Source organism: Paramisgurnus dabryanus, chromosome 14 (assembly GCF_030506205.2).
Source record: "Paramisgurnus dabryanus chromosome 14, PD_genome_1.1, whole genome shotgun sequence".
NCBI classification, from domain to species: Eukaryota; Metazoa; Chordata; class Actinopteri; order Cypriniformes; family Cobitidae; genus Paramisgurnus; species Paramisgurnus dabryanus.
In genome coordinates, this window is record NC_133350.1 from 4,203,237 (window position 1) to 4,329,674 (window position 126,438).

Consider the following 126,438-nt stretch of genomic DNA (forward strand, 5'->3'; position numbering starts at 1 on the left):
ATATGATACTCCAGTCCTTCCCGTTCAATTATATGGCACATCTTTTTGTGTTGTTTTATTTAGTCGGTTTCTTATTTGTTTTCTATTTTTTTTTACCATTGTCGCTTGGGTTTTCGGTTAGAGCAACTTTTTGTAACATAAAATGACATCCTAACCCAATCCCAGATTCTTACCCCAGCTCCAAGCGACCATGATTTAAAAAAGACAAAACATGGAGAAACCTATATATTAAATGATATTCTAAAGCAAAACCCAAATCTAACCCTAAACCCAAGTGAAATTGGTTTAAAAAACAGAAAACAAATGAGAGACCAATACCTAAAACGACATGAAAAGACGTACCATATAAGTGAACGGGAAGGACTTTATCATATGCACGCAAAATAGGATTTTGGCGTATCTATTTCATTTTAATCACACTGCGTGTTATTTGTACGCATTTGGGATCAATAAGCCAGTGTTGGGGAAAGTTACTTTTAAAAGTAATGCATTACAATATTAATGCGTTACAAAAAGTTACTCCCAAAAAAAGTAACTAATTGCGGTACTTACAGTAGTTAATTTTCATGGAAAGCAATGCTTACGTTACTTTTAAGTTACTTTTGCGTTACTTTTTCTTGGCTGAGGCTTGATCTCTTTCAGGCCTTGCAGGTGTTTTTATGACTGAAAAGTTCTGCATTCAGAAATTGCATATTGCATTACAAAAATGTTAAGCTCTGGCCTTTCTGTCTCAGTTTCTGACTATAACTTTTCCCACACAGGCGTGTAGGCATAGAGTGCATAATGTGACTACGTTTAGTTTAATTCAGTACATAATTTTTTTAATTGAATTAATTCAACTGAGAAAAGTACCTTGCATTACTTTTTTGAAAAAGTAACTCAAATATTATTGTGTACATTTAAAAAGTAATGCATTACTTTACTCGTTACTTCAGAAAAATAATATTATTAAGTAATGCACGTTACTTGTAATGCGTTACCCCCAACACTGTCAATAGCTTAGATAAACTTTGCTGTTTTTTATCAAAGAGAATTGTCATTGTTTGCTTTTTATTTATATGACATCATTTGTCTTCTTTGAATGATCTAAGAAAACACACACTTGGTAATCTTGAAATATTTTACATTTTAGTTAACAAAGGTAACGCAGAGTCCTTGTCAGATAAGATAAGAAAGTTGGCTTGTTGAAGACTTTTGCCTGTAACTGGCTGGAGGCAACAACGTTTGCATTTTTTATATTGGAGCACATTCCTCTCATTCAAGGTCTATGTTAACGTGAGCATTCTTACGGGTACTTCGGGACCCTGGAAGACATTTTTGCAGTCAAGTGTAGACACTGCTGTTATGGTAATCTGAGCTATTTAAACATGTCTCCTGAGTCCCAGCTTGTAATGCCATTTGCTAAGTAGAGCTGAACTTGTAGTTTAATGAAGTTCTAGTGGTAACTTGGGCCTACTACTGTAGCTAACTAATGTTATCACAAGTAATTTTACCCAGATGAGCTCCTTAACAACATGAAATCGAAACGAGCTTTTCTGGTCCTGCTAAGCAGAAATACTGAACCAGTCCACTGTTTTCTACATAAAATCATCCTATTGTATGTAATATAAAGAACATTTTGTGAAAATATAACCAGTCAAGCAAATTGTGTCATGTGCACTTTGCAAGCCTGGCAGATATGCGAACGTATTAGCTGATTTGTTCAAATCATCTTAATTGGCAAACAGGAACTACATGTAGAAGATCACATGTCTGGCTGGAGTCTGGACAACCCCATGAAAATATGCTCAACTCTGAAGGCATTGCAGGTCCTCCAAGATATTTCCTTCTCTCTTTAGTTCTGTTTCTCTCTCTTTCATCACTTTTTGTCAAGCTGTGCGGCCTACCCTGGTTCCCCCCACTGCTGTGTTGACAGATGCCTGGCTGGAACAAAAAAAACTGGCTTCAAACATCTTCAGAAGTAGGTTAATAACGTCCTGCTTATTAGGCATGTGCTGCTTTTGTGCGAGGCTATTCAATTCAGTGCTGTTATGCTCATATCACTCAACATACCTAATTAGAGCACTTCACTGGATTCCTGAGCTTGCTGGGTGGTACAGTACAGTCAGTAAGCTGTATACTATTTTATTGCCAAAATCAATAACAAAAGGTATCTTTTCATTAGGGTGAGATTTTTAACACCAATTTAGCTGACAGTGACGTAAGTAAGTATTAAAATAAGGATTCAATTTGTTTGGCACCTGGTTGAACTGTGGTCCGCAGGTGAAATAAGTGCACTAAAATTTACATGTTTGGCAGATGATTTTATCCAAAGCAATTTACAGTGCATTACAAGCTATAGATTAGATCGGTATGTGTGTTCCGTGAGTTTACTCGTGAGTTTTTGGACTGCTAACGCAATGCTCTTCCACTGAGCTTTTAAGGAACCTTCTCTCCTTATTTAAAGGTTTCCTTATTTATACATAACTATATTATCAGTGGTGTATACAGACCTTACATAATGTATTGTTTTTATTACCTGAGAATGAGCCATTTTAATCTACATACAACGCGGGTCTCCTTAAGATGGAAGTTGCCGCCATGTTTATACAGTAGAACTAAATGAACAAACTGTTCCACAGAGCGCATTTTGCCCCTACATTGTCTGAGATCCAGGGTTCCCACACATTAGTTAACTTCAAATTCAAGGACCTTTCAAGGACTTTCATGGTGCAATACCCTCAAACTCAAGGAATAAATGTGGGGACACATTTCAAGTGAGAGCAAGGTTACATCGTGTTACCTTTTAAGATACATTGTTACAGTTCCCTTTTGAGTTAACTTGCGCTGCGTCACTGTGGTGACACTTTGTGGACGCTTCCAGGGGTAAGTGCGTCTGAATGTGTACATCAAATTCAACCAATGATGAGACTTAACGACAAAGACAGGGTGATGTGAGAGCCAGGAAGTATATCATTATCTGAAATATTGCCAAAGACGCCGTTAAGGAGACGCAGCGTCTCGTTCTTTCTCAGGGAACAACAGTTACATACTGTAACCCGAGACGTTTTCATGTGTCAAACACAACTATGCAAAAACACATTTTGGTATGAATCAACATTCGCATGATATAAGCATTTAAAGCGAACAGTTTAGCACATGTGCTTAAAAAGTCTAGAATTTCTATGATATCATCCTACACTACACAGGGAATAATATGGATTTTTTTCCAGAAAACTTCCTGCATAAAATAGATTCAAGCACTTTCAATGACCTGTATCTATGTATGTATATTTTCAAAAACTTCCCACGGCCTTACATTTTTTCTCATTGCATTTCAAAATTGAAGTTGGTTGCAATTTGCAATCTTACCCCTAGATGCCAATCCAGGTGAAAAAGAAGTACACTTCATAGTGTACTTACAGTGCTCTATTTTCGCACACTCATTTTGTATATATATATACTTAAGATAAGTGTACTTCTCTGTGCTATTTTGAGACATCATGAATATGAATGAAATTGTGCTAAAAATGTACTTAAAAAATGTATTTAGGTACCACTTTGTATGAAAGTTGGGTTCAAGTTTAATACAAGAGTTAACTAAATACATTTAATACAGAGATAGTATGTTAACCCCTTCAGACCGGATTAATCAGTTTAACCAGTGTGCCTTATTTTGATTGGTTGATCAGCATTTTTCGCCTCGAGAGACCCTGTGTGCATCACGTGTTTTGTCAAAATAAGTGCATGCTGCAGATGCGTCAAAACCTATATGATAAAAGAGAAGCTCACATTCACAAAATACACGCAAGACAATCCCTTAACAGTAAACTTTGACTATGCATGAGATTATGCAAGTATCTGGCAAATGCGAGCGTATCTTTAATCATAAACCCTGTAGACGCGTCTGCAGCAGGCACTTATATTGACAAGAGACTTGATGCACACAGGATATCTCGGGGTGCAGAACACATATTTTGAAAAAAGGAAACACACACATGACGGGCTACATACATGTTGTGACAAACTTGGCATCAAGCGCCCACGAAAAAGAAGTCACCGGCCGCCACTGGTAAATGTACTTTTTCACATTACTTTTGTACTTGTGTCTTTAGTACTTTATAAGATTGACTTCTAAGTCATCATTCTGTGGTACCACATGGCATGGCATGACGTGGCTCGGTAAGGCGTGGTTCGGCTCGCTTTACTTTGGCTGGGTTTTCTTTTCCACTGCAGTTTAGTACCACTTCAAATTGGGTGGGATTATAGACTTATCGTTATAGTTGCGTCTCTTCTATTGCTGTGACATCATTGTAAACACTGGAGCAACGGAGCATATCAATGGAATGGTGTTCTTGATTGTCGGCATGTTATTTCTCACTGCTAAAAAAGTGGGAACTTTTTGTGAACTCATGCAACAAAGCAGATGACAACATCACTTAGTTCTTTAATCTTTTCACAGTTCTTTTTCCAGCAAAAATGTTGTCCATAAAGGTTCTTAATGGAACCATAAAGGCAAAAACGATAAACAGTGCCATAGATAAAAACATTTTTGGCTTGTACGGTTCCATAAATAATTTTTGCATCTATGTTTTGAAACATTGTATAATTGAGACAACTATCAGAACATTTCACACCTGCTACTAATGTGTGCATTTTCGCAGAATGTCGCCAAAGCCGGTTATAATCAGGGAGGCATGTGCATTAATGGAGTGGAACAAAATGTTATGGGTTGTCTGAACATCACTTTGTGCACTTCAAACAAAGGATCTGTTTTAATGGGGTTTTTTTTTACCCTTTCTCCCGCTGTGGTGCATTACGTTGCTTTTGTCAGGGCCACTGTTACCTGTCACGGTGCTAAGAGAAACATTTCCCTCCAAAACACACATGAAGAGTGACGCTGATGAAGATTCCAGAATCTCCTACAACACCCACTTCCTCTCTTTCCTTTCCCTCGCACATTCTGTTTCTTTCTGGGCGTTATACATTTTCCCCCACAATTTACACGTCCTCTAACAGTACTGTATCACACAGATAACTCACTGATTTGTAAGCCACGCCAAAACGTTCATCAGTGTGCAGGGTGGTCCCCCCTTTATAATGAGACCTTTGCATGACACTTTTCATGGAAAAAATGAGGTCATCTGGAGATCTTCATGGAGCGAACATAAAACTAGCTTTCCATATATGTATAACATTTCATCTTGCATTAAGAAAAAGATTAAAGGATCGATCAAGGTCACTTTTGTTCATTGGCTGTCTCTCTTATAATGGAATTTGAAGCACTCATACAGTATCACTAGAATACATCCATATAATGTATAAGATGTACGGTATTTGCAGAATAGGTATGCTGTGGTTTGTGTTACAGTGGACCTGTGTATGTTGTAGGACCTAATCTTATAAAGTGGATTTCAAAATCAGTCAACAGAGGGTGACTTTGACATTTTTAACAAAACATGAATTTAGTGAGATCAGAAATGCCATAGCACAGACTTTGACCTTAACAAAAGGCCTTCATGACTGTAGCATTGATTTGAACTGTGTCAAACAATGTTTTATTTGTTGTTTCATACAGGGTTTTGTCATCTCAAAAGTAAATAAGTGGTTTAATCCAGGTTTAGCAGTAAAGGTTTAAAGACAATGCAGCTCATGCTTTCCTCTATACTAAGTTGTTTGCTTGTACATGTACAAGGAACTACTACATAGTCGATAATTCTCAAACATATAGATAGTGCTGAAAGGTTTTTAAAGGAAAACACCAAAATTGTTTAATATTTTACCATGTTCTTACCTCAACATAGACTAATTAATACATCCCTATATTTTTTTAAGCATGCACTTAGTCTTTTTTCAGAGCGTTGTGTATGTGTTAGCATTTAGCCTAGCCCATTCATTCCTTAGGATCCAAACCGGGATGAATTAGAAGCCACCAAACACTGCCATGTTTTACCTATTTAAAGACTGGTACATGAGTAGTTACACATGTAAATAAGGGTGTTTTCACATCTGTAGTTCGGTTAATTTGGTCTGGACCAAAAGCAAAAAATGACACACTGTAGCTTTTGTAGCAGTTTTGGTTCCTTTTCATGCCACACTGATCGCTCTGGTCCGCACCAGATGAAATGAACAAAAATTCGGTCATGTTATAAGATCCACATCACTCATTGGCCACATGTCTTTGAACCTATTTCCTAAACTGTTTCTCGATTGGTCAGAATCAACATGCGGGAATCAAAAACGGAATACCAGAAGTAAACAAAAAGGAGGAAAATACAGCAGACACCATGGACAGACGACTGCACGCTGTAAATATGTCCATTGTTGTTATGCATATTTTGTATACAGCATTCTAGACAAACTGTTCATTTCCAGAATGAAGTGCAAATGCGGCTTGAAAACAACGTTTTAATGCACTGCAAGTAGTGAAGCCATCAAATTTCTGAGGCTCCGCACCTCCTCCCAACTCCATGTATGTCCGCGATCTGCCATTGGGCTAATATTGCTAATAGAAACAATTCCTCATCCAATAATACACAGCGCAACTCTTCAAGGGGGTCTCGGTCTGCTTGTTTGGTCCGCTTTTGGTGGGCACCAGAGTTTGATTGCTGCATTCTCACCTGCCCAAACGAACTGCACAAAGTGAGAAATCGAACTCTGGTACGATTCAACCGAACTAAACAAGGCATGTGTGAAATCACCCTAAAGAAATCCCCCTAAGAAAGTGCGTACACTACGCTGATACTCTCTCCTGAATACAGAGGAGCCTAAGATGGCGGCGCTACCGGAAGATAGTTATTTCTGTTTATAAAGTTTTAAATATGGATATTTCTACAACAACACCACGCGGATTACCCTCAGAAGACCTTTATTTATCATCCTGGAGCCGTTTGGATTTATTTTGTGAAGGAGGGATGCACACTTTTGGACCTGAAGGAGTGGACCCTGTAACTTCCCATTTAATTAACTAAAAGATATTTCTAAAATATCTGAAAATGTGTTTGTCTGAAAAACGATGGACATATGCAATTCGGACAGCTTTGGGGTGAGTAAATCATGGGTTTTATATCATTTTTGGCCAAACTATCCCTTAAAAGGGATAGCTCACTTAAAAAATGAAAATTCTGTCATCATTTACTCATCCTCATGTTGTTCTAAACTTTTATGAATTTCTTTTTTCTGATGAACACAAAAGAAGATATTTTGAGAAATGATGGTAAAAACACAGCAGTAAGTGACCATAGACTTCCATAGTAGGAATAAAAAAATATGATGGAATTTAATGGGTACCGTCAACTGTGTGCTTTCCATCATTTATCAAAATATTTTCTTAGTAATTTATCACAATGCTTCCAAAATATTTTTTTCCTACTATGGAAGTCAATGGTCACTTACTGCTGTGTTTTTACCATCATTTCTCAAAATATCTTCTTTTGTGTTCATCAGAAAAAAGAAATTCATACAGGTTTAGAATGACATGAGGATGAGTAAATGATGACAGAATTTAAATTTTAAAGTGAACTATCCCTTTAAGGTAAGAGGTAAAAATGTATTAAAATATTGATAAATGGTGGTGTTTTCCTTTAAGATGAAAAGCACATGGTGCAGTTCAGTTTTTCTCATATAGGCTTCTGCCAGAAAGAAATGGTAATACAATGGTTCCTACCTGTCACTGGGACGGTACCCTTTTAAAAAACCTTTTTCTTTGCACCTAAAGAGTTTATATTAGTACCTGTAATCTAAAAATGACCGTTTTTTTACCCATGCTGGGTAAACATTGGACAGAACACACCGCTGGGTTTAAATTTGTTTTAACCCAACTGATGGGTTATTATAACAAATGGTTGCATAACAACAACCCAACACTGGGCCATTTTTAACCCAGCATGTGTTCTCTCTCATATTTATCCAGCATGGGTTAAAAACAACCCAGCAATTTTTTACAGTGTGAGAGGTAAATATTGGTACCAAATGTACTGTATGTACTGCATTATTTTAAAATTGGAGTTTTTCTGACTGTAATGAAAATGTCACTCAGATTTGCCCCCTCTTTACAGATTTTCCAGCTCACCCTCAATGTGCCAGAAGATAAAGGTAGGTACACATTGCGTTCTTATACATCCCTTACAATCCCCTTTGGGTCATAGTAATTCCTTTTGTTTGGTCACATAGTTGTCAGTGTTGTAATAATTTTCCTCTTGGGACAAACTAGGAATACACAAGTCTCCTATACAGTAAGCACATCTATCAGTGTATCACACCGTGAGCAACAACAAACTTTCATGGTGTTGAAGTCTGTGTAACTGTTTCTTCATGTATCCGTTTTACATTGGTTTTGGATGGAGAACATCTTAGCTCCATCGAAGAGATTATAAAACTACTCTCAGTTCAGCATTAAGCAACAACAAGAAAAAATGTCCATCTGTAAATATCATTGCACTGAATGCTCGAATGAACTGACAATTTCAACCCAAACACCAGCTCATTACGAACAGCTTTGCATTTTGGCACATTTGCTTCAGAAATTAATCCAGCAGACCTTTCTTGCTCCAGTTGAGCAAATCAAAACAGAGCATTTAAATGCATTTGAAAGCATGCTAATTTTATCGTATCATCTGCCTGTTCAGTGCTAGAGATTCAGGTGTAGACCTGGAAAAAGGAGTATCTATGACAAGAATAAAAATAAAGCTAACTCATCTTTGCAGAAGACTGCCTGTTCCGCTCCTACGTCTGGCCATTAAGAGTTTTTATTGAAGCCCAGGGTCAGAATGCTGTTCAGGTTATGGCTTGAGCGAGATCATTTAGCCTGATGCAGATAAAATTCCAGCATTGAAATTCCTACCAAGTGACAAATTTATGATACCCTATACAGATAACAGACATGGCTGTTTGAGTTAAGCTTGAATGGAAAGAGAATGGCTGGATTTGACTAGTGAAAGAGAATTGTTTTAACTATCACATTTCTTTTCAAAGTATGTTTTATGTAAACTATTCAGCATTAAAACCATACTGTTTTCTTTGGAAAATTAAGTTAATGCTTGCTTACCAATCTTTTTCTCAGTTACTTTTGGAAAATAAGGCATGCCGTTGTGAGTAATGCTTTCTAGATGTCTACCTTGGTCAAAGTAAACAGTTTCTAGGATGTCAGATGTATTTATTGTACTGCATATGCTGGTCCAAACATGAGTTTGGAGATGTTTGGTGGAGCTTTGTGTGCTTGGAGCCCCTCTTTCTTTATCCTGCGCTAAATTTTTTGGACTTAGGTCATGGCAAAACTGAGACTTAAATATGAACTGTTATGGATTACCAAGTGGGGTTTGTCTGGGGAAACCCACACCCTTGCACATCTTACAACACTGAGTTCCTTGAGAAATTAAAGAGCTCAGATTCAAAACCCTATACTTGCATCTGACATGTTTTCTTGGAAATGAATTGAATTTGACTCTTAAAGCCCCCCTAACCTAGAAAATGCACTTTTAAATGTGTTTCTATCAGAAAATGAGTCGCCAGTGTGTATGCAGAAACATTCTGTTATTTTACAAATCCATCTATTCTTCTATGCGTAATCTCCTTTAAAGGTCACATTCTTTTTTGATCCCATTTTTTAAACCCGAGTTAGTGTGTAATGCTATAATAGCATAAATAATACCTGTAAAATGATAAAGCTCAAAGTTCAATGCCAGGCGATATATTTTCTTTAACAGAATTCGCCTTTCAATGCCTACAGCGAACGGCCGGTCTGGACTACAGCCCTCTACTTCCTGCTTTAATGAAGTCATTAGAACAGTTTTTTGACTAAACTCCGCCCACAGGAATACGTCAGTCGCCAGCTAAGCTAACGACAAGCTAAACTGCTGACGAATCACAACACATAAACAAACTACACAATCAGAACTCATGACGTATTTCTGAAGGAGGGACTTCATAAAACAAGGAAGACATCAGCCCGTTTTGAGGACAGTGAAAATGGCGGGATACGGATAAGTAAATTGTGTGAAAAATACAGCATTTATTTTACACATGAAACATGAAGACATGTTATATTATGAACTGTATACACAATCAAAGCTTCAAAAACACAGAAAGCACTAGAAAGCCTTATTTGCAGCAATGCTATATAACAGGGGTGTCAAACTCATTTTAGGCTAAGGGCCGGATGGTAAATAACGCCATGAAGTGCGGGCCGGATAATTTTTTTAAACCTTAGTGTGCTGATAATTGTGTTAAAATTAACTTAACAAACCAATTAATTAGTTTGTTTAGCAAGAAAACCAGAGAAACACACAGCTCTGTGAAAACTACATTTCATAAGGTCACACTCATACTGTATATTATACACACAAATTTACATCTGTACAAAATCCACTGGCCTTATAGGTTGAAAAGCTTTAATTTAACTTCTTTTGCCTTAATGCCAAAATTATTTATAAACCAATCACTTTTCTTTGGAATATATTTGTAATGAGAACAGTCATTTAGAAAATGCTAGATGGGGCAGTGGCCCAAACCAAAAATGGCACTATGGGGGGTGGTACTATTATTATGGTTTTAATAAAGTATTATAAATATTATGTGTTATATTACTAGCATCAACTTAGACAAGTGATTATAATGGGAAATATAATAAGAATTAAAGTGTGACAATCTGCTAAATATTCAACATGATTTACCTGCTGGCTTGATGGAGCTTTGAATCCATGTTTGCAATGTTGAACTGCTGCTAAAAGCCCCTCTTTCCGTTCTCTGTCATTATTTTGTGAAGGCATTGGTGTTTTTTCTATTTTTTGTCTACAAAGTATGCCAACAACAGCAAATTTAGTGTTTATAATAACTTAGATCTGATCGGGAACATTAAATCGATAAGACAAGCATTGTAACGTTAATAAGAATGTGGATATTTTGTTGTTTGCTTGCTAAGTTGTTAGCACTTTTAGAACACTGACAGCAAATCATTACCGGAAGAAATACATAAACATACTTACAAATTACTAATTCTGCGGTTTAACAACTGATATAATGTAATGAATCTACCTGTTAATGCAACGAACTTCGGAAACTGTCGTCTTCACTCTCCAGGCAGAGAGTGGACACCGAGATGCTGCGGAGCGGGCGAGAAAACACGAAGTGGATCACCGGAATCAGTGGATCTTTAGCGGAGCGGTAACAATAAAACGGCAAGATTTTTGGGCACCGTGTTTAGTCTTTGTTCCGCGTTTTGCTGCTTTCCGCAAGTCTCTCATATTAAAAACGAACTAGACACCCGCCTAAAAGGGTTTTTAAAATATGTATTTAATATTTAATAATACTGTATAAATCATCACGCGGGCCGGATTGGACACCTTTGCGGGCCGTATCCGGCCCGCGGGCCGCATGTTTGACACCCCTGCTATAGAACAACCATGTTTGGTTGCCCAAAACACATTGTAGTCAAAGGTTCTTAATAGTTCACCCAATAAGTAAGGAATAATTGACGACGGGCCATTGAATTATAAGAAAATAATGCACACCCAAGGTGCAATGCGGCACGACGCAAAGCGGAGTGCCGTTACACGCAGGTGTGCATTATTTTCAAATAATTCAATGGACCGGAGTCAATTATTTCTCTTACCCCTCGTTCAGACAGCCAGCGACGTTATCGCTGTGTGTCGCTCGTCTCTTTCAATGAGGCGTTTCTAAATCTGCTTGTCATAAACAAATGAGTACCATCCACGCCATTAACTGACGAGAGAAGGATGACGTGAACTCCACTGCTTTGTTCTCATTGGTAGTCGCTCCCGAAATTCGCTCGACATTTGCATAAAGTTAAACTTTTCTTAACTTTCTCGCGTCGCTGGACACGCCCATACGGTCGCCAATGGTCACTTTCGCTCGTGTCGCCAGAAGTCGCCCGGTTTCCATTGAAATGAAAGATCGCGTCGCTCTGCTACTGCTTGTCGTTGGCTGTCTGAATGGGGCGTTATACCACGGTTACCACAAACATTGCTCTGGTGCCCATTTTTAAGACATTTATCAAAGATTAATGCATACCCACGGAACATTTCTCAGCCAATCAGAATACAGCATTCAACAGACCTATGGTATAATGAAAATTATCTTCCTTTGTTTTCATCAGAACAAAGAAATTTATCCAGGTTTGTAACAACATGAGGGTGAGTGAAATCATTTGTGGGTGAACTATACCTTTAAAGGAACTGTTTCTTTTTCACTACAAAGACACTGCAAAAGATAGGGTCTGTAAAATTAAAAGTTTCTCTGTGGAACCATACAGCCTGACAAAAACATTTTAGAAACTTTTTTTAAGAGTTTACAGACTTAATATTTGAACAAGTCTTACAGGTATTTACGATGCATAAGACTAATGTCGAACATGTGGTTGTGTTATTCCTGATCAAAGACCCTGAACAGACAACAGATATAAGATGCATTTTAAATTCAAATGACTTGAATACTTTTTTTTTTATTCTGCATAAGTGTATAACAAGCAGGTGACAGACAGCAAGTAGCGATGTAAGCACAAGGTCCTTGTTTAAACAGGCTTGACCCCTGTTTCTATGAGGTACATGTAAGGTCTTTTAAAACACAGTGGTGGACAGAAGACTAATTTGTCATGGTGTCAACTTCCAAGTTGACTTAAAGCTTTCTGAAGGGGAATACCTGAGTAACAATTGAACAAGATAAACAAAGACACTCTGTAGATTTAGCTCTGTTTGTACTGTAAGGAATTTCACACAAGAGTTTGGAAAACCCAGCTGTGCCTTTAAATGTATTAAACGCATGTCTTTAATGCACAGCGAGGAAGCAGCAGCCCGTGTTTACTGTATTTACGTTTAATGCCAAGATGGCAAGTATTTGCCCCTCTCTCTTACAGTAGGTTAAAAAAGTTTTTTTTTTCTTAAAAAATAATATTTTCTGAACTAACGCTATTAAGTATTTAGACCCACATTAATACTGTTGTATAGACTAATTTATAATGTAATTAATATAGTTAACTTTAGTAGAAATTCCTTCCTAACTTAGTATTTTTTTACCTTGCAGTACCATAGAAAGTATTAAAGTATACTACACTATTTACAACAGTTTATAAATTAAACTTACTACAATAAGTTATACAGAATACTATTTTTACAGTATAGCCTATACAGTAGGTTATACAATGTGTAGTAATTACTGTAATATACTACACTATAGGCTATACTAAACTTTACAGTTCTCTACAAAAGTAGTTTTTATCATTTGCGGATAATGATTTAAGTCACGTTATAATTATTATTCACATGGATGTATTAAGTTGTAATCTCGTACTAAAACTGATTGGCCATAGAAGATGCTTTAAACAGATGGTAATGCATTCCAGTTACAGGTTGTATGATAAACTGCTGGAAAGTATGTATAGAGGTCTCAAACCCCTTTGTCCCTCCCCTTTACATTTCTTACCGCAGTCCAGGCGCTCTGTAGGCTTCATAAATCAAGTTAGTTCAAGTTAGTCGACTGGACCTATAAACTTATGGACGGACGGAGGATTATGACAACCGCGAGGTAAACCTTACGTTTCATTGTGTTACGTCAGAAAATAACGCTCGTGCATTTCTGGAAAATGACCAATAGCATGCTGTTTTGTGATGCAATGGACGATTGTAAAAATCAGACGACGATCAGCATCGGCTGCTGGTTGTAACTTTATTTTGTAGTATGTGCAAGGGAACAATTTAAACAGAGCTCGCGGTGCGTCTGCTGCGTGAGCGCGCTTGCGATTTCTTATGAGTTTTTCTGTTATTCACTCTGTGACAGCTCTTAAGATAGTTTATCACAGTAACCAGAAGTTACTCAAGTCGAGTTATTTTCACTGTTGTAAAACCTTAAATAAACATAGGAAAGGATCATAAAGCAGGTTTATTTTGACCTATTGACTTTTGTGGCTGAAACAGAGTTACCTCAGTAAGTTTCCTCGTAAATGTTGTAACCATGGTAATATTTAAAAGAAAGCAGCTTTCTTTGTGAAACACCTGCTATGGATGTTCTGTAAAGTTGTAACAGTAATTTTAGGCTACTTATATTTTTGATAACTTTTTATGTGATTATGCTGTATATGTATAAGATTATTCAGTTTATTGCAATTGACTTCTAATGCTAAATTTGCAAATGGCAAGGTTGGTGTGTGTGTTGGAGACAAAACTTTTGCACAGTCTTTAAGATGTTAAGGCTAATTGTGTTTTTGGAAACAATTAAAGCAATTCCTTTCATCTGCCATGAAATCTCAGTGTTCGGGACAGAGCAGTTTTCCAAAGCAAACAGAACATGTTTCTCAGCTGTTAAATATAAAGCAATTCAATACAAAACAGTACAACCCGTCTTTGTTGTTGTCATTGCTTTTACGTAGAAAACCCAGCTTTGCAGAATTATTTTAAATCATCTAATGTTACACCCACAAACACTTCATCAACTAGAAAAATGGCACTAAAAACTGAGTTTTTCTTTAGCTGGCCTTGTCATCAGCAAAATGAGGGTTTAGTGTTCTTCATTATAGTCCTGTACTGCAACTGAAATGCTGAGCATAGCAAACTACAGTATAGAGGTCCCATAAATGTCAAGCAAATGAGAAAAAGCGATCAAAAATAATAGAGAAGTCAGATGGTGTGAAACGGCTTTTAAGATCCCATCAGATATTTTATGACAACTGCAGTTGAATAACTTACTACACCACTCATGCATCTGTGTGTGTAGCATAACTGTAATGGGGATGAATGAAGCTTCATGATTATGGAGACTCTTGCTCATGAGATCAGGCTTGGACAACCCTGTGATTTTAAAATGTGGGACGGTCTTAAGTGGGTGAGCTCAACTATGAAGCCAGATGTTGGCTTTTACACAGTGACTTTGGGCTGGCTGAAATATCTCCACAGGAAATTTTCTGAGCTCTCTCTAATTCACCTCTCTCTCTTTCCCTCTCTCTCTTCCTTCAAGGTTTCATTGACTGCTTGCAGTGCATGAGAGAAAAGTTGGGGTCTGGTGAGCAAAGAGTGTTCTGGATTTGTCGTCTGTGATACCAAGTAAAAATGGCCAGTGGTCTCCTAACCTTGGTGCTTTTGTTGACTATAAGTAGATGTCTTTGTCAAAAGGATTGTACTGGTGTGGACTGCCCCATACTGGAAAACTGCATTGAAGAGGTGTTGGATACTGGAGCATGTTGTGCCACCTGCACACAAACGGGATGCAGGTGTGAGGGCTACCAGTATTACGACTGCATCAGTGCTGGATTCAAAAATGGAAAAGTTCCAGAAGGTGAGTCGTACTTTGTGGATTTTGGAAGTACAGAGTGCTCCTGCCCGCAGGGAGGTGGAAGGATCAGTTGCCATTTTATTCCATGCCCTGAGATTCCCGCTAACTGCATTGAATTGTCGGAACCGTCGGATGGATGTATTCAATGTGAGCGTGTTGGGTGCGTTCATGGCGAGCAAAAGTATGAAGCAGGTCACTCCTTCAAAATTGACCCGTGTCAGGTCTGCCATTGTCCAAACGATGGCGGCAATCTTATGTGCTCTCCGATTCCAAACTGCAATCCGCGCCACGCTCCAGAAACCAGGCACGTGGCGGTGATGGAGGACAGCACATCAGGGAGTCGCTACGGAGACCATATACTGAACATTTTTAATCATCACGGTTCTAGGGGTCCTATTTCCAAACACCTACCAGTTGGGCAAAGTGATGGCAACAGTCCTTTAAATCTGCATCCAAGCCACATTGTTGATGAGGATGAGGAGGAGGAGAACTATGATTATCTGCCAACGGATTCTTCAGATCCAGCCCTGCATGGTTTTGCCTCTCCCACTGAATCATCCATCATCTCAGCATCTAATACACAGAGTTTTATCCCCCGTCAGGCCTTCCACAGAGGGACAAAACAAGAACTCAGAAAGATGTTAGGCATTTATAAGTCCACAACAGACAGGCCACAGTTTTCCTTCCATGAGGACAGTACGGATAGGATGAAAATCAGCATTCCCAAAGACAAACCAAATAAAGAGCTGTTTAGCTCTCTGACCTATAAAACAGACCAGGCACAATTCGGCTTTCCTTTGGAAAGAGTGGGAATCTCCTCTCAGGAAGACTCCAAAGACACCCAAAGCTTCAGTCTTTTTAAAGATAACTCCAATCAAGAGGCCCTTACTGATGGGAACAGCAGTACAGACAATGAAGAGCTTGCATTTCCCACAGCCGAAACTGAAGAAGACACCACATACAGTGAAACAATTACAGAGTCCCCCACAACTGTTGAGCAAACTACATCTCAGTTTTGGGAAACCACAACTTCATGGCAGAGCACTTGGAATAGCGAATCAGAGAGTCAAATGCATTCAGTTCTCCCCAGTACCGTGAAAACAGACAGCTCTGAACATGAAGAAATCATCACAGCTGCTACTGGTCATGATGAAGTTCAACCAACCACTGTTAATGACCTGTACAGTTCAAAACCTGTGACTGTGTCAGATATCGACTCTAACCAAACTTTACCACAACATGGACAATTACCATCAGAACATGAAAACCTGTCAGAGGACCACAGAGAAACACTTTTTACTGACCACAGAGAACCTTCTGTAGACCATAGACAACATCCTCTAGAGCACAGCAAACCCATTGAAAACCACGAAAAAACCACAGAGGAGCTTGTGGGGACCTTAGGAGACCACAAGAGCAAGCATGAGAGGAAACCGAATTGGCAGTTGTTTTCTCCAGTGGAGTTTAGTCCGACCAGCCCATCTCCTACCACACAGTCCCACAATGTTTTTAACTTCAAAGAAGAGCAGAAAGAGACAGACAACACCCATAGGTTGTATCCAACGATGAAGGAGGGTGAGTTGTATTGGTTGACATTTAATAAATGTTTGTGAGTGCTGAACTGTTATGGTGAATGTGATTTATGATCAACATTCAGCAGGTGCCATAGACCCTAATTCTGAGAACTTGGCAATTGAGCAAAGCTGTGTAAAGATGAGTGTCATACGTTGTTGAGAAATAGTCTAGACCCCCCACCTTATGACAAGACAAAACAAACAGCCCTTTGGAAATGTTTACCGTAACTTGTTTCCCAGCTCCCATGGCAGGGTACCAATTAGAGTATTTGTGGTGTCACACAAGGCTTAGGAAAACCGTTTGCTGTCATGTTTGATTTCAGCATGTAAATATAGGGACTCTCGCTAGTCTCAGGAATTGTGAGCTGGAGCATAAATGTTCAACTCAGGGGGGCCGTCTGGGTCGCGAAGCCGAGCCCCGCTCCTGCTGGGTTCATCCTCCCTGTTCAGTCATCATATTCATTCAAACACCACCTAACACCCTTGTGTCACTCAACACGTTCAAAGCTTCAATTAGCGGAAAACATTGCTAGCTATTAACACACTACTGAGTGGAAAATGGCTTGTGACTTTGAACCAAAAGGTGTTTATGTGGGTTGTGTTTGTGTTCGGTAATTCATCTTGACTGGTCCTGGAACTATGAAATATTTAATGGGGTACAAAGGTAACTTAATACATTCACGGCACCTGGTTAATATTACTGGATGAAATGTGCATTCAGATGTTTTATAAATTGAGATGGAGGCCAAAATGGAAGAATGTAGTGCTAAGAATAAATCCCTGTGTTGTATGGGTGAATCTCACTACCAAGGACATGTCTGAGTTAAGGGCCTTTAAGATGGGACGTGGCAGTCATGAGTGTCTTATTCATTTTTAATATGAGACGTGGAAAGTGGGAAACACTGGCAGTTTCAAAGGTGGATAAGAGGTGGTCAGCACAAAATGACACAATTACAGAATTTTCATTGTGTTTTATGTATTTTTCAGTAAATACAAATGTGGCCTTGCTGACACCAGCACCGCATAGACTTTACAAAACGTTTTCACTGTTCCATGATTTTGCCACGTAGCGTGTAAAAACACCCCCCTTTACACAAACATGATGAAAAAGACTTAATATTTTGTTTAGAGAGCTATTGTTATGTTTTATTGTGTCAGTATTTTCATAACAATCAAGCATTTTCTGTATAAGCAACCCATGAGAATGATTGCAGTTTCTAAAGGTTAAGGCCCTGGAAGCATAATAGTAATGTGAATCTGTGGGAAATGTGCTTGACTTTTATGAAAAATAATATAACCATTCAAATATTAATCTTAATCTTCCACAAAATTAGTTTTTACTCTATGTGTGTCCCCAACCCAAACGTTTCTGTCTCTAATAACAAAGATATTATGAAATGAATGATCATTCTGTTGCCAAAAGTAAAACATTCTCAAGAACTGTTGTTTTCATAATAATGATAGATGTAACCTTTTACATAGGATTTAATAACTCATTCTGTTTTTTCCTCCCATTGTTTGGTGGTCACATCAGTTTGTCAGCATACAACAAACCTCTAAAAGATTATTGAAAAGCTGTATTGTTGTAAACAAGAGACAGAAAACAGCCCTGCCCTCACTCCTTACCTAAGCTCGACAGGTCACTTAAGTGGGTCACTGATAACAGAAAGAGTTAAGTCTGGAGAGGTCCATTCAGATTACTGAGACAAGACTAGTCCAACTACAAGGCAACATTGCACAATTAGTTAGATAAGCAAAGGAATTAGTTATCTTGCAGGATGCCAGTTGGCCATTGCTCAAAATAAACAGCCCTCGGCAGAAAGAGTCACTTGGTGCTCTCGACATTTTGCCTCTCCGGATTGCATGAGTACGATAATCGGGAAAAGTGAGGGGGATACAGTACTGATAATATGTTGGCAGAAAACAAGTTTATCGTTGTGCACATACCGGCATTTTCAACATGTGCATTGAATTTAAAGTCAGAGAGTGCAGCCGAAAATGTTTCTTTTGCATGATGCATCATGATGAATGTCTGCCATGGTGATGAGAGATAAGATCTATGGGAGTCTTATAATCTGGAACCAAATGAAAATGCAGATTTTGTGATAGACAAAAGTGATGAAAAGATTTAAATCGCTCATTCCTAACCATGGGTATGCAAATATTCAAGCACTTTCGATTTACTTTTTGACATTTTGAATTAGAGATCACACAGTTTGTTTGTTTGTGTACTAGAAGATACAAAAGATGTCACTGGGGCGGTACCTTTTCAAATAAATAGCCAAAACATACAAAAACATAGATTAAAGTCGTCTATTCATCATCAGTGTTGAGTTTTAATGTTAATTTTATGGCGCCATACAAAGACTTCAAATTTCTTTTAAACATATCTTAATTCAAATAAAGTGGTACTTTACATCTGATGGGATTGTCTGAATATACAAAACGTTTGGGAAACGAAGAGCTGCTTTAGGTGAGGTCTCATAATGCTTAAGGAAAATCTACATTTGAATGCTGTTTTTGTTATCCTTCTTTTCTTTTAAAATGTTTACTGCCAGCAAAATGCAGTGATTTGTGATTTAGACACCTCATTCAAATGCATCTAGCCCCACATTTAACACTAAACAGAATGAAAGCAATACTGAGATAAGGATAAGGGCAGGACTTCAGAGATTTATTTGACACTTAAAGCCCTGTTTTCAGATTGTTTATGATGAAATAGAACGGGTTTGACTGAAATTTAGACATATGATGCTGGTCCGAGAATTTTCGGGTGTTTGTTCTATCACCTCCCACTCTACAATGACTGCATAGGTGCACTGGAACAATCCTTCCTAAAATGCAATAAACTTTCGTTTAAAAAGACGTGAAACTCACAGAGTGGTCAGGGGTGTTTACTGATATGCTCACACAAAAATCGCTGCAAAAGATGCTTTCCAACAGGTGTTTTACCATTCGTTGTAAACTTGTGGACCTATTTTTCCAAATGCCTCACACCCGTATATTCTTTCATTGAGAGCTTGAATAATAGACATTCCACCCCAGTTGGTGGCGTTAATCCGCCTTTGCCAATTGCAAGAATACAAACAACTCCATTTCCGTTCCCGGCGGCGGAGTAATACCTTACCTCACAGGACATCTAATACAAGTCAATGAAGTTGGACAAAAACTACGATAAAACCTGTTGGAAAGCATCTTTTGCAGCGATTTTTGTGTGAGCATATCATATAGCAAAACCACACTGGGGTGGTTCTGGCCCACACCTACCATGCGATCCACCCCGGATCCATCTCACGGACATGGTCCAGTGTCCAAATGCACAACGGGCCAAAAGTGATCAGGATTTGTTTCATGGCTCTGCACCAGAGATGGGTCAGCCCTGGCCCACTCTCGTACCAAAACAGTAAAACAACACTGGGGTGGAGCTGGCCCACACATACCGTTCCATCCGCATCAGATCCGTTTAACTAACACGGTCCAGTGTCCAAACGCACATCGGCCAAGAAGTGGTCAGGATCAGTTTCACGAATCTGAACTGGAAATGGAACAGAGCTGGCCCAGTCCCGCATAGAGATGCGGCACAGATCCGCGTACCAGATCAATGCCAGCTATGCCTTATTTTTGGGATTTATGGCCTATGTGATGTTTAGTCTTTCATGTGTTTAGGCTACCTTATATTTAATTACCCTACAGTCAGAAGCAATAATCATAGGCCTCCATTCACATAAAGTACACATGAAATTTTCAGAATGTATATAAGCTAACAACCATAGCACTTGTTGCTTGGTGTAGGTCTTTAGGCATTAAACACATTAAAGAACACATTATTTGTGGACATGAGCAAAAAAGAAGCATGTTCTGATTTAAGACTTTTATTTTTTTAACTATAATAACAATTTCAAAATACTTTATTATATAAAGGGATAGTTCACCCAAAAATGAATATTTAGTCATTTACTCCCTCTCATGTTTCAAACCTGTATACCTTTCTATGTTCTGCGGAACACAAAGATATTTGAAAGAATGTTTTTAAAAAAGCAGATCTCACAACCCATTACTACAATTGTAAAAAAATGATTATGACAGTTAATGGGTTGTGAGAAATGCTTGGTTACAAACATTATTCAATCTTTGTGTTCAGCAAAAAATAGAAATGTATACAGGTTTGAAACACGTGGGTAAGAAAATTATAACAATTTTCATTTTTGTGTGAACTATCTCTAACACATTACATCTGTTTGGCTTATTTTTTGTATTCACAACCCCTAGCTCTCTTCCTGGAGTGTGCTTGAGGTGGTCTGCCATAGCTGCATCGATTTCCGAGTCCGTGGCTTTTGGGCTCCACCTCCTCACAGCATCTGAGGGAAAAGAAGAATATGTTTCTTTTTAAAATAAATACAATTAAACATTTGAGGTAAATGACATGCACTTACTTTCAAAATCTTTATGGTCTACAGCTAAAATTATATATATATATAATTTTTCAGAAATCTTGTTTTTTGGTTGTTCAACTGCAGTTGGTTTGTTTTGATTTAAACCTTCATAACTTAAAAAATACAGCTAGGTAGCACCCTATATAACAAGATAATAACATGACAACAGAATAATAAACATGTTTTGACAAAAATGGTAAAAACGGAGTTATCTCGTTTTGCAATGAAACTCTTCATATATATATATATATATAAAAATATAAATTATTGTATAAAAGATGTTATGCTTTAAATAAGTGTTAGATCAGTTGTGAGACCAACAGCATTTGTACCCTTGCTCTTCAATCCCACTGTGGTGCCCTTGAGAAAGACCCTAAACTAGGTGTGTAACTGTCAAAAAATGAACAGGATATTTCTGATAAAGACAGGTGAGCTGTGATGTCCCCTAAATACATAAATCATAGTAATAAAAATTACATCAATATACAAGAACAAGAGTTTTTTTTAGATCAACATATTCCCCAAATTACCTTGAATAACATAATACAAAGGTGTGCCTTTAAAAGACTTATTTTCCAGATGTCCACCACCCCTCATATTGAACTTTGCCATAAAACAATTAGACATCATTCTGTGAAAGAAATGTAAGATTACTTCACCTTAGACAAATAACCTTAATGGTCAATAAATTACAATTAACAGTAATGTGCATCATAGCAATTGCATGCAATGTTCAAACATACTCACAACTACTCATCTACCATGTAACATGTGCTATAAACAATATCCTCATCCATAGGTTTTGGTGACAAGTAATGGCTTACACCAGGGGTGTCAAACTCAGTTCCTGGAGGGCCGGTGTCCTACACAGTTTAGCTCCAACGAACTCCAACACACCTGTTTGGAAGTTTCTAGTAATCCTGAAGACCTTGATTAAACGCATCAGGTGTTTTTGATTAGGGCTGGATCTAAACTCTGCAGGGACACCGGCCCTCCAGGAACTGAGTTTGACACCACTGGCTTACACTGAAATTATGATTTGATTTCTTGTTTTCAGTATGGCTGACTGTTTGAGCCACTACGAACTTTAATAGTTCTGAACAAGTGATGTGTGACAGATTAAATCCTGAATTTAAGTAATATAAATTGCTGGGTTAATTATGGTTGTAATCAATATTCCTGCAATATTATGCAGGATTACACAATTCAAGGGAAACACATACCTGTTCATAACGTTGTTCATGCAGTCTCTGATAGAATATCCACCAGCTCAGACAGTTGCTGGACCTAAATGTGAAAACAATTGAAATAATGTTATAGAAAGATAGATGGAAATATATATACATATTCTTTATATCACAACTTACACAGATCAACTTGTTATCAACATCTTTGATGTATTCATAATGCATTCATAATGCATTCATAATGCAAAATACACGTCATATAGCATTTCTTACTTCTTGCATTTGAAGCTAAGGCCATAGGTGAAGAATCAGGTAGTCTCCATCCTGTTATTTTTTCGTTGTGTTACCTCACCTGTACAAATATAGTTAATTATATGGTAGTGTAAAATATTAACAGTAAATCACTTCACAGTGTAATACTGCATTAGTTATGACATCAGATGGCTGTACTTTAGGTCTTTGTGGTTGAGCAATGACAGACATTATAAGCTCTGTATTTGTAACTATTAACTGAAATTCAGAGAAATGTACATGTTTATACTCTAAGCTGTGTTGTCACTAATGTAGTTTCCAGCGATGCATGATAAATCGCATGCGATATCATGCGCATCTCGTCATTGAAGCCGGTTCCTTGATTAGTTGTAAATTGCCATCACCTGCTTTCAGATGGAGCAGCATTTACTACACAAAGCTGAGGTTAACTGACAAGCTGGTCCATATCGCATGTATTGCAGGAGATGCGTCCCCGAATAATTAATGCGAAATTGCCCCAATTGTCAGTGAACTAAGGCTTTGTGTAGTAAATGCCGCTCCATCTGAAAGCAGGTGATGGCGATCATGGAACCAGCTTCACTGACAAGATGTGCAATGACAATCACATGCGATATATTGTGCATCCCTAGTAGAATCTGCTTAAAATAAGATGCGACTGTAAAGTTCTCACATACAATGGGATGCTCTCTGGGATTGGAGTGCCTTCTGGTACTGGGGCGTCAATCCAGAATTTGGTATTGTAGACAATACTATATAGACATTAAAAACAAAAGGAGTGAAAAATGACAAGTTATTTAAGGTAAGAAAGGACACATTAATGAATGAATAACGCCATAACAGTACAATTACAAAAAATCCTCTTTAGGTGTATGACAATACACAAGAAAACAATACTCTGCCTGTTTCGGTTGTCTGGAAGATGGCTGTTCATTATGTCACCCTGCAAAACAAATTACACCTTGCATGTAATTTCATTAAGTACAATAAACATACACACGCACAATGTATTTAAAAAAAACATAGTAGTGTAAAATATTAAAATAAATCACTTTTTATATCAAAGTTTTGGGATATTATGTTGACATTCAGGCAAAACCCTGATGGAATAAATGTTTACCTATAAATGAGAATGACATTATAAAGTCAAAAGTGTATGCACTTTGGAGCCAAGCAACGTGTTTGTATAGTGTGGGAATGCACCAAAAAAATAACAAAAAGCATCAGTAGCACGTACGTCTCATAGTGTCACAGCTTATTCTAGGGTATAGATCAATCACATCATATTGATACCGATGTTTACTGTCATGAAGTGTGCCATCACCTGTGTAAACAAAATACACCAAAACAATTTATATAAATTTTTGAGTTTCATATCGAAATATATAAAAGTCCTTTTTGAAAGCATGATTCTTTTTCAAAGTAAAGCAAAGCAGTCAAAAACTTACAACTTAATGTAGGGTAGACAAAGTCAGGGGTCGGGCACGTCTCATCCAAGTGTGTTGGACACAAAACTTGATCTTTAGCACAAACAAGAAGATATGACACATTAGAACATTAACAAATATGTAGACTGACTGTTTAAACCATATCTACAGTTTGCCATACCTTCTTTTTTATTGTTTGTGAAATGTGCAACATCTTCATTTGGTTTGTGTTGACCACCTTCAACTGTAAACAAAATGAAATTGTAATTACTGATATTAACCCCACAAATACCAACTCCTATGTGTTTAAGTGTATAAAACTGAGGCATTTACCTGGCTTTTAACAGCTTGTTTATTTTTATTTGGATTAGGTTCTGCTCTTCCTTTGTACAAAACAAAAGCAAAGGAAGTTAATCAAACACTTATGCTGAGCTTTTAATACAGAACAGTATTTAACATTTTACATGTGCAATGTGTAGGCAATCAAATCATTCCATCATGCCAAATAACTTTTCTCTTTCAGATGTTTTAATTTCTGAAAGAAATTCTCAAAGGCTACATATATAAGCTAAAGTAATAACTTTGACTCTATCATTAAATATACTTTATACTATGGTATAACATGTGTAAGTTCAAAGTACCTTTTAGCCTATTAGCTAATTTTAGCCATACTCAGTGTGGACAATTCTGGCAATGTTTATTTTGGTTCATTTGTGTCAAACAAGTAAAACTTAACCACGTTAATCAAATAATACAAAATGTACTTACCCAACAGTAGATTTTATATAATATATAGACAAAACTCCTTAGTAAATTCCCCCTCTCCTCGTGGTTGCATGCAGAGGATTTTTTATGTCATGATGGACTATAAATGCACCTGTAAAAGACATGCATCCAATTCACATCAGGGTATATATTGAAGTACACGTAGCTAAAAGTCAAAGTAACAATTATACATGTAACCCCATAGAACTATAGACATGTACAAATGTATCTGAATGCATTTTTATGACATGTTTTTTTTTTTTTTTACATATTTTCACCGATTTATGCCGTCATACCGCGACTATTTTTGGCCAGGGACACGACGTTGCCGTCGGACCAATGTTTGCTGGGTAACTAGAAAAATTTATAAATTTCTATTTTTCTTTTTTCATTTTATAAATGGAAACGATAAATGAAAATTCGATTTGTTTTTTCATTTTTGTTTTTTAATTTTAAAACAAATATGGAATGGACGGAAGATACCCTGATTCACAACGCGTGTCAGACGAACATTTGGAAACCCAAACAAAACAGCACACGCAGTAAAAGACAGAATATAATGCATGCACATTGCACCGTGAAAGCTTTAGCCAGAAACCTTTATGCTGATATTACTCAAACAGAAAGCTGCATCCTCCGCAGGTCGCATATGCAGGATGCATACAGTACGTCATCAAGCCTGCTTTATTTCAGTTAATTAATCATTACATTCGCAAGTCATTAGCATATTACAACAATTAACTAAATATAAATACAGCTACGATTAACTAAATATAATAGTGTAAAACTTTATAATTGTTAATATTCTGTAACAAGACAGTCTTTATGACGTATGCAGTTTACAAATGCGACCTCCTATGCAGCCTTTTGTTTAAGAAACCTCCAAGAGAAAGGTTCATTTATCAAATGTTATTTTAAAGTATTAAAAACATCGTTGTTTTAGAATTTTTCGAACGAAATGATTGGTAATTACTTCACGATAGCTGATAGCGGGATGGGGCAAACTGTTCTAGGATTTCATTCTTATGGGGGCTTAGCCCTCAGTGATTATGTGAAGAGAGCATTATGATGCCTTTTTGCAAATTGGGACCAGTATTATTATATTAATAAATTCATGTAGGCTACATATACATTACTCTTCTATATAGTTCCAAGCCCTTATTATTATTAACCTAATACAAATAAATAAAAACTCTCTTGAACAGATATAAAAGGTATAAAAGTTATTTATTACTATTATTTATTATTGTGTATCTTGAATTCAAGTTCATGTATACTATATGTATATTCAAAGTTTAATGAATACTAACAATTTATATGAGAATTTATATTTATACGAGTCAGACTGTACTTTTCGGTATACATTATAAATCAGTTTTACTTTCCAGATGTATCATGCATGCTTCTAGCATGCATAACCATATTCATAAACTTACTAACAACAACCTGCAGTGATTCTAAATATGACTGTAATAAATCATACATGACCCCTTTAGTTTCTGATCGGAAAATAGGCTGTTATGTTTTAAAACAACATAAGGGTAAGTAAATAATGGAATGATGTATATTTTAGGGGCTAATAATAATAACATTTATCATGACTATGAAACTGCAACAATCACTTTATCATCTCTTAACGTTACCTGTCTCTGACCTCTTCAGTCTCTCTAACTCTTTCTCCACCTGTTTGCTCTCCTTTCCAGCATTTAAAAAACGTTATATATCCATCTATAAAAGCGAACAAGTCATTGAATGTTGTTTATAGTCTATCTTATTTGTGTGTTTAATTTCGTGGGTTAAACTCATATGACATATTTCTCAATTGCACATTCGATAACTTAGCATCATATTATTCACAGCTGGTATTACTGTTAACTAGAAAAAGGTACAAATATAGACCTTGTAGTATCGCAAAATGTCATGACAACGGCAAACTTTAAACGGCACGGCTTCATTATGCAAAGCAGTTTTGAATTATAAACGGAGGATACCAACCTATTATTATCTCATTTAAGACGGCAAATATTCTTATATATTTTGTAGACATGACTGCACTCATACAGGTTAGCAAACAAATTAAAACATTAGCGAAAATACCTTCTGAGCTTCCACGCTGGATATTTTATGAAACAACTGCTCCCTCTGTGTGACCTGAAGCACAGGCGCTCGAGCTCTCCTCCACTGACGGTTACGACGCATGCGCAGAACAGCAAAGCTAATCAAATGCCTCATAAACTCGTAATTTTTTTCTAAATGTCTTGCATTTTGCGTTTTTTTTTAATAATTATATTCGAATTAATTGTTTTTACAAATAAATAAAACTTCAGAAAAATATATTTGATAGTTTGGTAGAAATATTAAGATTTTAATTTTAGGGGGGCTAAGATGACGGCAGGGTGGCTGGAGCCCCACTTAAAAGGGTCTATAACCGCCCCTGGGGCAAACTAAAACTTAAAGCAGAAACTTGCAGTCCCATAACACTATATTCACCATAATCACAGCATTGCCAACGAAATATAGTATTAAAAAATCAATATACGTACCCATGTTGCCATCCATTATGTGCGCCAGTGCCGTTTTTTCCCACGATGTTCGCAACTTTTTTTTCTTCCCAGGATGGCAATACAGCTTGGACCATTGCACTTGGATAGTGGACAGTTGCTAATGTATTATTTTGTTATGTGGTAAATCTTCCATTTTGAGACAAGCCTATTACTTTGTTAGTGAATTAATCATTTTTGTGTAGGCTACGTGCAAGTGTTCCATTGTAAGATTTAACAAATCAGGATTTAAAAACGAAATATGGCATGGGCACCCCCACAAAAGTTTCATTTGATCTATTCCAACGGTTTCTGGCTATAATCCGTGGTACGGATGAGGGCCAGATCAGCATAACGTCTCTCAAACGGACGGACCTCACTCACTTCGCGCGTTCGGCTCTGTTCAGTAAACCAGAGTGGAACACACAAGTTTGGAGGTGGTTTGGGTCAATATTACAGATGTGGGCCACATCAGTGAACTGTCTTTCTGGAAGCTTTGGTTCTGATGTGGTAAGTGGATCTGGCCCAAATCTGCTGACTGTAGAAAAACAGCACTGAAAAGTCTAACTGGCACATATACTGAGCCAATTAGCTTAAATTTGGTGTAGAAATGAAGTGGCCATGGGCACATAGTGCACCCTCATGTTTCTAAATTTGTGCCATTACAAAAAACTTTTATTCTACAGCAGCCAGCTAGTTGACTTCTCTGTTCAATTACCACCTGCTCCTTCTGCCCATATCCGTATCACAGGTTTGGGCCAAATTAGTGTTTTGTATTTTAAACGCATCTCCTGACTTCCGGTTGAGTTGCGGAAACCGGACCTGGAACAAATCTGTAAATCGATGAAAAAACAGCTTTGCTAGCAGAGCTGAAATCTTATCAGGTGCAGATCTGGACCACAGTCAGATACCGTATGTCCGCTACAGACGGATCTAAAGGCTTTCATGCGGATCCGGTCCAAAGGAAATTGCTATCTGGGAGTGAACACCCCTGACCACTCGGTGAGTTTCACGTCTTTGTAAACGAAAGTTTAATGCATTTTAGGAAGGGTTGTTCCAGTGCACATATGCACCCATTGTAGAGGTGGGGGGTGAAACAACAAACACCCGAAAATTCTCGGGCCAGTATCATATGTCCACATTTCAGTCAAAAACGTTCTATTTCATCATAAACAATCTGAAAACAGGGCTTTAAGTGTAAAATACCGAACTTGTCCTTTAAAGGAACTTTAAGGATTGCAGTAGGGCTGGGACAACGCGTCGACGTAATCGACGACGTCGACGCAAAAAATACGTCGACGCAAAATATGCGCGTCGATTCGTCAGACCCAAAAAGGCGGCGCAGTAGTAGCAACGCGAGTTGCTTCAGTCTACGCCGGTTTCACACAGGGTGAGCAGTGGCTGCGGCCGCGCGGCGCGTGGTTTTCTCAGCGCCCATGTTAACAAGCATGCACCCCGCCGCATAAGCAGCGCGAGCTCGCGGCTCGAAACGGATATAAACGGAGGTCGGAGCCAGCCGCAAATACTTGGGCGGCTCTGTAGCAACAGTGCTGCAATCGTTTCTGCGTGGTTCTGCTGCGCTGCTCACGCTCAATTAAAGTGAAAGTGCTTTGTTTATGGTTTAAATGCTCGTGGATTTACGCGAAAAAGTGTCATTTTACCATAAAATCATGAATGTGATGCCAAGTGTGTTTTAAACAGTCATTTGAGCAATTTAACAGAAAGCAATGAAATATGTCACTGTTGCCAGAAGACTGTGCTTTCATTCACTCTCTGTCCAGCAGTAAATGAGTCCTCATCTATCTTAACAAACTTAAGAGAAAGAGTTTTAATAATATATGTGCTTCTTAAGTCTATAATAAGTCTATCTTAAGTTTATATCTGTCATTTAATGGACTAGAACAGCACGAAAACAATGTGGATTAAACAAATCTAGTTATAAAAATTACACAGACCATCAAAAGGCACACTGAAGAGGTTTTGCTCATAAATGCATGTAAAATAAAGTAATTTGAACTTGAGATTTTTATACGGTTACTTAACTGCACAGTATGCACTGCAAATGCTTTATTGAATGCTACCTCTGTCTAAGAATGCATTATTTTGCACTTGTATAGTCTTTTTTTATTTTGAAATTTTAAGAGCAATAAAGATATATTGAAATGTTTACATTCAGATATGTAAAGCAACATGTATAACTTGCTATTAGTTAATTAATGGGGTGATAATCGAGAATCGAATCGAATCGAAGTCGAATCGGACTGACAAAATGAATCGTTAGATTAATCGATGCATCGAAAAAATAATCGCTAGATTAATCGTTAAAAAAATAATCGTTTATCCCAGCCCTAGATTGCAGCTTTAACCACCTGCCCTTTATAAGGCCTTAAACGCCCATATGATAACTTAACATAACTCATCACAGTTAATAATATTAGTAATGTATTGCTGTAGTAATAAAACGCTTGTTTTTGGCTTTTACACACTTACACATGTTTGCATTAGAAAGATAGATAGTTTCTTAAATTGTGTTGGCTGCTTTCTCCGAGAGCCCACGCCAGGATCATTTTATTCCATGTGGAGAAACAGAGTATGTCTGAGACGTCAATAGATTTCTAAAATGAATGGCCTCTGTGTTTAAGTCTAAGTCCAAAACATATGGAATTGAACAAACAGATCATTGTGTAGATGTACGTTCTCTGCATTTAAAAAAAAATATGAGCCTGCCATACGATAAATGACAGCGATCCTCATGCATAATGTAATGTAGCGTGTTAAAATGCACATTCATTTGCATCTTGCCCATAAACCTCAAAGTCTGTGTATTGTGCCCGGTGTATATTGCTGATGATTGCCTTTTACAGTAATCTGTGAATCAGATATCTTGCTTTCATCTTTCTGCCCATAATATATGCAAAAACAAAGAATTTGATATTGAAGTGCTGTTACCGTCCCTAATATAAATGTCTAGGAGTCAGGAAAAATGCATAACACAAAAGAAGGACAACATATTTGCAGAAAATTGCGGAAAACATACCAAATTCCCATTTATTCTTTCCCTTCCAGCTTTTTTTAAAGGTGCCCTTTTTTCTTTAAATGTATAAACATAAAATATATCAAATGCTTTCAACCACACAAAATAGAAAAAAAAGTTTTATCATACCTTCATTTGTTATCTTTTTATTGCCTCTAAAAAATAGGTAGGTATTTTCAAAAATACAACATTTTAAGCAAAAAGCTGAGATAATTGCTTTTTTGTTGGAGATCAGATCCAGAACAATGATCAAAACATACTGTACACAGAGTTTTCTATATTTAAGGATCAGTGAATGCTTCAGTGTTTTATAAGTTAGGTAAGAGCACCACCTAGTGGATAATAGTGGAATTATAGATTACCGTAAAAACTCATCGGGGAAATGTTAATGGCAGGGAAGCGGAGAAATGGTTAACACAATAAAACTGTTCTAATCATATGCAACATAGAATGCATAGTGCTTTTTTAATACTATAGTGTGAGAAGTCAGCATCAGCTCGCAAATAAACCGCATGCAAATCGACTTAAAACATAATTAATTTAACTTCAATTTTTCAAGACGAGCCCCCAATTATGTTACGGTTCCTAATATAAATGTCTAGGAGTCAGGAGGGATGCGTAACACAAAAGAAGGACAAGTATTCCGAATGAACCTTTTATTTCAACATACTCACAATCAGTGTTGGGGAAAATTACTTTTAAAAGTAATGCATTACGATATTAAGTTACTCCCAAAATAGTAACTAATTGCGTTACTTAGGTACTTTTCATGGAAAGTAATGCTTATTTTACTTTTTAGATACTTTTACGTTACATTTCCTTGGTTGCGGCTTGATCTCTTTCAGGTCTTGCAGGTGTTTTTATGACTGAAAAGTTCATAAAGTTGCATATTTCGTCACAAAAATGTTGATCTCTGGCCTGCCATCTCAGTTTTGTCTCAAACTTTTCCCACACAGGCGTGTACGCATAGAGTGCATAATGTGACTATGTTTAGTTTAATTCAGTACATAATTTTTTATATAAAACTTATTAAACTAAAAAAGTAACTTGCATTACTTTTTTTAAAAAGTAACTCAAATATTAATGTGTACAATTAAAAAGTAATGCGTTACTTTACTCGTTACTTCAGAAAAGTAATATTACGTTATGCACGTTACTTGTAATCCGTTACCCCCAACACTGCTCACAATAATAACAGAAAAAGAGCGAGATGGGGAGTCCTAAAACAAAGGACCAAATGGAGAAATAAACAACAAAGGCAAACTTGGACTCCCCACTCCAATCTAACATGAAAAACGAAACTAGAAGGATGAACGTATGTGGCTGCACGAACGGCCTGTGGCTGGCAGAGAGACCAAAAGGTCCACCTCCTATCTCTTTATAGCTTCGTTTTCCAATAAGGAGCTAGAAGACAAACAGATGAGAGCAAATTAATAACAATAATTATTTGAGTACTCTGGGTGCAGTGTTCATGAAACACGCATAACAAGTGCTTTTATATTTTATGGATTACAATGCATAATGTGCTTGGAAGTCAGCAGAATGACATTTTATAGTATAGAAAGATACTAAAAGATAGACTACCTAGTTATTTGGTGTTGTTTTGGTTTTGGTTGTGATGTTCGTAGATTTTTTTTCTTTGATGTCAACAATAAAGTCAGTTTCCACCAAAAGTAGTTTCATATGACCATTTTACCATCCTCTAGATTTAAAGAAGCTGTTGTTATTTACTATGCTTTAAGACTGTAAGTTAATGATATTTATTTTGACTGGTTAAACTGTTGATATGTCAGTCACAAATCTCCTATGTGGAGAATCAATCTACAAATGGCTTACTTATACAATATTGATTCTGCATAATAATCTGTAACAGTACTTCAAAAATGACACACATCACCTTAAATCTGATTTTCCCTGACTTCCGTAGAGAAGCACCTGCCAATAGCTGAATGATATACTGTAGAGGTAAACACATCAGTATGCCCTAAGACATGAGTCATCAATCAAAGATGCTCAACAAGGCAGCATGCTTGTTGTCTTTCCTGAGGTCTCAGAACTGACACCTAGTCCAACAAAGACTCCAGCACCATCTGTAACATAGCAGCACATCACAATATCACACAATAAACATCACTGTGGACCAGAAGTCAGAGTCAGTAGATGTCAGACTTTAGTTCAGTGCGATCACATTCCCTCGTTTGTGATAAATATTACAGGCGCGTTGTGGTTAAACACGCTCTCTAGGGTTTTTCTTTAAGGTGTTAGAAAAATATTGAAATGAAAAAATATTGATTCTTGCTGTTGTCTGTTCACATTGGACAGGGCTCTCATGCTTTTGTCTGAGTTGGGAAATGCTGTTTGGACAAAGGTGTATTGTAAAACTATGGAAGAGCAGTCGGCTTGCAACAGCAAGGTCATGGGCTGAGTTCCTATAGGAAACACAAACGTACCAATAAAATGTATACCTTGTAAGTCGCTTTAGATATAAACATGTGGGAAGTACATTTAGCTGTTTTTGAAATGTATTCACCTTCAATGCTAGCAAAAATATCTGTGCATTTAAGACCTTGGACAATTCTCATTGGCATTACGGCACATACCAAAAACAAAGCAGCATATAGTTTGTAATTAATTGGCATTTTGATATCTATCACAGAAGGAATATATGAAATTAAGAAAATAAATCAAGGAAAAATATGAGACGCCCTATAAAACTGCTGCCTTATAGTGTGACTGAATGATTTGAAGTCACAGTGAAAGGACCTCATTTCACAAAATGGGTAAGAAGTGTTAGTTATTGCCTTTTTGAGCTTGGTGACTGGGTACTGCTTTCTCAGCAGCTGTGATTTCTCAATCCCCCTGAGCCCACAATGCCTTCAAAACCACGAGAATATCAAGGACAATCCGTATTGCAATCCATTTTTCCCGAATGAAGGTCTCCATCAAAGTAGTTTCAGGTGGACAACCATGCACCAACATATAAAAACAGCCCAATCATGCGCTGCGGCTCCGAAAACAGCCTTCCAGCATTTGAGGCAATATTGTAGGAAATATGAGTATGTGTTTGGGCTCCTGTCACTGTTTTACTGTCCTTGAGAAATCACTCTTTATTCTGTCTGCACCTCTTTTTGTTCACCCTTACACTCTGTGAAATATTGTGAGACGGTGCAGTAATTCTCTATTCTGCGCAGACTTGAGAAGCAGCCATGAGTCCTTCTGAAAGAAAATACTATTCAAGAGTTTCTCTGAAGCAGTGAATTTAAAATACAAACCCCATATGAGATTTCTGAGGTGAATAATGCCACAGTCAAGGATTGACTTTGCTATGGTGATTTTTTATGCCAATTTCATACCAAAATTGGAATCCTTCTGTCTGAGTTTACCTTAGGAAAGTGGGTTTTCCTTCTTACAGTATGTTCCTTTTTAGCCATTTCCCCATATTATGCCTTTTGTGCACACTATTCTTATAAAACAGGGTAGCCATTAGCATCTATTGTGATTTTGGTATCAGTGAGTGAAAGGTCTGTTTTGGAAATCATACTTGGAAATCAGTCAAGTGTGTCAAACACGGTTGTTTTCATGAGCAATTAAGATTGTAATCTTTCCCTATGATGTGGAACAATGCCGCTCTATCTTCCACGTTCCATAAACTAACAAAGGGTTTTGTTTAATTGTTTATCATATAAACACTTTAATCATAGTGGATGACCTTATGACCTCAACATCTCAAAATAATGATCAAGAATCAGAAGTGCTGGAATAGCTCACACTGGGAGTTTCTCATGGGTCAGGTCATGTCAGCTTATCTTACTTTGGCTTGGTTAGCTTTTCCATTGAGTTTAGTATCATTGCAGAGTGGGAGAGATTGTAGGCGTGTCGTTATATTTGCGCTGCCTACTGCTGTGACGTCATACAAAAAGTGTGAGCGAGCATCATTGGAATGCAGTGTTTCTGATACATTCTGATTGTGATCCGGCACATCGTGTACACCTCTGTCTCACAAGTTTCTGTACAAAAACACCCGTGGCGTCCACTGAACCTCATTTAAGTTGCAAACATGGCAATACATGCGGACGTGTGCCTCGCGGATGTGCCGCCACAAACTGCAAGTCTGGAAAACACTGGGGTTCCTGATTCTCAGCCTGGGAACTTACAACAAAGCACAGATGACAATAGGTTTGCTCGAGACAGCACAGTAGTTACAGTAGATCTGTCATACAGGTTAACAATGCGTTAATAATATGTATTTTATACTGTGGAGTTTCACATCACAGTGTCTTTAAGAAAGTTTCCAAGATGCCACATTTTATTAGCTTAGACTTTGTCCAGCCCAGCCTTAATGTAAAAATATGTTGTCTGAGGATTGCTATTTAAAATGTGTGTATGAATCAGGCCCACATTTATGCTGTGACCATGAGTGATACCCTAAATCATCTGCAGTCTGTTAAGTGTGCTATTACCAGGCCTAAACGGAATCAGTGGAAAACTCTGCGGAATTCCACAGATTTAATAACTGTTATTGACAAGCACACATACCCCATGCTTGAGCGTGTTTGTGACCAGTAACTGTCATTGACAACAAGCACACATACATAGCCTATCTGTCAGGATCCTGGCCGAATCTTGTTTTCTATTATATCTTGTCATGTTGGTAGGGTCTTGACAGTACAATACATTGTGTGGGAAATGTGTGGTCTCAGTATTGTTTATATTAGACCATGTATTTCCCGTGTCTTGTCACTTTTTACCCGCTCCCTTGCTTGTTGTTATTTTCACCTGTTCCCCTCATTAGTTCTCCCTGTAGAGCAGTGTTCTTCAACCCTGCCCTGCGTTCCAGTTTGTTTATTTATGACCTTCCCTCGCTAACTTCCCTCAGTCTCGTTCACTCGGATGTACGTCATTGCTTATGTTGTACGAGTGCCCACTTCTGCTGGAACACTTGAAGTAGGTTCAAATGGATCACCCTAAGCCCTTGATCACATGGAAAGTGGAGACCGCCCCTCCATCATTTGAACTGTGCAAAGCGCGAGTTGCTGAAGTGACGTCACAATCGTGTTGCATTGTGGGATATGAAGCTGCATGAAGTGTCAAAATCGAGGGAGCAAGAGTCTGTCCATACAAACTTCCCTTGTACACTTGACGAAATGGAACGCACTTCAAAATGGCGACAAGGATTCCCCCGAGGGGAAGTGTTTAGGGAAGTTTGCGAGTGCGTGTCTAAAACTTTCTGGAAAGGGGTCCATGAGGACCAGGGTTGAGAAACACTGCTACTGTATAGAAGGCATGCATTGACGTTACTTTTTCCACGTGACCACGCCGGAGCATGCCCTGTTGAGTGGCAAACGTTCAACAAAATGGCTGGTTTTCATAGCGGCTGCTTTGAAAATGCCAGTAAAGCTGACTAGTATCAGCTTAAATAGAATTTAGTTGGCCTTAAAGGGCGTTTTGCAGGTAAAATTTTTCAACGAATTTGTGCAATTTGCTTGTTACTAATAAACATTTAAACTGTTATCCATTGTATTTTATGTTGTTGAGTATCACAAAACCCGAAAAAGTATGAAAAAGTACAGCGGTTTGCAATGATTCTCCTTTCCCCCACAACGCACTGTATGACGTCACGCTGGGGAGAGAATTTACCAAAGCAGCCTTGAGAGCATTGAGAATGACTATAGAAAGACGAGTAAAGTACAGTTCTGATAGCGCAGATTATTTACATAGATAGATAGATAGATAGATAGATAGACAGACAGATGGATATAGTACAGAGAGATAGGCAGACAGCCAGATAGCATAACGTTAGCATATTATCTTCGTGTAGAAAGTAAACAAACAATTAACATACTCGTGCATGCTGGCTTGAGGGGGTCCTTGATCCTGCCTGAAGTGGGTGTAACTTTTATGCGATCTTCAGCACAAACGGTTTTGGCAGCATGTCTCTAATCCTGGAAGGTGAGTGAAGCACGTCACATCTGTTCGCGGGGACCAGCGACCCAAACGCACTCACTTTCTTACAGCCAGTAGCGGAATGGCAATCGAGAGAGTCGGGACTTTCCCGGTGGGTCGATCTGATAATAGTTATACGTTTCGAGTTAACAACACCGTCTGGCGGCGTGATGTGCGCCGGTTCCCGCAGCCCGCTGGTCAAAGTGCAGCCTCTCTGCTCAACAAAGTATATGAAAGTGCTCAACCTGTTCGGCGGGTCCAAACATGTACAGGATTTATAAAAATACGGTGATCAATGAGCGGTTCCTCCTCAAATGGCATAGTCTGTCGTGATGTAAAAAGCCGCCGAACGCCTGTTTATTACAGTATGTATGCGGTCGGATCCGAGTGTGCTGCAGCTGCTGACTGCTGCTGCGTATAAAATGATCGTGTGATTCGTTATAATCACATAAACAATATAACAAAGCATCCTTTTATTTCACAAAACAATATATTTGAGATATTATTTGATAGACTAGTAAGTGTGGATTAAGGATGTTTAAAAATCTCTAGCCTGGTGGTCAGGACATGAATGGATCAAATCAGCAGATTTGCGAAGTTTTATTTATCTCCACATATATCATAAATAATAATTAGCATGGTAACTTTGCAGTATAAAACATTATATATTTCCTACGATGTATATATGATTTCCAAATTATATACGTAAGTATTAAACAGCAATAAATGTCTCATCTATCTCTATGGCTCTGGCTGAGTCTTTCTCCACTTCTCCCCAACGTGACGTCATCGCAGAATTGCGTTAAAATAACCGTTAATACCAAAAACGTAAAAAAAGTGGTCTTTAAGACCATTTTTGAGACATTTTAAAAATTATACACATATCTTGAGTGATTTATGTACCCATTAATCGACAGTGGTGGTTAACCTGCAACACGCACTTTAACATAACCCTAACAACTTGCCAACCAACCAGTAGTCTGTGGACATTGGCATATGGCCAGACATTGCTTTTCCTGACATATATGTTTGTCTTGCCTAATACTATTAAACCATCCCACCTTTGTAGAACACAAGGCTCATCATAATGGATGTTTTTTAATGAAGGCTCACTGACAAAACTTTGCAATTACACAGAATAAGAGTATTCATTTATGTGTATTTCATTTATTTTAATCTCAAAATTTTACATACCAAACGTATGGCTACTGCTACTGATTTACTTCTCCTTTCAGTGGCAAAACATTCAACAAAATGGCTGGCTGTTCTAGCGGCAGCCACGAAAATGTCAGTATAACTGACAATTATCAGCAAAAATTTTATTTAGTTGGACTTGATAGTGACTAGCAACTTGTCAACCCACCTGTGGTCAGTAGACGTTGGCATGGACGATCCATTTACTTCTCTTTTCGGTGTTTCTTGGCAGTCTGTACGATTGCTCTGAGTTCTTGATAAATCTGTTAGTACAGTCTATCGCACAACAGCTTTTTCCAATTTGGAAGCGTTTTCCCCGTGTTCTTGCTGATTTCACACTGTACACAAATTCTGCCGCTCTATCTTTTGCCACTCAGTGGGCATAACCGCAGTCATGTTTGCCAAAGGTGACGTCATATGAACCCTCTATTTAAAGTTACTTTGCTCTTTGTTCTGTCTGTGATCGTACTGTTTTGTTCCTGTCCTGTTTCATTTGTTTATACCAAGTTAAGTCAAGTTTACTGTTTAGCGTTTTTTCAAGTTTTGTCTAGTTTTGTCCAGTTCATTGTTTAGTGTCATATATAGTTTAGTCTAGTCTTGTCAGTGTTTTTGCAATGCTTCTTTTATGTTGGTTTTTGCCCCATCGTGTGTTTTTGTTTTCTGTTTATAAAATAAAGTTCAGTGTTTTCTACATCGTCTGCGCTTGGGTTCGTTTCCAGACAATTCCTGACACTATCCCGCGCGTTTGTAAGCCGTCATTGACAAGTACATTAACCATGCGTGTGCTGTTTGCTTTGACCGTTTATAGAGACCACGAACCATTTGATATTTGAGATTAAATAAAACTTACCGTTGAGTTAAGCAGATCTCACTTGTCTCTGTCGTCTATGTGACGCGCAGCAGTCAGCACATGATCATTTCAAATCCGTTTACAAGACAAATGCAAAAAAGTCTGAAGATTCTGTCTGGCCCTGGATATTACTTTTCGAAGGCCTTGACCTCAATCTTAAGCAAGTGGAATTTCATCAAAATCCTATTTAGTTACCTTAAAGGAGGGCAATAGATAAAAAGTAGCATATCATTGAGAAATGGGTGGATTTATGGACTTGCCAAGTAAATAACCAACTAGCAATCACCACAACAAATGTATAGCACTGTATGAAAACACCTTAGCAGCATTTACATACAGTACAGCATTTGGCATACGCTTTGGCAATCAAACCCATGACCTTTATTTGCCGTGCACAATGCACTACTAGTTGAGCGATAAGAACACAATGCAGTGTAGCATTAAGGCAGTTATACATTAGGATTTATATTCTGCATTTTGTTCATTCTTTGAACAGTTTTGTTTATTACAAGGCAGTTCACAAAATGTTATCGGTATGCTTGATATCATTTAGCAGGATAGGAAATTACTTGACCCAGAATGCAAGTGCTGGAATGCAATAGCCAAATTAATTCCTCTTTGTGCTACTTCATATTAGCAGAAACCCAAGAGTCTCTGACACATGCCGGCTTTGGCTGAGCCTTTTTCCTGGATGTTCCTTTTGTATGCAAGAGCCTTGTTGACATGCATCTGAAAGTGATAGATTACCAGACGGGAACAACTTAATGGAGTGCGAAAAAACGGATGAGGATGCAGGTCACTGCAAAAGATTAGACTTAAACAAAGAGGCTTTTTGTGGAGTTAAACCATGAAGCTTGGGAGTTCATTGTCTCAGGAAAAAGCATTTTAGTGCAATTAGAAAAAGTGGCATTGAATCTTATTTCATCTATAGAAGAAAGACAGGAGGAGTTTATGCTAAATCTGAACTTGTTCAGAGCTGTTAAACAAAGCTCTCGCATACAAAATGAACACTTAAATCAAATTACTTAAAACAAAAGTTTGCCATTTTAAGAGGTGTGTAATAGCTTTCTTGTAGGTCATGGTGTTTTGTAGCTCAACAAAACGTAAGAAAAAAGTCTCTTCAAATCAATTTTCAAGGCATAAAAATTAATCTCTGGTATCATGGACTACACACTGAATAGCTCTTTTGCCAAAATTGCTTTGATTTGATGCATTATAGTAAATTATAAATAAAATTGAATTCTTTTGGTAGAAAGCATTTTAATGACCAGAGAAGGATTTCGGTCAGAGAAAAATTTCATTTTAGCTATAATAGGAATATAACAAGATGGCAACAGTTTAATAGGAATTCACTGTTAGTTAGAGAATGACTCCAAAATATAAGCCAAAACATGAATGTGTCATTAGCCATTACTAGTACAATTACTATAAAAATAATAGAAGATTGGATTTCCAAAATATTTTGGTTTTTAAATTAAGCTCCTGTCCAATTCTCTCTGCAAGCTATTCCCTGTCATTGTTACTTTTCCAAACCTGTTTGCATAGTACTTTTCCATTAGTTGACTTTAAAAACAAAAAAAATGAGACCACTCAACGTGGGGTAATGTGAAAATAAGGCTGCTAATTTGGAAAAAAATACATTTTTATTCATGAGCTGAGAGCATCTCTGCATGCTCCCTTAAAATTGAAAAGCTTCAGGCACAAGCGCTCAGTTGGTAGATATTATCTATTAAAAAGTGTGTAGGGTCCAAGTATGCTGCAGATTTAGAAGTACATGGTCAAAAGGTACATTTGGGGCCCTGCTTTTATATCCAGCCAGAAATAAAACTAATGTTTAAAGCTCTTAGTCCTACTTTATGTCAAAGTGATATACTTTGCAAGTTAATGGCCTATAATGTTGGTGTTTGGGTATGTATTTGTCACTGTTTAAAGCTGCGTCTGATAGGTTGCATTGCAGCAGAGTGCTCAGATTTTAAATTGTGTCCCCTGTAATGTGATATTTATAATTTGTCTCAGTGTATGCACTGAGATTTTTAAACAATTCAAAAATAGCTGCCATGGTGTTAGAAGCAAGCCCAAGTGAAATCTTGTTTGCAGAAGACAGATTTTGGCAATATTGGAACACATGCCATATACTTCTGTACAGTATGATTGCCCATTTTGGTTAATCCAATATTTTGGCTGGTTTGCTAATGCTTTAGCTACTAATAGTGCAGAGGAGTTGTGTTTTAACCTTGGGTCGAACCATTCCACAGATTTTCCCCAAAATCAGTGCAAAAAATGCAAAAAGTGCAGAATCCATCTGGGCCTTGTTAGTAGTGTTTAATTCCACAGTACCTTGTTTAAAATCAGAGTAACAAAATGTGAATTTTTTGTTTTGCATATAAACAGGATGCATAGCCTTTGTTTGTATGTACTGTAATGATGCATGTATGAAGTCCATTTTTCTTCCATATTTTGTCATTTTTACCCAGAAATTAAACCTCCTCACTTAAATTGGAAAGGGAAGATCTAATTTGTACCCTTTGATAAAGGTTTAAAACAAAGCAGAATAAATATTTTGGTTATTTAACATCTGCTGTTTCTGTGGGAATGAACAATGGATCTTTCATGCTTGTTGTGGGAATGAGAAACCTGTGGCCGTTTTTAAGGTTTTATGTCAAAAGCTCTTCAACATGGCTGACCAGAAAGTTCAAAGATTTGCTGCTTTGAGGTTAAAATGTGACTTTATTAGGGTCATATGGGTAAATGGATTACGCCTTTATTATTATAGATATGTCGTTGAACTCCAGTGGACCTGAACACTTTTAAGAAAATAAAAATTACGTCATATAGGCAATCATTTTTTAATAAATGTCATAATTGTTGTTTGAATCTTCAAAATGTTATCATGTTTACTGTGTTTTCCAAGGTCAAAGGGTTGATACACTTACTTTTTTAAAGTTGAACCAACAAATATTTTTCAAAGTCTATAAGCTTGCGTTGATCCAGTGTCCATGCTAAGCATTCACAATATAACATCCATTTGCAGTTTTAGTCCACAATCGTAAAACATTAAAATTTGGACATCAGTTCTATTCACCATCGTTTCCATTGGATTTTGTATAAAAGAATCCTTGTTCATTATTGTTTTCCAACAAAGTGCACACGCAGCGTGGTCTACTATGGAAAAGGCAAACGCAATCTGATCTGTTAGAGTTTTTCCATGCAAAATGAGCTTACACAAATGTGATCCATATTTCACAAACAGCTAATAAGTTTAGTGTTTTACAGCGTTAGGTTGTTGTTTTTGCATGAGGTATGGTGAATCCAGCGCAGAGTTCGAGCGGCCATCTTGCTATGCCCAACCGGCAGAGGGCGTACATTCAAAATCATGATCTAAATTCACCCAGTTTACAGCGTATCAGTCCCACAAGATTAATTTTTAGGATATGTGTACATAAATTAATTGTTAATTCTGCAGTTATTTGCGGTGTTTATTTTTTAATCGAGCAGGATAAGGGATAAAAAAACTTTAAGGTGGGTGTGTCTGCTGCAATTTGTTAATGACACGGGTATAAATAAAGTTTTTTGACATTAAGCTACACGGTCAGCGTTATTTCTCTGAATAAGTTTAGGTAACTTGGGGGGGACAGAGAATGAAAAACCATTTTTACCTTGTCTTTGTTGAATAATGGTAGTCTACCCGCATTCACGAACATATACAAAAAGTGCTAGACATGCTAAACATCTCAGTCTCATAGAAATTCCTCTTTTAGAAATGTCAGCCAGAAAACGACCTAATCTGAAAAACTGATGCTTATGACATCACAGGCATCTCACTGCCCCTCCACTTTGAAATAATTGGCTACATTTTTTTAGTGGCAGCAAAGTCAGCCAATCAGTAATGAGATTGCAAGTAAAGCCAGTAGGGGGAGCCAAAAAGGTGCAAAACCACTTGTTTAAAATCCCCCACACTAATAGAGCTATCTGAGAGAAGTTTTTAGGAAGCTTCTAAGGCATTACAGGCCCAAACAAATAAAATTTGTCTACATATCACATCACAGAACAAGGATAAATACCCCGTTCAATCATTCTATGTCACCTTTAAGATAACATAATTACAAAACCAGCTAATTATTGCTTGCAAATATGGTACAAAGCATGATTATTTATTTAGATTTCAGAATGAGCACGTTTGTCATTAATACTAAATATGCTGCGGTCTGTCTGCTGATACTGTAATAAAGATGAATGTACAGTAACTTACTGTTTAAAAACAAAATGTAACTTTCAGTAAATAACTATGTACATGCTTAGGATGTTTGCATTGTAATAATGTGTAGAGAGACTTCAGATATAAAAACGGAGACTATTAAAGTAATGTTTTATCATTAAAATCTGAGAACGTCCATTGATTTAATAGAATGTTTGGGCATACCAATATGGCGGTGCGGTGGCTTCACAATCGTGACGTCATGCGCAATCCAGTCATTTATATAGATCAGTGAGTACAGTCTGTATATTCACTATTTGCAAAACATTGTCGATGTGCCTACATATGCAAATATTTTGAACGTATATTTTGAGGACAAAAGCTTATTATTAGTGGTACAGTAGATTGCTGTATGGATGCTTTCTGTATTGCCCAACACTTAATGAATGGTGTAGCCATTTTAGTGTGGGCATGTAATTTTCATTTTTTGTGCTTACCAGGTTAATCCACGGTTTGTTTACCTAGTTCTGATCTTGCAGATGTTTTTTGATTGTCTTTGAAAAAAGGCGAAAGACCCCTTTTAAAGAGCGCTTTTTGTTTTGTAACCATCTGCTTTACAGATGACCTAATGGTGATCTAACAAAACAATGGCAGTGGTTTTCGTTTTAGCACCTCCCATTCATGAAAGCATTTATCAGCATGTGTTATCAGTGTGATGCATTACAGGGAAAACCTTGAGTTTTACAGAACAAGATCAATACAGAGAATGAACTGGTCTTTGAAAAAAGTACTTAAGATTCAGGTTGTTGGAAGCAAACTGGCACAAAAGTCCTTGAGAAGGATGTTTTAATTAAAGCAAAGACTAACATTTCTTTCGTTTAACTTATGCAAAATAAGATTGGGTTAAAAAGAAAAAGACAAGTCTGACTTACATATTTTGTACTGTGTTGAAATGTGTCCTTGTAGATTTCATGTTTCAGTTGGAGTTTTAGTAATAAAAATTTAAATAATTGCCATAAGATGAGAAAATCATACAAGAAACCCAAAGCCATTCAGCTGCTCTGAATCATCACTCAAGCCCCGCTGTTTTTATAGTATCATAAAAATTACATCCATTACAGAGCACAACTTATATGCGCGCTTGCCACGTACAAATAAACATACCCAAATATATGATTCAAGGTTCATATAAAAAGGGCATCAATCACATTTAATGGCTGTGAAAGTTAAACAGGAAAGAAAAGAAGTTTTCCCAGCTGATTGCTGAGATTTACTTTTGTCTTGAGGTTGTTTTGTTTTCTTTAATGCTATGCAGGGTCATGATTTCAGACTATTTACATTACAAGCGTTTTGGTGCTCTATACAGCTCAGTGGTAGAGCATTGTGTTAGCAGGACAATAAGTCATGGGTTTGAACCCAAACATGTGTTATTAACCACCCCGCCAAATTTGAATGAGGAAAAAATGGCAAGTAATAAAATAAGTTATTAAAATCTTGGAAAAACACAGGCATGATTCTCTGGTATCAAATGGTGGGGGCATGTCTGCTGTCTGCGCTGAAACTTGGTGTGCCTCATACATCTTGAAAAGTGAAGCCACTGGCTCTGCTCTTTCATCGCCCCTTGGTGGCTGGCTGCAGTACAAGTCATAAACCCTGCCCTCTCCATGCAAACAAATGGGACTTGGCTTTAAATAAAAAATGATTTACACTTCCAATAACATTTTTCGAAATATATTTTTGGTTAGGTAATTGTTATCACTCTAATAATAACTCAACAAATTAACAAATTCAACAAAACTCTATTCACTCAACAAAAATGATTTGATTCTATAGAAACGGGGCGTGTCGTTATGATTGGCGTGGTTGAATTGGGCGAACAAGCGTTTTGGAGGAAGTTTGATACCGGGGCTCCGCCTCCCGCTCCATGGACTATTCCTTCTGCACATGCATGGCTCCTGACGTTTTTATGAGACGTTTTATGCAGCGCCCATGATCGGACACTTTTTTGGTTTCAATGCAATGGAAGGAAGCGACGTTGCATCGTCCATCTTTTTTTACAGTATATGGCTGAAACCACACCCACTCACAGGAAAAGCTGCTGTGTAACTTTTAGAAGGATCTTTGGACAGAAATGCAATATAATATACGTAACTATATTATCAGTAGTGTATAAAGACCTTTCATAATGTTTGTCCTGTGGTGGAGATCATATGCGTTTTGAAATTGGGGGGGTGTTGGTTGCAATTCGTAATCTCACCACTAGATGCCGCTAAAATTTACACACCCCACCTTTAAATTTCTAATACCACTACAACCTGAATGGATGCTCACGATTGTGTTAGGGGCGGGGCCATGCTCTGCCGCTCTGGTGTTTTCCTTTCCTTAGACAGTTTTCGTTATCTTTTTTAACCGCACCCAAATAATTCTGAAACTGTTTAACGGTTACCCCAGACTGAATCTCCAAATTTGTAGAGTTTTGTAGAGAGGTTTCTGTGCAAATTTTAGTGGAAAGTGGATTTAAACGTTGAGATGTGTTAAAGAGCGTTAGGAGAGTACTACAGTTTTATTGGCAGCTGCACGCATAATATTTAATGCAGGCAAAATATTTAATAATTGAACACACAAGGGATGGGAGATTTGCTGTGTTTGACCTGTGGAAATCTGAAGAGGTTTTTTTTTTGAAGAGTTTTTTTCCTCAGTTCAGCAGGGACAGCTTTCATGTGGACCTGCATTTAAACAACTGAACATTTGACCTTCTAGCACTGTTTTGGTATGTTGTAGCCGTTTTATCTAAAAATTAAGCCGACGTTCCATTCTTTATTCTTTGTTTACTTGAACGTCCGTCCACTGATTAGCCATAAATATGTTAAGGGCCTGTTTGAAATGCTTAGTACAGATGGGCATTTATCACAAAGTTTAGCAAAGTTCAGCGAAACGTGACCTAAGTCAAAGTTCCAGAAAGCCTGGATCACCCGAGAGCCTCTTGTATCACTGCTGATGCTGAATCAGATCTTTTGATATATTTATTACTTCAAAGCACATTCACAGGGTAAAAGAGTGTCTGGTTGTATTTACTTCATTTAAGGGTCACATCTAAGCCTCACGGGTTTCCAGGAAATAAGTGGCTTTTGAGGAATTTAGGGGAAAGGGTTATCAAGCCCTCTCTACATTTCTGTATCCTCTGTGTTCATAAGTAATTAGTTATAATCATATCAAATTCATTTAGCTGATACACAGCATGCCTGAGCAAAGCTGAATTTTTCAGACTGTATTTATAAGGGTTTTCATGCCTCGTTCCAGCACGCTGATTTTGTAAGCTTAATTAGATTCAGTGCTTCATTCTGACTGAGGGATGAATTATTCAAAATTACAAGAGTTTCAAATGAGTCATTGCTTAATTCTTGTTTTGTACCGTACCGTGACTCTCACAATTTGTTAAATAGATCAGGCGTATATGCTCCTCGAATTTACTTTGAATAGCTGTCTCATTGAAATCGGTGCCAAATTTGGTGCCTCTAGAAGTCAGATTCAAACGTTGACTTGGTTCATAATGGCACTTGTACATACCAGGACTATGTAATGAAACCATTCCAATGTCAGATCCTTTTTTGTTACAAATGCTGTAGATAATATCTTTTAAATGCCTTTTCTATGCATATGATATAGATTTTATTGCAGGCTTGCCTTTCAAGTACTATAATATACCTGCATTTCTTGTTAAATTTTGTCCTCTTCTTTCGTTTTTTTTTTTTTTTTTTTAAATAAATTCAACCCCAGGTTCAGATGAGAGCTGTTGCATGGCTGGGCAAAAATGGGCAGAGGAGAATCAGCATTGCAATATAATGCCTATGAATACAGAAGACCACAGCTCTGTGTGCAGGTAAGACAGTTTTAATGTCTTAATATTTATTTATAAATGTATTATGTTAAGAATTTCTTATAATACCAGTTTAATCCCTAAAGTACCTATTGGTCGACTAGTAAAAACACAAACTACTAAAAATGGGTGGTACCTTACAGGACCTTAGAGAGCACAGGATCCTATTGCTGCTTTGTGATTATGTGCTTCGTGAACTTTCAAAAAAGCATATTCTCTAATAGGAAGTTGTTGTGAATGAAGTCCATACTGATATTTTGGCTATTATGTGTAATGCAAATGAGATAATAAAAGGTGCTGCTGATTGGTCAAATGCATCCAGTAGTGTAAAAGGCGGCAGTGGCAGCCAGTGACTTCTTTTTTCGAGGGAGCATGATGCAAAGTTCATCACAACATGTATGTAGCCCGTCATGTGTGTGGTTTGTAATTTCAAAATATGTGTATGGCGCGTCGAGTGATCCTATGTGCATCATGTGTCTTGTCAAAGTAAGTGCCTGCTGCAGACGCATCTAAAGGGTTTATGATTAAAGAGACGCTCGCATTTGCCAGATACTCGCATAATCTCTTGCGTAATCATAGTTTACTGTTAAGGGAGTGTCTTGCGTGTATTCTGTGAACGTGAGCGTCTCTTTTATCATAAACAGTTTTGACGCGTGTGCAGCCGGCACTTATTTTGACAAAACACATGATGCACATGGTTCACATGACGCAACAAACACATATTTTGAAAACACGAGCAACACACATGACACTCCGAACACATAATTTGAATTTGCGCCCCTTGGAAGAGCAGTCACGAGCCGCCACTGCAAGGCGGGTCTACTATCAAAACAATATTAGGTTGTCATGTTTAAGACAAGCATTTTCTTCCTCAAGTGTTATCCAGCAGCAGTGCTGTTCAGGTGCTCTGAGGGAGAGCAGGTGCCAGGCTGGCATGAATGCAGCGAAATCTGGACAGGTGTGTGATGAAGAAAGCAGCTCACCCTGTGATGAAGACTCTCATAAGGTACAACTCTCAGCCAAGAGAAACTGAGTCATTCATTATATAAGTAACATGTAAAATAATGATACAGAGTATACAGAATGCAACAAGTTCCATATGACTATTGGTTTTCAACAGGTGGGTCATAAGTCTTTACTAGTTTCCATCGAAACGTGAAGTGAATATTTTCAATAAATTCGCCAAAAAAGCAAAAATTTGAGAATTAGGTGCACTTCAATCAGGTTGTACGAAAAGACGGTGGTATTGGTAAGCTAGTAACCAAGACTAAATAAAACAAGGCACACATAGAAAATGGAGACAAGACAACATTTAGTTACGATTTGGCATTTATGAATGTATTGTGCACAGAAAAAGAATAGGCTTTATGCCAGCTGCACTACTTCCTGAACTTCAGCCAGCTCCTTGTTTCATGTCTTCCATTATTGGACAAACTGATTAATCCAGGTGTGTCTGATTATTGTTGTTGTGACTACTGAGGTCAGGCACACCTGGATTAATCAGTTTGTTTGTGACTACTGAGGTCAGGCACACCTGGATTAATTGGTTTGTCCAATAAAGGCAGACAGTAAACAAGGTGCTGGCTGAAGTTCAAGAAGTAGTGCAGCTGGGCATAAAGCCTATTGCCGAATTTTTGATGCAGGCACTAGCAGCAAGGGCATTACGATGACGTCGAGCCCCATACTGTATGGGAAAGACAACGTCAGCTGATACAGCTAGCTGATCAGTCACGTGGGTTAGATGTTCGCTACCTCAGAATATTTTCGACAAATGCATTTCCATTTCCTACTATTTGCATTTACTCTTTTTCGCTTAAATCATTAAATTTTCCGAATTAAGGGACTTTTATTCAAAATTTGGCGTTTCCATTACTCTTTTCTTTTCCAATACTTCAAAATGCGCATAAAATCTGTGTGATGGCAACCCAGCTACTGATTGGACAGGGACAAAAAAGTGTTTAATACAAAAGGTAATGTGTAAATAACTTGATTTAGTCTAGCACATTTCTATTAAACATTGTTTAATTAAAGGTCCAGTTTTCCTATGTTTTTAAAGCCTTGATTGTGTTTACGCTGCGCAATATAACATGTGTTTATGTTTTGTGTTTAAAAAAACGCAGTAATTTTCACAAAAGTTACTTATATGTGTCGTTTGTTTAGTGTGTTGTGATTCGACAGCAGCTTAGCTTAGCCAGAGCCGTTTGAGCTGAGCAGGCGACTTATTCCTGTGGGCGGAGCTTAGTCAGAAACTCTTATATTGACGTCATTCAATCAGGAAGTAGAGGGCTTTAGTCTAAACAGGCCGTTCGCTAACGGCTTTGAAAAGCGAATTCTGTAATATAATGAAGTTTGAGTTTTATTATTTTGCAGGTATTACTTATGCTCTAACAGCAACATTACACACTAACGAAAGTAAAAAAAAATGGGATCAGGAAAAACTTTACCTTTGAGTAAATGATGACAGAATTTTCATTTTAAAGTAAACTATCCCTTTAACTAAAAAGGATGCGAAAAAGTTTTCCTCATCTTTTTCTGTTAATAGCAAAGGTGTTGCATCCAACAAACCATTAGGGTATTTTGACACATGATCATCTCAGTAGTACGGCAAGTTTTTTGGTACTATTAATACAACATTGCAATGTTTGATTGTTGACAAACAAATCTGCAACTGTGTTGGGTTACCACCTGACTGTGTAAAATCTCTTTATCAAAACATAACCAGCTGGGAATCACTGCGTCAGCCCTTGTACCGACTAGTGTAAGGCATGTGGTTAATTAACTGAAATGATTTACTTTACAGCATCTGGTCATGTGAACAATCGAAAACAACACAGCTGCAAACTTCCGCACTCCGTGTGTTTTTTTTTTAATTTCTGGCTCTGTCTCGCTATTTGACGTAGGATTGCTGCAGCTGCTGCGCGTTGGGTCTGCGTCTTCGGAGTGAAGGCAAAGGTTGTGATGCTCATCAGTATCTCAGCTACCCGTGTGGACACGTGTTCCTGTTGTGTTGCGAAAATGGGGACGAGGGACTTGCTTCCCCCACGCTCAAGAAGAAACAAAGGCCTCAGCCGACTGCTTCTCCAAAGAGAGGTGAACGTCACACACACACACACACACACACACACACACACACACACACACACACACACACACACACACACCAAGCAATCATGTTATTGGAATAGTTCATCCAAACATTCACATGCTGTCATTGTTTATTCACCAACATGTTATTCACTTATGTTCCAAACAAGTTTTGTTGTTTTGTTCAGAAGGCTTTTGTTATACAATGACATGAGCTGTTATGAGCTTAAACTGTGCTAAAGTAACATAAAAGTAGTCCATAGGATTTTTATGAATTGTATTATATCAATATGATACTTTTTTGGTCTTTTTGATGCTGGCTTTGTATGGCAAGATTTGTATAAAAAATTCAACTGGTAGAGCATTGCATTAGTAGTGCAATGGTTGTTGGTTTGATCTCCATGTATCACACATAAATAATTAAAAAACATTCCTTTTCTATCTATTCCTGTAATATACAACTTGTAGTATTCGGAAAATCTCCATTAGCTAAGGTTTGGGGTGAATAAGAGTTCATATTTTGACGAGCAGATCTAGACTGGCCGCCATGCCAAGAAAAAGTCACACCATCAGATGTGAAACATAATTAAAATCTCAGTTCAAGCGAAATGTTTAATACAATGTTCGAGTAATGTCTTCATCACAGTGACATGAGTTTACATCTTGCAATGAACATCAAGGCACAAGTCACAACTCATGTCATTTTGCTTGTTTGTTTTCGAAGCCTGGATCATATTTGGAATCATCTGAAGGCTTTGGCTTTCAGTTTCACATTTGAGTTCGTCACACTGCTGGCTGATGGGTTGACATTGATGGATCAGAGGAAAGAAAGATGCCCGGAGCTGATTGGTCAGGTGTCGCGTTACCGTTCAAAATAATGCACAAAGATGCTGGCGAGCTGGGCTGAATCACAAGCAGATGGCAGTGCAGGCTGTTGCCTTTATGACAGTGCCAGCAAACTTTCATTCTGTCTCAGAGGTTTCAGACGACTAATTTAGCTAATTTTGAAAGGATTTATGGGGAAACTTTGCTCTGGTTGGATTTCTGTTGAGTCTGTTTATTGTGTTTACACTGGAATTAGCTTTTGAAGTGGATTGTGTAGTGAAGACTATCGGAGCAATTGTAAAAAAAAATTGTCTAGTATTTTTCTGCTGCTGCTGTCTTAATGCTGTTTTGATGCTTTTGAATTCAATTCGATATTCTTTTTTTTTATGAAAGATCCTGGTTTCGACTGTGGTGGTTGCCATACAATACTGTATCATGGCTGTGAGATCAGGGGCAACTGTAACAATAGTTAAAGAAAGAAAAAAGGACATAAAATAAATAATGAATTTTTTAAAAATTCACTTAAAAAAAAAAAATATGCTCATTTTCCAGCTCCCCAGAGTTAAACATTTGATTTTTACCGTTTTGGAATCCATTCAGTTGATCTCCAGGTTTGGCGCTACCACTTTTAGCATAGCTTAGCATAATCTATTAAATCTAATTAGACCATTAGCATTGCACTAAAACATAACCAAAGAGTTTCAATATTTTTCTTATTTAAAACTCTAGTTACATCATGTACCAGAGCCGACATAAAAATTAAAAGTTGTGATTTTCTGGGCAGATATGACTAGGACTATACTCTCATTCTGGTGTAATAATCAAGGACTTTGCAGCTGTAACATGGTTGCAGGCGGCACAATGATATTAAGCAGCAGCCGAAAACAGTCCCCTTAGTAACTTTTAATGGCAGGGGACTATTTTCGGGCAGTGCGTAATATTACTACTGCCGTGTTACGGCAGCAAAGAAAAAAGTTACGGTCATATTAAATTTTAAATAGGAAAAATATTGAAACTTTTTGGTTATTTCTTAGCGAGATGCTAATGGTCTAATCAGATTCAATGGATTATGCTAAGCTATGCTAAAAGTGGTAGCACCAAACCTGGAGATCAGCTGAATGGATTCCAAAATGGTAAGAATCAAATGTGTAACTCTAGGGAAGCTGGAAAATGAGCTTATTTTCAAAAAAGTGGAATGTCCCTTTAATAAACATAATAGGCATTATTTTATCAATTTATCTAGATGAAGAGTTTCCTTTGCTGTATTTCAAATATAATCTACGTCTCCTTTCAATTCACATTATTCATGACAGCCAAAGTTATTATAAGTACAATAGTACACATGAATTCAGATGAGTAATAAGTTACATTGTATAGACACTGTGTGTGTGTATATATATATATATATTTTTCAACCTTGCTAATTATAAACTCTTCTTGTACTAAACTCCATGTTATTAATTTCAATTCCATAAATGGTACAGTTATGTATGGTGCATATGTTTTTATACCAAAAGCTGAAATTCAGATTTGGATTTGAAAAATGTAAAAACAAATGATGTTACAATTGCCCCCAATGTCCGATTCGTAATAAAACAGAGGTTATGTGGATTATAGCTTCTAAAATAAAGTTTTTCAACACTGTCCTGGCTTTTATTCTTTTGCGCTGGATGGCAGAGTGCCATATCAGTGTAATGGCAGACATTCATTGTTCAACTCCTGCTGTTATTAGCAAAGCCCAGTCAATGGACCCTGGTCCTTCATCCTTTAAATGAGACATAAAACCCAGACTTTACCTCTTGCAATCCCTCAAACAGCACATTCCTCTGGCCCGATGCCTTGCTTCATCTAAAGAGCCCACCTGATATCCTACGGCAAAGTGAGCTGTGTCAATATATTAGGACTGGTCTCATATCCATTATGTGGTGCACAGGCAAATGATGGGAGCCTAAAATAGGTCCAAATAAATTGCCTCTATAGAGGCACCCATGGAAAAATCTTTCTCTTTGTCTTTCTGCAGACAATCCTTAACTGCATCAAAAGTTTAAGCGATGGGAAAATGGTTGAAAGATAATTATTTCCATAAGAGATGCTTTCTCAGGCCCCCTGCCACCTCACTCCCAAAACATGATTAATTATAACGGAAATGTTTAATCTCCCTCACCCCTCCAATGTATTCACATTCAGTTAATGACTGTGAGAAATATTTACTTTACACCAGTGTGCGGTGTAAGGTGAAGCTTAGCCTGCTGCTGAGCCTGTTTATTATGTTTAGCCAGACGTTAATTGCAGAGTCTACGGAGCTCCTTGCCAAATTGGTGCGCAATGTTGGAAAGATTGCTCATTGACTCGTATGAGTTGCTTTTTGGGTTTAGGCAGCTATGGATTTGGGATTGATAGGATGTGATTGGCAGATGGAGAATACTGAGGGCGGGGTAGGAGCAGCTGGTGGAGGGAGAATGGCGGTTGTTGACTGGAACATTGCTTAAATGCGTATGAAGTTTACATACGAGCAGTTGTAGTCCTGGTTGACATCTGGTTTATCTTGAGAAGTCACTTTGATGTTAATACAAGTGAAATTGAAAAAGGCAGGTCATAAACAGTTAATAAACAACTTTAACAATCAGCTGGTTATTAAGTCTTTCCTCGACAGCATTTAAAAAAAATGGCGGCAGCATTTTTTATGATTTTCACAAAAGTTTAATGCCTTCCAGAAATTTCTCATCTTTAAATATGTAAACACAATATAGCAAATAAAAGAACAGACACATCCTACCGTCATTTGTTCACTTTTTATCACCTTTCACATAGGTTTCATCAATACGGAAGAGGATTAGGGCCACTGGTGAAAAAAATATTTGAATTCTGACTTTATTCTCAGAATTCTGACTTTATTCTCAGAATTCTGACTTTAATCTCAGAATTCTGACTCTAATCCTCTTCCGTAAAGAGTTAACACTAAACTCTCACTAAAATGAATACTTGGGGAAAAATTTATTTGTGACTGTTTAACATAAAATCATCCTACATAATGTAAAGAACATTAAATATTAAAGAAATGATATCTTTAATATTTTAAAATATTGAAATCAATGTTAAACAATAACTAAAAAATATATAAAATAATAATAATAATAATAAAATATTAAAAATAAATAATTAAACTAATAATAAAAAATTCCCCTAATAATGATTGACAGGACTTAAAGGAATATTCCATTTTCTTAAAAGAAAAATCCAGATAATTTACTCACCACCATGTCATCCAAAATGTTGATGTCTTTCTTTGTTCAGTCGAGAAGAAATTATGTTTTTTGAGGAAAACATTGCAGGATTTTTCTCATTTTAATGGACTTTAATAGAGCCCAACATTTAATACTTAACTCAACACTTAACAGTTTTTTTCAACGGAGTTTCAAAGGACTATAAATGATCCCAAACGAGCCATAAGGGTCTTATCTAGCAAAATGATTTTCATTTTTGACAATAAAAACAACAAATATACACTTTTAAAGCACAACTTCTCGTCTAAATCCGGTCCAGCACGACCTAAAGTAAATGCGTAGTGACGTAGGGAGGTCACGTGTTACATATATAAAACGCACATTTGCGGACCATTGTAAACAATAAACTGCCACAAAGACATTAATTAGTATCAGTTGACATACAACAACGTAGAACCGGTCCTCATTCTCAACACTTGTAAACACTGGGGCGGAGTTTCGCGTTCGTCCTCTGTGACCTCTTGATGTCATGACGTATTGCGTGGGGTCACGTTGGCGCATCACAACCCGATTTAAACGAGAAGTTGTGCTTTAAAAGTGTATATTTGTTATTTTTAAAAAAATTCAACCTTCTTGAGATAAAATTGCCGATTTTTATCATTCTGACATTTAATGAAAAATAATTGACTTAAACAATCACTTGAGATGTATCTATCTAATCTAAAATAGTCTTAATACTTTTAACTATCTTTGAGCAATTGGTTTCGAAACCAAGAGATGAAAAGTCTCTTCTTTAAAGAGGCCATGGCATGAAAATCTGACTTTTCCATGTTTAAGTGCTATAATTGGGTTCCAAGTGCTTCTATCAACATAGAAAATGTTAAAAAGATCAACCCAGTAACTTAGTTTCGGTAACCATTCTCTGCAAGCATGTGAAAAATTAGGTCATTGAAATCTGGCTCTCCTTATGATGTCATAAGGAGATTTTATTATAAATAATTTGCATTTTAAAGGACACACCCAAATGGCTACATTTTTGCTCACACCTACAAAGTGGCAATTTTAAAATGTTATAATAAAATATCTATATGGTATTTTGAGCTAAAACTTCACATGTATACTCTGGGGACACCAAAGATTTATTTGACATCTTAAAAAATTATTGTGACATGGCCCCTTTAAACATTTGGCATAATCTTGAATTTTGTGTTGTGAAGCAACTTTATTTCTTAGCCAAATCTGCTTCAAACTGTAGACTGTCTTAATCTTATTTTTACAATTTCTCTACTTTCACAGTGTCAGACAGTCAGTTCCCAAAACAAGCTCTGTCTGTTGGAGAAGTGGATCCTGCTGCAAACTCACTGGAGGATTTAGAGCATGAAGACAGGTGCCAGAGATTTGGAGAGATCTGCCATCACGCCTGCATCAATACTCACAAATCCTACCTGTGTGTCTGCCACCCTGGATACACACTCCGGCCGGACGCACGCACCTGTGTGCCAGGTAACATCTCTTTATACCGGATAAAACTTTTTTGTTTTTTGTAATTAGGCGATTATAGATTAGTTTAAGTAGATCATGTCAAAAAAAAAATTCAAACCATAAAGAACTTCTTTAAAAGTGTGTAGATTTAAAATGTAAAGATTAGTACAAAGATTGTTTTTTTAATTAAAATCCATGTGTGAGAAGGTTTGTTATTCATGCACTTGCTTCCACCAACGTCGCAGCATATGCAAGCCTTATCATTACTCACACAAAACACACACTATCAGCCCTGCATTAAACAATGGAATTAATCTTCCTACTGCATAACATCATATCTACATTACGTGCATGACCTGAATATAAAATCACCTCATTTATTATACCCTGAGTCTGTGATGCATCTAGGTGCGTGTTTTTACATAAAACAATCTAGAGTATTATGATGAGTCACGAAATCATACCAATATCTGTCAAAGCCTAAGGAAGCACAATATTGATTTTGCATTAGTGCACAAAGCTAAAAGACATTCGTAACTGCTATTCAACATTATTCATACATTAATAAAATGTATTCACCCTGTTATTACTTTTGAAGAATCTTCGCAAGGCTCTTTTTGCATATGATTACAGTTCATCTTATAAAAATAATGTTATTTGTGAATGCTCGTGAAAACCCAGCTTAAGGAATTTTTTTGTGATTACATGTTTTAAAATCATCCTACATAATGTAAAAGTAAATATAACCTTGATATCTTTAATATTGACTGAGGTCAAAGATTAAAACCAAACTCAATTGACTCCAAGTCAAGGGTCACATATGGTTTCCATCAACATGTTAATAAATAAATCACAGAATTGTCATTTTTGGGTGACTATTATTGCTTTTCCTCTTTTGTTATGTAACTGTGGAGAAAACAGCGGAGAGCGATGATGGCCATACTGGTTGATACATGCAGACTGTCATTGTTTTGCCTGTTTCACCGCAAGTTGTTATTACTTGTCCATGGTTTCCCTGGTTTTATGACCAAAACATTACGACGGCATGATGGTATTGTCATCATGTGTTAATAATGTTTTTGTCTTGGTGACACTGAAGTGTTGAGACTGAAAGTATTGCTTTTGCCCTAGTAAGAGACATAACTAACAACTGTGTGTCAGGAATGATTTAGTTATGCAGACACTAGTATCTTCTCATGCAGAATCTTTAGCTGACCTTCGGAATGATAGGAATTTTGTTGACAGATGTGTTGGCAAAAAACAGAGCTCAAATAGCCGTTACCATAATTTCACATCTTGTCATGATTATATATTGTGGAGATACTCTAAATCTCATGCACTATCAACCATAACAGTGATATAAAAGATGGCAAAAAAAATCCTCTTTATAAGATTTGATTCTTTTATCTCCCACAGAGCAACCGGAGGAAGACAATAGGGTTCTTGAGGAAGACCAGCTTGTAACAATACCTCCAGCACAACTGGAAACCACTACTGAAACCCCAGCCTTATATAATCCATGTGCAGGTATGTAAACCCAAGAGCAGCCCTTCTTTACCTGTCAAAAAGCACATTTACATTGAATAATTGCACATACAAAATAGTATACAGTAACTTTGATATTTTACATTATATTTTATACTGTACATTTTATATTGATACTATCCCAACCAATCTAAATTTGCAACCCTACACGAAAATTACTTTCCTACATTCTCAGCAGATAATAAAGGTCATACCCTATTTTTCTGACGCACTGCTATTCTCTCAAAAATCCAATACAACTGCCAGATCACATCCCTCCAATAACCGCAGTCTTTACTGCAGCCAAAGCAACAGAAATCCACATCCCGTATCACCTCTCGCGTCTAGATATTCTGTCTCCAGTCCAGGTGCTCCCTGTTCAGAGTTGGAGTGAAATTCTGGCAGGCCGGATATTGTCGTATTAGCTTAAATCCATGACAAAATAAAATGCACGTTTTTGAGTTTGGAGGAACTTAAAATTGTTCTTGTAATGAAGGGTTGTTCATAAGCAGCCAGCCTATTAGTCATGTCTTGATGGGTTGTTTTGTGTGCCCATAATGTTGTTGATAAATATTACTACTTTTACTGTAGTAATGCAGGACAGTAAATAGGCATTTATCAGGTGATGAATAATCATTACTGCTTAGCTAAAATGCTGAAAATGTTACTGTTGAAGTCAACTGTTAAAGCATCAGGTAAATTTAGTGTGAATCTGTGAATTTGTGTATAATATGGGTTTATTATCAGTAACAAACTAATCAAGGTAATCATTCATGCACACACACACACAAACACACTCAAGAGGTTGCGTAAGACGTTTTCACTTGGAAAAATTCTGCAAATGATTATCCATAATTTTATGTTTTAATGATAATAATTATTTTCGTTCACATGTTTATTTCTAAACATGAACTTACAAGACGAGCATACAAGTGAAATATGTTATTTTATGTTTGTTTTAAACATCAACTTGTCAAGAAAGACTGGCTCCGCCCACCCGCCAAATCTATAAATGATGCACACTACAAAGGATGCATACTACATAGGATGCACACTACAAAGGATGCACACTACATATTATTCAGACTGCAAAGGATGCATACTTCATAGAATTGCACACTACACAGTATGCAGACTGCAAAGTTTAAAAAAGAGATTGCACGGTCTCTTTCTCGTGTGCCATTGGCGCCGCCATTGTTAACTTATGGCTCTGCCCACCGAATCTATAAATGATGCACACTACAAATGATGCATACTTCATAGGATGCACACTACAAAGAATGCACTACATAGTATGCAGATTAAAAGAATGCACACTACAAAGGATGCATACTTCATAGGATGCACACTACATATTATGCAGACTTCAAAGGATGCATACTTTGTAGGATGCACACTACATATTATGCAGACTGCAAAGGATGCATACTTCATAGGATTGCACACTACACAGTATGCAGACTGCAAAGTTTGAAAAAGAGATTGCACGTCTCTTTCTCATGTGCCATCGGCGCCGCCATTGTTAACTTATGGCTCCGCCTGCCGAATCTATAAATGATGCACACTACAAAAAATGCGTACTTCATAGGATGCACACTACATATTATGCAGACTTCAAAGGATGCACACTACATATTATGCAGACTTCAAAAGATGCATACTTCATAGGATGCACATTACATATTATGCAGACTGCAAAGGATGCATACTTCATAGGATTGCACACTACACACTATGCAGACTGCAAAGGATGCACACTACATATTATGCAGACTACAAAGGATTGCATTCTTCATAGGATGCACACTACATAGTATGCATACTGCAAAGGATGCACATTACAAACAATGCATACTTCATAGGATGCACAATACAAAGGATGCATACTTCATAGGATGCAAAATTGAAGGATTTCAACGTTATTATTAATAATAATATTATTAAGGATTTCAAATATTATTACACTGACAAAATATTTAAATAACCAGATCTTGAAGCCTTGCAACTATATAGGAACCACATGTTATCGTAATCAAAACATATTATTTGCTTTGAACCTTCTTAGTCAAGGGGCCCTCTAGAAGATGCAGCGCTTTACACTATGATACCTTTAAGAGACCTTACTGTGTCTCAAGACGTATACTGTATTAATGTTTCAAGTCTTTAAGAATGTACTGGAACTCAATTTCCTGGTTGGGACACCGTCACCTCTCTGGAGCCTTAGTCTGTGCTGAAGATGGTTGAAATGCTTCTGGGTAATTCATTAAGTCTTGGTGGTTATGGCTTAATTTCTTACTGCTTGGCTACGTCAGTTCAGTTTAGGCTGAACTTTTTTTCCGATGCTGTTATTACAAAAATATTTTTATTAGAGAAACAGACAAGTAATGTATTATTATTATATTATTATTTTGCACAGCTGCACATCTGTGTTTGAGGGGTGGAGGCGTGTAATTAAGTATGTGTAATATTGTGTAACATCCTTTAAATTGTCTTTCCATAAACATCATTAAATAGAAGTAATTATTGTTACTGTAGCTTACTGAGTGGTGCATTAAAGGTTACATTCTTCCTGATCCCATTTTTTAAACCCTAGTCAGTGTGTAATGTTGCTATAATAGCATAAATAATACCTGTAAAATGATAAAGCTCAAAGTTCACTGCAAGGCGATATATTTTCTTAAACAGAATTCGCCTTTCAAAGCGTACAGCGAACAGTTTGGACTACAGTTTTTTGATCAAACTCCGCCCACAGGAATACGTCAGTCACCAGCTAAGCTAACGGCAAGCTAAGCTGCTGTCAAATCACAACACACTAAACAAGCTACACAATCAGAACTCGTTACTTATTTCTGAAGGAGGGACTTCATAAAACAAGGAAGACATCAGCCCGTTTTTAGGACAGTGAAAACAGCGCTATAGAGATAAGTAAATTGTTTGAATAATACTGTTTTTTTCACGTGAAACATGAACATGTTATATTGCACACTGTAAACACAATTAAAGCTTCAAAAACACAGAAAGACAATGCAGAGGTAATGGGTTCGATTCCATGCACACATAAAACAGTGTTACAGATTGAATTCACTGTAAGCCAATTCATAAAAGGCAGATGAATGAATGTAAATCTGCTTTGCTCTCTGCAGGAAATGGACCCTGCTCTCAGCGCTGTTCTGTGATCAGAGGACTACCACAGTGTTCTTGTTACCCTGGATACTTTCTGATGGTTGACGGACACAGCTGTGAAGGTAAAGTTAAACTATTGTAGGGTCAATGACAAAAAAGGTTTTTAAAAATGTATTTAAAAAAAAAAAAATATATATATATATATATATATATAATGCATGTTCATGAGTCAGGAACAATGTGGTTAAAAGGTGTTTATAGAACAACATTTCAGTACATTTTAATAATTTTTTCACAATATTTTTATATCCATATTCAAATTTGTCAGGTGATGCAACCCATCACTGGCTATGTTTACATGCACAAATTTTTTTCAATCGGACCGAATTTAATTTGATTGAAGGTTAGGACATTACAGTATACATGTACCCTAAACATTGCAAACTGATTAAAATGTTTGTTTACATGCACATTCTATATAATCCGAACTATACGTCTACGCAAGTGCACAGCCAGGGTTGCCAGCTTTGCGTATCAAAACCATCCCAATGGACATTCAAAGCTATAGACTATTCACAGTCGAAATACCAATAACCATTGAACAAAATCCTTTCATCTTTAACCCGCAGGAAAAAATAACCCGCAGAGACCGTTTAAAGTTTAAACGGTAGCCAAATCTTATCTCGAAAAAAGCAGAGGACTTGGCAACGCCACCCAGCGCACAGCATCTCTCGTTGAGTTCACGCTTTATCTCTGGATAACTGAGTTGGAGAAAGTTGTTCTTAAGAAGTTTTCAGATATAGGAAATAAAACACAATTTTAAAAAGGCACGACGCTATTTTATTGCTTTTTATTACACGGCTCTCTGGAATGCTTGATTTTGATTGGTCAGTTTAGACATTTGCAGGTTCGTTCTTTTCAAATAATAACCGCTCCAAAGTAATAACGCATAGCCGGTACTACTTGTACGATTAAAATCGCTCCGCGCCAATAAAGATTACTGTTTGGCGCCACCTTGTGACAAACACTGGACAACCACAATTAAGAATGGAACATAGAGCAATAGAGCATGACAGCTACGAAGCCAACACACAAAAAAATACAGAATGGTCATTAAAACTTCTCAAAGACTGGCTAAAAGAGGAAAAAAATGGAGACAGACAAGTATGAAGCAGAGGATCTTAATAAGGTATTACGATCATTTTATGCATCTGTGCAAAGTTTCGCGGAAGGATAAAAATGTTAATTTAAAACAAATATGCCAATAAAATGTTTCAAATTCATATTCATGTGCAGTTTTTTTCTTATGTGGCAAGTAGCCGTGTAATAAGCGGGATAATGTAGAGGCAGCCGGTAGTTATCGGGAAATAAGCCCCTTCGGTGTGATACAAGACTGATCACACTGTCGGGGCTTATTTCCCGATAACTACCGGCTGCCTCTACATTATCCCTTACATGTAGCCTAATGTTATGAAAGTACACATGAACGCTGCAGAATGTACAGCGCGTGACCCCATTACCTTAATAATGCGTGTTGCCATTGCCTTGCTATTGGATGTTTCTGTGACGAGAATCATGTGATATGTAAATAAGTTGTAAATATAAGACGTGAACAAATGTTCTGCGCATGTGTACAATGTATTTTTGCATCCGATTGAGAAAATACTACGATTCATGCGTTTACAGTCATACTTTTCTCCTGCTGATCGGATCACAGGTGGGAATTCACCACCCCTTTCAATACGATCCAAATTTGCATCCGATCGACCTCAATCGTATTAATTTAGGTGTTTACATGAAGGCTTTTCGATAAGATTGAGCCATTAATACGATTACAAACAGATTATTTGGTTGCATGTAAATGTAGCTAATGTCTATTTGCCAGATAAGTTTTAATGCACTCCCTGTGTCAAAAAATTTAATCAAAGTAAAATTTTAATTTATTAGTAAAATTATTTAGCTTCACATTTTTTTATTGATACCCTGTACCCGTTTGAGTTTCCTGCCTGCTTTTTACCTTCTTATTGCAACATATTGCACCTGTCACAAAACTGATAAAACTGGCACATCATCACATCATGGCTTTAAACTCACTTTGCAGTGCTACCGTACCAAAAGATTCTGCTTCCTTCAGCTCCACTGATCCATGACGAATGACTCTTTCAGCCCTAACTACAATAATAACCGCTGACCCTAGCACTGACCTAACAACATCCTCTGTCTTGCGATTCATCTTCCCGTCTGATCTGACATTTTTACTGTGTTTATTTACTGTACTGATCGAGTTACAGCACATAATTCAAGGTCTTTCCATTCACATTCTAAACTTACCATGAAGGCTGCCAATAAAACCGCCATGCACATCTGCTATCGACTATAAACTGATCCAGAAACGCAGTATTTCGCTGGTGCTAGCTTAACTGTGTGGATTTCTTTATGTAATTTATACCACCTGACTGGAAGTCGACATAAACTTTTACAGGAAACCTACTGTAGATGTTCACATTGTGAGTTTTTGTTCTGTTAAAAAGCAGGATTTATTACTACGACACTCGGTACCGATTACGACGACTGCATTTGTGAATTGTCCATGAGGCAAACATATATAACAGGTTTTATATCAGAAGACTGCAGGGACAGTAAATTCATCACAATTTCTGCAAGTGAGGACGAGTATGGCTATCATCAAAATGGATTTAGCTGAACAGGCAGTTTTAATCTCTGCATGCTCATTTAAATAGTTTATTTTATTCATTCTTTGTCTTTAAAGTGTTCCCATATGCTTAAATGTGGGTGGCCAAAATGCTTGATTTCATCTTGGCAGTAACAAAATAAATCTTTTTCCTGCACGACAAGCTTTCAAGTCACTGAAAAAATTGAAATGAGGAATTTTTTAATGAAATATTTGATTACCCATTTAATGTACTCTAGACATTTCAACTTCCAAATGCATGTTAAAAATACGAGTCGGTTTGTATAGCATACATAAACTCTATATGGCCCATCGTCCTCAGAGTTTCTCCAGCATCTGTTTCTCTTCATAAGCCATATTCACGTGGTAAACATTAAGTGTTATAGATTCATAAAGCAGACGATGCGTAGAAATCTTCTCTAAAACAACAATAAAATGGATGATTGATTGAGAGCAAACCTCACTATTAGGAATAAAACCCTTATCTGATCTCGCACCCTGTAAAACGCCATTGTGACTTTATGTTGGTGCTGTTGTGTATCAAGTGTGTATGTGTGTCTGCACATACTCTTCTTTTCAGCTGACTGTTGTGTGTGCTGTGAACAGTGTTGCCAGGTTCGTGGGTTTCCCGCACAATTGGGCTATTTTGAAAATCCAGTTGCGGGAAAAATTACTAAGCCGCGGGTTGCGGTTTTTTGGGCTACTTTTATAATTTGCCGCGGCCACAAAAATGTTTGTCTGTAGTTAAGAATAAAGATAGTTTTTCAGTTTTATAATGTAGATGTATCCCAAGAAGGAGTACCTGGCAACAAAAGGACCACCGCAGCATCAGCATGTCAGGGTGAGACGCGATTGGAAGGACGCGTTTAACGTTGGTTCATGTCAGGTCACAAACTAATACGTTAGCCTACAGTCTAAATCCATCCAAATTAGATGAATATAAAGTACATTAAAAGGAATAGTAAATTTTAATTTAAGTTATTTTCTGTAGTCCTGCATTTGTCGACTGTGATTGGACAAAAGAAAAAATTGGGCTAGTTTTCGTTCCATTTGGGCGGGTTTAAGGGTTTTATTGGGCTGGAAATTTTTCTTGTACCTGGCAACCCTGGCTGTGGATGCGAATGAGTGCACGGCAGACACATATGCTTACTTGAAGAAATGTGTTTAAACCAAGAGGGCTTGTACCACTGTGTGCATCTCAATGCAATGTGTGATGAGGGCTTTATTCACAACCAGAATAGTCTGTATGGGTACACTCTCAGATTAAAGGTACAATAAGGTTCAAAAGTTGTCTCTGGGGCAATACCTTTCCAAAAGGGTGCATATTGGTACCTCAAAGCTGCACATTGGTACTTTAGAGGTACATACGGGTACCACAAAGACACATATTAGGGCTTTTTACAAAAGTTGGCTCAACTTAAAAAAGTGGCTGGTCAAAAATGGTAAAGGCTAATTTTTCAACATTTTCTCAATTCACCTGACATTGGCAGGTGTGTGCAAAAAACTTTTTGGGCATGGGATAGTTCTCATCATGTGCCCAGATCAGCACATATTAACACGTGGGAAATGCAAAGCCCATTGGCACGCTCTTATAACCAGCTCAAAGCGTGTGGTTGCATTATGGGTATCAGGTTTGCTCAAGGAGTTCTCAACAGAAGCTGTGGGGCCTGGCTGATTTTGTTTTGCATTCCTCCAGGCTTAACCAAAACACAGCATTAGTGGTTAGCATACACAAATGTCACAATCTATTACAAAACCATATCATTCCTGAGTTAGCTAGGGGTCTTTACAGGTCCCTAATAGAGGTCTTCTCGGGTCCAAAGAAATGTACCCGACCCGAAATGACCTGAATCACTTTTAACCTGAACCCGACATGCACAAATCCTTTTTTTTTTTTAAGAAAGACCCGACCCGAGATAAACCCGACAAAATTAGACAGTCCAACCTGACCAAGTGACAATTTTTATTATTTATTTTTTTGCTGGAAAATGAAATATGTGAGATAGTTCGCCAAAAACACATTCATTTTAAATTACCAGAGACACCAGCTGCTAATATTATACCCAACCCGTGGCACAAATGAAACTTTTACTGTGCATTCATACCAGCTGCGGAAGAGGCGGCAAGCGCGGATGATTTACATGTTAAGTCAATGCAAACACGGGATTAGGCATCCTGCGGCGCGGTACGCGCGTTCCACACAAATTGAGCGTTGACGCAGGAAACGCGCGAGTTCAAAAATCTGAACTTTGGCGGAATTCCGCGCCGCGTTAACCAATCAGGAGCTTGCTGAAGTAGTGACGTGATTACAGGAAGCGAGCGGAGTGGTGTAGTCTCCGCGGAGTCGCAGAAGCCCCTCCCATGACGCGGATTTCCGCGTGAATTTCTCGAATGACTAGAATTTCACCCGCGGCTTTCACGCGAGAATGAAGCGAGTGAACTCAAATGTTCAAGCGTCCAACTACGCGCGAATAGTGCGTTTTTGCCGCCTCTTCCGCGACTGGTGTGAACCCACAGTTAGACTCAAACCTACTCAGATCTCGGGTCGGACCTCTGGTTTTCGGACATAAGTTGACCCATAAAGACCTCTAGTCCCTAACCAAATGACAGTCAAGTTGTGTAGCAGCTCAAAAAGGTTGAGCGTAGTGTTTGAAAATATTATTAGCATTTATAAGATGTTTTAATGAAGGTTTTATTTTACTAATAAAGTAAATGAAAACAAACGTGTGTTGTTAACATATGAGAGGCTCTGATGCAAAAGCATCTAAACGCTAAATGAGATGTTGATATAAACCGAATGCTCTCGGCTGGTGAACCAAAGCTTAAAGTCTTAAACATTCATCATCGCTCGCTCATCTTAACATCACTGAATGCAACGGCAATACTTAACATCCACAGACCATAATCCTCAGCGCTTGAGCCACAGACACAACACTTCACGATAAAGCTCACCTACCTATCTTGGCCTTAAGTCTGCAAAAATGCATTATTCATAACACACATGTTCTGTAATGCATTTCAAAGTACCACATTTAAAAGGCAATTTACCATATTGTTATGATAAGTATTTTTTTTATAAATTCCTCCACTCTCCTGTACTGATGAGGCTGTTTGTTGATGCTTTTGTGCCATATCGGTGACAGTTCATGAAAGCACTTCAGAGATGCTTTCTGCATGCCTGGAACTAAATAATGTTTTGAGGCCGAAAACTTTTAAAAAGAAGCAGGGTGGGATCGTTTGTGATGGAGCCCATAAAGGCAACTGTAAATGCCCAGAAGCTCCACAGCTCTGTACTATTGCCCCGTGGGTGGAAGGAGTAAAAAATATAGCTGAGCAGATAGATCGAGACGTATTTTTTAGGATTTGGTACCAGAGGCTCTTTAAGCAAGTTTTGTCCTTTTGCAAAAAAGCTGCAATGCAGAGAACAGATGTTCTTACTTCAGATGAACAAGCATTTGAAAGACTCATTAATTGACTATTTCTGTAGTTGAATTGATTTATGTACTGTTATATATTAATTAATTGTTTTTTTTATAAAACTAACTTACTTGCCTTTTTAAAGTAACGACCCCATACTGTTTGTGCGAGCAGCTTATTACGGTGTACAGTTACGTTGCAGGGATAAGCGCCCTCTAGCAGCCAGCAGCTTATTACCACCTGTGGTTACATTTCAAGGTTGTTTCCCTTACTGTGGGTTCACACCAGACAGGTTTGAAGCGTCAAATTCGTATCTAGCGCGTGTAGTTGGACGCTTGAACATTTTGAGTGTATCCGCTTAATTCGTGCGTGAAAGCAGCGCGTGAAATTCTAGTCATCGAGACATTCACACGGAAATTTGTGTCATGGGAGAGGCTTCTGCGACTCGCTTCCTGTAATCACGTCACTACTTGAGCAAGCTCCTGATTGGTTAAGGCGGCACGTTTTTCCACCAAATTTCATATTTGTCAACTCACGGCAACGCTCAATTCTCATCAATAAGGTGGAATCCCGTCTACCACGCTGCGCTAAACGCCTCATTTGCCCTCGAGACCTCCAGACGCGCGTCACCTCTTTACATTGACTTAACATTTAAATCACTCGCGCTTGATCCCTTTATCGCGGTTGGTGTGAACGCAGCATTATGCGCCAGATTAGACGCATTGAAATGATTTCATAAACATTTATGCAGTGGCGGCTCGTGACTGCTCATCCGAGGGGCGCAAATTCAAAATATGCGTTCGGAGAGACATGTGAACCATGTGCATCACGTCTTTTGTCAAAAAAGTGCCTGCTGCACACGCGTCAAAACCGTTTATGATAAAAGAAACGCTCACGTTCACAAATACACGCAAAACATTCCTTTAACAGTAAACTCTGATAATGCATGAGATTATGCGAGTATCTGGCAAACGCGAGCGTCTCTTTTATCATAAACCCTTTAGACGCGTCTGCAGCAGGCACTTCTTTTGACAAGATACGTGATGCACATAGGGTCACTCAACGCGCAGAACACATATTGAGAAATTACGAACAACACACATGACGGGCTACATACATGTTGTGATGAACTTCGCATCATGCGCCCTCAAAAAAAGAAGTCACCGGCCGCCACTGCATTTATGTAAACATTTATATAACCCCTATTTATACCCCATTTATATAGCCAATATATACCCCAATATATAGTTTCATACCCCAATATATTAACTCTTTCACCGCCATTGACGAGATATCTCGTCAATTAAGAGAAAACGCTTCCCCGCCAATGACACATGATGTCATGAGATTTTCCGTCTTTCCGCAATACTGCTATTAAACCCAGAAGTATTGCCCTATGGCAAGCGGCTGCATGTCCGTGTCTGTTTTAAAGATCGCTCTGAATGGAATCTCTATGAAAAGTCCGTCACAAAAATGGAATTATCTCTGCTTTTGCTCAAAATGTGGTGTTTTTGCAGAAACCTACCCATATTCAAAAGCTGATTACAAAAGAACCACTGAAGGTAGGGTGAAACGTTTTTTTTTTTTTGTTTGAAAGCAGAGGGTCTTTAAAGAAGAACATTTTCTGGAAGGCATTAAACTTTGGTGAAAATCATGAAAAACGCTGGCGCTGGCTGGCAACTTTTTTTTTTAAACGCTGGCGGTGAAAGAGTTAAGTTTCACCTGCTGTAAAGCTACTAATATAGTAAACGCTTCTGTTGGTCCTGTTTGACTAAAAACTTACTTAAAATGATTGTTTTCTCTCTGGTGTTACCAGCAGTTGAGGAACAGATCAGTCACCATGTGCTTTTCTCTAGAGTCCTAATGTAGCCAGAACAAGCACAAACATTTCCACCCAGTCCCTTGAAATGTTTTACTCTGGCAAAAACATGACAGATTAAAGTTTTGGGTCCACAACTCATTTTCTAAGCCTGAAGGAATTATCCTCTTTCTGGGTTTGTTTCCAATGTTTGCACCTTTAATAAATCCAACCGAAGATCTTGATCATTGAAGTGACAGAGCATAAAATAAACACATGCCTTGTTTACAATATCTGTACTTGATATTGTCCACATGCACTACAAGCAGACATGATGATGCTTCAGAAATATTGATTACCGTTTTGTATTGGAACAGGTTTTTAAAAAATGTAACTTCTTGTCCATGTCCTTTGCTCTGTGTGGAGTTAAATATTGATGCTCTTTTGTTTTCCAGATGTGAATGAGTGTGTGACAAACACACACGCCTGCCAGGTGGATGAACGGTGCGTGAACACGATCGGAGCGTTCATGTGCGAGAGGCAGATCTCATGTCCGAGTGGTTACCAAAAGAGAAATGGAGTGTGTGAAGGTAGGTTGAATAATTACTGCTTTTTCTGGCACATGCACATTCAGTGCAACATAATGATTTAATAAAACTTGATAGATGGGATTTTATGAAAATCCAGCTAAAATATTTTTGGGGTGATTTACTGTTTTCTACATAAAATCATAATGTAAAGAATGTTCTGTTCAAATCGGTTCCTTGATGTCATATTAATATATATGAGGAAGGTTGAAATCAATATTAAAGGTGCCGTGTGTAATTTTTAGAAGGATCTCTTGAAATAAATGCAAAATAATATACAAAACTATATTATCATTTGTGTATAAAGACCTTTTATAATGGACCGTTATGTTTTTATAACCTTATGCTGCGTTTACACCAACCGTGTTTCAGGCGTCAAAATCAATTTACAACTTGAACAGCTTGAATGCATTCGTGCATCTAGAGCAAAGTAGACGCGCGGAAAAAGCAAGCATTTGATGCGTGTCAGAGGCAAAATCCACTTCTTGTGGGAGGGTCAAGTGCTATGCGTTTGTCTGTTTGCAGGATGGCTGATGTTAGTTGTGCATTTATTGAGAGAGTTACCGGTTTGTATTTAGTCACCTTACTATAGGAGGAAAATAAACGGCGCGGGTCGAAAAAGGTCACATGACTGAAAAGTGAAATGTGTATTTACAACTTACCAGGTTGCCCAATGCCCTCTCCAAGCGAGGTCCTTCTTATTCCTGTCTCTATAGAAATAATAACTTGTGTCGTATAGCTCCGGGTGACTGCTCACGGACAATATCATCAAGTCTTCATGCTGATTGAGTGACTCCGGGCGGGGCTGCCGCCACAGCAGCAAGCAGGCTCCTGATTGGTTAACGCGGCGCGAAAATCCGCCAAAGTTCAAATTTTCGCCAATTCGCATCAAACGCAAAATGCACAAAATGCTCCATTCGTGCATACCGTGCCATAAAAGCTCAATTTGCGGCATTTGCTCGCACTACACGCGCAAATGCGGCGGAATTGCGTCTACCGTGCCGTGCCAAACGCCTCATCCGCGCCGCGAGACCTCCAGGTCAACACGTCTTCACATTGACTTAACATTGAAATCACTCGCGCTTCACGCCTCTACCGTGGCTGGTGTAAATGCAGCATTAGAATGAGACGTTTTTATCTACATGCACCGAGGGTCCCCTTACATGGAGGTCGCCATTTTGTGCCACCATATACAGAAGCCCTTAACGGACAAACGTTTTTACTAAGTTGTCTCCGACGATGAAATGTTTGTCCGGTGGTGGCTATCGTAGCTTCTTTATGCGTTCTTAAAGCGAGGGTTGGGCAGTGGGTTGAGCCGCTGGTTGCAATTCACGCTAAAATTTACACACTGCACCTTTAAATCAGTGACTGAAATTAAACTTTGATGCTTCTAATCTCATATCTAGATTTCACAGAGAGGATCACATAAAGTAAATATCCTATATACCCTGATGAGTATCCATTAAAGCATGCTGTGCGGTGTGCCTGCTTGACCTTGCCTACTGTATATGTAAAATAATATTAGCACAAATGTGGCATCAGTCCAACTTCCCTCAATGCTCAGACACAGCTATCCAAGCGGCTTAGTGATACATGTGGTCAGAATCAATAACAACTGTTCTTCCATCCATCCGGTCTCTTCGTCATTTAAACACATCACGTTCGCTCCGAAGAAAAACCGGCAGCGGCGTAAATCTGTGCAGCGAGATTTTTTCTCAGGCCTTTGCAGTTTGAAGCAGGCCACAGCTGATCGCCTTAGGCTTTCACTTAGTAACATCTAAAGCATCCAGCGAGCTGTTTTACACAAAGCAGATGCCTAGACACATCTAACTATTTCAATTTGCCTTTGAACGCTGAGATAACTTTGCAAGAGTCTCTGATTCTTGTCAGGACTCGGTCTGGTGCATGCTAATAAGTGCGGAAGGGATCATTATGATAATATCTGAAGAGATCTTAAAGGGAAAAATCAGATTTCACCTAATAAGAGGCTTTGGAAGGACAAGAACTTGCAATGGCCTCAGAAAACCTGAAATGAATGCCTCACCAAATATCTTAAAGTGGGTGTTTACTTAGGTAATGGTGCTAATCAGTTTGGGTTACACACAGTTTAGCTTTATGTGGAACACAAAATGATTTGGTTTTACCTGTGATTGCAAACATGCAGTTAAGAGCGGAGCGCAGATGACTGTTGGGTTTGATCCTAAGAGATGAGGCGACTCAAATTGCAAGCATGCTTTCTCAGCCTGTTATTGAGCCACAGTGCCACCGTCTGTAAACTTCTAACCTTTAATTGAGGACTGTTGTGATCTCAGTCCAAATACCAGTCTGTCTATTCATTATACTTCCACATATGCCAAATTTGGTGAGAGGTACAGATTATCCTCAATATTTTATTCTTTTATTTGATCTTAAAAGCTAAACTCCTTATGCATCAATGCAGGTTCCATACTCAGTGTCTTCCAGTGGTCTGGTCCCTGGCTCTGTTTTGACACGTGATACCCTTTTCTCTCCAGACATTGATGAGTGTGTACTGCGTACCCATAACTGCGGGATGGGCTTTGAATGCTTGAATACCGATGGCTCATTCAGATGTAATCCGAAGCAGCGCTGTCTCACAGGCTTCACTGAGGACTCACATGGCAACTGCATCGGTAAGACAGGACAGAGGAATCTTAAGAGTCATCTAGTGCCCCCTAGTGGAGAGTTGCATGAAAAATAATTTTTGTTTTTAGTTTGAAGATGTAAGAATTACAAATGACAAAGCAATTCGGTTAATTTATTTTATTTTTTTGCAAAGTTGCATTCTTGCGTTCAGTTTACCCTTTAAAACGCTTGCTGTTTTTTAGACATTGATGAATGTAGCAGTGTGACAGAGCCTTGTACTGCCGGCTTTAACTGCATAAACACAGTGGGCTCTTATACCTGTCAGCGCAAGATTATTGCATGCAGTCGGGGGTATCATTCCAGCCCTGATGGGGCACGGTGCATTGGTAAGCATGCAGGCAAACACACACACACACACACACACACACACACGTGGATTTCTTTTTGTACCCTAACCTTACAAATACCCCCAAACCTATTGAATGCAGAAGGCTTTTAGCAGTTTTAGATTAAAACATTATTGCAGTTTTCTCATGGGGGCCATTGTAATGGCCATTGTAATGTCCTGCAATATGTGACTGCACACACACAGTTCTCAAGGGATGTGCATGCACTGAATTTAAGGCAAAGAATGAACTATTATGAACTATTTTACTTGTTTAAACAACATGCCTGCCCTTGCCATGCCTGTGATATACAAGAATTACTTGAATACAAGAATATATATATATTCGTAATTCTTGTAATACCATGGTACATGGTATTCAAAAAACATTATTATTAATAGGATTATCGTGAAATCATGTCCAAACCATAACAGTATTATCAATGGTACCCAATAAAGGCAAGCTTTTGCAAAAGCTGTCACTGTGGCGGTACCCTTTCAAAACATACATTTTTGTACCTAAAGTGTGCATATTAGTATCTTAAAGGTAAATATTGGTACCTCATAGGTATACATTGGTACCAAATGTATACATATCTGTACCTACCCCCCAGCAGGTGCAATAATCCTTCCCCTACTCAACCTGATCTCACAAATTTCCGTGAAATAGTCACGCAATGTTTTGCGTGGCATTGTCACGTATTTCCACCATTTTACGTGCCCATGCCACAACTTTCTTTTCCGTGTCAGTTTCACGTATTGGTTACTCAACTGTTTTTCCTATTTTTAAACAATTGTCTCTTCGGTTTGGGGTTAGATTTGCTGTCTGCGTTAGGATTTCACTTTAAGTATTGGTTCATACTATTTTTTCGTACGCTTTTTAAACCATTGTCGCCTGACGTTAGGGTTAGAGTTGGGTTTGGGTAAGGATGTCATTTTATAAAACAGAAAGATGTTCTAACCCCAAACCGAAGCGGCAATTGTAAGAAAATAGAAAAAACGGTTGAGTAACCAAGACGTGAAAGTGACACGGAAAAGAAAGTCGTGGCACAGGCATGTAAAATGGTGGAAATACATGACAATGCCAAGCAAAACTGAGCAAAATAATGCGTGTCTATTTCACGAGATCAGGCTACCCCTATTATATTCCTTACATTATTTGCCCTGTACTACCTCAGTGCAATTATTTCTTGACCTGCATTTATGCCCTTGTTTTGTATTTATACCTTTTTTCTTTGTATATATGCCTTGCTGTATTCACAACGTCTACTTGTATATACTGCTGTTTATTGTACCTTTTCAAAGGGTACCGACCGTCCTAGTGACAGCTTTTGTACCTTTATTTCTGAAAGTATACTTGTGACTTGTTAGTATGCATGGTTAACTACACTTGCTTGTAAATGCTACATGAACTAGCAAGAATGTTGGAATGTGTAACTGCAGATGTGGACGAGTGTCAGACTAGCACCCACCGCTGTGGACAGGGACAAATCTGTCACAACCTGCCCGGCAGCTACCGCTGTGACTGTCAAACCGGCTACCAGTACGACTCCATTGGCCAGCTCTGTGTGGGTGCGTATTTACACACACAATAACACATACTACACGACCAAACTGTGAAAACACATTCTTTGTCACACTTGTGAGTGCTCACAATAGGATGTGTTGTGAGAGATATCCAAAATTACATTAAAAAAGAACATTAAACACATGTAATGTCTAAACTTTTAACCTCGGACAAAATAGATAGAATTATTTGAGTATTTATTACGAATTAAGTCCATTTTGACTCATTTTGGTAAAAATGTGTTTTCTATACCAATAAAGTGACAAGATGAAAACCACTATTGTCTGTTACAAACTTTTACATAGCATCTTTAGTTTATAATAACATAAGAAATTCAGATCCATAATTTGATTTTCATGATTTATTTTAAAAACTGATTATTTTTTCCTCTAAATGCAATAAAATGTTTTTTTTTCAAAATGCTATAAATCTATTGAATTAATATATAAATGTGCATTCATCTTTGCCAGGTTATATTCATTTAGTTGACTAGTGGTATACACTGAAAAAAAAATAAACAATAATGGCATTAATCAAAACACTTACTTTGTCATATTAAGAACACTGTCATTGCTGCTGTTATACTTGGGACGTCGTCGCTGAACTTTTTTGACAGCGATCAGCTGTAAAATGTTTTGGTCCTGCACGATTTTCATTGACTTCGAGTAAAATAATGGAAAGTTTTTTATAAGATCCCCTGGGGTCAATGTGTTAGCATGACAGAAGCTTGATGCTGTCGTGTGAGAACAAGCAACCGCCGGCATTTTTCCTTAACCCGATCGTGGCTTACGTTTCTTCCTCGCCACAGAAAAATTAAACGGGTTTATCAATGCCATCAAAAGTATTATTTTGTTTTTTGTTGATCACGAAGTGCAAAGTAGATGAGGAAAACTAGGATTCTGTGTGTATTCAAAGTGCCACCATTGTTGTTTACAATGCGTGGAATGGTGCGCTGTGATCTGTTAAGCAGATTTATTGCATTCTGCAGAGAAGGAGGACTGCCGTTTATTTGGTTTTGGGATACAAGGGAGAAAAGATGACAGAATAACACGGCGGATATGGGATTTGGGTAAAATTAAGAATTAACTTTTTAATACTGACCTGATAAAATACTGATTTTGGTGGCAACTATTTTTATTTTTTTTATAACAAAACTCTTTATATATATACACAGACCTAAAAAAAAGTTCATATATATATATATATTTGAAGAGTTTCGTTGCAAAACGAGTTACTCTCGTAACTTTTATTATTACGTTATCATGTTTCATTATTTTTTTTTATGGTGCTACTTAGCTGTATTTTTTAAGTTATGAAGGTTTAAATCAAAACAAACCAACTGCAGTTGAATTGATATTAATTGTAATGCACAATCAAAAAAACGAGATTTCCGAAAAATATAGTTATCTCGTTTGGCAACGAAACTCTTCATTTTCAGATTATGTATTGGCTCGGCCTTTAATGTCCAATGTAAAACCTTGGTCTTCAACCAAAAGTGCGGTTACAGATGACACCACTTGTAGTACTTTAAGCTACACTGCATTTTCTTTGGTTAGTCTGACTAGAAACAGGCATAGATGAAGCTTACGACAGCTCATGCTCCAGAGAGTTTGCTGATTATCCTAATCTCTTATCTCTTTACTGCCCCTCTTCCTGATCAGAGAGAGAGAGATGCTCCCCAGACTGCAATATGTACTAATACTGTTCTGTGCACGTGTTCTCCCGGCAGATGTAAATGAGTGTTGGAGGCACCCGGGTCGCCTGTGTGCCCAGACCTGCGAGAACACACCGGGTTCCTACCATTGCTCCTGCACCACCGGCTTCTCCCTGGCTTTCGATGGGAAGAACTGTGAAGGTACATCCATTTGCACTAGTAGATTAAAACGAGAAACAGCATGCCTGTGAGGAACGTGGTGTGCTTTTAAAAAGAGTGGGCTAAACATTTCGGTTGTACTCTGATAGGACAAACAGTCTCTGAAAGAAATAGAAAGAGTGAAAAACATAATAGAATGAGATAATGTAAGATGTCAGCAAGAATGCAAGACAGCTGAAGCGTGTGTTTTTTAAGTTCATTCATTTGTCAGCATTTATTTCAAGGACTTGGCAGGTAAGGAACTAAAGAACTATCCATGAGCTGACTTTTAGCCTGGTTTCAGCGGGATTATGGTATAAAAATAAAAAGCATAAATCCATGTGTCATTTGGAAGGTAAAAATAGTTCTTGAATGTTCTTGGGTAGTAAGGATGAGCACATCACAGTGGTGTCCAACAGTTAAAAATAATGTTTTAACAACTAAGCAATATGCAGCATTTCTGAAAAAAATTATGCCTAAAAGGGCCACAAATTGTACCTGCCGTGTTGATTGTGTTTTAAAACTGTTTGAATCATTCAAATCAAAAGAATTTCATCTTTCCAAATATATGTGACATGTTTAGCATTTTGTTTTTGAGTTGTTGTATTTGATAAAGTTTTCTGTCAAATAATGCAGTGTCCCTCCCACGGTACACTGGAATTTTAAGGGTTAAATGTGCTGTGTGTACATTTTAGGAGGATCTTATAACAGAAACAAAAAATTAAATACATAAAAATGTTTTCATCTTACATAATCAACCGTTATGTATTTATTACCTTACGCTGGATTTCCACCGACTGCGCAATGGCTGCGGATCCGCTGCGGAACGGCGGAGGAGTCAATCGGTTTCCATTCAAGTCAATGTGTGTATTTCCACTGACTGCGTTCCGAATCCGTCACAGCTCCGGCCATCCCCAGCTCTCCGGAACAAATACGCAGAGCTTCTATTTTTGGCGGATGCCGCACAGCTCCGCAGGGCGGAGACAGAACTAGATATTGCGCGATCATTACGTGAATTTGCGAGACCTCATTGGTCCTCATCACTTCAGCACGCAGTCGCTCTGCAACAAATTCGGAACTGGTGGGTATTGGCGGACGGCGGATCTGCAGCCACTCCGCAGTTGGTGGAAACCAGCGTTAGAATGAGCCGTTTTTATCTGCATACAAGGGTGATCCCCTTAAATGGAGGTCGCCCTTTTCCGCCGCTATGTTTCTGCAGTAGCCATACACTGACAAACTGCTCTACAGAGTGCCTTTCATCCCTTTGTTGTTTCATGTGGCATTCACACCAGACGCGGAAGAGGCGACAAGTGCGAGTGATTTACATGTTAAGTCAATGCAAAGACGCGACTCTGCATCCGCTGCGCGGTACATGCAAATGGCGTGGTGTGAACAGCACGGATGACGCATTTCATGTGAATTTAGTGTTGCTGTGGGAAACGTGCGAGTTAAAAAACTTTTAACCAATCAGGAGCTTGCTCTAGTAGTGACTACAGGGAGCGAGCAAAGTCGCAGAAGCCCCTCCCATGACTCAAATTTCCGCGTGAATGTCTCGAATGACTAAGATTTCAATTAAGCGAGTAAACTTAAAATGTTCAAGTGTCCAACTATGCATGAAAAGCATGTTTTTGCCGCCTCTACTCCAGCTGGTGTGAACGCACAGTAAGGCGATGCCATTTTTGTCCTGTGGCGTTTACCGTAAATTCTTTATGTGTTTCGAAAGGGAGGGGTGAGGGGTGTACTGAGCCATTGGTTGCAATTCACAATCTCACCACTAGATGCCGCTAAAATCTACACACTGCACCTTTAAAAATGAAGGTGATATGCAATACCATAGAAGAACTTTGGGTCAGTATTGTTTATTAAAGAACATCATTCTTAAAAATAAAGGTGCTTTATTTTTTTAAGAAGAACCTTTATGATTCCAAAAAGAACCATTTAGTCAAAGATTCTTTTAAGAACCATTTCTTTTAATTTTTTATCATCTGAACATTTTTATAATCTGAAGAACCTTTTTTCACCTTAAAGAACCTTTTGTGAAACAGAAAGGTTCCTCAGATGTTAAAGGTGCTTTAAAGAACCATTTAGACAGGAAATGTTCTTCAATGGCATCGTGAAGCACCTTTATCTTTAACTTTTTCGCCACATTTGACGAGATAACTCGTCAATTAAGAGAAAACGCTTCCCTGCCAATGACAAGAATTTCCGGCTTTCTGCAATACCGCTATTATCCACCAGGTGCACTTCTGCAACTTATACAACCCGGTAATAGCACCTCACGTGAAAGAGAAAGAACTCTGTGTGTGTTTTAAAGATCGCTCTGAATCTGATCTCTATCAAAAGTCCTTCCCAAAAAATGGAATTATCTCAGCTTTTTGCTCAAAATATTGGGGTTTTTGAAGAAACCTACCCATATTTGAGAGGTGATAAAAAAGACCTAATGAAGGTAGGATGAAATTTTTGTTAGCAGAGGGTCTGTTCTTTTATTTGATATATTGTTTGTTTATATATTTAAAGAAGAACATTTTCTGGAAGGCATTAAACTTTTGTGAAAATCATGAAAGCTGCTGGCGCTGGCTGACAACTTTTTTTAAAACGCTGGCGGGACAAGAAGAGCCACCTTCCATGAATCTAAAAACAGAACACATTATTTTCTATGAATGTACGATCACTGGGGGCGGCTGTCCGCTGTGACTCTGGATGCTGCTCAAATCCGTGTCGCGCCGCTCACATAGTTTAACATTAAATAACATCATATTTGTCCCAAATCATTAACGATTAACATTGGCTGCTAATATATATTTAGCATTTTGAAGTAAACGCTTCCTGGCTAAGCTTGTGCTATTTAACGTGCATGTCCAGTGTACGATACCTCCGAGTTGTCGCTTCTTGTCTGGTGTGCAACCCCCTTGAGAGTGCTTGAACATCCAGAGAACCTTTCTGTTTCACGAAAGCTGTTTTTTTCACAATACAAGCACATACAGTACGGCTGTTTTAGAAACAACAGTATCTTCCTATTGTGAGCAAGCCAAAGGCAACCGTCATGAGGAAAACTCCCCGAGATGGGAGTAGAAACAAGGAAACCTTGGGAGGAACCAAGACTAAACCAAGAAAGCCGTCCTCCTTGAGTTGTCAAGGTCACTAATAACAAATACTTTTTTGTCATTGACATTGTTAACTCCTTTGTACCAAAGGTTGCATTTCCTTGTTTTCATTGAAAAACCGGAAAATTCACAGATCATGTAAGGAACATGGATCAACAGTGTAAGGCCATGCCAGCTGTCATCAAAACAATGAGCTTATATTTTGTTTCAACATATCTCTAACTTGTATTTAGGTAGAGACATTTTGACAAGTGGTGCACTGATAAGATACACTATCAGTCTGGAAATTATATTACAACATTATTCTGACTCAAACTAATTTGAAAATGCATTACTGTTTTCAAACACAAAATGTGCCAATGATGTTTTCTGTGTGCTTCTACAGATCTTAATGAATGTGACAGCAATCCATGCACTCAGGAGTGTGCGAACATCTATGGCTCGTACCAGTGTTACTGCCGAATGGGCTACTTCCTGAAGGAGGACGGGCATACGTGTGAAGGTGAGGTGATCCTGATGTCTTCATGACAGGAATTCGTTTTTACTGAAGTGTACCCATTAAGACTCAAACACAAAGACACATACTCGTTATATGTTGTTGATGTGACGTTAGCTCTGATGAAAAGGTACAGATAGATAACATGCAATCAATAAAAATTGATTTTGGGGGCATGTAACCAAAAGATGCTGAGCTCGCTGGAGCAATAAGTGTGTTTTCATGCACATGCATCCTACATGTCTTCACAGTGGTTTGGTATTTATACTGTAAATAACTAGTCTGCTCACTAATAATGATGACAAACTATAATTTGATCTCTAGATATCGATGAGTGCTCACAAAGCATTGGACACCTCTGTGCATTTCAGTGTGTGAATGTCCAAGGTAGCTATAAATGTGCCTGCCCTCCCCATGGTTATTCAATGTCACCAAATGGACGCACATGTGAAGGTAAAACTTATACTGTATCATATTATATACTGTAAGATTGTTTGCAAATCTTCTGTAATAAGATTTCTGTATAAATTCTTTATCATAAATGCACAAGCATGGTATACTGTCCTAGGCTTGCTTGTTTAGTATTTAAGTGCACCTGCATCTGTGTTGGGTCTTTAAAAACTAGAAGGTCATGTATGTATTTGTAAAATTCAAAAGAATAGACGTTAGGAAGTTCTGAGGCATTTTGTTAGGTTTTACAATACATACTTAAACTTCACTGCTGTCTTATTTTAAGTCCATATTTAAACCATCGCCTTTGTAAAGGCCAAATGCAAACAACTGACTGTGAGCTTTCTCTAATTGGCACATTGAGTTGCGTGAAGCTAACCTCGGGTTCAGCACAGCTCTGCTGTCCTCCATCTCTCGCCGTAAGATCACCAAATTGACAAAACTCCCTCAGGCTCTCGAGATAAGAGAGTCAATGAAAGGTGAAGAAGAGCCCGTGCGGGCTCCCAGGGGTTAGCGCTATCCTGCGCCAAATGCATTAGTGTGTGGATTGGAGGCGGCGAGCTGTAACGCGGTTTTTGCTTTTGTAAAATGAGATGCATAATTAATTACTTCTGGAGGGGCCAAAATTGACTCCTGGCAAAATTAAGCTTGGCGGTTTTTCACCCCAGACATCAGCCGCCCTGACAACCCCATCCTTTAAGCGTTGATTGCGATTGGTAAAATTTAACCTGTGCTGCTATTTAGTTATTTATTTATGTATTTAATAAAATACTTTTTAAAGCTCAGTTATTTACTTTTGAAGTAATTTTTTTGTGATTTACTGTTTTTTACATAAAATCATCCAGCATAGGGTAAGGAACATTCTGTGAAAATATAACCTTGATATATTTAATATTGACTGAAAGATTGAACTCAATGTAAAATTAAACTTTAATGCTCCTAATCTCATCATTAGATTAGGGGTCAGACCGGGCAAATTAGCATGAATGTGGAATTCCAAAAAAGCGGAGATTGGGGTGGTAATATCTGCAGGTTATTTACTAAAAAGGCACAAAATTAAAGTGACACTTTGATTTTTACCATTTGGAATTCATTCAGCTGATCTCCAGGTCTGGCGTTGCCACTTTTAGCATAGCTTAGCATAATTAATTGAATCTGATTAGACCATTAGCATTGCGCTAAAAAATAACCAAAGATTTCGGATATTTTTCCTATTTAAAACTTGACTCTTCTGTAGTTATATCATGTACTAAAACTGACATGAAATTAAAAATTGCGATTTTTTTATGCAGATAAGGCTAGGAACTATACTCTCATTCTGGCGTAATAATCGAGGACTTTGCTGCTGTAACATGGCTGCAGCAGGCGTAGTGATATTAAGCATTGCCCGAAAATAGTACCCTACTATTGAAAGTTACTAAGGGGACTATTTTCGGCTGCTGCGTAATATCATTGCGCCTGCAGCCATGTTACAGCAGCAAAGTCTTTGATTATTAGGCCAGAATGAGAGTATAGTTCCCAGACATATCTGCTTAGAAAATCACAACATATAATTTTCTGCCGGTCTTAGTACACGATGTAACTAATGAACAGTCAAGTTTTAAATAGGAAAACTATCGAAACTCTTTGGTTATTTTTTGCGCGATGCTAATGGTCTAATCAGATTCAATTGATTATGCTAAGCTATGCTAAAAATGGTACAGCCAGACACGGAGATCAGCTGAATGGATTCCAAAAAGGCAAAAATCTAATGTTTAACTCTAGGGGTGCTGGAAAATGAGCATATTTTCATAAAAGTGGTGTCCCTTTAATAACACAGGGTCAACAGCTGTTTTCCATAATGACCAACGCAATCTACTAAGAGCAACGCAAATTAGTTCAGGGTCGCAAGTAAGTAGAGCTGACGCCCCTGCAGGTGCGGGTGATGCCTGATGCGCATGAGATCAGCACCACGGACATCGGAAATATTATTACTCCCATCTGCACTTTTTGGAATTGTGCTCTTGCGCTAATTTGCCCCATTTAGTAAATCTGGCCGCTAGTATAAAATAAAGCAATGCAAAGGTCATGGGTTTAATCTCAGGGAACACATATACTGATAAAATGTATACTTTGAATGAAGTAATTGCTTTTGACTCTCGCCAAATGCATAAATGTAAAAAGATCTGGTTTTTTGTCAGATATTGACGAATGTGCCACTGGAGAACACAACTGCTCCGCTTCCCAGACCTGTCACAACATCCAGGGTGGATTCCGCTGTCTGTCCTTTGCGTGTCCAGAAAACTACAAAAAGGTGTCGGACACGTGAGTATGAGTTACTGCTCAGTTACGATCGCATTTATCATTCAGAACATAGTATGTGGGCTCCAGCAGTGAACCTGTTTGGATGAAGACTTATCAAAGCAATCTTATCAAGGTAATCTGAACGTTTATACCCCCTATGCTTTTATCATGAAGTAAATGGTTACAAACTCCTTGGATTGCATGATGGTGATATTGGAACTGTCTCAATCATGTATACATACTTTGTAACAGCATCTTGGCATCTTTATTGGGCCCGACTCCTAACAGAGCATGAATTCTTCTAAGAAAGGAAATAGAGGCAGATTGCTTTGATCAGTCAGTAGTTCAAACACACACGTCTGGGCAGTGTCGGCCAGGTCTCTGATTGGTGGAAACTCCCACTGTTCACCATCAGCCCTCCTGAGATTCACCGCTTTATCAGAGGTTTAACAGCATAGACAGTCAGCAGGAGAAAAACACCTGCTGTGGAACAGTTATGGGCTGTGGTCAGTTTAGAAGGTAGCATCACTGTCTTTACAGCATTATTACGTATCACACTATGTATGTACTATATGTTGTGTATGTTGCATTGTACAGAATGTTTTATTAATCTCTGAAACAACAAGGCAGTCGGGATCAGGTTGTTAGGGTGTTTTGAGTAGTTGCTACAGTTGGCAGTCAAATTGATGTATCTATATATTTTAGACATGGTTTTAGTCTTTAGATTTTGCTCAGGTTACTCCTTCAATGTTTAGGATTTGTGTTATACTGTCCATCAGATAAAAACGTTGGTTTGGTCATATAGAAAACGTTATTCAGTTCCTTACACTGATATACAGATAGACAGGCAGGCAGGCAGGCAGACAGACAGACAGACAAACAGATAGATAGATAGATAGATAGATAGATAGATAGATAGATAGATAGATAGATAGATAGATAGATAGATAGATAGATAGATAGATAGATAGATAGATAGATAGATAGACGGACGGACGGGCAGACAGACAGAGAGACAGAGACAGACAGACAGACAGGATAGACAGACAGACAGACAGACAGGGTAGACAGACAGACAGACAGGATAGACAGACAGACAGACAGACAGATAGGATAGACAGACAGACAGACAGACAGACAGACAGACAGACAGAGAGAGACAGACAGACAGACAGACAGACAGACAGACAGACAGACAGAGAGAGAGAGAGAGAGAGAGAGAGAGAGAGAGAGAGAGAGAGAGAGAGAGATAGATAGATAGATAGATAGATAGATAGATAGATAGATAGATAGATAGATAGATAGATAGATAGATAGATAGATAGATAGATAGACAGACAGATAGACAGACAGATAGATAGACAGACAGATAGACAGACAGATAGAGAGAGAGAAACAGACAGATAGAGAGGGAGACCGACAGGCAGATAGAGAGGGAGACCGACAAGCAAACAGACAGACAGGCAGATAGAGAGGGAGACAGACAGACAGACAGATAGGGATGGAGACAGACAGACAGGCAGATAGATAGACAGGCAGGCAGATAGAGAGAGAGAGACAGGCAGATAGAGAGGAAGAAAGACAGACATAAAGAAAGGCAGATAGATAGACCGACAAGCAGGCAGATAGAGAGAGAGACAGACAGACAGATAGAGAGACAGACAGGCAGATAGATGGACAGACAGGGAGGCAGATAGAGAGAGAGAGACAGGCAGATTGATAGACAGACAGGCAGATAGATAGACAGACAGACAGGCAGGCAGATAGAGAGAGAGACAGACAGACATATAGATAGACAGACAGACAGGCAGGCAGATAGACAGAGAGACAGACAGACAGACAGAGAGATAGACAGGCAGGCAGACAGACAGACAGACAGAAAGATAGATAGATAGATAGATAGATAGATAGATAGATAGATAGATAGATAGATAGATAGATAGATAGATAGATAGATAGCAGACAGACAGGTAGGCATATAGATAGACAGACAGACAGGCAGATAGAGAGGGAGACAGACAGAAAGATAGATAGATAGATAGATAGATAGATAGATAGATAGATAGATAGACAGATAGATAGATAGATAGATAGATAGATAGATAGATAGATAGATAGATAGCAGACAGACAGGTAGGCATATAGATAGACAGACAGACAGACAGACAGACAGACAGAAAGATAGATAGATAGATAGATAGATAGATAGATAGATAGATAGATAGATAGATAGATAGATAGATAGATAGATAGATAGCAGGCAGACAGGTAGGCATATAGATAGACAGACAGACAGACAGGCAGATAGAGAGGGAGACAGACAGACAGAGAGATAGACAGGCAGGCAGGCAGACAGACAGACAGACAGACAGACAGACAGACAGACAGACAGACAGACAGACAGACAGACAGATAGATAGATAGATAGATAGCAGACAGACAGGTAGGCAAATAGATAGACAGACAGATAGATAGGCAGAGAGACAGGAAGATAGATAGGGAGACAGACAGACAGACAGACAGATAGATAGATGTTTGATCAGGGTATTTATAGCACCAACTCTTTCTATTGATGGATATACATCATACCTGATCAGACCTTTGCCATTTCTTATTTATACAGACGCTGTGAGCGAATAAGTTGCCCCAACTTCCAGCAATGTCAGACCATGCCATTACGCATCACTTACTACCAACTGAGCTTCCAGACCAACATCATTATCCCTGCTCAGATCTTCCGCATCGGCCCCTCGCCCGCCTACTCGGGTGACAACATCATCATCAGCATCCCGCGGGGAAACGAAGAAGGCTACTTCAGCACACGGAAGCTCAACAGCTTTACAGGTGCCGTGTACCTGCATCGTCAGGTGCGAAAACCACGGGACTTCCTCATCGACGTGGAGATGAAGCTGCTGCGCCAAGGAACTTTCACGACTTTTCTAGCTCGAATCTATGTGTTCATCACGCCGAACTCCATGTGATACTCCACTCCTATGTGATGCTTTTGATTTCATGTGGTGCTAGACTCTTCAAGTTTCGGCCTTGAAGTTGTCATCTGGCACATCTTGGTTTTGGTGAGAAGATTTTGATGGGACATTATCGTCGTGATCCAACTGCTTGTTTTGAGCAAAGTGAGAACAAACAGGATGAAGTGCAGAAACTGACATGTCTGCTTTTTAAAAGTCTCTATAAAAAGAAACTCTATTTATGCTGTACCAATTTAGCCCGATTGCCTGAAACTGCTTTTTATAGCACTTCATGTCTTTTCTAACCACACAGCGTTTCTCGAGTGGGTAGAGTTGAGGTAGCGTTAGAGGTTTAGACAAAAATTTCTGTCGCAGTTTCGTCGCAGGCCTTTCAGGCTTTGTTGCCTCATTTGAACATCTGCAAATTTCACAGCTCATTTAAAACAACTAATAACTGTATTTAACAAACCTATCCTTGATAACTCACACGGATACCTCAGTTCATACCGCACTCCGCCTGCAAAAGAGAACAATGTGTGATTATGTCTGTAATCATTTTGTTAAACACTTGCAATTAATAGGATGTATTTTTTCTAATATTTGTTTTAAATATCTCTTTGTAGCATATGTTGCCAATATAAGGTTTTGGAAACATTTGACATGCATACATGAAGAGTGTTCAAAGCAGCACTGAGATTGTTTCATTGTTTTTAATTGTAAGTCACTTTATATGTCTTTACTTCGTTATACTGGGCCTGTTTTTTGTATTACTGTCTTGAAAACTCATCTCAGGGTCAAAGTGTAAAATCATCTCCTGCACTTCATAACTGAAATCATCTTTACTGAGCAAAATGTTAAGTTTATTTCTGACAAGGCTATTGAACGTAATAGCATTTTATTCTCTTTTCCTCAGTAGCCTATATTATTAAAAAATCTCTTGTTTTAGTAAAATCACCATTTTTGTGTAATACTGCATCTTTGGTTAAATAAAACATCACCAAGTCTTTTATTAGTTTGTTTTATGTATATATTTATTTATTTATTCATTCATTATTGCAATTTTCTGAACAATGAACATAAAAGGGCAACAAAGTATCCATTAAATATATCAAATATGTCTGATATAATGATAAACAAATAAAAAAAGAAAAGCAATAAAAAAATTCACATTGAAACGTAGAAACTTTAGGACTGCAATTTTAAACTGAATTAAAACTGTTACGTGTTGGTGTCCATTAAAGTCCATTAAAATTAGAAAATTCCTGGAATGTTTTCCTCAAAAAACATAATTTCTTCTCGACTGAACAAAGAAAGACATCAACATTTCGGATGACATGGTGGTGAGTAATCCTTTAAAACAACTTGGTTTTGCAAGTCAATTTAATAAATTGACATAACTTATAAAAATAACTTGATTTTGTTTAACCTATTTTTTTAAGTAAAATTAACATAAAAATCTGTTGATTTGACAAAAATAGATAGTGATTTAGTTCTATTGTAAATTGAGTAAAAAAATCACAGCCCATTTACATTTATAAATTAAAAATTGTCCATATATAATTCATAAATTCATTATGTACCAGAATTTGAAATCAGTAGAACTATCATAAAAAATAAAATGTATTTTTCTTTAAATTGAATATCAATGTTTAAAAAAAAGCCAAATCACACTGAAATAATTTTGTGTAAATACAATTATAAAATATATGGACAAAACTCTTATTTATTTTCCTCTTTACAGAAAACACATTTCAAGTGAACATCTTTACAGAATTTTGCAATTACCTGTTTTACAGAGTATGTTCGATGAACAATCTTACTGTAAATGATACCTCCCTCATTTTACTGGAGATTTTAAAGGTCTCCTTCCAGTTGACACCTTGAAATTGGGATCTCCAAAAACCAACGGATGAAGGTATTGTGAAAATGTAATTGTTCTAAGAAAATTATTATTACATACAGTATCAGTCTGTTTTCTTGAGGTGTTTGTCAATTCTGTTTGGTTCCCCGTCAATAAAAGTTAAATATTGCCTCTTAGTGGTGACAAAAGGAATTGCCAGGTGAGCCTGAGGCTTACTTTGTTATTTCTAATATCTGATACAGTATTTCATAAAGTATCATTACATTTTTTTTTTTTATAAAAATATGAATGCAATAACAATTTGCAGAGTGTTTATTGTCAAATGCCTTTAAATCCTTCAGGAATTGCCCACTTATCTTTCTTAAAGAGCAGTATTTTGCATTTATATTGGCTGCTTTTTAGCGTTTGGAGCAGTGTGGAGAGTTGATGTGCTTTGCTCTCCTTTCATTGTGCTTTCCATCCCAATCCTCATCAGACCTCCGTGCTATCATTTTGTGTCGCACCCTTGAGGCCGCAGAACCCTGCCTTTCATTGTGTAGGTATCGGGAAAGGGCGTGCATGTAGTACATCCCAACTGATAACCCCTTGCTGCTATCGAGTTAGTGGGATGAATGATATGATTATTCAGCTGAACAACACAGCATAAATCACATTTAAACTATGCGGTGGACGTCTATACCATAGTAGTCTGTCAGGATTGCATATTAATTGCTATTGAGTGCAGGAGAGTCACTTTTACTATACTTAAAAAGCTATAAATAAATTCATTGACCTGCTTTTTGTTTAAAGCAACTTTGTCCTGACTTATTTGTTCAAAGCACATAACATTTTTGAAGCAATTCATCCTAGGGGACAATAATATGAGAAGGGTATGATACAACATTTAGTTAGAGATATATAGGGAGAGAAAGACTTATATATAAGCGTATATAACATTAATATATCATTTTGACAATGATATAGTTGGCCATAGATCACTTAGGCTCTTAGCATGCGGCAGTAGCAACTAGCATACTTGAAAGTGACGCCTTTGCTCTCGCTGTCGACAGCTAAGGCCCAAATGCTTCCACCCATTGAGATGCCGGCCTACGCACACTTAGGAGTGTGCTGCTTTTAACAGATTATCGTCTTTCCTTTTCATTCTTATCAGTGTTGCTAAATATAAATTATTGTGTTTTTGGAAAGCAAGCGTTCAACCCAAGGAGGGGAGACACATTGGCTATTCCCATGATAAAGATGCTCACAGGAAGTTATGAACCTTGCGATAATATTCACAGGAAGTCTTTGGGATTCACGAACGGTGTCTGTGATTTTACTTTGGCCTTAGTTTTTGGAAACACAAAGGTGCCACGAGTTGATATGAAAAAAATTTGGACCAACTAACTTTACTTTGTTGTCCCGGCCTTGTGATGAGGGAGGGCTCACTAAATGCATTTTTACACTGCTGGGTGCATGAGGGCTGGGGCCCACCCTTATCATTTTGACCCAGGCCCTTATGAATTCCAGTGGCAACCCTGGGTGATGTAACCACAGGTATAGTTCATCATATGTGTTGACATGTTGTACAAGGCTGACAACTAGAAAGTCAAAATGTTATTTTTTTTGTTTTAAATATATCCGTTTCTCAGTTAAAACCTCTTTTTGTGATATGTGACCCGGGACCACAAAACCATAAGTAGCAGCCAGCCAACAATACATTGTATTATTGATTTTTCTTTTATGCCAAAAAAATCATTAGGATATTATATAAAGATCAAGTTGCATTTCCTCAATATTTCGATTTTTTGCACCCTCAGATTGTATCTCGACCAAATATCGCCAAAAAAAGACTCTTATGACGTGGTCCAAGGTCATATGTTTTGCTTGAAAGTGTGCTTTTACTATCATTCATTAAATAATGGTTTAATGTTTTAGTATATCCTAATAGTATGGTACATCGATTCACATCCCCCAACTGAAATTATAAAGATACACACACACAATATATAACTGATGCACAACATTATAAAAGTGAAACTTAAATGTGTTGCTCTTCTGAAGTTATAAAACTGTCAGGACCCCGATTTTGCATAGTTAGTTACAGGCATTGGCAACGCATGTCAAAACCTCATCCCAAAATAGACAAACTGTGTACAGAATGCATTTTTGGGACCGCCATATGCAAGCGCTGTCATGCTTATGACAAAATGCAAGCTAATTACTGAAGTGGATCATTTATGAAGCTATTCGCCCTTCAGCGACATCTGTTTTGATGCCACTCATTGAAACTTTTCATTTTTAATCTGCACTCTTTCAGCTTCAAAATTTAGTTTTTTTCACCCTTGAAGTTTTAGTTTTTCTCATCTTTGCCTTCATTCAGTGAAACTGGTAGGCCATCTGATCTCATTCAATAAGGGCTTAAAGAGACAGTAATTAAATGAAATTGAATTGCGTTAGACACACATTTTCAGGAAGCTGGTATTCGCGTGCTATTCATCCTTAGACACTAACGTTGGGCCGCCCTTTGATCAGAAACGGGCATCTGAAGATAAAAGAGGGAATGAATACCTGCGTATGGTGAGCTGGGTCAGATCGAATGCTTTCATCACTCCAGACTGATAGTAAGCATTGTACTTCAAACGCCTTTAAGCTGATCGCAGCTCACCTGTGCTGACCTTCTCATGATCTTTAGGTGGTGTTTATTAAATATTTTGGCTAATTTGATTGTTTTCAGCTATCAATACGAGTGTGGTGCTCTCAGCCATACCATCTACAAGGTTACATGCACATTCGGGTCTGCTGATATCTAAAATGTGTTTGTGTGTGCATGCTTGAATGTTTGTTTGTGAGATAAATTGTGTGTATTCAGTGTGTCACCACATAGTGCAACATGCAGTCTAGATGGTTATCAATGGGGGTCTTTGATAACTCAAGTGGTCAGCACCTAAGGGGTTTTGAGAGCAGAAGGAGGGGCTCTGAAGGGGTGCAACATAGGGCAAGTAGGTGCTTGTTTTGTTGTCTACAGTAGCTTAGAAATGGTCCGGGGGGAACAAATTATGAAAACGTCAAGCAGATTAGTCGATCTTACGCTACAACTCCAATACACTTCCAATTTATTTAAACTCTGTTTAGGTCACGGTCCATTAGTGACCTATTTATATTGTGCAAAAGTCTTAGGCCACCACCAGTTTTGTTGTTTTAGCAACGTTTTAATGACCATTCACATTTATTTTTCGCTTTCTTTATTAAAGGGGCCATGGCACAAGACTTTTTAAAGATTTCAAATAAATCTTTGGTGTCCCCAGACCACATATGTGAAGTTTTAGCTCAAAACATCATATAAATAATTTATTATAGCATTAAATTGCCATTTTTGTAGGTGTGTGCAAAAATGTGCCGTTTTGGGTGTGTCCTTTAAAATGCAAATGAGCTGATGAAATTCAAACACTGATCACACTGATGGTGGTTTGTTGTAATTAAAATTCAATTGTGGTTTTCTCTGCACTAAATGGCAGTGCTGTTGTTGGATAGTGCAGATTAAGGGGTGGTATTATTATAATAAGACCTCCTTATGACATCATAAGGAGAGCCAAATTTCAACAAACTTTTTTTTCATGTGCTTGTAGAGAATGGTTTACCAAAACTAAGTTACTGGGTTGATCTTTTTCACATTTTCTAGGTTGATAGAAGCACTGGGGACCCAATCATAGCACTTAAACATGGAAAAAGTCAGATTTTCATGCCATGGCCCCTTTAAAAGTACAAACAAAATGGCAAACGTCAGTATTTAGTGTGACCTTCTCTTGATTTTGAACTTTTTTAGGAGAATGAAGTCAAATTAAGAGAGCCTGCATGTTCCTGCTATTTCTCTATTGTATGGTTGTATTGTAATAAAAAAGACTAATAGAAAAATTATAAAAAATTATATTGGGTCACTACAGTACCATTGCAAATACAACACATCAATGTTTTCTAATGGTGGCCAAGATTTCTGCATGTTGAACTAAGATTTAAATGTGGCAAAATGTCTTGGATGTTGATTTTCCTAAATCCCCCAAGGCAGAATGATCACTTTGCTTGGATCATAAGAAGAGAGCGGGATTTGCTTGTAAAGGACAGTATGTTTTGTTAATTACTATCCTGCTACCGGTGCAGGAATGTTCGCTTGCACAATACACTTGCGTAACCTGTTTAGCGTCAGCCCATCAAATACTATATGCTCACATTTTCCATTCCAGCACGAGGAAAAACACAGTACTAACTTTGAAATATATTAGTTAGGATGGGTATATACTTTTGAACTACTTCATGGGTCTTTTTATTAAGCAAAATTTAAGTGAAACCAAACCAGTAGACACAGACATGAGATCCAAGATGAGTCTTTTAGCTATATATTTTCATTACTGTATGCTAATCTTTTCCCAACAGAACATTATCAGTAATATCCCCATCATGCGCAATATTTCCTGGGAATATGAGTTTCAATGTTTTGCAATAATATTTATTATCAATAATTCAAATAAAATAATGCTAGTCATGTTGTGCCAGATGTATCTGTATCGTCAGCAGCTGATGACTGACATTTATTTGTTATCTCTTTGTTATATGCATAACTACACCGATTTCAGTAAAGATGGTGAATTGTTATTTTTGGAGCGAGCCACAGCAGAGCAAAAATTCCCCAAATTGACACAAGCTGTATGATTTATGATTTATTTTTCACTGTTTAGAAAGACGAGCCATTACCCTGTCTGAAAAAACCCTATTACACAATAAAAACGTTTTATCAGAAACATTATCAGTATATCGTTTGCGGCGTGTTACATTAAACAGTATTAAAAAAAACACGTCCAACTCAAGATACAACCTGCAGAAGATCAAAGATGAAATGAGAGACGTGAATAGCAGACTACACACCGAGCTGCTCTTCTGAAGGTGTAAGAGATAGCTACTCATTATAATGTCTGTATTTGTGTTCACAAACTGTTGTGGTGAGATGTGAGGGACGTTAGTGTCAGGTGGTAGCCTGCAGGAGAGAGAGGCCGCTCTGGACTGGGAAGAATTTGCCCGTGAGGGAAACACACATTAAAAAGGGTACAGTTTGAAAATAAGATAATTTGCTTAAGTTATTTTAACTTTATTTTTTAAGTTATAGCAACTCATCACTAGTCAAGGTAAAGAAATCAATGTTGAATGATTTGTAAATCCAAGTTTAAAATGTAAGTGCACAGTTTTTTTACAGTTTAGTTGGGTTGATATTATATATTGAATTCAGCTTGCATGCATGCTAGTGTCAACATTTTGCAACCCTCCTTTTACCTGTCAAAGAAATGCAAGATAAATTTAAACAGACATCTATCTATCCAACCCAGGTGTCGCATCAAATTCAAACAATGTTTTGAAATGTAAATGTGTGCATCTATCATTTCAGACATTCACAATGCCAACATCTCAGACTTATGATCAACAAGCCTTATTTAGGCTGTCTGCTTCATTACTCATATCTTTCAGCTGAACGTCCAGTCATTAGACATACATAAGTAAAGTTATGGGCATTATTTTTAATGTGCATTATAAAAAAAGCTAGGTTACAGACAAACACTATCATGCAATATGCTATTATGGTGCAAAGCTTGTTTCTCTAATAGTTTTTAAGTACAGTAGAAAGGATTGCAGTGTTTATTTAGATTGATTTGGGCCAGAGGTACCCAAACTAGGCCAAAGTAATCTTTAATTTAGCCCGTCATGCCATGTGAGAAAAGGAAAAAGGATAAACGTCATTGATGTTCATATTTCTAATTAAACTTTTTTTTGTTTTATTTGTACATTACAAAAAATCTACATTGAAATTAAATGCAAGAAATTAAAGTTAATATTTTTATGTTCATGCATACTTGAAGGTGTGTAGACGGTTTCATCGGACGCACGTGCGCTGAGACGATAAACGTCTGGATCCGAAATTTACTTCCGGTTTCGTTTTTTTTTTTTGTCTGACTAGTTGCTAAACTGATCTCTTGAACAAATGCCTCGTCGAAAATAACAAATGTTTTGGTTCCCTAGGTAATCTATGTCTTTTTTGCTTGTTATATAAATAAACTACGTTTAAAGTACTTTGTTGTTATTTATTCTTAGCGGGTTTACCGGAAGTTACCTGTGGACCACAACAGCCGCTTGTTTATGTTGTTACTGCTGAAACCGCATGCATAACAAAACTCAACGAATGGAGAGGTCGAGGCAGTGGCACACAGACAAAAGGAAATTTAAAAATGATTGGCAAAATGTTTGACTTTTTTACAAATAGTTTTGAAAAGAAAACTGCATAAGTTATGCAATTTTTTTAAATATTATAAAATTCTAAATGAGGAGAATAAGGGCAACTTTCATTTTAATATAACACAGCAACATTTACTTTCGGTCTGCGGCCCTCAGTCAGGTTTGATTTTTTTGCCTTTGGTAGGAAAAGGTTTGGGTATCCCTGATTAGGCCCAAACATATGCAATAAAGTGTGACCCAGTCTGTAAAAATTTAAGTATTTGTGATTTAATATTGACTGAGGAAGGTCTTATCAAAGATTGAAATCAATGTAAAATCTGTAATTGAATCATAATCTTATAATAAAATTTTGAAATTTTGGATTTTACAGACAGGGTCACAGTTTTATCACAATGGTTAAATCTCACATATTGGCCCTAAACACTGAAACATCAACACCCTACAACAATATATACTTTTCACTACACTAATGAAAACTGTTGCTTTTGTTTATTTGGCATGTTTATGTCTTACTGGTTATCATTCCACAAAGGATTCTAATTAGATGCATCCCTGGCTTTCTTAAACAAATGTAGCACCATGCTAATGGTCTCCAGCAGTATCTCGCCTGACCGGAGGTCAGTTCACAGACTACCAGGGAAGAGCCTTCAGTGCCTTTAAATACAATTAAACATTCAGCACTGTGCTCTTGTCACATTATCACATTGGGTAGGATTTAATTCAGAGTTTTGAATATCAAATATTTATTAAAGCTTTATGTCTTTTATCATCTCATCTTTCATTTGTCTTTTGATGGATGGCTACTTTGATGTTTAAGCATTTAATATTTTCTATCTTTATTGATTTATTTTCTATGAATAATTTTGATCATTTTTCATTATGATAAGTTTTGATATTTATCCATGTTAAGTTTTTTGAAAATGAACCTTAACTTATTTTTGGGACATTATGTTTAATAAAATATATAATTTATCATTCTGTGTCACGGTTTTACAGAATAATGTTTACTCCTCCTTTTTCCATTATTTTAATTGGACACCATGGATAGAGGGAAAAAATAACAATAACAGGGGTGGATTAATAATTTTTTTAATACTTTGCATCAGTGACAGGAACGTTCTCCAAATCTTTTCCGACAGCAAATCATCTAAACAAATTCCTGTCCATATCTTTATGTTTTTCTTTCACTCGACTGCATAATGGATTATCTTTATTCAATTTTTGACAGATCTTTATTATACCCACATTTCATCCTTGTTAACTTAACCATTCCATTTTTTCATTAAGTTATTCTTAAGCTATAGCAGTCATAACTTATATAGTGTAGACATATGCTGACACAAAGCCATTGGATTTCCTCATCAGTGTAACAATACAAGCAAGCATACATAATAATAACAGAGTGCTTAATTAAAAAGCCCTGTTTTTTTAAAGCAGAGCCTATATTGTATTATGTACAACTTTGGCAAAAAAAAGTGTTATTTAACTGCTTTGATCTTGTGATGAAATCAATAATTGCAATGTTTATGCGCAAGTTATAACTCATAGTATTGCGTCATTGGCCCATCTTAAAAGTTCAGGTACTATTTCTTTCATCTAAGGTTTTGAAATAATAAACAAGAGCCATTGGCTGTTAATTTTCTAGTGTGTTTGGCTTCATGGCTTATATGCACTTGTTACGTAACTCAGGAAGACAGAAGTAGCCACTGATGTCAATTTTTATGGAGCATCTTTTATCAGCTAATACTCAAGTATAAACGCACATCAGGCCATGGCACCCTCCACAACGGTCTGTATGTTATATATGTATATATGGAAAACATGTTTTAATAGCTTTGCTTAGTAAACTTTATTTGCAAACATTTGTGTTTTGCATAAAACAAGTGACCTCTGACCCCTTTGCATGCCTTTGCTCATTAAACAGTGTGATTACCTTATCAGTTAGCCCTGCATCCACATTCTGCACTGAATCAGCATATCAGGGTAGTGATTTATGGACCAACACAGCAGAAGTAGGGCTTGTACACAAACAGCGGCATACTTGTTTGTTTACTCAATGCTATAATGAAAGTGTTCTCAGCCATAAAGTGTCGGTTTGATTGATAGGTGGGTGGATTTTTATATCTCAGGTTCCATTCTCCCCTTCTGTGCGATAAGAGATGTGTTTGTCTTCGCTCAGTCAGTGGTAGTTACATCTGAGAAGACAAAGCCAAGTTTATAGATACAGTGTTCCTTTATACTGTTCAATAATAACATGTTGCTTGTTTGTATGCTCTCATTTGAGATAAAAAAGATAATAAATTAATAAGAAAAATAAAAGATTGAATTTATGAGTTTACAACATAGTTTAACACAAACACAGTAAAGATATAGAATAAAATAAGTATCCTCTGGCAGGATAAATTAATTTAAACTTGATTAAAAAGTATAGTTATTTTACAATATTTTTATTTATAATATTTTACGATACTTATTACAATATTTATTACAATATTAAAATATTTGTTTAAATAAAAATTAATAGGATTAATTGAAAATTTAAACATCTACACAATATTATATTGCAGCATTTAAATACACTTTATTCTACATGAAGTAGCCGTTTCTGGATAATCATGGGTGTATTCGTCTTCTCCACATTGTTAAGAAACCTAAAAAATTTGACTTCATGCAAGTGCTGCGCAAACCGTTCGTTGTATGACGTCAAGGTATCGCGAGAGCGGATGACAGTGACACAGAGCTCATTTAGACTTGTCCACTAGAGGGAGCTTCACTTCAATGTCAAACTACATCTCTGTGTAAAGTTTATCAGACTCAAAATCACAGGAAAACAGGTAAAAGTACTCTTAATTTAAGTACAATAGTAGACAAATTTATTAAATGTGCATTTACAAGAGCAGACGCAAATTGATAACCGTCATAAAATGTTCGTGCGGTTTAGCGAGGAAAAGTTACGCGTGACATTCTGACTCATTATTTTGGTGGAAAGGGTCGGAAGCTGGAGGATGTCCCCTGAGAGAAAGCGTTTGTTATTTTCCGTAAAATGGGTTGTTCCCAGGAACTTGTGCTCCTGGTCATGGAAAACACTCCACCTGTTAGGGGTGATACCACACGATGATGTCCAGATCTGCAATGAGTTATTTTGGGGATATCAGGGGCAGTTGCTGATGTCAGAAAAATATGTGACTAATGTAAGCAAAATCAATAACAAACTCTTGACGTTTAGAGTAACTTGACAGAGATGTTTCTCGGGATTTTATAATTATTCATCTGAAAGTGTACAGACGTTTGTAAATTCACGTCCTTCATTAGGCTAAATAATAACTAAATAATGTTTTTGAAGTGCATGTATGTACTGGATAATTTGAATATAATGTAAAATCAACCAATTAGAGCTAAGAATAGATGAGAACCCTATCAATAAATAAAAATAATGAGTAAGATACCTTAAACTTTTAAATGGTAGTCGTGTTACATCTAGATTTAATGTACATACATTTAATACGTAACATACATATTTAGTCAGCAAATTCCAGACCACCATCATAAGGGTCATGGTCATGTGTGTTACATTGCCTTTCCCTTCCTCCCCCTTTACGTATCTAAGTTTAATACACATAGCAGGTCCACACCATTTAAATGACTGGAGATGCTTTGTTCTGGCTGTGCTGCTGTCTCACCTCAGAAAACACAGGGAATGTGGATTTTAAGAGACTGCGCCTCTTGCATTTGGTCTGTGCAACTGCACTTTGTATCTTGTGAAATCTTTTGCATTGTGGAGCATCAGGGCTGTGCACTTTCCTTATCTGCCCGATCAGTTTGCTTTGAGGGCTGTGATAAGGGAAAGGGTGAGTACGTCAGATTCTCATCTTGCCCAGTCAATGGCCTACCCTAAAGGAGTACAAACACTTTCATTCATAGTCTCTTATCTCCACTTAAAGGCCTAAGATGTTGTGAGACACAGGGACTGTGTTCTTTGTTGGATGTGTGAGACAGTTTGGTTTTGCGTTTTTGAGTTATCGGTACAATACTGATGTAATGTTGATGTCATTTGTACATTCCAGTATACTGTACATGTCCATATAATCAAAATATACTATATAGGCCTATGCATATATATCAGTGGAAAAAAACGGTTTGGCAAGATGAGAAATTCAAACATCGTTAAAAAAAAACACTTGTTTTAAAAGCACGCATCAGGTTTATTTCAATGCACATAGTGTATATATGTTAATTTTATGCAATAAAAAAAATTACATTTGCACCATTTTTATGAAAGTTAAGACTGAATGGACAGGAAAATATCAAATGGTGTAACCACCAATTGCGCCAACGAATGGAAAATATTAAATATTTTATCCACCTTGATGGCATGTAAGCGTAATCATCAAAAAAAAAAAAATTTTAAAATATCATTTTATAAGTTATTTTTAAATGTACATTTTAATGTGTTTTTGTAATATTTGTTCTCACACATGCTGAAGATAGCTCTGTTTTCTAAATAATCTTAAAAAAACCATATTACACTTTTTTATGAATATATTTATATTTTAATAAAAAAAATACTAGTTACACCAATAGACACAGACCGGCTACACCACATTGACATTTTTGCAATTATCCCCCAAATATTCTTTCAATTATCTCAGATTAGCTCCGATCCAAATGAAAAATTAGATAATATTAACCGAATTTCTCCGGCACGTATTATACTGGATGTTTATCAAATCCTAATCTCAGGCCATTCATAAATACCGCTTTGTTGGCAGAATCCCTTAAACACCACGTTGATTTTTAGCAAAGTCCTCTTAAGTGCCCGGAAGATGAATTGGATGGACTGTGCATGCATGAAACGACAGTGGATCACATTCAAACTTGAGTCCCTGTGAGGACCTGACTAAAATCTGTATGTAGCAGTAACATGGATCACAGCACCCCTAACTACTTTTTTATCATTTGCAATGTTTCTAGTTGCATATTTGGTGATTTTGCAACTGTTTACTTTGTCTCCTCCAAAGATGTGGATTCGTTTTATAAGTGGAGGCTTTTGCCAAAGAAGCTTACATGCACAGTGCACTTAGAGTGTTTTGCGGTGAAACACAGTCAAATTTGTTAAATACCAATGAAATTACTAAAGTGACATTTGTGATAACAAGGGATTTCAGTTTTACTGATAATCTTTACATTTCCATTAAAGTTAAATTACTGAACCTAAACATAAGAGCCTGATATATATTTTTTAGAACATATACATATCAGATGTACTTAAGGGGTTTTGGATATTTTTCAAAAGTTTAGGGTAACTTGGTATTTTTTTACCACATTTTAGATTTTAGTAAACAATGTTGTGCCCAGCATCAAACAATACATTAAATGTAAAGAAAATGTTATTTTCATAATCAAAGACACCCAATTATATGTGTCTACAGCACTATTTTCAGACATTTCAGCACACGCCTTTAAATCAATAGAAACATTTCAGTCAAGTGACCCTTAACTTTTGAACAGTATTGCATATATGTATTCATTTCATTGAAATTTTTTTTGTTGAAATATGTTGAATTGTGTTAATTAGCAATGAGCTGCTTTGTTAACCCTTATTGTGTTGGTATTTCCCCCATAGGATGGTGATAAATTGCTCTTCTATTCTGTTTGGAGAAGCAGCACTTGTGGATTAAGATCAGAGAGAAGACACGTACCTGGCTTACGTAGTTCGTCAGTTCACAAGCTCATTTATCCACCCTAGTGGTGCAAGATTCTATCACACCACAGAGTTGCTTTTGTTAGGTAAGCAACACCAACACAGGTGATTTTCTTCTGTGTATTTTTAAGAAAGATGGCAAAGTTTCAGTGATGCGTTGCTGTAGCAAAGAGCATATTCATGTTGTGACGTGTATGCGAAATGTGGGGGTCAGATGAAAATAAGTAAAAATCATTTGCAAACTCGTTGAGAAGAAAGATTAAAGCGAGGCTTTGTTGCAAACACTATGGATCATGATATTTAAACCGGATTAAAACACTGCCAACCATTTTTTTCTTTATAGTGCCTTGAAATTTTTTAAAGATGAAATCTTGGTTTGCTACCAAACTGTGCTCTGTGTTTTGACATGTAATGGCAAAAGCATTCCTAACGTGCATACTCGTATCAAAGCATAACACACATTACATTCTATAAGGCTTTTTCTTATGTATATGTTTTTGTGTGCCTGTGTTTAATTTATGTATGTGTCAACTGACTGAAGTTCATATAGACAGAGAAGCATACATTTTTAAATTACAGCATGATTCTTAGCCTCTAAACATAAATAAAAATAATAAAAAAAGAAACATCCCATAATAATAATAACAATAAAAATAGAGCAATGTCTTGTATGCTTTGGGGGTGCCAAATTGTTCATTTTCGCGACTCACTTAAATGGGTATAATCTATCATGGGACCCACCAACGTATTTGGAAAATACCTGGAAAATGAGGAAATACAGAGTAGTTTTTTCCTTGTCATTTTATTAATGATATGTAAGTTTAATTGCAATATCAAAATACTTTGTGGTATATTACATCAAAATCATTGTCATTGCTTGTGTCATTGGTTAGACCAATGGTTGTCAAACTTTATGATGCCAAGGACCCCCTAAAATTATTAACGTTTTTGATGGACCCCCTACCTAAAATAAAAAAAATATGTATAACACATAAAATTGGTTTAGTGTACTGCTGAGTAATGCTGAATATAAACCTGAAGAGAAATCAGAAATTCACATTTTTTGTATTGCAGAAATTTAATGACACAACTATAAATTGTGTTTCATATCAGCTTTATAAGGAATATTGCCTTATAAATAAACAAACACACCCACCCTCTGAAAATGGCTGGGTTATTTTTAACCCATGATTGGTAAATATTGGACAGAACATGTGCTGGGTTAAAATTATCTAATGTTGGGTTGTTGTTAAGCAACCTATAACCCAGCAGCTGGGTTAAAACAACCCAGAATTGGGTCAATTCCAATATTTACCCAACATTTTGTATTTTTCTGTGAAATATTTTTGAGGACCCCCTAAAACCACCTGGAGGCCCCATGGGGGTCCCCGGACCCCAGTTTGAAAACCACTGGGTTAGACTACGCTGTTTATTGTGTCGTTTACCGCTAAAGCCAAGTGACTTTGTGCACTTTATCCCACTATGCGACCCACAATTTGAAAACTACCGGGTTTGTGTGGTACTGTAGGTTTATTTGACCCTTAAAAAAACCAAAGGAGCAATAACGTATTCCTGGTCAACATCATGTTTTCTATACAAGAAATTTTGTTAACAATTACAGATGAAAGCGGTTTTAGCATATTTTGTGTTTTTTGTCTGAAAACATCTAAGACTCTTTGAATTTTTAAGTACTCTGATTAGTGTGACTTTATTGCAACCTGAGTTTACAAAACCACTACGGGAATTTCCATCAACTAAACCTGACTGATACACTCATCTGTGTTTTGAATTTTCACATCTGTCTAATCCAGCATCTTGTTTGTTGTTCTGCAATGGTTTTTGTGAAATGCTTGCCCAGGGCATGTTTTGTGCTTTTAAGAAAAACTTCAAGTTTTTGTGTTAGTGGCCTCAGCTATGAACAAGTTTCATCAGACGGTGCATAATGTTTACCTAGCCGAATGTCTCCGCGAATGACAAATGCGAAATCATAACGCAGAGTTTGCAAAGATTTGATGTAGTTGCGTAATTATAAAGAACGATCTTGCAAAATGCATTTTAGGACTAAAAACTTTGTGGCCTTGTCAGTCTTAATGCATCACAGTCTTTTTTCCCTGCTTACATAAACTAATTTGCAAAGAAAACTTGCTCCTGCTGAGCAGAGCAACTTTCTTGAAGTGATTTTGCCAGACGTCCATGTAATTGTTTGTCTACAACATCTAGCTTAATAACAAGTTAGTGATTTAATGGTTTGTGTTACACAATAGTTGTTTTTCCTCAGAGGTTAATATCATTAATCTTATGTTGTGCATGGCTTACTTCTCTCAGTTATCCAGTCATTCAGTCAAATCCTGACATGATTTTACTCAACATTATCACACTGCGATGCAGTTTACACCCTGTACACAAACAATTGAGGTCTATCATTCAGTCCATGTGAGCTCAAGTAACACAGCCGCTTGCAAGCAAATTGTTTAATGAAACCTCAAAGATGTGAATGTATCGCAGTGTTGCACGCTCATTGTTCATAGATTGGAATGTATTTGAAAGGCTTTTTCTCCAAGGCTAATGGTTCAGATTGGGTTTCTCTTTCTCCAATACAGGCCTGGTCCAGAGACCACTAATGGTAGCAGTTTAAACTTTAGACTGCTTAAATGCTGCCCACCTCAAAATGACTTAGTTGGCCGTACCTGAAAGACTGCATTGTGTGTGTAAAAACTGCCACAGTGATAGACAACAGGACAGGCCTTCGATAGACCCACTTCAAGTAGATGTTATTTTATTGAGTTTGTGAATGAATGTTTATTTGAAATAGCTTTATCCACTGTTTTTATGGAAATTATTTTTTTCCAGAATTGTCAGAACAAGTAATAACTTTGTCAGTTTTAAAGATCAGGCAATTATAAGCTATGAATTTATTAAACAGCATTACCTTAATGCAGCAATGATTAATATGTAAATAAATATTTTAATTAATAAAATAGTGCAATAATATTACATTTTTAAATGTATTAAAGAGTAACTAAACCCCTGGTCAGAGCCTGACTCCACCCACTGCAATATTTGAAAAATGCTAGAAAAGTGGGCAGATCCCAACGGAGAAAGAGGGGACGAACTAAGTGTGTGGTGAGATCGTAACAAGGCGTGGTGAGCTTGAACCTGCTTACGTCAGGAGTTATTTCTTGGACCCAACATCCAATAGGAAAATTCAACTGCAGTAGCCACCGTTCAACCTGAAGAGGGCAGCACTCAGACGTTTTTACACCATATATTGTAGTATTGAAACACTTTATATCCAAATGTCAAAAAACTTACTAAAATCAATGAACAGCACTAATAAAGCATCATTCTTACAGATCATTAACTAAAAAAAGTTGGTTTAGGGTTTAGTTACTCTTTAATATTAATATTTAGAATTTAAATTATTTTGGGAAAAATATTAAGTCATTTTAATATAAAATGTGTAATGTTTTAACAAGTTGGAACTGTCTGATTCATAAAAATGGAAAGTGAAAAGTTTTTTGCCATGAATTTTCTTAGATAAAAGTTTAATATTACAAAAAGGCAAACAGAGAAGATTTATTAGTCAGTCTGTATATGCATGACTTTCTGGGAAATGCTAAGAAATGTTTTGATTGGGGTTTTGGCATCCATCTTGTCTCTCAGGATGTAACTCCTCAGTGAAGCACTGTGCCATCCACGTATTGCACACTCTGTTGGAAATCAACATGTGGCTCATTGAGCCTGGTCTCCATGGTAATGTGTGCTTTTGAACCCCAACCAAATGTGGGATGAATATTAGCTGGCGATTGTCTCCAAAAACACTGCTTTATGGTGCAGAGAGAAAAGAGATGAGATTAGTTCACCAACTTACTGCATTACATAAGAAGACATTTTATGTGATTCACTTTGATCCATTCAGAGTTTTGTTTGCTATCAGTTAAAGTGCATGAAAAGCCAGCTTTGTTGCGTTTAGTTATCAAACTGTACAGTGGCTTTGGGTAGCTTTTGAAAAGACAGTGGTATCAATGGCGGCTTAGCTTTACCACCAAAGTGACATTTAGTTTGGCCTTGATTTGTCCAAGTGAGAGATGTTTCTGGGTCAGCATCCAGTGGGGGCCAGTGACTTATTTTTTCGAGGGTGCACAATGCGAAGTTTGTCACAAGTTTGTATGTAGCCTGTCGTGTGTGGTTCGTAATTTCAAAATAGGTGTTCGGCACGTCAAGTGAATGTGCATCATGTGTCTTGTCAAAATAAGTGCCTGCTGCAGATGCGTCTACAGGGTTTTTGATAAAAGAGACTCTTGCGTTTGCCAGATACTGACATAATCTCATGCGTACTCAGAGTTTAGTGTTAAGGGAGTGTCTTGCGTGTATTTTGTGTCTCTTTTATCATAAACGGTTTTGACGTGTGCAGCAGGCACTTATTTTGACAAAACACGTTATGCACATGGTTCACATGACGCAACTAGGGACTAGATTCGTCCGAATCTGAAACCGAATACCGTATCCTACTCGCATCCTTATTCCATTAACACAGTAAAACACATTAATGAAGTAAACAACGTCCACAGCAGTGTATTGTTTATTTTATTTAATTTTAACTGTAAAAAAAAAGGATAGGCAACATTATGCCAGGATGACATGTGTTAAAAACTATTTTGACAATTACCATAAGCCTATGCATAATGAAAGCGATGCGGTGCGACACACCCGTTTTTCCAGGTGCGTCCGCGAAATGTGAACCGCCCCTAAGGCTCACCGAAAGAAAAAGCTTATCTCCACGTCAGCACCCAATGTGTGTAATCAACGGCCGGGTGACGTCGACCAGCGTAGCGCAAACCTAGGGTTCGGTGGAAAAAACCCAAACCCCGTCAAAAAGCCCAGTATTCATCCGAATCCGATTCGGTGCATCCCTAGACACAACAAACAAATATTTTGAAAACGCGAGCAACACAAATGACACTCCGAACACATATTTTGAATTTGCGCCCCTCGGAAGTGCAGTCACGAGCCGCCACTGCCAGCATCCCTGGCCAACATCTTTGTTATTCACCTATTATTTCTGTCTGATTTTAGCAATAAATTATGGTTAGAGTTTTTCTACAGAAATGTTGTTCATGAGAACATTGGCCAAATAAGGTCAAGCCAATTATTTTCAAGGGCACCTATGTGAACTTGAGGTTCTGGTTTTCTGGACAAAATGAGGATCTGATTAAAATTACCTTGGTACCAATTGGTTGAGAATAACTGCTTTTTGGGGGAACCAAAACAGGTTCTTCTATGGCATCGCTGTAAAGACCCTTTTGTAGCACCTTGATTTTTAAGAGTGTAGTTTGATATTTTTTATCAAATGCAGTGATACTTTACATCATTTAATGTGGCTTAACGTTCAAAATACTTTTTGTAGTCACTGTATTACTGTATTATTCTATATAACTGCATGTGGTGCACCAAATCCAGACAGAAAAAACTAGCAGTCTAAGTCAAGGTTATTGCGCTAGGGGTCATTGCAGAGTGGAATGATGGGGTGCCACCTGACCAGCCAACAAAGCTTGCCAATGCTTCCGTTCCATCAGATGTCTTTCGACACAGCCTAAGACACTCCGCCTCTGCTCCCCTTGAAGAGAAGCTTGAGGATTTTCCCTCTTTAAACCTGAGTGGTAGGCATCCGCACTCTTCTGTTTACCAAATAAGCCACGGGAGCTAAAGAATCCATTTCATGTAATAGTCATCATCACAACAGGGAAAGATACTTTGTGTCTGGTGCGCGATGACTCATCTTTCACACCGAGAGAGAATGAGCTAGTCAGTGCAGGGATAATTGGGGAGGTTTGAATGATGAAGGGATTTTGCCTAGAAATAATAAAGCTTTAGTTTGATGTGACCTTTGATAATGAAATTGCAAGTGCTGGATCAAAACATACCAGGGAGTTAACCTTACTGTTCAGAACATAAAACTCTAAAAAATAGGCTGATTAAGAAAGGTCACGGACCTCCTTCTACTATACTGGACAAGTAACAAATGTAGCTTGAATATGATTTAAGTGGACAAAGATATTTAAAGAGCCCTATCTGATAAAATTTTAACTCTATCACTGTGCTGTAAATAACATCAGAAGCCCTATTTGGACGCTATTAGTTTTAGATGGAGAGGTCGGGTAAAGCAATTATTACCAGGTTCCACGGGTCCTTGAAATCCTTGAAACTTTGTGAATCTGGGAAAAATAAACATGCACAAATAGTGGTCATTGAAAGTGCTTGAATCTATTTTGTGCAAGAAGTTTTCTGGGAAAAAATCCATATTATTTCCTGTGTAGTGTAGGATAATATCATAAAAATTCTAGACTTTTTAAGCACACGTGCTAAACTGTTCGCTTAACATGCTTAATCTTCTGTATGCGAATGTTGATTCATACCAAAATGCTTTTTTGCATAGTTGTGTTTCACACATGAAAACGTCTCGGGTTACGTATGTAACTGTTCTTTCCTGAGAAGGGAACAAGACGCTTCGTCTCCCTTGCTATACTTCCTACGTCCCTGTAACGCCGTCTTTGGCAATATTACAGATAGCGATATACTTCTTGGCTCCCACGTCACCATGTCTTTGTCATTAAGCCTCACCTTTGGTTGAATTTGATACACACAATCAGACGCAATTGGAGGCGTCCCAAAGTGTCACCGCAGTGATGCAGCGCAAGTTCCCTCGAAAACAGAACTTTAACAATGTATCTTAAAAGGTAACACGATGTAACCTTGCTCTCACTTGAAATGTGTCCCCCCATTTAGTCCTTGAATTTGAGGGTATTGGACCTGGAAAGTCCTTGAAAGTTAACGAAGGTGTGGGAACCCTGCAGAGCTTCTCAGTGATTTTAGTCTTATCCGAATGTGCCATCTCAATAATCATGACTGACAATGTCCGTAAAGATTACAGTGACTTTTACCTTCTATGAAAAGGTCTTGAGAAATTATATAAGGAAATACTAAAACAGTGTGACATGCATTTCCTGTAACTGTTTGCATTTTTTTTTCAAATATGGAGGACAGTGGTGTCCAAATTTATTAGAATACCTTTTTTGCTTCTGAAACATGATTTCAATTCATAATGATGGTTGCTTTGAGCATCACAAATTACAGCAGCACATCTCTCTGGCATAGCGTCAATATATTTTTTCAGAACTAATACCAGTAATGTTTCCCATGCCTCCAAAGGCTTTTCTTGAATATACAAGTGCAGTTTATGTTACATCTCGCCCCAAATTTGCTCGATGGGGTTGAGGTCCAGACTTTGAGGGGGCCAGTAAAAAAATGATCTAAATCTCTTTATGATGGCCATCACTGTAAGTCATCATTATGCTCTAAAAACCATAGAATATAGCCATCATAAGGAGACTTGCACTATTTACCCTCGAGTTCTTGGGCAGGTGGAGAAACGAATTCTTATTTACTTTGGCTCTGAGCTTATCAGCAGAGATGGAAACTGTTATGAAAGACATATTTGTGGGTGGCCTTTTGCATGTTTGTGGTATAATGTGCTTGCAGACATCTTAAGCCTGTATAGTTGTTCAGCTAACTGTGTCCGTGTGCAAGGAAAATGTATTTCAAACGCTTTGTGTTATCAGTAAAGAGCATAAACATTTTAGGACTGTCCCCATTGGGGCTATTCTAAATGTTCATTGTGGTGAACTGGTTACTTTGGACAGTTTGATTCGGTGAACTGGTTTTTATTGGTTTGATATGCATTAGAAATTAGCAGTGCTGTGTTATGGGTTAGCGCAAAAGGTTGTTAGTTCAATTCCCAGAGGACTCATACTATTAAAGTGATGTGTAAATGTACTCAAGTGCAGAGTTTTGTTTTATTTGTGCATTAAAATTGCTGTTTACCCTTCCCTATTAGTTTATAGACGGTTTCAGCTGCAACATAAACAAGCAGCTTTTGTGGCCCAATCTTACTTTTGTGTGGACTTCCACAAAGAATCAATAACAACAGTTAGTGTTTCGCTATTGTAGATTGTTTCTGCTAAAAAGCAAAAATGAATAGTAAATTATCTAAATTACCTAGTAAATTATGGCTTAAGCATATCAACTACTACACTAAGCTAACAAGACTAAACGTGAATTAATAAATACAGTGTTAGCTCTCTTTGTACATTGGTGATCCATGCTTAACATCCTCTCCATGCAAACGAACGAGACTCGGTCTCCAATACTACCAATAAAAATTTTTGAAAGATAGTTTTGGTCCTTTGAGGTAGTTGTTATCATGCTGATTAGGGCTGGGTATCGATTCAGATGTTCCAGATCGATTCGATTTCGATTCACAAGCTATCAAATCGATTCGATTCCGATTCTCGATTAAATTTTCGATTCCGGTTCTCAGGTGGGTTTTATACTCGATTCTCGATTCAACTCAATGAATAAAGATTTAATACACATACTATATTAATAAAAAGAACAGTGAACAGAAGTTTACAAGTGGGTAATTAATAAAAAGAAATTAAAAGACACAACACGTCTTGCTTGCGAAATCTAAAATGCTTCCATTCCTCCGTTCAATGTTTGCAGAAATAAATATGAAAAAAAAAATCGATTCTGCTATTTGAGAATCGATTTTTAATCGACCACGTTTTAAAAAACGATTAATCGAAAAATCGATTTTTTTGCCCAGCCCTAATGCTGATATATGTTCAATTGTTCATTTTTGTCATAAGTTTAATTTTAGCTAGTAATTTGATGCTATAGAAATGGGGCGTGTCGTTGTGATTGACATTTGTGATTGACAGCTTCTCTGAGCGGACTGTCAGAGCTTCAAGGTAAGATTGAAAAAATAACTAACTATTAATTTTCGATTTCTGTGTTTTTCACACTGACAAAATGAGTTTTATTTAACTAATATTACTTTAGCAAGCCAGTCAAATAAGGCGTTGAAATGGGCACGTGAGCGTTTGGGTGAAAGTTTGATACCGCGGCTCCACCTCTGGACTCCACGGATGATTCCTTCTGCGCATACCCTGGCTCTAAACTGACGTTTTTGCGTAAAATGTCAGTGCCCATCGTCTCACATTTTACGTGCATTTCATTACAATGGCAGGAAGCAGCGTCGCGTCATCCCTTTTTTTTTACAGTCTATGGTTGACACCCATCTGCCGTCACACTGTATAAACTATCACACCACACAACCCAAGTTGTTTTCCAGGCGGATACTCGGCTTATGATTAGTTGCCAGTCAGATTTCGAGAGTCTTCTCATGAGTCTTTAGATCTCTGCAGAAGCTCAGAAAGAAAACATTGACCCTTTCGTGAAATCCATCTCACCGCAGACTGACTTTGCGTAAGTCTTTTCCATCCCAAGGTCAATGCACCAGGATTGTTTAAGCAAAACACACAGCTTTGTAATTGATACAAAAATATCCTTCGCTTTACGGAGCTTATAAAAGGGAATTAATTTGGGGATTATGGTAATTGGAGAAGGGAAGAGAACTACCTCTAGTGAATGCTCTTTAACCAGGACTTTCAGCACCTGACTGCCTACAACAAAGGGTAATGACGGTGATGACGGATTCTGCTGCTGTCTCTCTGTGTGGCGCACAGTCTGCGCCTGTTTTAGTGTCACGGTTCTCAGGGGCTCAGACTGGCTGCTGCATTACCCCAACTCTCAATCAAAGCCCACTGTCAGGTCTTGGCCAAATACAGGAGTGTGTTTCATCTGTTTGTAGTGATCTGATACTTACTGTAGGGTTATGATTACAGGTGTTAGTGTAAAAAAAAATTCCAGGAGACAAAAATGATATGTGGATTAAAGAGTTTAGATTGATTTTATTTGTGGTTTCTTTTTGGCAGAATAAAATATTAATTGTTATAAAGGAAGAATGGACAAATATGATCAAAAGGTACAAAAGTTGTCACTGATGGTTCCTTTTAAAATTGTATGTACTTCTAAGGTACCATTGTGTACCTTTGAGGTACCAATATGTAGGGCTGTCATGACATTTGGCTGACAGTTAATTGACTAACAAATTCTGGCGATTGTGACGATTAATTGCCAGGTTTTTTTTGGGGGGGGGGCTTTGACGATTAATTGACTGTTTTATTGCTCTGAAATTTTATTTTCATACATTTGTTTGTTTGTTCATGAAATAATATTTACACATTGTTGCAATTATTTAAATTAAATCTTTTGCAAGGTTTACCTGGCAATAAATATTAATACACATAACACAAGTTTCTGAAAAATAACTGGAAAAAAATGCAATCAAAATAAACGGACTATACCAGAACAGGCCTTAAATAGTAGCCAATCCTACTAAGGTCATATTAGTACTGGACCACATGTCTGTAGTGGCTGCAAAAAAATTAATTCTTTACAGATCCTTAAGAATAGCATCCTTCACTTCCCTAAATTTGGAATTGCAGTTTTGGAAGTTTATGTTTTACGTGGCAGTTCATACTGCTTATCAAAGTTTAGCAGTATTTTTTAAATGCTGTTTTTACACTGTATTGAATGGCTTTGCAATGTTTCACGTTAAGGCTCCACCAGACGGGACGAATTTAAAATCGTCGGCCGATTTTCCAACTCTGAGAGACCCCACACACGGCGATAAAACATCGCGGGTCTAACAGTTTTGGTCGTATAGTTAGTGGTGCGCCGCCACACGGCAAAATCAACACATCACACACGAACCGATTTGACTCCCGAGCAGTCCCAGGTCAGACGGGAAATCTCGCAAAATCTCTCGAGATCAAACGTGATTTCAGAGTAAACAATCATGGCGGACGAAGAGGATGCTGTGGCGATAGTTTGCAGTTTGTTTTTATCCGAAAAAAAACGTTCTCAAAAGAAAAGGCGATGGTCAAAGAAGTGGAGACAAGACAACGCGAGCATGGACTATACTTGCTACATCATGATATGGAGGTGAGTTGTTGTGACCCGTGATTTTGTTTACATGACACCGGTACATCCTCGCTTCCTCGTCACCTCGCTTTCTGATTGGCTACACGTCACAGTCCACAGGCTGCATGCTCGTTTGTCCCCGGGAGACACCACACACGAGAAGAAATCGGGCCAAAAAAATCCAACATGTTGGATATCCCCGATTTGAGATCGGAGCGGTCCCGAGGTGCTTCCGAGTAGACGAGAGCAGTCTAAACACACCACACACGGCAAGAATATCTGATCAGTTTATTTTACGATTATCGGAGCATCCTTAAGATTGTCGGAAGGGGTGAATCTGGGCTAAAATCGGCCTAATTATCCTGCCGTGTGAACCAGGCATTACACTGTCAGTTAAGGAGCGCCATCTGATCATTTATACTGGCGCTGCAGCTCCCCCTTTTGTTTTTAGAGAGATGTGCAATCATTGCGGTGATCTGAAATCATTGCGATGAAGTCAAACAATCGATAATTTAATCATTGTGACAGCCCTACCAATATGTACCTTTTGGGTACAAAAGTGTACTTTTTGAAAAGTTACCACCCCAGTGACAACTTTTGTACCTTCTTGTACAAAATCTTGAATCTTCTGCGTCTTGGATGCTGTCCCTAAAAACAACCCACAAATCTCACATGTCACTTCTAGGGCTTTAGAAGAGGTCTTAAAGGGATAGTTTGGCCAAAAATGATATTAAACCCATGATTTACTCACCCCCAAGCTGTCCGAGTTGCATATGTCCATCGTTTTTCAGACAAACACATTTTCGGATATTTTAGAAAATGTTTTAGATCTTTCAGTTGATTAAATGTAATGTTACGGGGTCCACGACCTTCAAGTCCAAAAAAAGTGCATCCATCCTTCACAAAACAAATCCAAACGGCCAGGATGATAAACAAAGGCCTTCTGAGGGTAATCCGCTTGGTGTTTTTGTAGAAATATCCATATTTAAAACTTTATTAACGAAAATAAATACCTTTCGGTAGCGCCGCCATCTTAGTCGCGTCCGCATTCAGGATGAGAGCTTACGCAGCCTACGGAGGCTACTCTGCTGCTGCTCTCATCCTCACCTCATCTCGTCACTAAGAAAAGTGCGTACACTACGCTTTATACTCTCTCCTGAATACAGAGGAGTCTAAGATGGCGGCGCTACCGGAAGGTATTTATTTTCGTTAATAAAGTTTTAAATATGGATATTTCTACAACAACACCGTGCGGATTACCCTCAGAAGACCTTTGTTTATCATCCTGGAGCCGTTTGGATTTAATTCGTGAAGGATGGACGCACTTTTTTTTGGACTTTAAGGTCGTGGACCCCGTAACATTACATTTAATCAACTGAAAGATCTAAAACATTTTCTAAAATATCCGAAAATGTGTTTGTCTGAAAAACGATGGACATATGCAACTCGGACAGCTTGGGTTGGGGGTGAGTAAATCATGGGTTTAATATCATTTTTGGCCGAACTATCCCTTTAACAATGTCACAAACTGTGCTCAGATTTGCCAAAATACCAAAAGCGATCAATAAAAAGATATTAATGTATAATATTGTAATTAATCCAAACTATTTTTTCAGAGCAACTATCAACTGACCGTATATGATTGTTTCTCAAAGAAGTCGAAGATAAAATGTGTGTTAGTGTTTGAAAACACATTTTGCGCAATAACTTAAATGTTGCATTGCAATTAAAGTTGAAAGTACAAAGCCCATTCCTAGCATTTGTTATTATAAAATACATTTTTCTTCTTTTAGATGGAATCTTCCTCGGGTTACAGCCTGTGCTGTAAAACGTCCCATCGGATTGGCACAACTTACCGGAAGAAGCGGTGTGTTCTGCCGGGTGATTTACACCATGTGCTCTAAGGAGGGAAATGCAAAGTATTGCTCCGTTAAATCAACACTGAAAACTACTGCAGCCCAGGTAATAAATATTCAAGCAATTTATTTTATCATGAAGTATTAGCACAGGCGCAGATAAATATGAGGAGACTGCGGTAGGTGTTTGCAGATGTAAACAAAGAGTTTTTCCACGCTGAGAGTAACTGTAAGAAATCAGGCCTGCCTTCGCGGCTGTGGGCTGGAACACAAAGCGCAGTGGTGGTAGCCATCATCGACTGAGCAACACTCTAAGCAGCTGGTGACAGATTTGTCGAGATGCATGACCACTTTACACCGTGCGCTGTGTGTGTATGCATGTGTGGATCTCACACAAACACACTGTTTTTACTGGAGACTTAACAATTCTGCACAATGCACCTGAGGAATTTCAGCAGTGTCCAGCGGTAAAAGCAGCCTCCAAGCATTCCCCCTAAATAACATGCCTATGGCACCTAAGTCGTAAACACAATATGGAATTACTTAGTCTTTCATTTTTTTTTTTTTTTACAATTCCAGTCAGTAGTTTCATCCACGCTTCTGTTTACAATTCATACCACATTAACTGTTATTCGATCTTATGGAGGTGGATCAGAGTTTTATTGCATCGGTGTGGCAGTGTCTTTATAACAGTGAGATATCAGAGAGGAATGCCCATATTTAGGGTTAAGGGGTTAAGAATTGCTTTGGGGTGAAATAATTTGTTTTCACATTAGCTCATCTCCAGGCTTCATTCCTATCCTCTGACCAGTAACGTGTACGCAGGTGCATTCTTTCATCTAGCGCAGAGGCAAAGAACGCAAAGGTGTTCAGATATCGAAAACTATTAACCTTATCACGCTTCACGTCAGGGCTGCTTCCATTTAAATATGCTTTGTGTAATCATCATTTGGAGACGTCTGTGCAGGAGACTGATTTGATGTGGCTGATATGCCCGCATTGATTCGATATATCCTTTGATGCATCTTCTTTCCTTTGGCATGGTCAATAGAAGAAATATGACTTATTTAACCTGATGTCACATACTGTTTAAGGTATATGTAATCAGTTTAAGGTACATATGAATGTGTTTTACCCAGTCTTCTTACTGATGACTTAGTAAGGGCTTTGTAAAAAGGGTTACTAGAATACAAGAAGTCAGGCTGACATGGGAGAAATTTTTAATCTTGGAGGCATAAATCAAACCAGTATTGCAGCATATGCCATTGTTTTTCCAAGAATGTCTTTGAATTTGTAGCTTGAATGGAGGATAGGTTATCATGAGCTCATTCTATATATTTAATAATATAGAAATGCTGCAAAGAGAAATATAGAGTAAAATAAGTCTGAATATTTGCATGAGAATGTGTTTTTGTGTTTACTGGGGGTTTTCCATTGATTAATCCACATCAAAGCCTGAGAGAGGCAGAAGTCACGGTTCATCACCCAAAGGCAAATTCAAAGCCTGAGTCAGAGCATGTTTGGGAAATGGCTGCCATCAAGTGAAATAGTTGTGGTACCAACATACTGTATGTATGTGAACATACATACACGCATGGTTCTTCACCGTGATGCCATTAAAGAGCCATTTTTGGTTCCCAAAGTATCATTAAGTCAATAAAAGATCTTTTTGAAGTCTAAAGAACATTTTGGTATACATTTATAGCCCGGGTTTCCCCATGCTGCCTTGCGCGCAAATTTATTCACACTGCAAGTCTAGCATGGAAACTATGGACCAATTTTGCCCCTGAAATAGGGAACCAATCACAGAATGGGGAGGGGGCAGCAAGACGATGACGACGTTTAATGCGACATACCGAAGCAGTTTTGTTTATCCAGCACGGCAGCAGATGCGAAATTACTTTTCAATGTTCTCCCTGGCTTCAAATCCATGACCTAATGATCTACACAATGCTCTATGTTAAAGGTTCCTTATGGTTCCCAAAATGTATTTTTAAAAGTGTGTGAAAACTGCATTTACATTTACTAAATGTATTATGCTCAATTTGGTTTATGATTAGGGACATCTCTGTGGGAACTTTTTATTCCGTTTACAGCAGTACGGAAAAGATGAATGCATTCCGCTTCACGACTTCCCCATCAAACGTTCCATAGATAAGTCTCTTCATACAGCACAGGGACGTTTGCGTCAGTACAATCTCCCGCCTTGATTAAAAGCTTCATGTAAAAACATATTAGGCAGTGGAAGTATGACCGCCTGAGGGTGCAGAGGTAGAATTCACTGTTTGTTTTGTGAAGACAGGAAGAAAAAGAGAAGGAGAGAGAGAGAGGGGGAGAGGTAATGGAAAGTTCAGTGGCAGGTGAGACTCACCTGAGAAGGAGAGTGACCGGTAGGCCTGTCTAACTCTGACTGCAGTCGGGCTGGGAAGGGAATCTGTTGACAGACACTCAGATATCCCAGGCACTATGGAAAAGATAAAGGCAACATTGTTTTACGAAAGGGGTTGGTCTTAATCTGGGTGAGCTCAAGATCAGTGTCATAGCTAGTGAGAGTATTAGTACTCGCTGATGGCTATACAGTACTGGAGAAAGGAAAGTTTCTTTGTGAGGTGTGTATAGTGGAAAAAAACCAAGTGTCTCCCAAGAATGTTTATGTAACCATGTATAGTATGAAGCTGGATGGATTTGTGCCAGATACACTTGGATTTTAACTTCCTGTTTGAACAAAAGTCCGTAGGATTGTTGAAATGAAAACCAATTAATTATTTACTCAGTCTTAGATTACTGTTTATATCACTTTTCCCCTAGTTACATACCTGCAGATTTTCTCTGCATTGACATTACACCCAAATAATAATTATTACCAAACCCAGGATGTAAATGGATCGATGGCCATCTGATAAGAGTTTATAAATGAATCTGTACTAGCTGTGCCTCCCTAAGGCCAAAGCATATAGACATAATCCATCCATCAGGTGATAGTGATCTCAGTTCAAAGAGATGCAGACTGCCCTGTCATTAGGACAGAGGTTATGATCTATAATTAAAGAAATTAAATCAATTAAAATCTCTCCGAAACGATAGAAAGTTGATGGCATAATGGCATGTAGAAGTGAGATTAGTCACAGGGACGTGCGTGATGAAGACATGGTAATTGAAAGATGTGCTCACGTGTGCACACAAACACAAGGATGGGCAGAGCCAATGTGGACAGCATGCTGAAAATAAATGACATAAACCAGGTGTTGAACTTCCTGAATATAGATATTAAGTAGACCTGTTGAACGCTGTCATTCCTCCCTCTCATTACACTTAAATGCCTGCTACCTCACACATTTAATAACTCTCAGCATCATGTTGGAAAATGCGAACCTTTATCGCATTGTATTTATATTTCTTAACGTGATGCATTTGTGAGTGAAACTGAATATTCAATGGAAAATTGATAACGCAGGTAATTGTAGGTACACTTTCAGAAATAAATTGTATGAAAAAAATTTTCCCAAGCTGTCACTGGGGTAGTACACTTTAAAAAGGTCCTGTTTTATTTAGGTACAGATGTGTATATATTTGGTACCAATATGTACCTTTGAGATACTAATATGCACTCTTTGGTACCAGTATGTACTTCTGATCTACAAATACGACCTCTTTAGGTTCAATTGTGTACTTTTTGAAAGGGTACAGGCCAGGGACACCTAGGGACCTAGTTGGACTCTTGAACATTTTGAGTGTACTCGCTTCATTTGTGCGTGATTACAGGAAATGAGCGGAGTCGCAGAAGCCCCTCCCATGACACAAATATCCGCGTGAATGTCTCGATGACTAGAATTTCACGTGGAAGTTTGCGTCATGGGACTCCGCTTGCTTTCTGTAATCACGTCACTACGAGAACAAGCTACTGATTGGTTAACGCGGCTCGTTTTTCTGTCAAAGTTCAGATTTTTAACTGGTGCGTTTTCCGCGGCAACGCTCAATTAGCGTAATTCGTGCAAACTAGACATGCAAATAAGGCGAAATTGCGTCTACCTTGCCGCGCTAAACGCCTTACCGTGGGTTCACACCAGCCTCGTTTGAGGCGTCAAAATCACGTGTAGCGCGTCTAGTTTGCCGCTTGAACATTTTGAGTTTACTCGCTTCATTCGCTTGTGAAAGCCGCTCGTGAAATTTTAGTCATCGAGACATTCATGCGGAAATTTTGCGTCATGGGAGGGCCTTCCATAGGCTTCTGCGACTCTGCTCGCTTTCTGTAATCACGTCACTACTAGAGCAAGCTCCTGATTGGTTAATGCGGCGCATTTTTCTGCCAAAATTCATTTTTTTCAACTCACGCATTTGCCGCGGCAACGCTCAATTCGCGCCATTCACGTTTGACGTGTCTTCAACGTGTCTTCACATTGACTTAACATTGAAATCACTTGCGCTTGACGCCTCTACCACGGCTGGTGTGAATGCAGAATTATTTGTGGCACGAGAACTCCAGACGCGCATCAACGCGTCTTCACATTGAAGGTTTTATTGGAATATGAAAAGTGGCTTCTAAATTATATATAAATGGTATTTTTAATTATGTCTATGAATGTTTAGAAGGTGGATAAAGTTATTACAGTAAATTTTGAAGATACATTTTTAAAAGGGACATTTCACAAGACTTTTTAAAGATGTCAAATAAATATTTGATGTCCCCAGAGTACGTATGTGAAGTTCTAGCTCAAAATATCATATAGATAATTTATTATAACATGTTATAATTGCCACTTTTTAGGTGTGTGCAAAAATGTGCTGTTTTGAGTGTCACTTTAAATGCAAATGATCTCTGCACTAAATGGCAGTGCCGTGATTGGACAGTGTAGATTTAGGGGCGGTATTATCCCCTTCTGACATCACAAGGGGAGCCAAATCACAATTACTTATTTTTTCACATGCATGCAGAGAATGGTTACTGGGTTGTTCTTTTACAAATTTTCTAGGTTGATAGAAGCACTGGGGACCCAATTATAGCACTTAAACATGGAAAAAGTCATAATTCTATGATATTTCCCATTTAAAACACTTATTTTTTTCAGAATAATATGCTTTAAATGTGCAAAAAATAATAATAATTATGCACAATTAGGCTTGGGTTAATTTTGAGTTTTAACTGTCAGGTTATAATCATTATTTGTAATGGCTTAGGCAAGCACCACCATTACTACTTTTAGGAGCATTGCACATTTTTTTGACTCTTACTATGAACATTTTATCCATATTTGTTGCAGTTATGCTACAGAAAGGATGCCTCAAATCACATGGCTTATTGAATAAAGGTGTTCTGTTGGTTTTTGAAGTAATTATAAAAGAAAAAGCAGATTATTTTGACTTTGGCCAGTAAGCAACTATCCAGAATACCCTAGAAACTGCATAGTAAAACCCTGGGAATTACCCAAAATACCCAAGTAGCATTTCGGTGGTATCTCCATTGAAAAGACAACTCACATTGTCTTCAGAAAATATGTCATTTATTTGTATATATGTATCTACCATATAATTTCTCTTCACTTTCTAACTTGAATTTCTGTTTGTCTTTTTAATTTAAAAGACTTTAAGAGAACACTCTTGCCATAATCCTTAGAATAAAACTATATGAAGTATAACGTTTATTATACTCTTTAATCTGTTTTGCATAATTTCACCTGTTTCTTTGAAACTCACAGAAGTTTGGGAAAGTGACGGTTGTTTCATCATTAGTAGGAAATGATTCCCGTTTCTAACAACAGTGATCCAGCATAGCACTCGCCCGCCCTCATGACGGGTAGAGACTGCTCAGTAATTTTCCTGTTGTCTGGGCCCATCACGCTTGTGAAGGCATAATTAGCCTCATACTGAGGTTTCCTGCAGTTTTCACAGGGAAAACCACAAAGACTTTGAGCTTGAAATCTCTCCCCTCGGCTCAATATTTGTGGTCGAGGTATCTGTGGCCGGACTCGCTTGCCTTTTTAAATTCCCTCGAATTCCCCCAAATTCCTGATCTGAACACTCTGGTTTGAAGCTACCAGATACCATGAGAGAAAATGGGGCATGATGTGACCTGGGAAGATATGGAAATCAAAGGATCCCTGTTGGGGGTTTTCCTTCACCTTCATGAGTGGAATAATGATGGAAGCCTGTTAGGTAGAAATGCTGTCAAGAATTACGTTTGATCCCACCCTTTGAAAGGCCGCATATACAATACGGTTGTGTATTTTATAATATTCACGGGTGGTTCTCCACCATTCCCAGCTCTCCAGAATCTGATAAATGATTTAAAAGTGTGTCTTGTCTTGTGTCACTGCAAACGGTTGACTTGCCTGGAATGAGAGTGGAAAGTAAAATTACCTGACTATTTATACGCAGCCAACAAAAGTCCTGGTGGAAAATGTGTGGCTAAATATTTTTCTTCAAGGTGTGTTAAGCTAACATCACAACAACATCCCATTTTCCCCTATGCTTCTGTTAAAAGGGCATATCTAGTCATAATTGTTCGTTCCATTACTTCATACGTCTTTTTAGCAGTACCCACTGTAAATATGTTTTGAAGCGATACCTCTGTGTGTTTAGCTATGGAGAAATTTACTGCAGTGATTAAATCAGTTTTGACTCCATAATGACATAAGTGTCTGATATACGGTATAATGACATATTGAAACTCCGTGTTCCAGCAGGTTTGCAATAGCCTAAGGTATCTCATAAAGCATACAGCCAGACCAAAGGTGTGAGTCATGCAGTCACATAGATAATTCACACTTGATGCGTAAACTGTGCTTTGTCACTGCGATTGTTCTCAAATCAAAAGTCTTCCTGCAGTAGTAGGTAGCATGTAGATCAGGTTCAGGCTTTTACCTCTACTGTTGATGGACAAACATTACCTGCTGGGAAGTTCAAGCTAGTGTCATTAGTCTTTCAGCGTTGGTGAGTATGGCTACAGAGCCGCCTAGCTAAACGCTACTCCTGTAATGCGTCGTGCTGACTGCCATGCTTAATTAAGATATCCATGTCTGTTAGCAAACATTCCTTTGTCCGTGGAATGTTTCTCTCACTTTTCACAACTCTGTCGACTAGACGGCCGTGCAAGTCTTTGATTTTATCTCAATGACTAATTCGCACACTCCGGGGGAAAACAGAGTATTGATGTGTAGTTCAAGCCTGCAATTCACACGTCTTGCGTTTTAAGCACATAGTTTCAACAAAAAATTTGCAGTGCAAATGCCTCAATTCCCTTTAAAAAAAAACGACTGGCAGGAATATACGCTGTGAAAAATTAGCACTAAAAAGGCATGGATACAATTGTTTTGTGACTGACCTTATTGCATATGCATTTGTAGGACTTTCCCTTTCATATGTAAAATTTATGGGAGGAGAATATTTAAATTGGTATTTGGAATTGGTATAAATTTACTGGTCTTTGCGCTATTATTTAATGCCTCAAAAAAGTATTTAATTAACATTTTGTCAGTAAGTCACTTGAGAAATTTCCACTCCGATCTGCACTTTTCTGAAATTGCGCTCTCACGCTAATACTGTATGCCCTGTTTAGTAAATCTAGCACAAACGACAAAGCTAACTGAATAACAAGCACAAGTCACATACATGTCCACAAGGCAGAAATGTTTTTACTGTCAGCACAAACACGTATGTCAGCCATCAGACCACTATAACAGTAGGCTTCATGAAATGTCTACCGTATACATGATAAAGAATTGCCCTCAGGTCAGAGAGCTTTCAGTTTCTATACTAGTTTTTATCCAAGAGCTATCCTGCAGATTTTAAGTGTCTCCAAGTGTCTACACCAACAGATGATACGTTGTGTATGTTCTTAGCTTGTGCACTGTATTTTTACGTTTTAAAGAGCCCCTTTTATCCGTTTCACAATTTTAAATTTCCTTTTTGTTAACGATATGCAAAAGGTAAAAATCCCCAAGTAAACGATGACGCGAGTTATCGTCTCCAACGCAAATCTCTTTTCTTGGACTACAATGAACACAAGGATTGTAGGCAACAGTTTACTTCCTCTGCCTGTTGAAGTGGAAACGGCGGTCATTATCATAAATCCTGACTCACAGCCTGTAAGTAGCCTATGCTTTTATATTTAAGGAATTTACTACTGACTAAACCATGATTTAAATGCAAGTTTTGAGCAGTGCAGAGTAGTGCATGTTGTTTGGAGTTTCTACGATCACAAATACAGACATGGTTTTAATGTTTTAGTATCCTTACCTTTCCAATCTGTTACTTCTTGTGCTGGCAAAGTTGATCGATCAGCTTAGTCATCTGCACTTTTTTAATTAGATTCGGCTCGTATTGATAAGGTACTAAAGACGATATTAACTCCAGTATTGCATTGGAAGCTGATCTTCCAAACATGGTAAGAAGGATCATATTTCCTGCTGACAACAGAGGTATTCAGGGAGGCAGAGCATAGAGGAGAAACTATAATGTACAGTATGTGGACAATAATGTGTAAACCATAAACCACGCATACACATTGTATTACAACAAATACACAAAATAACGTTTTAGAAACGTAATAGGTGCTTTTTAAATGTGATTTTGATTGACTGGCAATGTTTTATGGTTCATCAACTAAAGTAAAATAATTCTATAAGTGATCATTATATTTCCGCGATTCTCTTAAGTAATTTTAAAACTTTAAAGTTATCGTGTGAATGCGTCTTATGTATTCTGTTTTCACATTTGAATTAATAACACATGCAAGATTGGTGCGCCGATATATCGGCCGATGATGCTTGCTATGTTTCTCAATGAATTACGGTGAAATTTTGCTACATCCAAAAGTCAGAGGGCGCTCTTGTGCAGAACAGTGTTGTTTTCGTCAACGATGACGACAAGAAATGATTTCTTTGACGCCCCCTTTTTTATAACAATAACGCGACGATGACTAGCTAAAAATGGCTCTAAGGTGACGAAAACATGACGAGACGCTTTCGAGTTTTCGTTGACGAGACGGAACGAAAATGATAGAAGTCTGACGTTCAACTTCACAATGCATGTCATTTCTGCCTATTATGTGTGAAATCAGGAATGCTGCCGCTTCCTATCCTTGTTTTGGGTACGCCCACCACCCGCCTGCCGCCTTGCTGCGCATGTTCACCAGATACCACGCAACAACAACACACCTGTGCTGCGTGACTGCATTTTGTGCGCGCTCGCGAGGAAGTTTTCCCGCACGCGAATAGACCTTTTTGCATTTTCGTCGACTAAAACTTGACTAAAACCTTTTTGCATTTTCGTCGACTAAAACTTGACTAAAACCTTTTTGTGTTTTCGTCGACTAAAACTTGACTAAAACTATCAAGTTTATAAGTGACTAAAATGTGACTAAAACTAAAAAGCATTTTCGTCCAAAAGACTGAAACTAAAAGGGCTGCCAAAAACAACACTGGTGCAGAAAGTCAATATGAGCTGCAGAAGAAGAACCATACACATGCAGCTATGACACGCAGCTCCAGGAAATGGCTAAAGGATATATTTATATTGCTGTTTTTCAGACAAGTGTTGCTTTTTCAAATGCATGTTATACACGACTCAAACCAACAGTGATTTCAGATCGATAAGGACTTACTGATCAAAAGCCATAGTACATGAAATAGCTTTGAATAATATTGGCTGTTCGATTCAAAATAGTTATCAGCCACGCATTATTAGTGTATATCGGCATTTATTGGTGCACCCCCCCCCCCCTACAAATGAGTAAAAACAACAAAATAATCACACACACTTTTGACATGGTATTGTATGCTGTTGTGGATCTGTACCATTTACAGTACTTGCACAATATTATGTTTATGTAGTGTTAAATAACCTTTCATATTCACTCCAAAGAGATGTAATTGCTCCTTTAAGCAGCGTGGTTGTTTGTGGCGATTGGCAGTGTTTGTGTGAAGCAGGCAGGTGACAGTGGAGTGATGACAGGTGTATACACAGCTGAGACAGGTGAGCGTTGGACACAACACCTGATGGAAAGCTTTGACAACAACCACAGACCACCAAGCCTAACTCAAAGACTTCAAAGTCTTGTTGTTGTTTCATAAACGAGAATTTGTCTTGTGACAGACAGCTTGACTTAAAACGCTAGTTGAGTACAACTGCAAATTACTGAAAACAGTTGAAATGCTAAAAATAATATTTTACCTTATTAACTTTATGGTAAGTTGTTTTGCTTTTTAAAATCTCAAATCGGTACAAAATAGCAGATTATTATAACTTCATAATCTTTCTAGTAAAAAAACATGTTTATTATAATACGTCCATTTTATTGTTGTCTTGCTAAGTGCTTAACTTCCAATGGCAAATTTAGAAGAACTACAATAATAGTTTTACAAATGACCAGGTATCTGTGCAAAAACAATAAGGCAAAACATTATTATAAAGTTTATTTATAAATACTTGTTTCATAAGGCACTTTATTATAACAAACAGTTTGTAAACAAAATAACCAACCAGCAAAAATGTTACATTGATAACCAGTTAATTGCAAAGTAATAGTACAAAATATTTAATATTTCATGTTTACTCCTCCAACCAACTTGTGTGAACCTTTATTTTGTTTTGTCAGGTGCGTGCCAAATAACACTTAGGGGTGTATAGCCTTTCAAAGAGACTGTATCTGTCAGCACTCAGGACGAAGGCATGGCATGTACATTAATTATCATGTTTACGCCTCCAAAGATCTTCCTATACGGTGTGTATCAAACTTTAGCTGATACCTTTTGATGTCCTAACGTGTCTTTCATTTGCTGTCTTGATTGCCTGCCTGACAGCATGCTTTCACCTGTTCAAAACAGCAACAGTTTAAAATCCTCTGCATTTTTTTAAACCCTCATAGATACATACTGTAGATAGTTGAATGTATTTTAATTTGACAGCTTTTAATAGTTGTGCAGATGTATGAAAATAACAAACTCGTGCAGGGAGGTAACACCCCCAAGAACACTCTAAAAAAGCTCGGTTGTTTTTAACCCAGCATTTGGTCAAAAAGGGATGAACCCAGATGTTGGGTTAAATTAATTTGGGGAAAATGTTTATATTTTACCCAACAATGTGTTAAAGGAGTCTTAGCGTGAAAATCTGACTTTTTCCATGTTGAAGTGCTATAACTGTGTCCCCAGTGCTTCTATCAACCTAGAAAATGTGAAAAATATCAACCCATTAACTATGTTTGGGTAAGCCATTTTCTCCAAACATGTGAAAAGTCGTTCAGATTTCGCCTGTTTTGTGAGGTAGGTAGCAAGGCGAATTACAATAATACCGCCCCCTTAATCTGCACTATCCAACCACGGCACTGCCATTAAGTGCAGAGAGAAAGAGAGAGAAAAAAAATTATTGACAGCAAAATTGAGTTTCAATTTTAACAAACCACCATCGTGATCAGTGTTTGCATTTCATCCGCTCATTTGTATTTTAAATGACAAACCCAAAAACGGCAAACATTTGCTCATTCCTACAAAGTGGCAATTTTAACATGCTGTAATTAATTATCTGTAGGGTATTTTGAGCTAAAACTTCACATACGCACTCTGGGGACACCAAATATTTATTTTACATCTTTAAAAAATCTCCTATATATGACCCCTTTAAAACAATCCAGCATTTGGGTTGAAATAACCCAGCATAGGTTACATTAACCCAACTTTCTGACCCAACGCTGGGTTGTAAATAACCCAGCATTTTTTTTTACAGTGAATCAAAACTACCAATTTCAACCCCTCCACCCCAATACTTATACAGTGATTAATGAAAACATATTTACAGTTAACACCAACGCTAATGTTCAAACCAAATCTACGCCCTTGAACTCATGATTAATCATTGATTTCCGCTAAAAAAAAATTGTTATTGTGTCTGGGCAATGATGCAATCTGAGACGCAGTTGAATTTGCCTGCAGGTGGCACTCTTGTTCCTGGACCTCTCAGGGTTCTTGAGGAATTTGGGGACATGTGAAGCAGATCATTAGGACATTAAGACATTTATAAGTGACGGGCTAATTTTCTTAGACGCAGAACAAATGAGTGCACTGATATTGATCTGTTTCACTTGAAATGATCTGCTTTTCACATCAACAAGTTCCTCACTACATAACTGAAAAGTCATTCTGAAAGTAAATGAATAAATCAAAGTAAATCAAAGCAAATATCAAGAATATAAGTTTATGATAAACACCTTTCTTCTTCGCTGTTAGCCAGTTAAGTTAAAGTTCTTGTTTTTCAGAAAGCTAAAATCAAGTAATTTTTCTCAAACAAATTTAGAGGTGGTGTTAGGAAGCAGCCTTCTGCATATAATTAGTTTTATAATGTGCATAAGACATTTTCAATTTTTAATACAACCTACAATTGTGTTGGCTGTGAAAGGAAACTAGGGTGGATAAATAGGATCAACTTCATTATAAATTCTACAGTGACGACGAACCTTTAGACATCGGGTCACCATCACTGGCTGTCAGCCATTGGAAACGATGGGAGTCTGACACACAGCAAGCCTTCACTATTTAGCTGCAAACACTTTAAAGAGGCCTTTTTTCTCTCTTTACCTCCCTCTCCCACAGCCAACCCGACACACAAATACTCTCACAAGCCTCTTCTCACTCATCTCAGCGGCAGGATTCGGGGAAACTCTGTCGCTTGAACCTAATTGGCTTTTCCGCCCAGCTGTGAAGGAAAGTCACCTTTTGATTTGATCACATTTGAATGCAGAGAGGGCCGGAAAGAGGTGACTGTGTCACTCCTGGAGATGCTTGACGCAGACCCTGAATAGGAGCTGCTGTAGTTAGGCACAAAAATGTGACAGGCAGCTTTATCGCTATTACCGAGCTTGACCATCTCAAAAATTATTGCCTTCTTTAAGGTCCGTGCATTGAAGGGGCCTAACCCAACAGAAACACACCCGTATGGACATTCAACAGACATTGCTATTCATCGTCTTGGGATTGTCTCTCTGTATTATTGTCTGTTTATTGATTTTAGGAAGCAGATGAATACAAAGTGACCAATGGGGTGTTTTAACAAGTCTTCAAATTAATTATGTCAGTGTTGTGAAGACACCAAACATCCTACACTCCAAAAATGCAGCGGTTTCAATCTGTGCTTGGGTAAAATATGGACAAACCCAACTGTTGGTTTAAATTAACCTTGAAAGTGTCCACCGTGGATTTGAAACAACCCAGCATGTGTTCATTTGAACTAGGGATGTGCTTTTTTGCCACTATCAGACATCAGCCGATTGTTTAAAAACAGCCGATGATCAGGGCCGATTATATCCTAGCAATCAAAAGGAGTGGAAAAACGCATCAGAACTCATGTTGTGTGATTATTTTGAAATTGCTGACAATAACAACAGAATTGCTGCATTAGCACTGTTAAACTTCTTATTGCACTTACATTTTTAAGTTTAATCAACTTGAATTTACAATTAACTTAGAATTTCAAGACTAATGAGGAGTTGCTACAAATTATAAAAAAATATGTTGAATTAGCTTAATATATTTAAAGAGCACCTATTTCATTGCAAAAAAACCAACGTTATTTTGTGTATTTGGTATAATACAATGTGTTTGCGTGGTTTATGGTTTAAAAAACACACTATTTTCCACATACCGTACATTTTTGTAGTTCCAGATTTCATTCTCTTCCTGAAATGCAAGGATTAGAAAAGCTCCTTGTCCCTGATTGGCCAGCTAATCTGTACGTTGTCATTGGTCTGAATACCTCTGACGTCAGCCGGAAATGTGACGCTCCTTACCATGTTTAAAAGATTTGGTTGCTAAATGGAGTTAACTTAGGCTTTGAGTGAGAAGCGGGAGAAATTATTAAAATGTCGGTCTTGTCCTTATCATCAATTCCTGGAAGTAAACTGTTGCCTGTGTTTGTTGTAATCCAAAAAAAAGATTTACGTTGGAGATGATAACTCGCATCATCGTTTACTTTGTGATATGTACCTTTTGCATATCGTTAACACGTACTAATACAAACATACACACCAAAGGAAAATAAAATCGTTATTCGATCAATAGGTGCTCTTTAAAATTTATTTTTATCATTTATAGCATTTCTCACCAGTCAAGAAACTTGAAATTAAAGTAAAGCAATCGTGGCCTTAGGTTTCGAGAGTTGGGCTTGTAACTCACAACCGGCAGGTTGGAACTGAGGTGCCCCTGAGCAAGGCACCTGTGCCCATTTTGCTTCCCGGGCGATGCAGTGATAGCTGCCCACTTCTCCGGGTTTGTATTTGTTTACAATTTGAAGTGCGTGTGTTCACCACTCACTGAATGGGTTAAATGCAGAGGTAACATTTCAAGTATGGGTTTCCGTATTGTTCTTTATGTCACTTTCACATTAAAATGAAAACTATCGGTATGTGTCGGTATCTGTAGATGTCATTCTATGTAATCGTATTTAACGTGGCTAATTCTTTTGAATTTGTACGAAGTGAATCATACAAAACTATAATTATTAGAAAAACAATAATAATACCATCCTTAAACCCAATGGGTCTCATTCACTAATAATTGTGTGCGTTTTTCGTATTTATACAAAAACATTCCACCTAATTCACAACACGTGCGTACGCAAATGAGTTTGTTCTTAAACTTGTTAGTTTAAGAACTTACGTTAGTGATTTTGGAGTGTTCTACATGAGCGGCCACAGGCCAAGGTTGGTAATTTGCATAAAACACACCCAAACCAGCTCCATATACAGTAAGGGATATCCGCAGTGGTGGTCCACAGAAAATTTTAGAGCAGTTTTTCAAAGAAGCAAAAGAGCTCGAAGAGAAATCCATGATCATATTTATTATCGGTAAAGTTCTGTTTTGCTTTGCACTTTTTTGGGAGGTTTTGCTGAAATAAGTATTGGATGCATTAACAAATATGACATTTAATTAATATGACAGAGACGCGCATCGGTATCTCAAGTAGATCAAGGGATTGACGTTTGGACTTTTCATTACATTTACATGACGTTTACATTAGCAAACAGACACTTTCATATAGAGATTTAAAAAGTGATGAAGGCAAGCATAAAGATTTGTCATCATATGCATCTTCTTTATATGCACATTGATGTGTTTTTCATGAGATTTTACAGTGGATATGAACATTTGCAGTATATTTTTGTAATTTTACCATTTTTAACTGTATTTCATGTGGAAAATCTGTCAAATAAAACTGTAAAATTATTTTTTTACAGTGTGTGTAGAAAAAAATAAGTAGGCTATAATAATGTATAATATAATGTATAATAAAAATAATAATAATATAGATCATGTATAATAATATATAATACAGAAAAATATTACAATATAAAATATAATCATGTAAATTGTATATATCAACATTATTATAAACATTAAAATTATAGCCTAGTATTTGATTATAGCGTACATGATTATTGCATATGAGTGGTTAAAGTTTTTCTTGAATTTTTGCATAGATTTAGAAGAAATTTTGATACAAAAGTTTTTGTTGAATCATGATTTGTTCGTGAAAATATCCATACACACATCTCATGATTAATGAATGAGACCCAATGTTACAGAAACAAAAGTACAAATTTGGTTATACAAATAGCCACCTCGTAAACTATACGAGTGAAACAACCCAGTATTTTTAGACTGTACTGTATAAACTAACTATAAAATTCTTCATAAAAATTAAAATTGACCTAACGGTGTGGTGTGAGATGAGACTTGAGATGTAGCGTTTCTGACTGTAGGTTCAAGAATTGGTCCATTGTCATACAAACAGTAAAGAGTAGCTGTACTATAGTTACCAAAGAAAGCATTACTTCATTTGGAAGCATGTTGTGTGTCTGCCAAGAAACTTAATCGTGTCAGCAAAGTGATGA

General features: G+C 37.6%; 1 protein-coding gene and 1 long non-coding RNA gene across 8 annotated transcripts; one reads left to right on the top strand and one right to left on the bottom strand.

The window, feature by feature from the left end:
* Positions 1–13,420: 13,420 nt before the first annotated feature.
* fbln2 (fibulin 2) lies at positions 13,421–85,016 on the top strand. Its single transcript, XM_065241195.2, has 17 exons — positions 13,421–13,515; positions 14,941–16,830; positions 46,445–46,547; positions 47,421–47,550; positions 49,445–49,634; positions 54,974–55,180; positions 56,576–56,686; positions 59,827–59,928; positions 68,169–68,303; positions 70,814–70,951; positions 71,147–71,290; positions 72,733–72,861; positions 74,586–74,711; positions 78,198–78,314; positions 78,633–78,761; positions 80,939–81,062; positions 83,665–85,016. The coding sequence occupies exons 2-17, from the start codon at positions 15,033–15,035 to the stop codon at positions 84,020–84,022; spliced, it is 4,041 nt and encodes a 1,346-aa protein (XP_065097267.1). The 5' UTR covers positions 13,421–13,515; positions 14,941–15,032; the 3' UTR covers positions 84,023–85,016.
* Positions 20,065–28,347, bottom strand: LOC135718864 (uncharacterized). 7 transcript variants are annotated; one of them, XR_010520925.2, is made up of 13 exons: positions 27,009–27,280; positions 26,555–26,639; positions 24,915–25,023; positions 24,480–24,529; positions 24,328–24,390; positions 24,168–24,239; positions 23,957–24,043; positions 23,622–23,662; positions 23,397–23,471; positions 22,723–22,801; positions 22,486–22,549; positions 21,793–21,893; positions 20,065–21,187 (listed from the first exon to the last, which is right to left on the bottom strand). It is a non-coding gene; the product is annotated as an uncharacterized lncRNA (long non-coding RNA). The 7 variants fall into 7 exon arrangements; XR_010520924.2 differs by lacking the exons at positions 26,555–26,639; positions 27,009–27,280 and adding an exon at positions 27,455–28,347; XR_010520923.2 differs by lacking the exon at positions 26,555–26,639.
* Positions 85,017–126,438: the final 41,422 nt, after the last annotated feature.

Excerpts from the sequence above, each read along its gene's own strand:
- fbln2 (XM_065241195.2), top strand. The coding sequence starts at position 15,033 with ATGGCCAGTGGTCTCCTAACCTTGGTGCTTTTGTTGACTATAAGTAGA. Across the intron at positions 46,548-47,420 it reads GACCACAGCTCTGTGTGCAG|TGTTATCCAGCAGCAGTGCT; the intron begins GTAAGACAGTTT and ends TTCTTCCTCAAG. Across the intron at positions 72,862-74,585 it reads CATTGGCCAGCTCTGTGTGG|ATGTAAATGAGTGTTGGAGG; the intron begins GTGCGTATTTAC and ends TTCTCCCGGCAG.